Source organism: Sminthopsis crassicaudata, chromosome 1 (genome assembly GCF_048593235.1).
Source record: "Sminthopsis crassicaudata isolate SCR6 chromosome 1, ASM4859323v1, whole genome shotgun sequence".
Lineage (NCBI taxonomy): Eukaryota > Metazoa > Chordata > Mammalia > Dasyuromorphia > Dasyuridae > Sminthopsis > Sminthopsis crassicaudata.
In genome coordinates, this window is record NC_133617.1 from 307527078 (window position 1) to 307671256 (window position 144179).

Here is a 144179-nt window from a genome sequence, read left to right on the forward strand (position 1 = left end):
CCAGAATAATGCAATACCAGACCATGCCTAACCAGCAGGGAAAGAAGCCAGGATCACAGGCCACAGGGTCAGCAGGAAGCCACTGTCACCTGTAGAGGAAACTTGGGACAATATCTCCTTTGACCTAATAGCAGACCTCAACCTTTAAAAATTAGCAGAAAGCAAAAAACAAACAAACAAACAAACAAACAAACAAACAAAACCCTCTTACCATACATAGCTTTTATGGAGACAGGGAAGAAGAGACATCAAACCCTGACAACAATCAAGGCAAAACATTTCCAGGTAAAGTCTCAAAGGGTGATTGATATGAGTTAGTCTCCATCCCACAAGGCTCTCTTGGAAAAATTCATTAAAGATTTTAAAAGTGAATTGGAAGAAAAATAGGAAAAGGAAAGGAAAACATTGTAGGAGAATTGGGAAAGGAAATAAAGAAATTATCTGAAATAACTCCTTACAAAACAGATTTAATGAAAAGGAAAAAAAAAACACATAACTCCTTGTAAAATAGATATGACAAAATTAAAAAAGAAAGCAACTTCTTGGGGGAGAAAAATTTGTGGAAGGGAATAAAATCTAATGAACAAAATAACTCATTTAAAAGTTAAATTGGCAAAATAAAAAAGTAGATGAAAAAGCTAACTAAAGAAAATAACTCACTAAAAATTAGAATCGAAGAAACAGGATTAAATGAATGAATGAATGAATTAAATGAATTGAATTAAATGAAGACATTAAGAATCAGTCTATTAAAATGAAAAAAAAATAGAAGAAAATGTAAAATACCACATTGGAAAAAGAACTCACCTGGAATATAGATCCAGGAGAGACAAATCCAGGATAGACAATTTAAAAGTTATTGGACCACATGAAAACCATAATAAAAATATAAATAAATAAATAAATAATAGCCTAGACAACATTTTTTTTTAAGAAATCATCAAGGAAAACTACTCTGATAGTCAAGAACCCAGAGGGAAAAATAGCTATTGAAAGAATTCAGTGATCACTTCCTGAAAGAGATGCCAAAATGAAAATTCCAAGGAATATTACTGCTAAATTTTAGAATTGTTAGATCAATATTTCAAAGGGCAAAGAAGGTTGATTTTTCAGCCAAGAGTCCATTATCCAGTAAAATTAAGTATTACCTTTCAGGGAAAATGATGGATAGTTAATGGAATAGGATGATTTCATTTATTTTTCATGAAAAGACCAGAGTTGAACAAAAAATTTTATCTTCAAATTCATAACTCAATGGAAGCATAAAAAAGGTTTTAAAAAAAAAGTTTTTAAAAGTTTATATCCCTAAAGAAGAAGATGATCTCTTTAACTTTTGAGAACTATATTTCTGATAACGGTATACTTAGAGGGTGTAAGCACAATTTAGCCTTATTGTGATAATATAAAAAAGAAAATAAAAGTGGAGAAGGGATTGTAATGGAACAAGAGGAAAGGGGAAGTAATTATATCTCATAAAGAGTCAAATACTTTATAATCAAGAGATAGAAGGGAAGGGAATGAGCATTGTGTGAACTTTAATCTCATCAGATTTGGCTCAAAGAGAGAACATCACTCATAGTTAGTTTCATAGACAAACTTGTCTCACCCTATAGGGAAGTAAGAGGGGAAAAGAGAAAGGAAAGGAGAATGCTAATAGAATAGAAGGGAGAACAGAAGTAGAAAGCCAATAGGATAAGAAAGGGGTGGGCTGTCAAAGAGAAAAGCTTTTGAGAGAAGTGGTGGTCGTAAGCCTAACACTGAGGAGTAGGTTATGGGGGAAAGGAAAGAGAAAAGTATAAGTTTGAAAAAAAAGAAGGCATGAAATACAGAGTTAATTGTGAATGTGAATGGAATACATTCTCCTATAAAACAGCATCTGGAATTAAAAGCCAGTATCCTAGAATATGTTGTTTACAAGAAGCACATACACAACAAAGTAAAGGTAAAAGGCTGCAGCAGAATCTATTCTGCTTTACCTGAAGTAAAACAAAAACAAAAACAAAAGCAACAACAACAAAAACAAAACAGTAGTAGTGATTTGATCTCAGATGAAACAAAAGTGAAAATAGGTCTAATTAAAAGAGATAAAGAAACTCCATCTTACTAAAGAGTACCATATATAAGTATGGAGAGCCAGAAATCTGGAGAAGTATAGTTGAAATAAGTGTACTTAAAGCAAGGTGTTAACTCAGAGGAATTGATGAAACAATGGTTATCTAGTTTACATATATACTTAATACTTAGCATGGTGAAATAATGATTCTCTAAGTTCACACATGCATAGTGTGCTGTAATGATGTAATTGAAATAGAGTATATAAGGAACCACAAAGAGCGGAAGAGAGACATTCCATCTCCCATCATCCTGGTGATTTTTCCTGCCTTCTGCATTTCCCCACTAAGACCAAGGCCCATCTGAAAGTCCCCCAGAAAGCTAGCCTGGCCCCAGGCAAAGGAGACAGAATGTAAAGGAAACAGGACCTCCACCAGGAAGGTCTTTGTCTTTAAGTCTGAGCTCCAGTCTCTATTCCTCCATCTTCTCTCTTCTATCTCCTAGTCTGTCTTCCCTCCCAGATTTCTTAGCTCTTATATACTCTATTATAAGTACATCATCATAGGTGTCAATCTTGTAGAATAGGTATCAACTTGTAGAATTATAACTTAAGTACATGTAAACTAGAGAATCATTATCTCAATTCCACTGAGTTAATATCTTATTATAAGATTAAATCAATCATACTGAGCTTTAAATATACTTTTTCAGGGTTATTGCCCTCTATAGATAAAGAAGTAATAATAATACTAAATATATATGCACCAAATGGTATAGTAGACAAATTCTTAGAAGAAAAGTTAGGAAAGCTGCAAGAAGGATTAGACAGTAAAACTATACTAGTGGAGGATCTCCATCCTGCTCTCTCAGAACTAGATAAATCAAACCACAAAATAAATAAAATAAATAAAGAAAAGATCAATGAATTTGGTATGTAACTAAAAAAGCTAGAAAAAAAAATTAAAACCCTCCACTTAAACGCCAAAATTGAAATTCTATAAATAAAAGAGAAGATTAAAAAAATTTAAAGTAAGAAAATTATTGAAGTAATAAACAAAACTAAATATTGATTTATTTAGCTAATTTGATTAGAAATAGGAAAGAAGAAAATTAAATTGCAAGTAGCAAAAATGAAAAGGGTGAACTTCTACCAATGAAGATAAAATTAGAGCAATAATTAAGAAATATTTTGCTCAAATGTAGGGAAATTAATATGATAATCTAAGTGAAATGGATGAATATATATACAAAAATATAGATTGCTCAGATTAATAGAGGAGAAAATAAATTATTGAAATAGTCCTGCTTTAGAAAAAATAAATAAAACAAGCTATTAATCAACTCAATAAGGAAAAATCTCAAGGTCAGATAGATTTATATGCGAATTTTATCAAATACTTAAAAAAACAACTAATTCCATTATTGTAGGAACTATTTGGAAAAATATAGAAAGAAGGAGTATTCTTAATTCTTTTTATAACACAGATATATTGCTGATATCTGAATCGGTTAGGATCAAAATAAAGAAAGAAAACTAAAAATCAATTTCCCTAATGAATATTGTTGCAAAATATTAAAATATTAGCATAGTGATTATGTCAAGTTATCACCAAGGTAATATACCACAACCAGGTAAATTTTATACCAAAAATATATGTCTGGTTCAATGTTAGAAAATGTATTATCATAATTGACTATTTCAATATCCAAATGAATAGAAATGATATGATTATCTCAATAGATTCAGAAAAGGTATTTGACAAAAACCAACACCCATTCCTTTTTAAACTCTAGAGATTAAGGAATTAATGGAGTTTTCTGAAAAATGATCAGTAGCATCTATTTAAAACTGTCAAGAAGTATCATATGTAATTGTGAAAAACTAAAACCATTCCCAGTAATGTCGAGTGAAATGTTGGCATCAATTACCATTACTAATCAATATTATATTAGAAATGTTAATTTTAGCAATAAAAGAAGAAAAAAGAAATTAAGAGTTAGAATAGGTAAAGAAGAAATCAAATAATCACTCTTTGCAGATGATATGATAGTATACTTAGAGAATCCTAGAGAATCAATTAAGCACTCCTATACTGACATTTTGTCTATTGTGAGTTACCCTTTCTCTTGAGGGTATAATAAATCCCTTTTTCTCTTTTTACCAAAAAAAAAAAAAAAAAAAAAAAAGAATTAAAACAAAAAACCCTACTAGACACAATTCATAAATTTAGCAAAGTTGCAAGATAAAAAAAATAAATCCTCATAAATTATCAGCATTCTATATGTTACTAACATAGTCCAGCAATAAGAGATACAAAAAGAAACTCCATTTTATATATCTGTAGATTATATAAAATATTTGAAAGTGTACCTGCCAAAGACAGAGTCAGATGAATGAAATTGCCAAACATTATCCACGCAAATAATGTCTGATCTAATGATTTGAAAGAATACCAAGTGTTCTTGTGCAGGCCAAGCTAATATAATAATGACAATTCTGCCTAAATTAATCTACCTATTCAGTGCCATACCAACACAATTACAAAGAAATTATTTTATAGAGCTTAAAAAAATAGCAAGTTCCTCTGGAAGAATGAAAAGTCAAGACTTTTTAGGAAATTAATAAAAAATGAAGACTGCCTAAATATAACAGATCTAAAACTATATTATAAAGTAGCAATCATTAAAACTATTTGGGGCTAAAAATATAGTAGTTGATGAATGGAATAGGTTAGTTCACAAGTTATCAATCTAGTGTTTGATAAACCCAAAGACCCCATGTACTGGGATAAAAACTCACTATTAGACAAAATTTTCTGGGAAAATTGGAAACTAGTATAGCAGAAACGAGGCAGTGACATATACCTAATACCATATACGAAGAAAAATCTAAATGGATTTATGATATAGACATAAAGAGTGATACTATAAACAAATTAAAACAACAATGGATAGTCTACCTCTCAGATATGTGGAAAAGAAAAGAATTTGTAGCCAGAAAAGAACAACACTTCATTATGCAATGCAAAATGGATAGTTTTAATTACATTAAGTTAAAAAGGTTTTGTACAAACAAAACCAATGCAGGCAAGATTATAAGGGTAGCAATAACCTGGGGGAAAATTTCATATCCAAGGATGATAGATGCCTCATTCCTAAAATATAGAGTGAATTGATTTAAATTATAAGAATTCAAGCTATTCTCCAATTGATAAATGGCCAAAGGATATGAACAGATAATTTTCAGTTGAAGAAATCAAAACCATTTCTAGTCATTAAAAAAGGCTTTAAATCACTATTGATTAGAGAAATGCAGATTGAGAGAACTCTGAGATACCACTACAAACCTTTCAGATTGGATGACAGGAAAAAGTAATGATCAATGTTGGAGAGGATGTGGGAATGGGTAAATTCTGGAAAACAATTTTTAACTATGCCCAAAGGAATATCAAACTGTGTATACCCTTTAATCCAGCAGTGTTTCTACTGGGCTTGTATCCCAAAGACATCATAAAGGACAGAAAGGGACACACATGTGCAAAAATATTTGTGACTGCCCTTTTTGTAGTGACAAAAATTTGTAAACTGAGTGGATGTCCATCAGTTGGAGAATGGCTGAGGAATAGCTGTATATGGATGTTATGGAATATTATTTTTCTATAAAAAATGACCAGTAGGATGATTTCAGAGAGGCCTGGAGAGACTTAGCTGAACTGATGCTAAGTGAAATGAGTAGAACTAGAAGATCATTATACATGGCAACAACAATGATCACTTCTGATGGACATGACTCTCTTCAACAATAAGATGATTCAGGCCAGTTCCAATGGTCTTGTGATGAAAAAAGCCATTTGCACCCAAAGAGAAGATTGTGGAAATTGCATGTGGATTACAGAAGAGTAATTTCATTCTTTTTGTTGTTGTTTGTTTGAATTTTATTTCCTTTCTCATTTTTTCTCTTTTTTATCTGATTTTCTCGTGCAGCATGATATTTGTGCAAATATGTATAGAAGAATTGAACATGTTTAATATATATTGGATTATTTGCTGTCTAGGGGAGGGAGTAGGGAAAGGGTGGAAAAAAATTGGAACCCAAAGTTTTGCAAGGGTGAATCTTGAAAATTATCCATGACTATATTTTGAAAATAAAAAGCTTTAATTGAAAAAATATATATATTTGGTACTGGTGTAAAAATAGAGCATTTGATAAGTAGAATAGGCTAAGTTCACAAGACAATGTTTTGCAGGGGTGAATGCTTAAAACTATGCATATGTTTGAAATTTTAAAAGCTTTTTAAAAATAAAAATAAATATCAAAGTAAAAAATTTAAAAGTAGTAATTTCTCAAAACATACACCCAGACACACACAGAGACAAACAAAGAAATAGATAAGAAAAGAGAGGAAGAAGGAGAAAAAGAAAGCAAGAAAGATAAGGAGAGAAAAAAAGAAACAAGCAAATAAACAAACAAATATCTTAAAGCATTGAATGATGCCAGGTAAAGGCAATGACTAACAGTAGACAATAGCAGACACCTTGGGTATTAAAGATAGCAGAAAAGGGAGGATGAGAATGCAATTAAAAGCATATTTTTTCTTTTTATGAATGGATATGTTTTGTTGTAGGCAGTACAGTTCCTAGTCATGTATCTATTTTTGAAAGCAACAAAAGATGGGTTCATGATCTAGGCATAAAGAATGAAATTATAAATAAATTGGAAGAACATAGGATAGTTTACCTTTCAGATCTGTGGAAGAAGAAGGAATTTGTAACCAAAGAAGAAGTAGAGATCATTACTAGAGATCATTATTGATCACAAAATAGAAAATTTTGATTATATCAAATTGAAAAGTTTTTGTACAAACCAAACTAATGCAGACAAGATTAGAAGGGAAGCAATAAACTGGGAAAACATTTTTACAGACAAAGATTCTGATAAAGGCCTCATTTCTAAAATATATAGAAAATTGACTCTAAATTATAAGAAATCAAGCCATTCTCCAATTGATAAATGGTCAAAGGATATGAACAGACAATTTTTGGGTGAAGGAATAGAAACTATTTCTAGCCATATGAAAAGATGCACCAAATCATTATTAATCAGAGAAATGCAGATTAAGACAACTGTGAGATACCACTACACACCTCTCAGATTAGCTAGGATGACAAGAAAAGATAATGCTGAATGTTGGAGGGGATGTGAGAAAACTGGGACACTGATGCATGCTTGGAATTGTGAACGAATCCAACCATTCTGGAGAGCAATTTGGAATTATGCTCAAAAAGTTATCAAACTGTGCATACCGTTTGATCCAGCACTGTTATTACTGGTCTCTGTTTACAGAGATTAAACTTCAAGAAAAATGGGATTAACTTTCCCTAGGGGACCCTTTCTTTTCTTATTTAAAAAAGGTACTGAGGACACCATTCAGGTTGGAGTAGAACAACATAGCCCTTGTCATAGGTATCCTCTTTCTTTCTCTTAATGTGGTGACTTCCTCCATTAGATTGTGAGGTACTTGAGGGCATGGATTATCATTTGTCTTTCTTTGTATCCCCAGTGCTTGACATAATGTTTGGAACATAGCTGTTGATTAACAATGGTTTATTGATAATTAATTAAATGATTGAATATAAGACAAATGTGGAAAGTTTTGTGTGAACTAATGCCCAATAATTAAGCAAAAATATGCATAGTGTTAAAAAAATCAGTAAAAGGAATATATATATATATATACACACACACATATACACTGGAGCAACTGATAAAGTAGAACTCCTTTATTACTAAGAACAGTAATGGAATGTAGTCTATTAGTACAGAATTCAGCATACACTCTCACAAATAATTATTATTTTGGATGATTTTCCTTAATTTTTTTTTTTAATTTAAAAGACAAGATTCGATGAGAGAAGGGGAGATGGAATTTTAAGAAATTTAACATGATGCAAAGACATCTAATGTATATTTAAAAAATGAAATCAAAATTGACTAATGAATAACACTAGCATTTACATTGGCTTCTTTGAAGAGTTTATTCTTAGTTCAGACCTAGAATGCACACTAGTCAGTAAGCACTTTTCATGTTCTGAGACTGCTGGCTTTACCCTTAGCATACTCTGTTCCTCTAGAGACTAAAATGTCTCTAAAGTTGTCATCCCAGATATCACATCTGCCTGAAACATATCATCATCACAGTCCATAAAAATCTTGAGATGCTCTGTGGGGAGCAAGGAGATCTAACATACAGGTATTCTCTATCTTTGACATGTCAGTGGACCATAATGACCTCTATTAGCCCTAGAACCTATTTTCCAATTTCCTAACTTTTCAGAAAGACTCATGCAAAGGACTGAGATATACTTTGTGGATTGATGACAGCTAGCTATTTTTAATTTTAGCCCTGATTCATACTCTCCTATTTACCTACTTTCCTTTCCCCAAGAACAACAACAATAACAAAACAAAACAAATCACTGACTCATAATTCCATGCAAAAGTCTATTAACAATCACAAGGAAGCAAATCTAGGATTATTGTTTTGTTATGTATTCAAGTTTTCCTAGCAATATTTGTAAAATATTCAGTCCTTTTACAAAGTTTGGATCTTTGTTTTTATTAAATTTGAGATTATAATGGTCATTAATGATAATGCTATATTTTATAATTAATCTGTTCCATTTATCCACTAATCTATTTCTTAGACAATAACAGATTTTAAAAATTCTTACTGATTCATTCCTCTTCCAGGGGTGGAGCCAAGATGGGAGAGTAAATCCAGGAAGCTACTTGAACTCTCCCAGTTTCCCTGGAAAAACCACATGAAAGAAAATCTCTGAACAGAATTTGACGGAATGAAAGCACTCTCCAATTCAAGATAGATTGGCCAAACTTCAAAAAAAGGTCAGTATCACTGGGGAGACAAGCATGTTCAGCCCAGCTGAGACAGACTCTGGAAAAACTAGTGAGAGGGTCCTATTTGAAGCAAAAAAAAGCAACTGAGACCCAAGGTCCTGGCTCAGTAGAGATGTAGATCAGTAAGGCAGCCTCCAGTCCCAGTTCAGAAGGCAAACTCTTGGAAACTAGGCTGTTTCCTGAAAACAGCAGTCAAAGCTCCCTCTGCAAAAAGAAGGGACTCTCTGCTCAAAGCCAAAGCTCAGAGATGCACAGGAAACTAGGGATATTATTCCCTTTACTTTAAGAACACAGTTCAACGATGAGTAAAAAAAAAAAAAAAAAAAAAAAAAAGAGGAAATATCTAAAGATCAAAAGAAAAGGAAAGAAAAAGAGCAATAAACAAACAAAAAAAGAACTTTGATCATAGAAAGTTACTATGGTGACAGGGAAGACTAAAACACATACTCAAATAAGGACAAAATGCCCACAGAAGGAATCTCAAAGAATGATATGAATTGATCTCAATCCCAAAAAGATTTCTTGGAAGTACTAAAAAATGACTTTAAAAGGCAAAAAAAGTTGTAGAAGAAAAAAATGAGAAAAGAAACAAGAGAGAATAAACAGCTTTAAAATTCAGTTGTCCAAATGCACAAAAAGTTTACATAGAGAAAACAACATTTGCAAAAGGTGAATTAACCAAATGGAAAAAAGATAACTGAAGACAATCCACTAAAAACTAGAGTGTAAATGGAAGCTAACAACTCTATAAGCTATGAAGAATCAGTCAAATAAACCAAAAAGAATTTAAAAATGGAAATGTGAAATATCTGTCGAGATATTTCATAAATAGAAAATAATACAGAAGAGACATTATTGATCTACTTTAAAGACATGATCAAAAAAGGAAAAAGAAAAAAGAGCCTAAATAACATTCTTCAAGAGATATCAAGGAAAACTGCACCAATATTCTAGAAATAGAGGAGTAAATACTCATTGTTAGAAACCATCAATCTTCTCTGGAAAGAAATTTTATGAGGAAAGCATCAAGAAATATTGTTGCAAAATTAAGGAAAAAATACTTCAAGGTAAGAAACTTTTCATTGACCCACACTTAACACTGTACACCAAGATAAGGTCAAAATGGTTTCTTGACCTAGGCATAAAGAATGAGATTATAAACAATTTAGAGGAATATAGGATAGTTTACCTCTCAGACATGTGGAAGACAAGGAATTTATGACCAAAGAAGAAGTAGAGATCATTATTGATCACAAAATAGAAAATTTTGATTATATGAAATTGAAAAGTTTTTATACAAACAAAGCTAATGCAGATAAGATTAGAAGGGAAACAATAAACTGGGAAACATTTTTTATAGTCAAAGTTTCTGATAAAAGCCTCATTTCTAAAATATATAGAGAATTGACTCTAATTTGTAAGAAATCAAGCCATGGTCAAAGGATATGAACAGATAATTCTCAGATGAAGAAATTGAAACTATTTCTAATCATATGAAAAGATGCTCCAAGTCATCATTAATCAATTAATTAAGACAAATTAAGACAACTCTGAGATACCACTACACACCTGTCAGATTGGCTAGAATGACAGGGAAAGGTAATGCACAATGTTGGAGGGGATATGGGAAACAGGGACACTGATACATTGTTGATGGAATTGTGAATACATCCAGCCATTCTGGAGAGCGATTTGGAACTATGCTCTGAAAGTTATCAAACTGTGCATATCCTTTGATCCAGCAATGTTACTACTGGGCTTATATCCCAAAGAGATTTTAAGGAAGGGAAAGGGACCTGTATATGCAAGAATGTTTGTAGCAGCCCTCTTTGTAGGGGCCAGAAACTAGAAACTGAGTGGATACCCATCAATTGGAGAATGGCTGAATAAATATTATTGTTCTGTAAGAATTGACCAACAGGATGATTTCAGAAAGGCCTGGATGGACTTATATGAATTGATGCTGAGTGAAATGAGCAGGACCAGGAGATCATTATATACTTCAACAACATATATGATGATCAATTCTGATGGACATGGACATCTTCAACAATGAGATGAACCAAATCAGCTCCAATAGAGCTATACCCAACGAAAGAACTCTGAGAGATGACTATGAATCACTACATAAAATTCCCAATCCTTCCCTCTATTTTTGTTCTCCTACATTTTTTATTTCCTTCACAGGCTAATATTTCAAAGTATAATATTTCAAAGTCTGATTCTTTTTATGCAGCAAAATAAATGAATGGACATGTATACATATATTGTATTTAACTTATACTTTAACATATTTAACATATATTGGTCAACTTGCCATCTGGGGACAGGGGTGAAGGGAATGAGAGGAAAAATTAAAACAAAAGATTTTGCAATTGTTAATGCTGAAAAATTACCCATATATCTTGTAAATAAAAAGCTATAATTAAAAAGGGAAAAAAAAAAGATTTTTTGTATCAATATTCATTAGGGAGATGGGTCTATAATTTTCTTTCTTTTTTCATCCTACTAGTTTAAGTATGAGTACCATATTTGTGTCATAAAAGGAATTTTGAAGGAGTCCTTCATTCCCTATTTTTTTTCACATATTTTATATACTATTGGAATTAATTGTTCTTTAAATGTTTGGTAGAATTCAAATGCAAATCCATCTGGTCCTGGGGATTTTTTTTCTTAGGGAACTGATTAATAGCTTGTTCTCTTTGTTTTTAGAATTTCAAGTTTAGTATTTGATTGGGGGTTTTAACTTTGCTGGTTTTCTAGCTTTTTTAGCTGCAAGCCGAATTCATTGATCTTTTTCTCTATTTTGTGCAAGTAAGCATCTAGAGACATAAAATTTCCCTTATTACAGTTTTTACTACATCCCACAAATTTTGGTATGCTGTCTCATTATTGTCATTTTCTTGGATGAAATTATTTACTGTGTTTATTATTTGCTGTTTCCCACCCATTCATTTTTTTTGGATGAGATTATTTAGTTTTGAATTACTTTTTGGTCTATTTTCTCCTGGCCTTTTGTTGAATGTAATTTCTATTGCAATATGTCTAAAAAATGCATTTACTATTTCTGCCTTTCTGCATTTGATTTTGAGGTCTTTAGGTTCTAATATATGGTCAATTTTTGTATAGGTTACATGAACTTCTGAGAAGAAAGTGTACTACTTTCTGTCAATTTTCTCCAAAAATCTACCATATTTACCTCTTTAATTTCTTTCTTATTTATTTTGTGATTTCATTTATCTAGTTCTGAGAGAGCAAGGTTGAAATCTCCCACTATTATAGTTTTGCTATTTCTTCTTGCAAATATTTTAACTTCTCTTTTAGGAATTTAAATGCTATACCACTTGTTGCATATATTTTTATTATTGATATTGCTTTACTATATGGAAGGCTTTAACAAGATATAATTTCCTTCCTCATCCTTTTTTATTAGATCAATTTTTGCTTTAGTTTGATTTGAGATCAGGATGGCTACCTCAGCTTTTTTTTTTAACTTCACCTGAAGCATCATAGATTCTGCTTCAGCCTTGTACTTTTTATCCTGTATGTTTCTCTGTGCTTTAAATGTGTTTCTTGTAAACCACATCTTGTAGGATTCTGATTTGTAATCCAGTCTGCTATCCACCTATGTTTTGTGGGAGAGTTGAACCTATTCACATTTACAGTTAAAACTACTAATTCTATCTTTCCTGCCATCTTATTAACCCCAAATTATAATTTTCACTTTCCTTTTCCTCTTTCCCTCCTCTCCCATATTTCACTTATTATCACTACTTGCCTCAAACAGTCCTCCTCTTTTAGAAACCCTCTCCCCTTTTTAATACCTTTCCCCTACTATTTCTGTTTTCCCTTTTATTTCGCCTACTCCTTCCCTTTTTTCTCCCCTCCCACTTTTCTATAAATTAAGAGAAGTTTCTTGGTGAAACCAAATATATCTAATATTCTTTTTTTTGAGCCACATTTGTTGAGAGTAAGATTCACACAATATTTGTCACCCTCCTTTCTTTCATTAAATTACAATAGGTTTTCTTTTTTCTTCCTAATATTTGATTTCCCTCATTTCATCTCTACTTTTGCCTTTTTTTTGTTACAATTCCCTTTCAACCTCTACTTTCTTTTTTATATTATAATAGTAAAAGATTATACATGTATTCTCCATATATACCCATAACAGAAATAGTTCTCAAGCTGCTTGCACTGGCACTGCCCTTCCAGTGGGTTATAAAACATGTCTGCTGGAGCCAGTGGCATTTTTGTCAAAAATCAAGAAGTTAATAGTATAAGGAGTTAGATTTAGAAGTTCTCTATTCTCCCCAATTGTAATCCCTCTTTTCCCATCAGATTGCTTCCTGGCTGATTGGTCATGTCAGAGTATTGAACTTCTAGGCACTCTCTGGGTGTAGCATTGGCTGCCATCATGCCCCAAGTATTTTTTACTTTGGGCCCTGGGGCTGGGCCCCCCATCCCATTTCCCTGAATCAATCTACATCTGATGTCCAATGGAAGCCTCTGTTGCATTTTGGAGAAGGGGTTTTGGATTTTGTTCTCCCACCCTGTTTTCTCACTCTGTCTCTATGAAAACATTGAGCTTTCAAATACCCTACTTTACACATTGAGAGCATTTGCAAGTCTCTCTGGAATTCCCTTGCCAAAAGGGACCTTGTTTTCCCATGTTTATATATTGGGAAGTCAGCATCATAGCCAGGCTATAGAAGGTATTTGTGACCACTTTGGCACAGTATCCTATGATCTCATCTAAAAGAGCATTCTTGCGTAGTCCTAGTATAATTATTCTACAAACGTTATTAGCATTTTTTTTAGCACGTTGCCTTATAATTTCTGTTGCTGCATTTTCAGCTATAGTTCATATGACAGCTGTCTGCAGACGTCCTACAAAATCAGCAAAGGGTTCATTTGGACTTTGTTTTCTTTTGGTGAAGGCTCTCCTCTGTCTTGTTTACTGGGGAGAAAAGCCCGAGGTTTGATAGCAGCAGAAGCAATTTGATCATATGCTGCTATGGAGTAATTAATCTGTGCTGAAGTGTCTGCATAAGAACCTACACCTGTTAGTTGGTCACAGGTGATTGGTGTATTAACTCAAATTTGCCTATTTTGCTGGGTTAGTATCCTATAGAGTTCACTATGTATGCGATTATTTCCATTATCCTCTCCAGTCTCTTCCTCTTTCTCCTCAAGCTTCCTTGTCTGGCTGTTCTCCTTACAACTTTTCTTTTTTTCTAGAACTTGCAAGATTCTTTAAGGCCAGTTGTATTATGTTGTGTATACATATATATATCTATATATATATATATATATATATATATATATATATAGATATATATATAGATATATATGTGTATATATATGTATGTATATATGTATATATATACATATATACATATATATGTGTGTATATATGTGTATATATATGTATATATATATATACATATATATGTGTGTGTATATATATGTGTATATATATATATATATATATATATATATATATATATATCATTGTAATATTCACATAATTGATCTCCTACTAGCTTCCAATTATCTGACTCTATTTCTTCTTCCTTGAAGAACATGCATTCTAATGTTTCCAAGAGTCCACCAATCTGTTCCCAAATTATGAGCAAATCTTGCCTTTTTATTAGTCTAAGTATGCTTTGTATAGAGTTCCTTTGGAATGAGGGTAGGGTTGGGAGTGGGGGAGAATCTTTTTCCTAATATCTCTTCCATTTCAGCTAGAAAAGGAAAGTTACTAGTTTAGTGCTCAACAAAATAAGCTCCCTGTTTGTCTGTTTCAATACTTACCCTATTTCCTGGTCACAGGGACTTCTTCAGTGAAATTAGAGTCCTAGGTCCACACGTTGGGTCCCTAATATAGAGTATGGGCTAGCTCCCTGGAGGGCTTCAGAGTCAGCCAGAGTCTTAATAAATTAAAGTCCTTGGTCTTTAGGGGGAGAATTGAAGGAGGCAGGCTAGCTGCCATGAGTGTTGCCAAAGATGTCTCCTGGATTATGCCGTCCGAAGTCACCAGCCCCTCTCCTCCTTGTCTTGCTGTCAAGTCTCTCTCCTTTCTCTTCCTCCACTCTCCAATCTTTGTCTATGATTATCTTATGAACAAACATTCAGCAAGCACCAAAGGTGAGGAGAGCCATGATCTGACTATATACTAATAATGTCATTGTCCCACATTGAATAGGTAATTAGCCTTAAGTGTTCTGCATTCTCAGATTCAAGTACACCTATTCAGAGTTTCAGTCCTCTACACCAAGTACTGAAGCATTGGCTTAGAAAGTATATGAATAGTACCTTATCTGATTGTCCAAATAACTCTGGAAAGTTAGTATCACCGCCAATTTACATTTGAGGAAAATGGAGCAGACTTAGATTAAGTGCTTTGCCAAGGTAAACATAATAATTGTCTGAGGAGAAATTTGAACTCATTTTTTCTAAATGAAGATTCAATGTTTTATCTCCTATGTTACAATGGTAAATATTTTCAAAACATGAAGGGAATTGATTCAGAAAATCATCCATATTTGACAACTAACTTTCATGATTAGCTTCAATAAAAGGATATGGGATTTTATACAGAAATTTAGTAATGTAAAAGAGACGTAAAGTCTTGAAAAATCATAAAGTGAAAGAAGGTATTGTCATTGTTGTTGTTGAGGTTTCTTTTTTATGATAGGAGGAATCTGAACATAGTTTAATACAGTGGGAAAAGAAAAGTAAACATAGAAAGGGAAAGAATAAAAATGAGTCAAAACAAAGAGATGATTGAGAAAACAAGGTCTGGAAGAGACAGAACAAGGAGGGAATAAAAGGTAAAATGATATAATTTGCTTTGGAAAAAAAGAAGCTCCCTCATGTTTTGAGAAGAGAGGAATGATAAGTACATAATGATGTCAGCAGTAGAAACTGAGAAATATTGTGATAAATAACATCATTCTATTTAGTCAATTAGGAGTAAAGGTGATGTGAGATTGTGCTAGAGCTGGAGCAGAACAAGAATTTCTTCATTCAATGCTGTCCACAGTCATTACAATTAAAGTTGCTATAACAATTAAAAGAGGCATTGAAATCACTTGATGTGCAAGTTTGGTATATGAATTTTCTCCTAGTAACTAAAGGTGAAATTTTTAATTACTAAAATTAAATTGCATAAATATTTATTAAATGCATGCTATTTATAAATCGTTGTTTCAGGTCCTATGTAGACAAAGAGGATTTTCAATGCTTTCAAGCAGTTTAATAGAAAAGCATAGTGTACAGAAACAGTGATAACATTTTGAAAGTGTGATAACAACAAAGAGGTCAAGACAAAGTACTCTGGGGACTCGGAATAGGAAGATAATAACATTTAGCCAAAGATTAATAGTTAGGGAACACTTTTCAAAAGAACTCGCTTATCAGTTGTACTTTAATGTGACAGAAATTTCAATAGTAAATAAATGGTAAAGTTCCATTCTAAGTTAGATAAGAATAAGCCATTGATAGAAGGAAGTGAGATGTTAAAAGAATAAAATCTTATTTAGAAATGAATAATTTGAGCTTAATTATGAAAGATTTTCATTCTCAACCTTATAGGTATTATTTCAGTTAAAAAATTGGGAAACTATCAAATATTTCTAAATAGAGAAGTGATATGTTCCAAACAAAAAGGTAAATATCCTATAATCCTATTGGAATTATCATAGTTTCCCTAATGGTATCACTGTTAGTTTCACATCTGACAATCAAGCTGGAAGTGATGGTAAGGAAAATAAGGCACATACATTGGATTATCAGGTTCATTTAGGCAGTTAATGGCAAGATTTCTTTCCTCTTTGCTTCTTAGATTCTAGTTTTGAAAAAGGTTTTATCTTGTTTACTATCTTCATATATGTGCTTCTTTATATTATTCATCTCTTTCCTAAACCATATCTTTTAATTACAACTTTGCTGTCTTCATCAAATTTTTTCAAGTTTAACTGCATTCAGTAGTAGTTATGTTTTGCTTGGAGTCATCTGTATGCTCATAACTAATCCAACTCCTCCATGAAAATATAAATATATCCAAATGACCACTAATATCCCAGTTGGTTCTCCCTGGTTTAGTGTCAGTTCTAAACCAGAAATATTCTAAATATAACAGCAATTTAATAGATTGGCAATAAAAATAAAATCAAAATAAAGTATTCTTTCAAGTTGGAAAAAAGTTTTTTTTTAAACAAATGTAAATATGTAGAACACACTCAAGATAATGAATACTTGAATAATTCCAAAGATAAGAACCTGAATTTCTAGTATGTCTCCATCAGCATTCTAATTAGCTATATCTTTCCTAGCTAGAACAATAGTGACATCCAGTAGTCAGTCAGATAATTTATAGGTATATATTTCTTAAGACCTCCCTGAGGCATATGCCAAGGCACATATCCACTATGGAGAAAATGTGTGTAGTATATCAGAAAGATGAGCTCACTTCTCTGCCAATTAAAAGGAATTGAGGTAGCCACTAAGATTTGTTAAACTTCAAAGAGTCTGAAGGCTGACTTTGAAAGAGCCTTGAAAAGAAGTGAGAGAAACTATATTAAAAATGACATATGTCCAAGTGAGTTATTCACTGAAGGACTTACCTGACCTAATTAATGAAAAGATACCAGCAATATAGAGATGGAAGACATTGTGTGAAATCCCTATGACTAGATCCTGACTACTCAAGGAATATATACTCCCTATGAGACAGACTAGGTAAGAACATGAATTTGATTTCATCTCTAATTTTAACTCCTTAAAAAATAGATACAGGGAAGATATCTCATGGGAGAATAATTCCTTTGCTTGCTATATTAAATAAATAATTGATAAAAATAGAATGGATAGCAAATAAGCAAAATGTTCATTAATAAATTATCTGGAGACTTCAGGGAAGTGAAGACAATCAGACATTTTGTCTTAGACTAAGATGATAGTAAATAAAGTATAAGTTTTTAAGAATCATAAATCCATTGTAGAATTTTTTAATTTCCCCTTTACATTTCCTAAAAGGCAGACCTATATATTATTGATCCTTGTCTGTTTCTCAAAAAGGAAATGCAAAATCAGGCAAGTTTTCAAGAGTTAATCATCCCTGCATTTCTTCTTATAGAAGGATGCAAACAGCTTTATTTTTAGATGGGTCTGTTACCAAGAAAATATTTTCCCACTGTCTTTAAAGCTTCATTAGCTACAGTAATTTACTGTTGCTGTTTGTAGACATTTGTTCAGGTGTTCATTTACTTGCCTTGCTAGTCACAAAAACAGTTAGACTAAGAATCATACTTGACTTCACTTACCTCCTTCTAAAAAATGTTGAAAAAAGAAAGATTAATAGTTTGAAACAAAACTTTAAGATACTTTTATGAGATTCAAACATTTCTGTTTATTAAAGCAGGATTCTATAAAAATGATCTTTTCATTTTTGCTAATTGATCCAATTATCTTCATCCATCTGCTTTGTTTTCCTATCCACTTCATTTAGTGAATATTAACAATCAAGATAGAAGTACTAATTGAGGTTTGTTTTTTTTTTGTTTTTTGTTTTTTGTTTTTTTTTCCTTTTTCTTTTCTTCTTTTTTGCTCCTGCAAGTAGTCACACCCACTTCCCCATACTTTCAGACTTGGTCTGCCAAGGAAGGACTATCTCAATTTCAAGAGACTTACTAAAGCCACAGACTATAGCTTATGGACCTTTACAGTTAGTCAACAGACTTTACTAAGGGCTTACTATCTTCCAGAAACTAAATTATATGATTCATAGCTGATTCATAGAGTTAAGTTGTGAGAGTAAAGTATAGGAAGAATAGAAAAGTAATTGAAAGATCAGTTTTTCAAAGGTGTAAAATGCCAAACAGAAGATTTTAAATTTGATCGTGTACTAGGGTTTTCCTTTAATAATCAACTAGAGAATCCACTTATCTCAAAATAAATCTATTTAATGAAAGGCATAATAACAACAGTAGCAAGAACATATTTCACAAATAAACCTGGGGAAAAGCTCATGGACAAATATAAGTAGAATCAAGCAAGAAGGATGGACACATAGAGAATATATTTGGAAGGACCCACAAAAAGAAGCTTATGTGACCAGGGTACATAGATGGAGGGACAGAAACAAAAAAAAGTACATATGTGGCCATTAAGTCTGTGTGAAGAAGCAGCTCACAATTCTAAGGTTGCAGGGCTTCCTCTTTCTTCTACTGATATCAAATACTGCTTCTGATAGATCTCCTTCTTCCTAATAGTCTATATTCTTCTGAATTAGTTTGTAGTCTCTAACGAGAAATGTCCTAATATGGTCTCCTCCAGACACTGCTACACCAGAATTCTGCTGGATGCTGCTTAGCTGAATATATAGTCTCTACCCAGTGCTGGACTGCTAGATATATAGTCTCTTTTTGGATCAGTAGCCATCTTAGGTTATCTCTTTAAAAGAGGAGTAAAAGAGCTCATACACTTTCTCCTTTTTTTCCCTTTAGAAAAGACAGAAATCCTTGTCTAGGGACAGAAAAACAAACAAAAAAAGATCCACCTCTCCTCTTAGGGAGTTCTTCTATTATGAACCCTTTGAATCTGAATTATTGAAGTCTCTCCTCTCCATAGAACTGGCATTCTTAAAGTGGTGATATATTTCAGAATGTCCAGGAACTTATATGAGGACAAAATCAAATCTTTATTTTCAATGATTTCTAACTGAAATTTATCATTTATTTTGATTATAATTATGAAATATTATTATTTTTAAGGATTTTAGAAATATTCCAAACCTGTGATATAGAAAGTTCTCAGTCCTCTTTAACAATGGGCAAAGAACTCACAGAAAGCTAATGTCCTTGCAACTAGTCTTTGCTTTAAAAACTCTCATTTCCTCTGTAAGACATTAGACCTTAATTATAATGAATTTTCTATATATACTAAATTTTAATATGCAATCTAGAATATAAACTAATAATTGATTACTCTTGCAGTAACTACCAAATAGTTCTGAAGTTCAAGATTCTCCACTTTGAACCCTAAGTATCTAAGAGAGTTAGAAAAATTCAGAGAGGAAAGTAAAGATTTAAGTTGTTTTCTTCTTCCTCCCAACTAGCTGAACTTTTCTAAGTACAATGCAACATAATAAATACATCTGACAGTTCTATGCCTCTTCAAATTTTGAAAATTCTTATGATACTAAGATAATCTTATATTAGGCAAAATTACTTAATTATTCATCAAAAATATTTCTTTAATTCCCACTATTTGCCAAGGCATATTAGGAACTGATGAGAGGAAGAAGAAAGTGAAAATATTTCCTAAGTTCAAGAAACTTCAAATTAATAGAGAAACATTGCAAACCTTAAGTAAATATAAGAAATATAGAAAATGTTCCTAAGATTATTGGTGGAGGCTGGGAGGAGTACTCAATTCTCTATAAATTACCAAGTTTCTCTTTATTCTTCATTCTAGTCCATGTCTTCCTGGACATTTCTAACTAGACATCCTATAGCCATCCCAAGAGCTCACAAGATGGTCAGAATAAGTGATGTAAGGATGCTCACAAGATCTCTCTTAGGAACTTTAGAATTAATTATCTGACATGGGTAATACTGGCATGGGACTGCCTAGCAAAGCATGTCTTCATAAGAAGGCACTGTATTCTATTAGCAAAGCAGAATTGAATTAATCTAAAAGAAATGGGAGATGCTCAAAATTAGAGAATCCACCTTTAATGTTCATAGGGACTATTTGTATCTGATTAGTGGTGGAGCCTTCCAAGATTTTATTTATCTGATCACTCATAGTCAGACACACTGTAACTTGACTCCAATTTAGGAATATAATTTTGGTCCTCTTCATGTAAAAAGGATAACAACCAACCTCATGTTCTAAAACAGAACTCAATATAAACTACTTTCCTTATTTTGTCAAAATACAACACCACTCTTTGAATTTCACAGGCTCACAATCTAGAAATCATTCTCACTATTCTTCACACTATCATATTCAAGCTGTTGCAAAGGTCTATTAATTTTACCCTTGCAATATGTCCCTTCTTTCTTCTGACACTGCCACCACTCTGGTTTATACCCTTATCCCCTCACACCTGAATTATTGAAATAATATCATAGAAGGAAATAGGGAAATTCAGAAGAGGGATGTCTATATTAGAAACGATGAGTCCTACATTAAACATGTTGAGACTGATATAACTATACTATTTCCAGTCAGAAATGTCCAATAGAAAGTAAACTAAAATTCAAGATAAAGAAACATATATATATATATATATGTATATATATATATATATATATATGTGAAAGATTTGCTCATTGGGCATCAGAAAATGAGATGCCTGCATTCCTCTTCTCATTTCTACCCGCCAAATTACAAGCAAACTATCCTTTTTAATAAGAATTGGACTTAGTCTACATTATGTAGATAATAGTCAAATAAACATTTAAAATCCACTTTCAGACTCTTGTTGTACTCATCTTTCCCACACATCTATTACAATACGAAATGAAACTCTGGTATGTCATTTGATATATCAATTCTTATATGGATATTTTCTACAGCAATGCAGAAGAATAGGACATATAATCTAACTTTTTTTTAAATATTCATGAGGAAAATTGGTCCTGGGAATATTAGATTACTTCTCCAAAGCCATATTGGTATACGTGAGTCATAGATGCTAATTTGAACCCAATTCATCAAGCTCCAGAACTTGAATTATTTCTCTTTTATCCTATTTCTTATATATGTTATAACATCTTTATGAGATTGTAAGATCCTTGAAAATGTAGTGTTGGAGAAACTGAGGCAAGATAGCGATTAGAGACTTTTTAATATTTTATTTGAATTTCTGAGAGGCAGAGAGACAGAGAAGAATCCATTTTTACTCCAGGACTGAATTGGACTTTCATCTTAAAGAATTCAGCATGGAATGTGAGATTCCAGTGATTTTTATAGGGTACAAAGGCAGAAGGGAGAGTGGGTAGAGTGAGAACTGGCATGCAGGAATTTGCAGGAACAGTCCACAAATGTGGTTCTGATAGGTTGGGAGATTAGGACCATAAATTATTGATAACTTAGGAGGACTGAAGAGCCAGGTGTCTGAAATAGAAGATGTCCCCATGATTAAACATTTACAGTTTATGAACCCAGAGTAGTCAGTCCTACGTTATATCAGTCCTAATAGTCAGGAAGGGTAGGGGTGTTGTAACCAGGGAGATGGAGGCAGAACAATTCAAGAAATTGAGGCAGTACAATTTAAGGAAACTGAGGCAGGACAAAAAAAGGATACTGTGGCACAACAAAAGCAGGGTATATGACTCTACTATTTTTTATTCTCCATTTCTAGAACAGTAACCTCTATGAACATAATGAATAATTAATAAGTATCTGTTCATATCCCATTTTGGCAAAGCATAAAATAATTCTGTCAATTTTTTTTTCACTTCTTCAAAAAAATCGGTGAGATGATTTCCCATATAACTACAATATGTCTTCTGTTCTACTTGTTACCATGAATATAAATATAGAAATGGTTACTTTCTTTCATAGCATATTAATTCATCAGCTTCTGGGAAAATATTGCATATAGAATAGAAAAAACATAGGAATTATTTTTAATTATTGTTGTGATTCTTAATTTTTTTTCACTCTTTTCTGCCACTGAGTCAAGCTAGGTTGCATACTATATACACCAATGGACCTGGGATCTGGAAAACTTGAGTTCAAATGGGAATCAGAAAATGGCCTAGTATGTGATCCTGGATAAGACTCTATCTGCCTCAGTTTCTTCAACTGTTAAATAGATGTCATAAAAGTAACTGCTTACAAGGATTGTTGTGAGAATCAACTGAAATAATATTTGTATACTGCTTACCGTAGTGACTAGGATGTAGCAGGAACTTAATAAATACATATGTTTTTTCCCTTCCTTTTATAACTACAGAAATGGAAGATCTCATTTTGTATTTTTGTCCATTTCAGGTATTTACATGTTCAAAAACATTCATTATTAAGTAACTAACATTTTATTGAAGAAACTCTCAATAGTTATCGAGCCTAGTCCTTTTGCAGAATATAGTCTGTTTTCACTGAGTCTCAAAGAAAGATCAAAAGAGATTTTTGCCTGTGAAATTGTTTCTAAAAACATAATTAAATATCAATCATCTTGCTTAAAGGGATTAATTCTTAGTTTGTTATCTAATACATTATGTGAAAATGAAATGCATCTAATAATTTTGAATTGAATTAGATTAACCAGAAAAAATCAGTTACCAAGACCACATAATTCTCCAAGCATTTTGCTTAATTAGGGTTGGGTTATAAATAGTTTATAACTCAATATTATCAGTTACATAGCAATATATTGTGGCTACATATATCATATCCATAAAAAATCTTATAGATCTAACCTATTCTTTTCTTGGAGGGGGTCATAAATAGCCATTTATTAAGTTCAAGAACAGTTTATTAGGGGATGGGAGTGCTTTCAGAACGGAATCAAAGAGGAGACAAGGAATCCAGAGTAGATCATCTATATCTGCCCCGTCTAGGATTGATCCTGATTTCTGAGCCTTTGCTCAGGGCACCCAATGAAACCCATGATAAGATGGAGTTCCAAGTGCTACTGTTTTAGGAAGACATCAAAAGGTGGCCAAAGTTCCAAATCCAATTGAAGGTTGGGCTGCAACTTTCCTTCGAGCAGCATCACTGTGTTTTATGGAACTGAAGTATAGAAGTTTGATAAGTTCCATCTCGCTCTTTTTAGCTCTTATGAAGCATTATTTGTGCTAAAAAATTTTATCTTCTAATTGTGCTATTTCTTTCATTTCTAGATTCTTCAAGCTGGTCAGTTTGTTCATGTTTTCCAGAAATGTATGCTTTTCACTGGTGGCTGTCAGCTCACTGGTTAGGTACATGGCCATCTTGGAGAACAAGTCCTGGCAGAGCTCCATGACGTCTGCCTCCATGGACTCCATGGCCTCCTTTGGCCATCTCCACCACTTCATTGTTTAGGCTGGGGAAGAGAGGAAGGAGAGAAGATGGAGGGAAGGATGGGAATGGAAAGGACAGAAAGAGGGGAAAGGAGGAGGGAGGGAAGGGAAGGAGTAGGAGAAGGAAAGAGGAAAGAGGGGGAAGGAGAAAGCAAGAAGTCTTGGGAGCTGACCCAAGCTATTCTTAAGACTTGTCTTACTTTAGCCAGCAAAGACACTTTTAGCTACCAAATTGGCAAAGAATCCTTTCATCTTACCTTTTGAGATTTAAGTTAAATCTCCTTAGCTGACAGTTTTAGTTTCTTTCAGGAAGAAAAAGGTCATTGGTATAGATTTATTTCTGTAGAGCATGCTTTTATTACCTTGATTATATCCTGCAAATTTGACAATTTATATCAAGTATCTAGCTGTTAAATCTTCTAAAAACTAATCACAATGAATATTAATACTTATTCTCACATGCAAAGATTTATTAAATTGCTTTTATTGTGTCGTTATTCTTACTCTTTGAACCACTCTCATTTGATATTATAGAGCAGTGAGAAGTAGTCTTCATTGTGACATTTGATTTGATTTGATGGTAAATATTAATTACAAAATACTTTAAAGTTCCAAAGCTCTTTAAGTCCATGATCTTATTTGAGCCAGTTTAATAGTTTCCTTATATATTAGAAATCCTAATTATAATCCCCATTTCAGAGATGAAGAAAGTAAGGTTCTAGAAGATCAAATGTTTTGCCCAGAATCAATACCTAGGAGTTCTTATGAGAGACAGTTGTTGAGTTCAGATTTCCCTCTTTCCAATAACCAGCAATCTATCCAAGTATAAGAAATAAATCCACTATCTTCAACATAAAGAAGATCCAACTCACTTCCAGCTGATCAATGATTGACAGAAACAACTACACCCAGAGAAGGAACACTGGGAAGTGAATGTAAATTGTTAGCACTACTGTCTATCTATCCAGGTTACTTATACCTTCGGAATCCAATACTTAACGTGCAACAAGAAAATTGCATTTACACACATATATTGTATCTAGGTTATACTGTAACATATGTAAAATGTATGGGATTGCCTGTCATCTAGGGGAGGGAGTAGAGGGAGGGAGGGGAAAATTTGGAAAAAATGAATACAAGGGATAATGTTATAAAAAATTACTCATGCATATATACTGTCAAAAATTTTATAATTATAAAATTTAAAAAAAAAAGAGTTAGGAAGTTAGGAAGACCTAGATATATATCTAGTCTCTGACACTTTCTAGTTATGATTTGGGGTATCATATAACTTATGGCTAAATGGTGATAATGTCAGTACATACCTCATGGAACTGTTGAAAACAATAAATGAGATAATGATTATAAAGGAAAAAAAAAAGAAAGAAAGAAATCCACAAGTGTTTATTTAGTGCCTAGCATGTGACATATAAGAAGGATCTTGGACTCCATAAAGAGCTATCCTCAGAGTCAAGATAAATTAGGCCAAATCATGACTCTATAACTGTATAATACCAGGCAAACTATTTAATCTCTATATGCCAGGCAATTCTAAAATTATAAATTTCAAAGAAGGTATAGACTTACATAGTTTCTGTCCACTTCCTGGATATTAGGCAACCTGTTAAGTATTGAAGAAAAATAGAATGAAATAAAAATAGGATAAAAATGGAATATCACCTGTCCTTAATGAGCTTACATTTATTCAGGGGAAAAGCCATTCTGAAATTAAAATGGAAAAGTCTAGCTCTTTGAAAAATAAGTAATACGCAAATTAGCCATATTAATTTATAGTAATAAAAATTAAAATTCTAAACTTTTTTTTATAACTCTCCTTTCTTTTGGTGTCATTGAAGAGTAGTAAAATGTCAAATGAGGTAATGAAAAGTTGGGCACAACTGAAAACTGAACAATATTATCTCCTTTCCTGACGATGGTTTTTGGTAGGTTGGTGATATAGTTGATAGAAGTTTAATAGCTATTTTACCTTGGGCAAGTCATCTAATACTTCTCTTCCTTAGTTTCTTCATCTGTGAAATGACAATTATAATAGCCCTTTCCTATCAAAGTTGTTGTGATGAAAAACCAAAATTTTTCTTTGTTTTTACAAAATTTGCAAATCTTAAATAGTGCTATAAAATTATAGCTATAATGAGGAGGAAAGTGAGGCATAGAGGTTAAGAAAATTGATCCAATGTCAACAATGGCCTTCTGACTTAGTTCCCTTGAAAAATCTGGGTTCTGTGCTTCTATTTCTCTTCTCAGACAATTTATCCAATTTTTACATTTCCAGAATGGAGTCATAAAAGCATCTGCTGGGAAAGACCTGCTGCAAATCACTGGTGTCAAACAACAGCCAAGAGGGATTGTAGATTTTTACCTGCTGAGAGTAGCTAAGTGGGAAACAATGGATCAGGATGAGGAAACATTTGGTGAACTTTTTCCTGTCAGTTTTTGTTTTCATTTGACTCCAGGGTAAACTTTCTAGGAGAGGGGAGTAAATTAAGCAGCAATTTAAGGTAGGGTGATCACAGTTTGCTTCATTAGCCTGTAGTTGTATTCCTGTGCCCCAGTGTTTCATTTGCAGGCAGAGAGAGCCCAAAGTACTCAATTTCAACATTATTCAATAATTCCCTGTTGTCAGAAATATCTGTTAGCACTGGTTAATTCTTTTGGCAGCAACAAATATACATAGTGGGCATGGACCCACTTGTATTCATTTTCTTCTTTCTTTCATGATTCCTTTTTGGGATATCAATTTAAGCAATTGATTTTATAGTCCTTTAAAAATCAGTACTTGGCTCTAATCTGTGCTTCAAAGATGAATCTGAGTAAAAATATTTAGATGAAAAAGACCTGCTATTTTATTTGGGGTGAAAGGTATATGACAGGCTTCAGGCATTTTAGAAGGGAATTTATAACTAGTGAGTGAGCTGTGACTCCCTAAGAAAACAGGAAGGAGAAAATTTTGTCTAAATACTGACAATATTTTTATTATATATTTTTCCTTTTGTGATTTTATTGTGGGGTATTTTTTTGTCTTGACTGGGTGTGTGTATGAAACTGTATTTCTTTTAATCTGTAAAACTATCACTAAAATGTCTCCTTTTGGTCTGTAAAAGAAGGGAGATTCCTGGTCTCCCAGGCTCCATGGAGTCTATGAGAGAGCATATTTCCCAGGTGGGGCCTTTTTTTAATCAGTTGATTGTCCTCCTCTGCACATTCTCTATTTTATTAATATCTCTAAATTGAAGGATCTAGAACAAATCACAATATTGCAAATGACATCTACTCCTAGCAGAACAAAACGAAAAGATCACTTCCTTACTCCAGATGTATGACTCTCTTTATTTGCCCAGTATGTTGGTGATATAGCCAGGGCTGGAGCTGGAGTTCTCTGGCTCCCAATATGGCACTAATATAATTTACCTCATTGAATCTTCCAAGTTGCACAAATGGGTTAGTGTTTCCTTCCACCAGGTATTTAGTTACAAAGATATGAATTTTGAAAATTTCTCCTTTAATAGCATGCTAGATCTGTTCTGTAAAGCAACAACAAAATAGAATTGACTTCCATAGATAGGTAAAAAGAATCTAATTGAATACTTCCCTAAGTGATAGCTACAGGATCAGTATATGATAAAGAACTTCTGTTGTTGGGTCATCATTTTTAATTTTTTTATTATAGCTTTTTTATTTACAAGACATATGCATGGGTAATTTTTCAGCATTGACAATTGCAAAACCTTTTTGTTCCAATTTTTCCCCTCTTTCCTCCCACCCCTTCCCCCAAGTGGCAGGTTGACCAATACATGTTAAATATGTTAAAGATTAAGTTAAATATAATATATGTATACTTGTCCTACAGTTATTTTGCTGTACAAAAAAATTTGGACTTTGAAATAGTGTACAATTAGCCTGTGAAGGAAATCAGAAATGCAGGTGGACAAAAATAGAGAGATTGGGAATTCTATATAATGGTTCATAATCATCTCCCATAGTTCTTTCGCTGGGTGTAGCTGGTTCAATTCATTACTGCTCTATTGGAAGTGATTTGGTTCATCCCATTGTTGCAGAGGGCTACGTCCATCAGAATTGATCATCATGTAGTATTGTTATTGAAGTATATAATGATCTTTTGGTCCTGCTCATTTCACTCAGCATCAGTTCATATAAGTCTCTCCAAGCCTCTCTGTATTCCTCCTATTGGTCATTTTTTATAGAACAATAATATTCCATAATATTCATATACCACAATTTACCCAACCATTTTCCAATTGATGGGACTCCATTCATTTTCCAGTTTCTAGCCACTACAAAGAGGGTTGCCACAAACATTTTGGTACATACTGGTCTCTTTCCTTTCTTTAGTATTTCTTTGGGATATAAGCCCAGTAGTCTGCTGGTCATTCCTTACAGAACAAACAACACTCCATAATATTCATATACCACAATTTATTCAGCCATTCTCCAACTGATTGTCATCCACTCAGTTTCCAGCCTCTGGCCATTACAAAGAGGGCTGATGGGGCCTTTTTTTAAGACAAATCACTCCCCCCTCCCACATTGATAGCAGGATCCCCATACAAATTCTGGGGAAAAGCCTTCAAAGTGATTTTCATTCAATTGGAGATCTGGGTCTTATATTGATAAGTACCTAGGCCTGGGCAGGCATTGACTTTCTTTTCAACTTGAAAGCTGAGCCTCAGCTTCTATAAAGGCAATTTTAAAATGTGTGTTTTTGTGGAATGTCCAAAGCAGGACTATGCCTTATAAAGGAACTTGTTGGCATAGCTGCCTGTCAGGACTCCTGTCAGCTTTGAAGAGATCCTCTTCTCAGTGAAAAACCTTTTGTTATTTCTCTTACACTAAGGAAGTCAGTCTCCTAGCAAAGCTGATTTCTCAGTGCCAATAAACTTCCTTTGCCACAAACAGATTTTGGATTCGTGAATTCTTTCACAAAAGGACAGGCACCTCTTACCAAAAGGGGATTCCCATATACTCTCTACTTTGCTACTAACTGCATGAGTCTCACTTTACAATAACCTCTTTGGCAGGTGCTAGATGGTTCAATGGTTACAGTGCTGGAAGAAGACTCATATTCTTGAGTCCAAATCAATCCTCAGACGTGACTGAAATGACCAAACAACTACTATAAGAGTGACCCAGAGAATTTGCTCTAATAACTAAAAATATTTCTCAAAAATAAAATGATAACTATAAGAATTCCATAAGACTTATTTGGATCCAGAAGACCAAAATTTTATATTATTTCTTGCCGTTTGTGAGCTAGTATAACTTTGACTAATCATTTAACTTTCCAGACCTTCAATTTTCTCATTTGTAGGCCAGTCACAATAACATCTCTCCTTAATTTTTCATAGTATTATTGTTAGATTTAAAAGTATGAAAACAATATTTTATAAATGTTAAAACACTCCAGAAATGCAAATTTTATTACTTTAGAAACCATATTAAGTCATTTTTAAAATTGTGTCTGACTATGTATCACCATTTGGATTTTTCTTCAAAAAGATAGTGGAGTGCTTTATCATTTCCTTCTTCAATTTATTTTTCAAATAAGGAAACTAAGGCAAATCAAGTAAGTGATTTGCCCAGGTTAATACACCTAGAATTTATGGTCATATTTGAACTCAGAACTTCCTGACTCCATGCCTATATTTCTATTCTTTGTACCATCTGGCTGACTGAGGTAGATACTCCTGCTTCTGCATAAAATAGTTTCTGCAATAAATGTATGTATGTGTATACACACACACACACACACACACACACACACACATATATATATATATATATATATATATAGGCTATAGACATTATTAGTATTTTAAAAGAAAAATGTTGAAGGGGAAGAGAGTTCTCCATTTAGTATGGAGAACTTTGGTTTAAGTTTCACTTAAAACATTTGCTAGTTGTATGACCCAAGGAAACTCTTTTAATCTATAAGGGCTCTAGGCAACTCTCTGATATCATAAGTAAGAGAAAATCTATCCAACTGAATTGGTACAAGGAATTTCTCAACCCAAATCTCTTTATATCAATGAAATCACTGGTCTAATCCCCAGACCAGTTCTATTCATGTTTTAAGGTATTAGAAACAATATTTCTTCATATGATTGTTTCTGATAAATAATACCAGGGGGAAATTTCCTAGGAAAATTTCATGAAAAGTAAAATATTTCAGAAAAAGCAAAACAATATAGTATGAATCAGAGATACATATGCTTAAATGGAGCCAGGAAAGCTATAGTCCTAGTTCTGCTACTAACTAAATTTTTTACTTTGGGAAAATCAATTTATTTATATCAGCCTTAATTTCCTCATATATATAAAAATATAATTAATATATTAATAATAAGATATAAATAAAGAAAAATAAATAAATATATAAATAAATATATAAGTTTCCTCATATATGTATAATGGTGATGCTGGGCTAGATATTAATTAAAGTCTTTTTCAGGTCTAATATTTATATATATCATTCATGCAAACCCATACATATAGGTATTAATGTATATACATATGTAATTTATTTGTATGTGTGTATATATGCATTTTTTACACACACATTTTCAAAGAGACTTATGAGATGCACAATTGAATTTAAATTACATTTTGAATTCCATGTTTTATATATATATAATTCCCAACAGATTATCACATCTGAACAATAGATTTGCAACTCTTACCTGCAGTTTACAGAGAATTCCCACTAGTGATAAAACTTAGCCAATGGCTTCTCAAGCTTCAATGTGATTGTTCTTGCCCCCATTTGCATTGTCAGCACTATCTTCATAATCCCCAACCACAAAGCATTATAAGATTTTGAGAAGGTCAGAACTGTTTCTTCATTGGGAAATGATCAGGGATTTGTTTAATCAGCTAATTTTTTTTAACATTTTAAAGCAATTGCCACTGAGATCTAAAACTCCAAGGTACAAAACTTGATGTTTGACTCATTGTAGCTGAAGTAAGAAAACTAGAAAATGGAATCTGTTAGGATAATTATAGTAATGGAGACAATGATGATACTATGAATTCCAGAAATTAAATTACAAACCAGTCCATAAGCATTTAAAGTACTTTGTGCCAAATACTTTTCAAAATATGGACATATAAAGTAATAAAACTTAAAAAAAAAAACCTCACAAATGACATAGTTCCTATTTTCAAGGAGCTCAGAGTCTATAGGAGAAGAAACATGGTAACAATGATGGAGCAACAAGACATATAAAAGATAAATTGAGGGTAATCTCAGGTGACAGGTATCAAGGTCAAGGAGAGCCAGAAAGAACTAGTTGAAGAATTAGGAGAACCAGGAGACAGATTTGAGGAGAGAGAGAGAGTTCCAATAATGGAAGTAGTCAGCAAAAACACCTAGAGTCAAGATATTCAGTTATGTTTTGTCTGAGATAGAACAAGAAGGCCATGGTTATTGGATTACAAAGTTTATGGTGGGAGAGTTTAGGTAATAAAGGGCATTAAAACTAAATAGAAGATTTTATGCATGATTCTGGAAAAAATAAGGACAAGTGAATCATCCTAAAATTCCATTCTAATCTCATTACTACCTATAATAATTATGGATTTATATCCTAAGATTTTTCTCTTCTGCAAACATTTGGTTTTCCGGTAAAGAGCTTTTTTTTTTTTTTTTTTTAAACACTTGATTTTTTTTTCTATAATAAGTCAAGGTTATACTGCTTGTCTACAATTCTTTCCTTTATTTTTGTATTATTAAAGCCTCAAAGAGAAGAAAAGTGCAGTTGTATATTGAACTTTGAATTGCTTGGTATTTGCAGGCATGGAGTGTCAGATATGTTCAGAGAAGACCAATGCCTTTGGGGTGAGACTGCCAAGTTCTTTCCAGAGCTGCTTTCTACCTCTGGTATCCACCTGATTTTTCTAATTCTCACCTCCAAGAAGCTATAGCATACTCAAATGGTCAAATGCCAATAAACTAATACAACAGAGAGGCTAAACCAGATTTAGGGTTAATCAAAGGGTCTCAAATTCTTGGAGAGTCAGGAGGTTGTTTACCCCAACCTTGTGAAGAATTTCTCAGGTGGAAAAGAACAATTATTTCCAACAACCATAAACATAACTGAAATAGGTATTGTGGAGTGCTTAGAGTTTTATCAGATATCAAAGATACTATGTCTTTTCCTGAATCCCAAATGATAGTCAGTCAACTTGATTTTGTTTTGACATTAAACTTTGATGAACTATGGAAGAAATTGTGAGAGGCAGCTAGGTGGCTCAGTGGACAGAGCATTAGCCCTAAATTCAGAAGAACCTGAGTTCAAATCTGGCCTCAGACAAGGACAAGTAACACTTCCTAGTTGTATGACCCTGGGCAAGTCACTTATCCCTAATTGTCTCTGAGGGGAAAAAAAAAAAAAGAGAGAGAGAGTGAGGTCAATGATATAAATCAACTTTGCATGAATCAAAAGATATCACCCATTTTACTTTTTTTACTTTTTTTTTTTTTAACATACCTCAAAGTTCTATTGGGTTAGGTAAGTGATGAAGCAACAATCAATACACTAGTAGCTGTTATCAAGCCTACAAAACAGATGGCCTGAGCCATAGGGTCATCTTCTCACTATATTATAGCAGCAGTGGTGTTCACCTGCCCCCTGAATGTCTGAGTTACTTTTTTAAAAAAGTTTTTTAGGACTATATAGAAGGCCTCTTGGTATGAGGAAGAGGCCGGAAAAAAAGTGTTCTAAAAATTGTCTGCTTTACCCAACTCTGTCCTGCTTACCATGGCAAGTGGGAATCCCACCTTACAGTCAAAACACACAAACATCAAAAATATGAAACTTTTAAAAAGATGAGTCCATAAACCAGTGGTATGTGGAGTGCATGTAGGCTTTTGGACAGCATGAAAGCCAGTGGACCTGAAAGATGAACAGTTCTTGTTGCAAGGGTTCACATCCAAATAGCAAGCATAAATAAAATAAGGATGGCAAATAAGACCAACATTGAAATTGGAGCTAGATACACGTTTTTTCCCTGAAGTGACCACAATGAAGGGTAGTGCCATGAAATTGATATAGGATTTACAATCAATAATAGCCTAGTTAATAAGTTTTTTCTGCATATGTGGCCTATGGGGGTCACAGAGTCAGACATATTGATAAAAAACAAGAACAAATAGTAATAATAAATATTATTAGCATGCTTATATAGCCACTATTATATATAAGACATTGTGCTAAGCATTTTACAAATATTATTTCATTTGATCCTCATAAGAACTCTGGGAGGAACACACTATAAATACCCTTTATTTTATAATTGCATATAAACTGAAGCAAATGTGGTTTAAGTGACTTCTTTAAGGTCACATAACTAGCAAATGTCAGGGACCAGATTTGTACTTTGGCCATGTGATTAAAGAGAAAGTATTCTATACATATTGCTCCTGATAACCCTGAGAAAATAATAAGTTTTCTTATTGAATAAGAATATCTGAAAGCCAGCTTATCCTCAAAAACTTAATTAGCAGACAGGAGAATCACAGGGATGGTATATTTATCATTCTGCTGTTACATTATTTTAATTTCATAAATTAGGATGCATTTTGAAATATTTTCATTTTTATGTAGTTGGGAAATTATGTGTTTATTATAACAATATTTATTAAAACCTTTTTTCTTAAATATTTATAGATCTGTATTATAGTTAGTTAATTATGTGCAATGATTCTGTTTATAATGGTTTTCTCATTTCATGATAATGTTTCTTTTGAATTCTCAAGGATATTTTGGTTCTATCATCTTTTGATTATATTGTTTTTATATTAGATTTTATAGGTTCAATCCAAAGAGAAATTACTTTTTTTATATTTGACAAATCCAATGGTATATATATATATATATATATATCTATATCTTTTCAGTCTTTGTTAACTGAGACTTGTTTCTTCCAAAAATATATTTTAAAAAATGTGACCTATTTATTGTGTCCTAAGAATATCCATCAGTCTTCACATTCCTTTTACCTAAGTTATGTATGACTCTTCCTCTAGTTATGTTGAAATGATGACCTCTGGGGTTCATTAAAATTGCATGAGTTTTTGTTTTTATAATTTCCAAATCCATTGTTCTTTTTATTAAGTATAAGCAGCAATGTGGGTGGCACAATGGATAGAATACAGAATCTGTAATCAAAAGGACCCAAGTTCAAATCTGTACTTAAACACTTAATAGCTCTGTAAACCTGGACTGGTAACCTAACCCTGTTTGCCTTATCTGTAAAAGAAGCTGGAGAAGAAAATAGCAAAATAGTCCAGTATTTTTGCCCAAAAAACCCCAAATTGAGTCATAAGAGTCAGACATGATTGTAAAATGATTGAAAAACAAAAAAAAGTTAAGACTGGTTTATAGCAAATGTTAATTAATCTGTGTTCTTCCCATTAAGTACTAATTCTTGTAAAATTCCTTGCAGAGAGTAGATAATATTATTTTTAAATACAACCTTCACTTATTATTATTATTTTTTTTTTAATTTGACCTTTGTGTCAAATTGAGGTTAAAAAAAGGGAAAAAAAAAGAAAAAAAGGTCTGAGTCCTTTAATCCTTATTTCTTTCTTGGGAAACATTACTCCCCTCCCTCAGAAGATAATTGGGATTAAATGACTTGCCCAGTCACACAACTAGTAAATGTCAAATGTCTGAGACTAGCTCTGAAATCAGGTCCTCCTGACTTCAGGGCAAGTGTTCTACCTACTCTACTACCTAGCTGCCCCCCAAACATTACTTGTTATGTCCAAATGATATTTTACTGTTACTGAATCAAGTTTCCGTGAAATGAAGTTGATCTTTTTTTTTTTCTTCAGTAAAGTCATGTAATCTGATATCACTCATATACATCAATTAATTAATATGATGATTTCATATGATTCCCTTTTTGACTGGTAATCACAGACATTTTTATTTGGGCGTGTTGTTCATAGAGATAAGGCAGATAGAATAATATAGGCTTTAAACTGCCTTCTTGAAAGTTGACAAAATTTAAATCAATTGTTTTTGACATTTTCCTGGAAGCATAGAAGTAATTATCCATGTTGACATCAAATGTTTGAGTTTTCTCACTATACTTGAAATGTAACTCATAATTAACATACGAGTTTCAAAACTTTGTCAAGGATTTTGGATCTTTGATAAAGTCAGTACAGTTTTCACAGCGATTTCAGCTGATTAACAATCAATAAATCTATTTATGAATTGCTTTTTACAGTTTTTTTTTTGCCTCCTGAAATATATTATTTTCCTGCAATGTTTTATGGATGTTTTTTTTAACAAAGCTAAGTGTGACTGTTTTACATAACTAAACAACAAAACTAAATAAACAAAAATGGTTTAATTATATGAGGAATAGTCACTAATTTTCTAATTTACCTTAACTGGATGTTATACTACTGAAGTTTTATAGTGTACATAGTGGCGAGGAAGTAATGTAACCTCCCAATGTCTTTGATTACCTCTTTAATGATTTTTTTTTTCAACTGAATTCTTCCATTGTGGTATATAATCCCTAACTTTTGGAATATTTCTAGACAGCTTCATTATATTTCTTCATCAAACATTTGGGAAGAATTGATTTGTTTATGATGAAATAGAAAATATTAAGTATTTTTAATTACTCTGTTTAAATTTAGTTAGCTTATTACTTGGATTCTGACCATTAAATATAAAAATAACTTTTCAACATACCATTCTACTTATTCCTATATCTTCTTAAAATCATTAGAGAAAAACAATGGAATCATTTTATTTTTCAATTCATTTCTACTTCTGTGTCAATGCCCAAAAATGATTCAGCTTTTTCAACTCTGGATTCAATCAAATCCTCCATCTGGATTGATGAATAATGTAATTTCTTATTGTAACATTGCTGTTGTTTTATGTAAAATTTTAGTTATTAGTTTTACACTCACAAAAATTTATGAAATCTCTTACATATTTTGTTATATTCCATAGGGACCCACAATAAAGACATTCAAATATTTAACCTATTTGATAAGCGTTCTTTCCTTTAATGCACAGTACCATCTACATGGAGGCATTTCCGATTTGTTTTGATGTGTATTTCTTCCTTCTGGTAATAAGACCTATAGACTATAACTTGCTCAGCTTTCCTCCTTGTCAAGCTGATTATACTTACATATTTGAGTGTCTCCTAATTTATTTCTTTGATTTAATGAAGAAGTTTTATCTTAGTAAGAACCTAACAACCCTGATTCTAGTGCTAACTCAATATGTTGTAAAGTAGGAGACCAGCTAACCAGTGTTCCCAGGTGCCTGATAGGAATTGGGATCCTAGGATTATAAAGTTAGAAAAAAAAAAGTATAGTCCTCATTTTACATAAAAGCCCTCATTTTATAGAGGAAATGAGTCCCAGGAAGATAACACATTTTGTATATTTAGACATGAAAAAAAAAGGTCTCATGATCCATTTTCTGAACCTTCTCAGGGCTAGAGTTTAAATAAGTTGTCCAAGGTGATGACTGTTTTAAGTAATTCCCTCTTGAACTCAGGCCCTCTGATACCAAGTCTAGTGTTGTTTCCACCACAACATAGCACTTCATATTTACCACAGCAGTCACAATGCATATAGAGCCCCTGCATTGATCACACTTTTAGACTATCCATTAATTTGGCATTTCTGTCTCTATTCAGTGATAATGGTTTGAGATTTGATGGACTTATTCATCATTATCTTTATGATCAGTAATATCAACAGCATCATAATTGTTGTTTTTGTTAAATTTCCATCTTTATCAGACTGTATTCAGAAGTCAAGGCTGTATTTACCTTGACTTCTGAATACAGTCTGATAAAGCTGGAAACAAATAGGATAAGAATACTTCAGGCTTTTATTTGTAGTTTCTGTTATAATTACATGACTTTCTAAAACACAAAATCATCTCACTATCACAATGAAGTATCAAAGTAGAATTTTAGTTTTTATATATTATAAGAAAACAATTGTGTTTTTGGAATAAAAACAAAATAGAGCACAGAAACATAAAAAAGGAAAACTACCTTTCATTTGTAAATCCAAAATATTAAAGATTCTACAATTGAAGTGTTTACAGAGATTACACTCTCCATTGATCTATGGAATATTGACTTCAAGAAATAAATAATACTTGAGCAAAATTCTTTCCTGTGTCATAAAAAAGAAAAGAAAAAAATAATAACCTACTCTAGCTTTAAAGAAAAGGAAGGATTTCTAGATAATGTCTTAATTTAATATAGAACTTTGGGCATACATTTTCCCTTTCTACTATCTTTCTTTTGCAAGGAATAAAAATGTTTTGAAGTTGATCTTTAAGTATTAGCTATAGACAGACACATGTAGTATGTTGTTAAAACACTTAGAAGAAACAAATCAATAGAAAAAATTAGCTAGTTTTTTAATGAAGATATTTTAATTTAAACAAATTTCAGGGTGAAGTAATTGTCAGCTCTGAATGAAAAAAAATTTACAAATTATACTCTACATCAGAAGAATTTCTTCCTTTTCATTTTGAGTTAGTTTCTGTATTTGTTTGTCTCTGTCCCTATAAATCTGCTTCTGCTCCCTCCCACTGTTTCTGTTTCTGTCTCAATCTCTTTCTCATAAACACACACACACACACACACACACACACACACACACACACACACATTAAGTCAGAAACAAACAAACATAGTCACACAGATATCATTATAACCATGCTCTTCCCCTCTTCCCATCCTTAAACAATCAGTTGCAGTACTTGGAACACACTGGCAGATTTATTTTTGCAATTCTGCACTGTTCCATGATGGCTCAGGTGAAAGTATTTCAATAGAAACACTAAAGGGAACTCATAAATGACAGAGCCTATTATGAAGATGACAAGCACAGGCACAGTGACTTTGTTTGTGACATTGTATAGACTTTTCTGCAGTGTTGTCTTCCTGTGTGGGCTTCTTATGGAATTAATGCTGGAAAACTCATTTAACCACCTGCTCCTCCGATTGGAAAATGCTCTATTTAGCCTTTTAAAATGACAAACACAAGGCAGAACAGCATCCTCTGGATTGCCCTCTGTATCCCATGACAAAAAATAAGGACTGTTAATTCTTTGAGATTCAGGATATAGCTGAATGTATTGAATCATTATCATGAAGATTTCTTTTTTTTTTTTCTTTTTCTTTCTTTCTTTTTTTTTTTAAGCCTGTCTGCTATTCTCATTAGTGTCATGAAAACTCCATGTCTTTCTCCTCTATGATGACTATATCTAACAGTAGAAGAGTCTTCTAAAAAGAAAAGGAACCTAATACAATTCTCAGCAGAAATCCCTGTAGAAGTCTATGGACACACAAAAACCATGCATAGTTATGGTAAATGCAGTTTTGCTTAGCTGAGTGCTTTAATTGTTTTATTTTCTAAAATGAACCTCTTACTGCAACTCTTTTATGTGTTGCTTTGAAGCAAGCAGACATCAAAGCTGAACTACAACCTTTACTTCAGAAGATACTGGCCCTTACCTAAGAGCAAAAATTCATGAAGAGATAAAGTCATTTTATATAGAGAGATAAATGGATAGATGTAGAAACACATACATATACATATATACACATAGAAATGTGTAAATACAGATATGTATATAGCATATTTATATATTTATTCAATAAGAATTTATTAAGTTCTTAAGTGCTAAGCATTGTGCTAAGAACTGAGGATAAAAAGAAATTCACAAGATAATTTTTGATCTGAAGGTCACAATTTAATGGAGCCACAGACATGATCTTCTTGGTTTCTTCAAGAATCAAATTACATTTCATTTTATATAGAAATCTGTTCCTAGGTACTACAACTGCTATATTTTTCTTCTCAAAGGTTACCTTCTATTTAATATTTCTATGTTTTTCTCTGTCTCTGTCTCTTTATCTTTCTCTATGTGTTTCTCTCATATATGCATTTCTCATATATCCATATATTTATTATAGATACATATATACATAATATTTTCTAAAACTATATATAGAGACATAGATATATTACTTATATACATATAAATATAAAAGTATTGATATATCCATATCTGTCTGTCTTTCTTTGATCTATTTTTATATGCCATTGTGTATATAGAATTTCTTTCCTTAAAATTATTTTTGTTTGATTCCTTTTTTATTTTTTAAGAAGTTTTTGTAGACTTAGATAAGGTCAAAGAAGACATACGAATTTGCATATCTATATCAACATCTATACAATTTATGTATACATGTAAAATTTTCCTCTTCTCCTTTTTCTATTCAGACAGCTTTTATATTGTTAGCTATGGAAATCATGGAATATGTGTATGTATGTCTATAAGCATATGTATATATATATATATGTATTCTCCAATTGATGGCCAAAAAGTAAAAAAGTAAAAACATGCAATTTACTGATGAAGAAATCAAAGCTATCTATATTCATATAAAATGCTCTAAACCTCTATTGTTTAGAGAAATGCAAACATGTTTGAGTTATTACCTCACATGTATCAGATTGACTAATATGATAACAAAGGAAAATGATTCATTGGAAAGCAGTGTTCTTATATGTCATAAACAAAATTTTGCAAGTGGCAGATTTTTTTTTCTTAATGCCTCATTTAAAATAACTCGAGATACTATAAAATACCTAGAAGTGGATCTGCCAAAACAAATCCAGGAACTATATGAACAAAATTATTCAAAATTAAATTAACTCCTTTTATCCCATATAAAATTTGATTTAAATAATTTTAAAATATTAATTATAATAATATTAATTAACTAATTAATTGAAATGATCAATATAATAAAAATGATAATTAAACAAAACTCTATATTTAATGTATTCCCAAGTAAATTGCCATTTTCTTTTGCTAAATTAGAAAAAAAATGCCAAAATGTATTTGAAAAAAAAATCAACAATATCACAGGGAATAGTGAAAAAAAAATAGAAGGATATTTACCAGAAACAGATCTTAAACTGTATTACAAGATAGTTACTATCAAAACTATCTGTTACTGGAAAAAAATAAAAATATATAAAAATAGAATAGAGTAAACATATAATTTATAATAACAAAATAATCTTATATTTGAGAAATATAAAGACAATATTTTGAGACAAGAATTCATCATTTGGTAAAAAAAAATTTGGAAAAAGAGGAAAGCAGTATGGCAGAAACTAGGCATAGATCAATATCTTATGTGATTTACAAGATAAAGTCAAAAAGGATTCATAACCAAGAAATAAATCAAGATTTTATAAGAAAATTTGCAGAACACTTAACATATTCCTTATCAGCCTTATAGATAAGCAAACAATTGATGAAATATTTGGAGAAGAAAGCTAAATTAGGTATAAAATGAATAATTTCTCTTACATGAAATTTAAAAGACTTTGTACAAATAAAACAAATGTAGTCAAAATCAGAAGGAAAGACTATCAGAGGGTTGGGAGGTAAAGGAAGTGAGGTTGCAATTTCTCAGATGAAAGTTTCATATCCAAAATATAAATAAGGAACTTTGTCAAATCAAATAAATATGAAAAAAAATTAGGACACTAATTCATTATTGGTGGAATTGTTAACTGATCCAACCATTTGGAGAACTATCTGGAATTAGGTCAAAGAGTTTCTAAACTACCTAAACCTTTTTACCCATCAATTTTACTACTGGTCTATTTCTGAAGATAATAAGGGGAAAAGTAAAAAAACAAACAAACAAACAAACAAAAAAACTATTTAATGTTTCATATATATATATATATATATGTATACATACATATATATATGTATATATGTATATATGTATATATATATATATATATATATATATATATATATATATAGCAGCTCTTTTTTTGATGGCAGGTACTAGAAATATCAGGGATGATCATCAACTGAAAATAGCTGAAAAAGTTGTGGTATGTGATTGTGACAGAATAGTATTGTGCTACAAAAGGATGCACTAAAGAATTTAATACCCTCCCCTCATTGGAAAGACTTACACAAAATAGTGAAGAGAAAAATGAACAGACTCAAGAGAACATTATAACAATAACAACAATTTTTTGGAGTAACTTTGAATGAATATATTTTAAATTGTTATAAATACTAAATTAACTATACTATAAAGGACATATGAAGAAAGATATGGTAAATATATAATTTTACATGTACATACACATTCATAAATAATATAAGCACTTCTTGTGTGAGAAAGGGAAAATTCATGATAATTTTATTGCATATTTAAAAGGAATAGCATGTTATGTATAGACTTGATATTTCATATGCACATTTATTTGTTATTATATTATATTATGGGAATACTTGTTTTATTCTATAAATTAAAATAAAAAGAAGTTAAAGTGTTGGAAAGGATATGGGAATATTGAGTTTGAATTTATCCAGCCATTCTGGAGAGCAATTTGACACTATGTTCAAGGCATAATCAAATAATCAAAGATTATTATCCATAAGCTTTGATTCAGCAAGGCCACTGCTGATTTTGTATCTCAAAAAAATTTTTAAAAGGCAAAGGGACCTAGTTGTACAAAAATATTTATAATAGCTATTTTTATAGTGTCAAAAAAAGGAAACAAAGAATAAACAACAATTGGGGAATGGTTGAAGAAGTCATGGTTTATAATTGCAAGGGAAAACCGCTGTGCTATAACAAATGATTAGCAGAATGATTTCAGAAAAACCTGAAAAAACATATAAACAGATTCAGGAAGTCATTTTACACTGTAAAACTGAGTGTGATTTAGTTATTATCAGCAATTCAGTGAGCAATTCAGTGTTGTCTGAATGCAGATTGAAGCATATTATTTTTTCACTTTCTTTTTTTTTTTATTTTGAGTTTTCTTCCACAAAGTTACTAATATGTAAATATATTTTACATTACTACACATGTTTAACAAATATCAGATTGTTTACCATTTCAGAAAGTGTGTAGGAGAAGGAGTTAATAACATGATTTTGAACTGAAAAAATAATCCAGCCACTAAAAATCAATTTTTCCATGCATTTGTGAAATGAAATATTAAAAAAAAAAATGTGAATGAAACTGTTGGACTCAATATCCCTTCTTTTCAGCACTAAATCTGTGATCTAATGATCTTCAAACTAGAGAATTGTTTTTAGTTAATTTTTAAGCTTTTTTCCTGTTCCACATCTATGATCCAATGTACTCTGTACATGTCATTTCCCATCAGAATGTAAACTCCTTGAAGTCAGGTATTGTTCCTGCTTTTACCTATTGATCAGTGTTTAATAAGCCATAGTGTTTGATTTTTTAAATAGCCTATTGTTACCTTTTTAATAATAATTTTGTAATAAATAATATTTATTGATTTCTGTCAGTGGTTTTCTGCAAATCCTGTTAAAGTCTTGTAGGTGTCTTCACCCCTTATTTTATTTTGAAAATGAAGAAATATGAATAAAATATTGCATTTATACAAACCAAGGCTCCCCGGTGGAAAAATAAAAGTTAAGTAAGAGTTAATGAAGGACTATCTGAATTTTAATAGCTTTGCAATTGAAACTTAGACAATAGCATGCATATAAATGACATTTGTAAGAACTCATAACTATTCAAATAGAATAAAAACAGAAAGCATTCTGAATATCAATATCCCCTTCCCATTGTCTCCTTAGCTCATGCTCAGTTCTTCGTTCCTTGAAGGAAATGAACTGTATCACTCCTTAGTTTAATGCAAAAGGCCTTCTTAACTTTTCATTCCCTCCTGCTCTTTAGGGAAGAAGTTATATTGGCCTTTTCTTTCAACTCTTCCCTGAGAGAGAGTAAACAAAGATTTTATGTCAATCAATTTTTTAATTAAGCAGAGTTCAAGAAATAAGAATTTGAAAGCAAAATATTCCTAAATTAAGACAGATAATCTTCCTGTGAATAATATGGAAATAAATTGATACTATATATAAATCCATCAGGTAAGGAAATGTTTTGTTTTGTTTTGTTTTGTTTCCTAAAAAAAAAAAAAAACAAACTAATTTCTTCTTCTGAATTCCCTACTTTTGTAAGTAACATCATTAGTTGCTTCTTGGAATCACAAGTGAGAGTTGAGTACCAGGTAAACAACGAAGGTTAATGAGTAGCCCTGAAAAGGGCTTAGCAAGCTCCCACATCAAAAATTTAGTCTTTATACAACACCCCCATAAATCCCAAAATCATCATTTTAGTCACGTCATCACTATTCCCTTCATCTGTATCACTTTTCATCTGGATACAAAATCTCAAGGATAAGTTCATTTGTGTCTCTTTTTTTAGGCCAATTGCATTAAAGAAAGGGAAACCATGTGACAGTGGATAAACTATTGGGTCTAGAGTCATAAAAAACTTTTCTTCCTAAGTTGAAATCTGGCCTGTGATACTTACTGAATGATCCTGGGAAAATCATTTAACTCTGTTTGCCTTAGTTTCTCATTTCTAAAATGACTTTGAGAAGGAAATAGCAAACCACTCTATTAACTTTGCCAAGAAAACCCCAAATGCAGTAAAAAATAAGACATGACTGATAATAAGATGGAGAAAATAAAAATATCAAAATGTTATAGTTTTCATTCTTACTTGATTCACTGGGATATGTCTATAGTATGAATAGCAGTACCAGGAATGAGATGTAAATCTGCCTTCCTCTTTTTTCTTGTGCACCACCATCTCAAAGATACACACCCAAGTATTATCATATATGGAGAGAAATTCTAAGGCAAATTCCAAAGAGCAGAGTTCTTCTATCTTTGCAATTTTCTTTGCTCTCATATTGAACACACACACATCAAATCATCTTCCACAAACTTCAAAATGACATTCCAGTCATTTTCCTATTTGCTGATGTTAGTAAATTATCCCCTTAACATTTCAAGTTATGATTTTCCTGGATAACTACTTTTCCTATGATAAAAGACAGAGAGGAAATCTGCCTGCCAAAACACAACATCTATTTGAGTAACCTTCTAATATACCAATCTCTATCAGTAGCTATACACTTTCAAAGTCTACCCTCCCTGTCTTAATCAATCTGATATAGGAACTATTTCTTTTTATGGGTAGGAATGAGGAAGTACTATTTAATCGATACAAACATATGCCTTTGTTTTGAAGGAAATGGGCATCTACTACTTCAATAGTTTTTTTATTGGGTCTGACTTGGAAAAATTTATATGAGAATGGCTTGGCTAAGAGCTTTATTGTACAATATTGTTCCAACTTTTCCTCAATCTTTCCTAACATCTATCCTTTGTTTAGTTTTTTAAGTAATTCTAAAAGCTCCCACAGTATTTACTTCTGCCTTCTTGTACTTATTACAAAATCAATTTGTTCTTAACCAAAATGTAATCTATTTTTAAATAAATTTCATCTTAAGAAATTTAACAGAATGCTGTTTATAAGAATACTTTCATTAACAGAATGTTGCCTAGTATCTAGGTAAATAGCATTTTCAATATTTTCTTCTTAGTATTTTATAGAACTTTCTCTTCCCATAAATTGCTAAATATAAACTAATCCATACATGTGTTTTATAAATTATAAATATATACTGCACATGTATATATATATACATATATGTATAATCATTTATGCAAACATATATGAATATGTACATGTACATATGCAAATTAATTTATATATGTATATGCACCTGTGTGTATATCTATCTATCTATCTATCTATAGATATAGATATAGATATATAGATATATGTATGTATACTATACATGTGTGTATATGTGTGTTTGTTTCTCCTGGACTTAGGCTTTTTTCTCTTCATATTTATTTAAAATTGAATAAGATTTATGAACATAATAGCTAATATATGTATATATGTCTTTATGGTTCAACTATGATATTCAAATGAAGAGCAAAGACATATTGGAATCTATGGAAGTGTTTATTATCTGATCTGTACTGGATCATGTCGGTCCACTTTTGGTAGCCTTTACCTGATCATGTTCCAGATTAAAAATATATTTGGTGAACTATTTACCTATAATTCCTTTCTTTTTCAAAACAAAGGATTCTTTAAATCAAAGCTTCATGAACTGTGGTGGGAATTCCATATGGGGTCAGAGAATTGAATGTGGGGATCATGAAATTATGATTATCACTAAAGTTTTAATTTGTATACTTTATATACATGGAGTCATGTAAAAATTTCTAGGATGAAAAAGGGTCACAGTGGAAAATGTTTAAGAAGCCATGCTCTAAATATTCAATGTGAAATTGTATATGTAAATATGTGGATGTCCTCCTTGTGTGATGAGAAGTGCCAGTAAATTTTGATGTTTCTTGTCATCTTTCTATTAGGAGAGCCTATAAATCCCAGTCATAAAGCTTTTTCCTCTCCAAGGGTGATCTTGACTTTGGGAAAGTATACCATATATCATATGAAATTCCTATTAAAATCATCCATTACAGTTTTCCAGAACTTAAAAATAATAATTCGTTACTCAGTTATATCATCCCATTTTTTCCAAGAAAAATTCTTCAATGTCTCAAAAAAGAGAAAAAAAGTAATACTAGAGAATGACAAGATCAGTTTTACTTCCCTTTATAATGTGAGAGTAAATATGATTACCCAGATTGATAAAGGATTTGAAATATCCCAAACATGGAACATTCCAGCAATTAAATGTTTCTATTTTCTTACTTAAAATGCTAACATATGTGTTCTTTTAGTTTATGGAAATGGTTTTAAGGATAATATCTTTTAAGTAGCCTATCTATATTCTTACCCATTCATGATGCACACATTCCAAATCTATTTGTGTTCACTGGATTTAGTGACTTCAACATCATCCACTGTCTCACTGTTCAAATGCCATTTCTTCCTCCCCAAGAAAATGAGAAATATCCATGAGGTAAATGACAATTTTTTAAAAAGTCTGTTTTATTACTTTGAGTATTGTCAGGAGCAGACAGTATCTTAGGCTAGTCTATATAAGAATGGAAAAGTTCTACGCAAGGAATCTGGGCATTTGGTGATGAATTATTTGCCCATAACAAAGGATTGTAGCACCAATTATGCATCACTGCCTAGAGCTCTCACATCAATATTAGAGATACATTGAGAAATAAAAATAAGAAGAACTTGGTAAAATGCTAATATGTAGAATGTATTATGATCTCATGAAAGAGAGAGAGTCATTGGGGGAAAAAAAAGAAGAAAAAAAAAAAACCAAGAAAACAATTCTCCTGTAGTCTAAACTTACAACCTCATTATGATTTTCAACTTCTCACTTGCAATCCCATTACATATATGTTCTATTTTCAAGTCCTCTCATTTATGCCTTTATTCTCCTCTCATTCTCATAGCTGCCATTCTGATAGAGCAAGCCCTTCTCACCTCAAAACTGAACTACTGTAGTAATGTGATGTTATATTTCCCTTCCTCAAGTCTTCTCCCACTCCAAACCATTCTCCACTAAAAAAGTATGTTTTCTAAAATTCCCTGTCTTATTATGTCACCCCCTCCCCAATAACTCAACAAATTCTAATTGCTCCTTATTATTTCCAGCACCAAACATTATCTCCTCTGTAATTTACTTTTTTGACAAACTAGCCTCTTCCTCCCATTCTAGTATTCTTACAAACTTTTCCTCTCCATGAAATTTGCAATCTCACTATACTACTCTATTTGCTGTTCTTCATATACAGTACCATATGTCCCAAATCCATATATTTTCACTGATACTTCCCCATGCCTGAAATGTTCTCAGTCTTTACCTCAAAATTTTGGCTTCCCTGAATTCCTTTACAAATCAGTTCATGTGTCATCTTCTACAAGATGCTTTTGTAGCATCCTCAATACCCTCTTTTAAAATCTGGCTCTCAGTTATATAATATTTTGTTAGGAATACAAGATAAGAACTCAGGTTGTCTGGATAGTGACAAGGTAAGTGCAAATGAGATAATGAGATATTAGATTCTTACTAAGTGTTAAGTTGGTACTTAACAGTATTTATCATATGAGCATGCATATATATGTATATTTGTATGTATCTCAAAATTTAAAATCTCTCTATTATTATTATATAGTTCTAATTCATATCAAGTTAAAGGATATAACTTTTACTTGCTAAAAAGTGCCACTAGTGAACATATCGGGCTTTAAAATGCTTACTTTAAAACAATAGGTAATAACTAAACTACATTAGAAGATAAATAATTATGTTTTATTCATTATAAGAAAGCCTAGGATTCAGCTTCAGCAGGGAATTATATCATTGCTCTTATTTAATGTTTGGCTGTAATTCTGGATAGTACAATAAAAGTCTGGTCACAAACCTGCCAATGAAAGGGGAACAGGAAAGGCAAAATGAGATCTTTAATTTAACAAGGAAAAGGCATTGCTTGGAAGAACATATAGGCTATATCACTGTTGATATATGGAGAAATTACAGAGGTGAATACCACTGGCAGTAAATCTGTTTTCACCACAGGACTTGCTGCAGGCATTGCTGTTTGTAATAAATGAAATTATTTTAGGCCACACTGAGCAGGTTTGAAATTCACTTGTTTAGCACAATGTATGACAATTATGATTACAACAAAATACTCCATTTATTCCAAACCAACTAAAAAGAGAGAAAACCTATAAGAAGAATATCCTTATCGCTATTCAGAACAAAGGTTTAGTTTTGTTTTTATTGATTCACATCTTTAAAAGTCACGTATTTGATTTTGTTTTCTTCTTTATAAAGGCAATATTAGTATGACTAGTAGGTCTTTTTTCTTCCATATCAATGTAATAATTCTCATCTTCAGCTGTGTCCTCATTTTATAAAGTCCAAAATATAGATAATGAAACTTCAGTTCTTTAATGAGAAAAATATGGTGGAGCAAGCAAAGGTTTGGCAGGAAAATCTGTACCAAGTTGGTCTATTTTTCAAGCACATACATATTCTCTGTGCATCATATCATAATCTTCCCAAGTGTTCTGATTGAAGAAGCACATTTTGTAATAGCTGGACACTGGCTTTAAATGTATGCCTGTCTATCATCACCAAATGGGGAGAGTGCATAACAAACTCACACTTTGGGATACCCACAGAAACTGGGCCAAATGGTTTTCATATTTTTTGTATTTTTTAATCTTGATCCCAGGCAGCTAAGAAGTTATCTTCTCTGGGCAGGTCTTTTCCTCTCAAGAACAGATTACTGTGCAAGATGATGATACCGAGAAGCTGCATAATTTAATAAAAACTTTTTTTTTTTTACTTTTGCTAATTGGGATAAAACTTTAGATCAGAAATATACAAAAATGTTTTGTTTTGCTTTCATTATTATTAAAATTTTCATTTTAAAAACCTTAGTTCAATTGAGATTGCATAATGGAGAAATGCAATGTCAAAGCTCAGTTTATTCCTCTTAAAAACAGTGTGTCATATTTGATTTTTAAAAATGAAAAGAACGCAGAATCAAAGAATAGGAGACTTAGTGGCCAATTAGTGCAATATACCTGAAAATATGATCCTTTCATTTACAAGCAATAATTTAATTTATTTTTCAAAGCTTCCAATGAATAATATGTTTCCTGTTAAACTATAAAGCATTTGATTCTCCTGATTGTTGTATTTTACACAAAATAGTTGTATTGCAAAGTTTGGGAAAATAATGGCATTAAGATATTGAATTATTTGGCAGCAAACCTTAATCTTATCAATTTTGTATATTAAGAACTTTATCAAGAACTTTTAATGCATGCACCATAAATCAATAATATTATATATTAGCAAATGTTAGATTTTGTTAAGCAAATCACGAGCATTATATAAATATATCCTATATTCAAACTATAATTATATAATGTCCTTCAATCATAGCCAAATTGTTTAAAAATTAAAGAATCTCCTTGAATAGAATGCTAAATTAAAAAGAGCTCCTTTGAATGATAAAGAATTTTAAACTGCCTAAACAAGTCTTTTACTAAGGTGATAGAATTTAAAGATAATAGTAATTATTTAAAATCCTGTATATTTATATATATACATGTGTATATGTGTGTGTATTGTACAGCCAGTAAAGGAATTATAATCATATTGATGTTATCTTAGTTGAGGGAAAAAATAATTAAAGAACATAGAAATTTGGCACAAATTCAATAGTTGTCAATATCATAATAGGTAACTAAGAAGACCAGTGAGAATTTAGGGTGTTTAAATAGAAACAAAGCTATACAAGTAAGATCATTGTATAGCCATATTTTGTCATAATTAGTCTAGATAAACAGTTTTTATTTGCTTTGTTTTAATTCAGCTCTAATTCCCATATTCGGAAAGGATACTAATTAACTATTGAGAATTTTAATGAGGGTATCTTAGGTATTACAATATAGAAAGCATAGTGGATAGAGATCTCATTTCAATCAGGAAGACCTAGATTCAAGTCCTACATTATACCATTTAAACACCATTCACTTTAAGCAATTGTCTAAGACTTCTTTCTTGAATTATTAATGGTTACATTGGTGAAAATAGTCTATATTGCAGCAGTTTTCTTTTGAAAATATGACAGCTCCTATTTGTCCATATATAAACAGGAGACATACATAAGATTTATTAGTTATAGTGCTGTGAAGGAATAATGTAAAGCACTCAGTAGATTCAAATATTACCTTATCAAATTGCTCTTTCTTTTCGTCTTAGTTTCCTAAGAAAGGCAAACAATCACACACACACACACACACACACACGCGCGCGCGCACACACACACACACACACACACACACACACACACACACATATTTCCCCTTTCTCCATTTAAAAATTGAACTTTGCAATAAGAGCCGAGAAAGAGATTCAAGGAATTAGAGTAGGAAATGAGGAAATCAAACTATAACTTTTTTGCAGATGACATGATGGTATACTTAGAGAACCCCAAAGACTCTGCTAAAAAGCTACTAGAAATAATTCAAAATTTTAGCAAAGTGGCAGGATACAAAATAAATCCACATAAATCCTCAGCATTTTTATATATCACTAACAAAGTGCAACAGCAAGAGATACAAAGAGAAATTCCATTCCAAACAAATGTTGAGAGCATAAAGTATTTGGGAATCCATCTACCAAAGAAAAGTCAGGAATTATATGAGAAAAATTACAAAACACTTGCCACAAAAATAAAGTCAGATTTAAATAATTGGAAAGACATTCAGTGCTCTTGGATAGGCCGAATGAATATAATAAAGATGACAATACTCCCCAAACTAATCTATTTATTTAGTGCTATACCAATCAGACTCCCAAGAAACTATTTCAATGACCTAGAAAAAATAACAACAAAATTCATATGGAAGAATAAAAGGTCGAGAATTGCAAGGGAACTAATGCAAAAAAAAGTCAGAGGAAGGTGGTCTAAGTGTACCTGATCTAAAGCTATATTACATAGCAGCAGTCACCAAAACCATTTAGTATTGGCTAATAAACAGACCAGTAGATAAGTGGAACAGATTAGATACAAAGGACAAAAAAGGGTACATCTATAGCGATCTAATCTTTAACAAACCCAAAGATACCAACATTAGGGATAAAAATTCATTATTTGGAAAAAACTGTTGGGAAAACTGGAAATTAATATGGCAGAAATTAGATATGGATCCACACTTAACACCATATACCAAGATAAGATCAAAATGGGTCCATGATTTAGGCATAAAGAGGGAGATAATAAATAGATTAGAGGAACAGAGGATAGTCTACCTCTCAGACCTGTGGAGGAGGAAGGAATTTATGACCAGAGGAGAACTAGAGATCATTATTGATCACAAAATAGAAGATTTCGATTACATCAAACTAAAAAGTTTCTGTACAAATAATACTAATGCAAACAAGATTAGAAGGGAAGTAACAAATTGGGAAAATATTTTTAAAAGCAAAGGTTCTGACAAATGTCTCATTTCCAAAATATAGAGAGAACTGACCCTAATTTATAAGAAACCGAACCATTCTCCAATTGATAAATGGTTAAAGGATATGAACAGACAATTCTCAGATGAAGAAATTGAAACTATATCCACTCCCATGAAAGAGTGTTCCAAATAACTCCTGATCAGAGAAATGCAAATTAAGACAACTCTGAGATACCACTACACACCTGTCAGATTGGCTAAGATGACAGGAACAAATAATGATGAATGTTGGAGAGGATGTGGGAAAACTGGGACACTAATACATTGCTGGTGGAGTTGTGAAAGAATCCAGCCATTCTGGAGAGCAATTTGGAACTATGCCCAAAAAGTTATCAAACTGTGCATACCCTTTGACCCAGCAGTACTACTACTGGGCTTATATCCCAAAGAAATAATAAAGAGCGGAAAGAGACATATATGTGCCAAAATGTTTGTGGCAGCTCTTTTTGTTGTAGCTAGAAACTGGAAGATGAATGGATGTCCATCAGTTAGAGAATGGTTGGGTAAATTATGGTATATGAAGGTTATGGAATATTATTGCTCTATAAGAAATGACCAGCAGGAGGAATACAGAGAGGCTTGGAGACACTTACATCAACTGTTGCTGAGTGAAATGAGCAGAACCAGAAGATCACTATACACTTCAACAACAATACTGTATGAGGATGTATTCTGATGGAAGTGGAAATCTTCAACATAAAGAAGGTCCAACTCACTTCCAGTTGATCAATGATGGACAGAGGTAGCTACACCCAGAGAAGAAACACTGGGAAGTGAATGTAAATTGTTAGCACTAATATCCTTCTGCCCAGGTTACATGTACCTTCGGAATCTAATGCTTATTGTGCAACAAGAAAATGGTATTTACACACATATATTGTATCTAGGTTATATTGTAAAACAAGTAAAATGTATGGGATTGCCTGTCATCGGAGGGAGGGAGTAGAGTGAGGGGGGGGATAATTTGGAAAAATGAATATAAGGGATAATATTATAAAAATATATAATAAAAATTATTTAAAAAATAAATAAAAATTGAACTTTCCTTCTGCCGAATATTCTCTGGAAAGTCTGCCATCAGATGGATTATTACTTATTAATTATCAAGCAATTGCCACGTCAACTATAATTTGGAATGGTAGTAAACAAACCGGAAGTTGATATTCAATAATAGAACTATAAACTAATAAATTTTGAATGCTAAGAGAAGTATTACAGATAAAAGTAGAATGAGCAGCAGAAAAACTATTCCATCTCAAATGAAGCTACATAATTCCATATCTTTCTTAAGTAGTGGGCATTAGAAAGAAAAGGGAAACTACTATGTAATCATTGTCCGGACATTGGTTTTATTTTTTAGTGATAAAAATTTTGAATTATTCAGAGTAGAGCTATTAAATATTCATTTTGCTTCATATTAAAAAGTTATTGATTAATGTCTTTGGGAAAGTACAGTATTATCTCTGATTGCATCAAGGTCATCTTGAAGAACAGGAGCAAGCCAAGTAATTTTATATTTGAAAATATGAGAAGCTAATACATAATTCATATTAAACAGATAACATAAAGGTTAACCCCTTAGAGAAGCTAAAGCTTATACCTGTGTCCTCATGATAATTCTTTATACTAGCAATTTAGAAAATGCCAGTGCTTTATTACTACCTATTCATGTAATAAGACATGAATTAATACATGCCGTCTCACTATTCCTATGGGCCAAAATTTTTTTTGAATTATTCACAAGGTAGTGATTTTACTAAATTAAATGAAACAAATGTGCTTTTTTTTTTTTTTCCAGTGAGCTAGTCATTACAAATATTTTGAGAACAGTGATACTCTCACCTCCAGAAAGAATACAGTCTTTTATCTCTATTTCATATGGGTAATTGCTTAAACTTTTAAAGACTTCTATAAAAGTGAAAATATTTAAAATTCATACTAAGTGATCATAAAGTGCTCTAAGCTTGGTAAGCCACTCAACTCAGTTCTAGGCCACTATGTGACTATTTTGTACAACAAAATTCCTACTAATCCTATTATAACCTTAAAAAGAGATAAAGAAAAGAGACAAAATTTTATTACCCAAAAGATTTACAAAACTGACTTATAGCTAAAAAAACTGAGGATATTTATGTGTTTAATTCAGGGGGGTTAGCACTTCTGCTATCTGAATTAAGCACAAGGTATTCAATTACTATGATATTTAATATTTCAATATCCATTATTATACAGAAAAATAATTTTCAAGGAATGAATCTAATCAATGTTTCAGGCTCATATTGATGTTAATAAACACATTTTTATCTTTCCTTATTCTACCTAATAAGCTCCTTGTCAAGTCAGAAACAATTTTACAATTATTAATTGTCTAATAGTAGCCAGAAGAATCTAAGTTGGAAAAAAAAAAAAAAAGAAAAGAAAAAGTCTGCTTGCAAACTGGGAATTTTTTTTTTTATTTTACATTTAAGGGTTCTGAAAAAGGCTTCATTTCTAAAATATATAGAGAATTGGCTCCAATTTCTAAGAATATCAGTCATTCTCCAATTGTTAAATGGACAAAGGATATGAACAGTCAATTTTCAGATGAGGAAATTAAAACCAATCCTAACCATATGAAAAAATGCTTTGAATTATTATTGATCAAAAGAAATGCAAATTAAGACAACTCTGAGGTACCAATACCTTTCAGATTGACTGAGATGATAGAAAAAGATAATGATGAATGTTGGAGGGTTTGTGGGAAAACTGGGATACTAATAAATTATTTTTCATGGAATTGTGGATTGATCCAATCATTTTGGGAAGCAATTTAGATCTATGCCCAAAAGATTATCAAATAGCTGGTCAAGGGATATGAACAGACAGTTCTCAGATGATGAAATTGAAACTATTTCCACTCATATGAAAGAGTGTTCCAAATCACTACTGATCAGAGAAATGCAAATTAAGACAACTCTGAGATACCACTACACACCTGTCAGATTGGCTAAGATGACAGGAACAAATAATGATGAATGTTGGAGGGGATATGGGAAAACTGGGACACTGATACATTGTTGGTGGAGTTGTGAAAGAATCCAGCCATTCTGGAGAGCAATTTGGAACTATGCCCAAAAAGTTGTCAAACTGTGCATACCCTTTGACCCAGCATTGCTGTTATTGGGATTATATCCCAAATAAATACTAAAGAGCGGAAAGGGACCTGTATGTGCCAAAATGTTTGTGGCAGCTCTTTTTGTTGTAGCTAGAAACTGGAAGTTGAATGGATGTCCATCAGTTGGAGAATGGTTGTGTAAATTGTGCTATATGAAGGTTATGGAATATTATTGCTCTGTAAGAAATGACCAGCAGGAGGAATACAGAGAGGCTTGGAGACACTTACATCAACTGTTGCTGAGTGAGATGAGCAGAACCAGAAGATCACTATACACTTCAACAACAATACTGTATGAGGATGTATTCGGATGGAAGTGGAAATCTTCAACTTAAAGAAGATCCAACTCACTTCCAGTTGATCAATGATGGACAGAAATAACTATACCCAGAGAAGGAACACTGGGAAGCGAATGTAAATTGTTAGCACTACTGTCTTTCTACCCAGGTTACTTATACCTTTGGAAGCTAATAATTAATGTGCAACAAGAAAATGGTATTTATACACATATAATGTATCTAGGTTATATTGTAACACATGTAAAATGTATGGGATTACCTGCCATCGGGGGGAGGGAGTGGAAGGAGGGAGGGGATAATTTGGAAAAATGAATAAAAAAAAATTATCAAATAGCAAGACTATGTGATGTTCAATTCTGACAGACATGGATCTTTTCAACAATAAGGTGGTTCAGGCTAAACAAGATGGGGTGCGATCTCTCAAGACTGTTGTAAAAATCAAGTAAGGCTTCATCTATTATAGACTAAAGTAGGCCTGAAGGTTCTTGAACATTGACTCAAGGGTATACTTAAGTCCTTTTCCTGCTATCCTTTCATGAACATCATTTCTCCCTTCTTTGTTCAAATATGGCAACTATGTACTTATTGGCAAAGTTCAATTTCCTGCGTAGTATCCCATGTTTAGAATGTAAGACCTCCTCAGCCAATGAAGATTATAGCCAATGTTGGGAGAGGTATTTGTGTTAGGGACTATTTAAAGTGTAAAACCTGTCCCAAAAAGCACTTCCTCCTTTCAATTGCATGTTCAACTGTAAGGACACCCACTTCTTTGGAGAATGTATAATAAATTTTTGTTTTTCTCCTATAGATATATCCAGCTTTTTATTAAATGGTGACCAATCACCATTCTGAGCCATATAAGGCCAATGGACTTGTGATGGAGAGAGCCATTTATATCCAAAGAGAAGATTTTGTGTATTAAGTATGGATCACAAGATAGTAGTTTCATCTTTTTTGTTCTTTGCTTACTTTTTGTTTTCTTTATCATTTTTTTTCTTTTTTAATTTGTTTTTTTTCTTGTGCAGCATTATAATTGTGAAAATATGTATAAAAGAATTGCACTTGTTTAACCTATATTGAATTACTTGCAGTCTAAGGGAGGGGGAAAGGGAGGGAGAAAAAACAATTTTGGAACCCAAGGTTTTGCAAGGGTGAATGCTGAAAACTATCTATGCGTGTATTTTGAAAAGTTAAAAAAAAAAGAAAAGTTATGTTTGTCCTGTGTAAAACTTTACCATGTGTTGCAGTGATGGAAGGAAATGTTCTGCATTATGTAATATAGTAGAAAGAAAGGTTAGTCAGGATTCAGAATAACTGGGGTGTTGTTACTCAACCAAAACTTTTGTAAATGATCTAGACTTTAATTTCTGTGACCTCAATTTCTTTATCTGTTTAAAAAAAAAAAAAAAAAAGAAAGAAAAAAGAGAGGTTAACAAGATAAATAATTTCAAAGGTCTTTTCACATTATAAATCATGAATTTGTCTTCTTTGAGACTTTGGTAAGTTGCTAAATCTCTGAAAAATCCATTTTTTTTTTTCCCCCTGAGACTGGGGTTGTCCCAGGATCACACAACAGCTAGGAAGTGTTAAGTGTGTGAGACTAGATTTGAACTCCGGTTCTCCTGAATTCAGGGCTGGTGCTCTATCCACAGCACCACCTAGCTGCCCCTAAACTCCATTTTCTTATCCTTCAGTATGAGAATAAAATTTCATGTACTTCTTTCTTTACTGCATTTATGTGAATATAGAGATTCTAAAGCTTGAAGGGCCATGGAATGTTTTTTTTTTTTTTTTTTTAATTAAAGCTTTTTATTTTCAAAATATATACATGAATAATTTTCAACATTTACCCTTACAAAATCTTGTGTTTGAATTTTTCCCCCCCTTCTCTCTACCACCTTCACTAGAGGAGGACTATGGAAAATTTTTCTATTATTATTTAGATCACACCAGATAGTCTTAAGTACTTTTTCCATTTACCATTTCTGTAGAAAAACAAACAAATGTCATTGAATTGTTGAATGAACTACAAAACAAGAACTTCAAAAATCAATTTTATTTACCAACTTTCTTATTCCTATGTGTGTGTGTGTGTGTGTGTGTGTGTGTGTGTGTGTGTGTGTGTGTGTATTTGGTGAGGAGATGAGGTTAGTATTTTGCTGAAGTTTTTAAGCTGTATAGATAGATAGATAGATAGATAGATAGATAGATAGATAGATAGATAATTCGATAAATAGAATATTTTTGTCTTTTTAAGCACTTTGTCCAGAAATTCTCACTTATCATGATTTTTTTCTTTTTTTCTATCTATTCCCTATTAAGAAGATAAGCATTTGATTTTCACCCTCATTCAAAGGCAAATGACTTCTTAGGAATATTACTTTCCAAAAATAAAACAAAAAAACAATAAAACAAAAATATATTTGACCTCTAGTGACTAGAGTCTGAGAATGAAAACAGTGATATATTTGCTGCCAAGTTATGATTAGTTCTTCAGTACTTTATAGAAATAGGCCTGACATAGGTGCATCTGATAAATTATGTTGGGTCTCTGCATATTTCATCACAACAAGCAGGATATGATTCAAATTTTACTTTTCCATCGACAATAACATGATCCCTATGCCTTATGTAATGACATCATTTGGCTCTATCCCTTCATTTTCTCATATTCAGTCTAGTGGCTTTATTATTAAATTAAGAAAAGCTTTAGTAATAGCAGAATATCTTGGGCAAAACATACTTGACAGTGTGTAGTTATGAAAAAGCAATGCAGCAGAGTAGAATGATGGCCTTGGAGTCAAGAAGATCTTCATTTCTATTCCATCCTAGACACAGTGTGAGCAAGTCACTGAAGTTGTCTATGATTTTTTTTTTTATCTTAATAAACCTTCCACAAAGAGTTATTGCAAGATTTAAGTAAAATAATACATAAAATGGTTTGGAAACCTTAACAAAGTATAAAATGGCAGCCATGATCATAAATGATAAATTGATAACTTCTCTACTGGCAATATTTTTTCTACAATACTTTATATCCCTTTAACACCATTATTTTATACCCCAAAATCTTACAATACATTTTAATTTATGAAAGGTAAAATTGTCAATGTGAATTTGCTTTCCAAGGTTGATATACCTAGAAATCCAGCTATAGTTTCTCAATCAAGGTGATTATATTGTACGATCTCTTATAGATGCAATAGAGGAAATTTCAACTTTCTGGTACCCTTCATCTAGAAGAATTGTTTCCAACTTTTTCAAGTTGATCATATTTGCATTACTACTTCTGTTATGAGAAAGACTTCTGAATTTGTAGTCAGAGAACTAGTTCTGCCACATAATATGTATACATGTAATATCAAGTCACAACTTATGAGCCTCTTTTTTTTTATTAAAAAAAAATCTGGCTTGGAGAAAATAGTTTTTGAAATATCCTCCAAGCCTTAGATCTACAATCTTAGTATTAGTATTCACTGATTAGTAAATGGTGATTTAAAAAAAAGTTACCATCAATTTTAATAACATTTTGAAGTAGATTTGAATTTGAACAATTAAGAGGCAGTAAACATATATTTGAAAAAATATATTACGTAGTATGCATTATGTATTAAGCCTACAAAAGTTATATTTACTTATTGAATATTCTCATTTAATTAAATGTACACTTTAAAATAATCTAATTAACTGTTTCATATCCCCTTCTCTTCTCACTCAAGCCTTCATTCATGACTAACAGTTTGTTGCACATTAGTGAAGTGCTCAGCCTATCTGCTTGTTATCCACTATTCTTATTACAACCCCTTTTTTGATCCCGAGTTTTCAGAATGACATACCTTGTTCCATTTGTTATCCACAAGATATTATTGACAACATATTTCAGCCTAAATATGATCTCCATACATCTCTTTTCAATTCTTTGAATCTCCAATAATTTCATTTTTTTAACAGAGAAAATTAAATTTAACAAATACATATTAAGTGATAGCCTGGGCAAACTATTGGATACTAGGTATCTTTAAATTTAAGGGAGCAATCAGCAAATTATGTTGAATTAAAAAAAAACATTTTTCATCAGACTTTGTGGGCTTACAAATGCTAGCATAGAAAAAAATGCATTTGATTCTTAGTAACTACATATAATCAATTATTTTTTTTAATTTTTTTTTTATTTTGATGGGACAAGGGAATAAAAGAGTTTAGTGTCCCCAATATTTGTGTAGCTATATGGTGGATGTATTATAAAAAGAGAGAAAATGAAAACAGATACCAAATAGGAGGTTACACCCCTAAACAAAGAGAAAGTTAACATATGCTAGAATCGCCTTGTTCATTGAGTGAAGAGGTAAGGAGAAATTTTAGGAGAGTTATTGTGAAAATAGAATTGAGATTTGCCAACTAGTTAGATGTAGGAAGTGAGGGAGAAAAAATTTTATGTGATATCTAAACCCTAATGAAGCATTAAAATAGGCCTTTATTTTAATGAAATGAATAACTGTTTATTTAATAATGGTAAAGTTTGCTCAAGTATATTATATTAAACCATTTGAATCAATAACAACAATGAATGTTTCACATTACCCATTTGGGTTTGCAATGGACTTTATAAATATTTTCCAATTTTATCCTTACAACAACCCCCAGAAATAAGTATTATTATCCACATTTAAATCATGAGAAAATTGTGGCAAAGTGATATGATCATAGCCACACATTAAGTAAATTTCTGGGGTTAAATGTGATTTTAAGTTTTCCTGCCTCTAGGTTCACACTCTATATAATGTTTCACTTAGCTTATATCATTTTCCCCTTATTTCCTTTATTCCAAGATTTCTATTTATTTGTATATTTTCCAAAGGACTTGTAGATCTAGAAAATGCCTTAGAGGACATTTATTTATCTCTTAAACTTGAAAAAATTGAAATGCTGGAACTTTGACTTCCTCAAGACCACAATTTTTTTCAGAAAATGTCCTACCATAAGAAGTACAGACCCATTATTGATAGGTTATTTCATTCAATTAAATATTGTATATATAGGTTTTTACTTGAAAAGACAGATATCCAACTTACAGAAACATAACTCCATATAATATCTTGGTTTCTATGGTAAAATCAAATTTAACTTGTTTTGTTTTGAATTGCAACATCTTTTCTGGGAACATAGCCCATGACAAATTCAAATACAGTCTGAAAACATATTAATTTGCATTTTTGGAGTGATTTCTGTCCTATCCTTTTTGAGAAATTCATAGGAGGATTTGAAATCATGAACATATGCTTTCATACAAATTTGTCTTTACTAAGTCATTAATTAAAGTATGAAAAATGATTCTAGGTCTGGTATTAGCAAATTGATGAAAATTACTTAAAATATGCAGTCACTTAAAAACAGCAATCACAGAAGAAATGAAAGCCATAAGATTAAAGACTAAAATGAATATATGATCCCAATTGTAGCAATCTCAAAAATCTATGTCTCCAAATGTGCAGTTGTGGTCTTATTTTTCAGTCAATGTGTCCAGCAAGGATGATGAACAAATCCATGACAATGGGGTCTGATTTAGAAAACCAGGGACTATATAGAGAATTATAAGATGTGATTACTATACTTCTGTTCTCAGTTTCACACAAAACATTATCAATCAGTCTGAAAGGACCTAGCTATGCATGTGCACTCATGACATCATTTTAAAATTATGCATAGTTTGTAAATGTGTAAAATTAATAATGTCTTTTTTTCATGTACCTCCAGTGTATTGTCTTGGAAACAAACCACCAAGAATTATATTACTAGAACAACCAGCTTTCTAAAATTTGTCTTCTACAGAGCCATTTGACATTTTATTTTAATGGGATGCTCTATACTGAAAATGTTGAACCACTCAGTGGAGAAATAGGATTTTAAATGTATTATCTAAAAAAAGAAATTTAATTGACTCAGGCCAAAAATCTAATGGAACTAGCATCATGTGGCTTCACTGAATACTTCAGAAACCTCAGTTAAAATGCATTGAATGACATGAAATCAAAATACAGAAATCATCTAAGCAATTTTTGCATTAGACTAAGAATTTGTCAAAATAGTATTCTGTAAATTATGCCCAAGATAAACTGAATGAGTTACTTCCTTTGGAATTTGTATACATATATACATGCATACATACCTATGTACATCTTTGTATTTTTATCTTTGTAATGTTTTTATATTACCAGCTTAAGTGGTCTGAGGATAAATAGCATGAATTCCTTCAAGCCTAATCTGGACAAAACAATCTCCGAGAAGTTCAATATACTGAAGTTGTAAAAATTATCATTCTTAATACATCTAATTTACAACAAATATAAGAAAGGTACTTTGAAAATGAATAATATTATGAAAATGATAAAAGTTTCTGTTGCTCTGGTTTTGGGATTTACTCTGGTATAACTTAAGAAAATGTTCATCAGATTTTGTTGCTCAATGATGTCTGATTCTTGATGACCCCATAGACCGTAGCACATCAGTATTGTTCATGTAATTTCCTGACAAAGATACTGGAATGGTTTGCCATTTTCTTCCACAAAGTATTAAGGCAAATAGGATTAAGTGACTTGCTCAGGAAATTGAACTCAGGTCTTTCTGATTCCATGAACAGTTCTCTATCCACTGAGTCACCTAGATGCATCCATCAGTTTTTGTCAGTTAAGGAAAGCTTGATTCAGGACAGGATTCATAATGAGAGATTTGAGTAAAGCACCAAAATGGGAACATACTTCCAAACACTGGAAATATAATATAAAATCATAACTTTTGTGTTTCTAGAATGACAGAAATTGCCTTTTTTTGTTTGTTTGTTTATTTGTTTATTTTTTCAGGCCACTCTGTAACATGCAGTAAACCAAAAGAATAGCTTAAACATCTGGGAAGATACTTCAATGGATCAATGAAATATAATGTAATCAGTGGGGTAGTGGTGATGCCCAAGATGGTTCTTAATTCCTAACATAATAAGAAAGTCATTTCCAGGCCTCTCTTCAATTTCAACTCACATTTTAGGAGCTTCTGTGGGAATAGGAAGTAACAACTTGGAGGATACAATACATGTGGGCAATATGGGCAGCCAGCCTCTTAAGTTTTGACAGACATGATAACAATAAGAGAAAATTTTTATTATTGCTTTTCAAAAGTACTCATTTTAAAATGAGAGAATTTAATTTCCTGTTATTAATCCTGAAATTAATTTTGAAGCAAGTTAAAGCAGAATGAGGGCAAATTTTCTGGTGGACAAAGAAGGCAATATAGTGGAAAGTAAAAATTTAGTTCAAATTCAGTTAAGATTTCTGTTACTATGAGTTCTATACCACTAGATCTTATCTTTTGGGCCCCAGTCATCTCAAATATAAAATGATGAGGTTGTACTAAATAAAATTTAAAACCCCTTTTATTTCTAGAGCTATGGTCCTGAATGACATGCAAGAATTGACATTTTTAAAGTTTGCAAAATTACATGTAAAATGAACTGTCCCATTCTAGATATCCTAATATTTTCCAAGATCCTGAAACCCTTGTCTGTTTTCATCATTGAACTATTTGTTTTGGTCATAACACTTCCATAAAATCATCCCTTGCATAACTTTTTGATATTCCAGCCCTATTTAGGTGTTCTTAAAAAATGTACAGTTGTGCTGTAGGGGTTGAGGCAAGAAGTTTCTTTGCATTTTATAGCACCAATGCATCTGTTGTTTTTACATAAGAGTTAACCAAGAACCATTCTATTTGCTCTAGATTCCCCAGAGAATATACTATTATATATTCTATATCAGTATTTTTATTAAGATATGCATCAAATTAGCCAAATTGTATTGTACTCTGTTTTTGTGTGTAATAGAAAACATACAGGGAAGCTTATTGTGTTCTTTTGCACTTTGTCCCACAAATTACAACCTGTAAAGGTTCTAAAGTCACTTAAAATAATATTACAGTAAATATGAGATTTATGGGAGAAACAAAAAAAAGATATCACTACAAAAAGAAAAAAAAAAAGAAAAAATAACTTCAATGTCCATCTCATATCTTTATTGATGCTTTTTCTGCAGGGGCAGAGCCAAGATAGTGGAGAGTAGATAGCATTTTGCCTGGGTTCTTCCTAGCTTCCCTCAGAACCAACACTAGGTCAAGCCTCTGAATGAGAACATAAACTTCCTGTAACAAATTTCTAGGAGATATTTTGGAAGGATTTTGGGAAAGGTCTCTCTCAATCAACATTGAGAGCCATGATCCAATGCAGCACAGTGCAGAGAAGCCCAGAGAGGAGAGGGCTCCTAGTGCCACATGAATTTAGTAGGAAGCTCTCAACCAATATATTGCAGCATTAGTTACTCTGTCCTGGTTCAGAAGCCAGTTGATCAGGAGACTATCTGTGAAAAACCTTCAATGCAACTAGAAGAGGTAAATATTGAGTCCTTGAAACCCATCATAACTAGAGGGAATTAAGAGAAGGAAACCAACAGCACCGATCCTAGGGCAGTGGGACACCACTGACCCCATGTAAAGAAAGCTTGGGACAATCTTCTGTTTGCCCTAGGAGTAGATTTCAACCTTTAAAAATAAGCAAAAAAAAACAAGACAAAACAAAAAGAGCTCTGATGGAGCTATTATGGAGACAGCGAAGAACAGACATCAAATTCTAAGAACACTAAAGGCAAAACATCTCCAGATAAGAACTCAAAGGGTGATGTGAGTTAGTCTCCAAATTAAAAGACTCTCTTGGAAAATTCAAAAAGGATCTTAAAAGAGAATTAGAAGAAAAATAGGGGAAAAAATGAATGCTTTGGTAAAGGAAACACAGAAATTGCAAGAATAAAAACATTATTTAAAAAATAGATTTGGTGAAATGGAAAAAAAAAAAATCAAATGAACAAAGCTACTCATTTAAAAGTTCAATTGACCAAATTCAAAAGGAGGAGATAAAAAACTAACTGAAGAAAATAATTCCTTAAAACTTAGAATTAAACAAATGGAAGTGAATGACTCAATGAGACATCAAGAATCAGTCAAACAAAACAAAACAAAAAAGGAAAAATAGAAAAATACATAAAATACCTCATTGGAAAATGACCTGGAAAATAGATCTAAGAGAGATGAGAATTACAGACTACCTGAAAACCATGAAGACAACATCTAAATCTTGATTTTAGATTTCATTTAGCACACCTTCCTCATTTTATATTTGAGATGACTGAGATGGTGAAAGATGCCATCTTTCAAGAAATCATCAAGTAAGACTGTTTTGATGTGCTAGAACCAGAGGGTAAAGATTCCACCTATTACCTCCTGAAAGAGACCAGGAAATTAAATGTCCAAGGACTATTGTAGCTAAATTCCAGAATTATCAGAACAAGGAGAAAAGATTCAAGTAGCCAGAAAGAAACAATTCATATGTCAAGGAGCCACAATCAGGATTACCAAAGACCTAGCAAGTTCCATTTTGAAATTTAGAAGGGCCTAGAATATGACATTTTAGAGGACAAGGTAGTTTTGGACTACAACCAGAAAGCAACTATCCAGCAAGAATAAGCATTTTTTGGGGGAATATATATTCAATGAAAGAAAGGGTTTCCAATGATTCTTGATAAAAAGACTAGAGCTGAACAGAAAATATGATCTTCAAATAGAGGAGTGAAGAGAAGCATAAAAAGGGAAAAATAAAAAATATGTTTTTTTGTAAAAGTTAAAATGTTTACATACCTATATTAGAAAGTGATATGATTAATTCTTGAGAACATTATATTTATTAGGATTTACATATAGGGTGCAGATATAATTTGAATTTATTGTGATGATATAAAAAAGAAAGTAGGAATGGAAAAGGTATTGTACTAATAGAAGAGAAAAGGAAAGATAAAATGGGATAAATTATATCACATGAAGAAAAAAAAAAACTATTACAGTTGAGGAAAGGAAGGGACTGTGTGAATATTAATTTCATTGGATTTGGATCAAAGAGAGAACATCAGACATATTCACTTTGAAATAGATACTTGTCTCATCCATTAGAGAAATAGGAGTGGAAAGAGAAAAGAAAAAAAAAAGGGGGGGAGGCTAATAGATGGGAAAATAGCAGTAGAAAGGAAAAAGTTTAAAAAGGGGGGAACAGGATGTAAAAAAGAAGGAAAGATTGAGGGAGATAATGGTCAGAAGCAAAACAGTGCTAAAGAGGAAAAGGGGGAAAGGAATGAGAAAAAGTATAACTTGGAGAAAATAAAATTGCAGAAAATAAAGAGTGAGTAACTTTAACTGTGAATGTGAATGGGATGAACTTGCTCATAAAATGGAAATGAATAGCAGACTGGATTAAAAGCCATAATTGTACAAAATGTTGTTTACAAGAAATAAGTATGAAAAAAAGTGATACAGACAGAGTAAAAATAAAAGTCTAGAGCAGAATATATCAGGATTGGGCTGAAGTTAAAAAAAAAAAAAAGGATCAAGGGTAGTGATACTGATCTCATATCAAGCAAAAGCAAAAATAGATCTAATTAAAAGAGAAAATAAATGCAATTATATTTTGTTGAAGGGCTGTAAAGAAAATGAAATAATAGTAATACTAAACATATATGCACCAAATGTTATAGCATCCAAATTCCTACAGGGTAAGTTAAGAGAACTGCAAGAAGAAATTGGCAGCAAAATATAATATAATATAATATAATATAATATAATATAATATAATATAATATAATATAATATAATATAATATAAAAATATAATAGTAGGGAATTCCAATTTCACTCTATCAAAACTAGATGAATCAAACCACAAAATAAACAAGAAAGAAATTAAGAAGGTATGTAGAATTTTAGAAAAGTTAGGTGTATGATAGACCTTTGGAGAAAACTGAATGCAGTACACATTTTTTCTTGGATTTACATGGAATATATATATATATATGTATGTGTATATATATATATATATATGTATATATATATGAGCTGATCAAGTATTAGGACATAAAAACCTCAAAATTAAATGCAGAAAGAGATAGCAAATGCAATTTTTGCAGATTATTATTGTATTAAAGGGCCATGGAAAATTCCAAAAATTAATTGGAAAATAAATAATCTAATTCTAAAGTGTGAGTGGGTGAAACAACAAGTCATAACCACAACTGATAATTTCATCCAAGAGAATGAAAATAATGAGACTACATACCAAAATTTATGGGATGCAACCAAAGCAATTTTTTATTTAGGTTAAATTATATATTTTTAAATAATTATTTGAATAAAATACAGAAAGAGAAGTGCAATGAATTTGGCATGGAACTAAAAACACTAGAAAAAGAACAAATTAAAACACTCCAATAAAAAACTAAGTTTGAAAGTCTGAAAATAAAAAAGAGACATTAATAAAACTGAAAGCAAGAAAGCTATTGAACTCATAAACAAAACTATATTTTATGAAAACAATTTTATCAAAAATGATATAACAATTTGATTGGAAAAAGGAAAGAAAAAAATCAAATTGCTAATATCAAAAATGAAAAGGGTGAACTTTCCACCAATGAAGAGAAAAATTGAGAAATAATTAGGAGTTATTTTGCCCAACTATATGTCAATAAATTTGGTAATCTAAGTGAAATGGAGGAATAGATACAAAAAAAAAAAAAAATAGACTGCCCATATTAAGAGAAGAGGAAATAATTATTTAAATTGCTCTATCTTAGAAAAAGAAGTAGAACAAACTAAGAAATAAAAAGTCTCCAAGGCCAGATGAATTGACATGTGGATCCTACCAAACATTTAAAGAACAATTTCAATACTATTCAAAATAATTGGCAAAATAGGGGAAGAAGCTGTCCTACAAAATAATTTTTATGACACAGATACAAGGCTAATCCCTAAACTAGGAAGGGTCTAGACAGAGAAAAAAATATGGACCAATTTTTCTAATGAATATTGATACAAAAATCTTAAATAAAATATTATCAAAGAGGGTACAGAATGTTATTACCAGCACAATATGCAGTGAGCAACTAGGCTTTATTGCAGGAATGTAGTCAATAATAGAAATAATAGAAATTATATGATTATCTCAATAGATGTAGAAAAAGTATTTGACAAAGTCCAACATACATTCCTATTAAAAATACTAAAGAGTATAGGAAAAAATTGAGTTAATAACAAATAATAATGTATGATTAGTAGCATCTTTCTAAAATCATCAGCAAAAATCATATGCAATAGGAATAAACTAGAACCATTCCCAATAAGATCAGGGATGAGACTATCACCATTACTATTCAATAATGTAGTAAAATGTTAACTTTAGCAATAAGAGAAGAAAAGAAATAAGGAAATTATAATAGTTAATGAGGATACCAAGTTTTCACTTTTTGCAAATGATATGAGGGTAAATTTATAGAATCCTAGAGAATCAACTAAAAAACTACCAGAAATAATTAACACATTTAACAAAGTTGCAGGATACAAAATAAATCCACATAAATCATCAGCATTGCTGCCAACAAAGTCCATCAGCAAGAGTTACGAAGAGAAATTACATTGAATATAACTATAGATAATATAAAATATCTGTGAATCTACCTGCCAAGACAAAGTCAGCTACTATATGAATAAAATTAACAAACACTCTCCACACAAATAAAGTCAGATGTAACAATTGGACAAATACCAATTGCTCATGGGTAGGCTGAACTAATATGATAAAAATGAAATTCTACCCAAATTAATCTACTTATTCAATGGTATACTAATAAAACTGCCAAGAAATTAGTTTACAAGCTAGAAAAAATAATACCAATGTTCATTTGAACTATGTTCAGAGGACATTTTGAAGAATTTTAGGGGAATTAGTAAAAATTAATGTCTAAACAAAGGTGGCCTAACTGCATTAGGCATAAAACTATATTATTAGGAAATAAGTCATCAAAACCATTTGGTACAGGCTAAGACATAAAGTAATTGATCAGTAAGATAGTTAAGTTCACAAGACCCAATAGTCAAAGACTATTGTAAACTACTGTTTGATAAACTCAAACATCACAGCTTCTATAATAAGTATTCTCTATTTGACAAAACTTTATGGGAAAATTGGAAAAGGATATTGCAGAAACTAGGTATTGACCAAAACCTATCTTAAAATAAGGTCAGAATGGGTTCATGATTTCTACATAAAGGGTGATACTATAAACAAATTAGAAGAACAAGGTATATTCTACCTTTCAGAATCTGTGGAGAAGGAAAAAAAAATTGTTGTGAAGAAGTACATTATGTAATGTAAAATGGATAATTTTGACTATATTAAATTAAAAAGGTTTTTTTTGTTGGTTTTTTGTTTTGTTTTGTTTTGTTGTGTTTTTTTTTATTTGTTTTTTGTTTTGTTTTGTTTTTACAAATGAAACCAATGCAGAGAAGTGAGAAGTTTATAAGCATAGCATAAGACTGGGAGAAAAATTGACTCCCACAAGTTCTGATAAAAATCTCATTTCTAAAATATATTGAGAAATTGAGAATTGACTCAAATTTATTAGAATACAAGCCACTCCCCAATGATAAATTGCCAAAGGATATGAACACACAATTTTCAGATGAAGAAATTAAAACATTTTTAGTCAAATTAAAACAACTCTGAATTGCCACTATACAACTCTCAGATTGTCTAAGTGTCAGGAAAAGACAATGATAAAAATTGGAAGGGATGTGGGAAAATGAGAACAATAATACGTTGTTGGTGGAGTTGTAATCTGATACAACCATTCTGGAGAGAAATATAGAACTGTTTGTTTTAATTTGATGGATTTATTGAAAGTTTATTGAAAGTTTAAAAAGTAAGAATAGCAGAGGGAGGAACAAGAAGTGACAGTTGTCATAGAGAATATATCTATTTCATCTCCTGGCCACAATTTGATGAAGTGCATAAGAAAAGGATAAGTTAACTCTAGAGAATATGGTTAGGGCTTTTGTGTTATCTATAGAAAGCTGCATTTTATTGAGTGTAAGAGAATGTACAAACAATATTAATGCAAACAAGATTAGAAGGGAAGTAAAAAATTGGGAAAATATTTTTAAAAGTAAAGGTTCTGACAAAGGTCTCATTTCTAAAATATATAGAGAACTGACCCTGATTTATAGGAAACCAAATCATCCTCCAATTGATAAATGGTCAAGGGATATGAACAGACAGTTCTCAGATGATGAAATTGAAACTATTTCCACTCATATGAAAGAGTGTCCCAAATCACTACTGATCAGAGAAATGCAAAATAAGACAACTCTGAGATACCACTACACACCTGTCAGATTGGCTAAGATGACAGGAACAAATAATGATGAATGTTGGAGGGGATGTGGGAAAACTGGGACACTAATACATTGCTGGTGGAGTTGTGAAAGAATCCAGCCATTCTGGAGAGCAATTTGGAACTATGCCCCAAAAGTTATCAAACTGTGCATACCCTTTGAGCCAGCATTGCTGTTATTGGGATTATATCCCAAAGAAATACTAAAGAAGGGAAAAGGACCTGTATGTGCCAAAATGACTGTGGCAGCTCTTTTTGTTGTAGCTAGAAACTGGAAGTTGAATGGATGTCCATCAGTTGGAGAATGGTTGTGTAAATTATGCTATATGAAGGTTATGGAATAGTATTGCTCTGTAAGAAATGACCAGCAGGAGGAATACAGAGAGGCTTGGAGAGATTTACGTCAACTGATGCTGAGTGAAATTAGCAGAACCAGAAGATCACTATAAACTTCAACAACAATACTGTATGAGGATGTATTCTGATGGAAGTGGAAATCTTCAACTTAAAGAAGATCCAACTCACTTCCAGTTGATCAATGATGGACAGAGGTAGCTACACCCTGAGAAGGAACACTGGGAAGTGAATGTAAATTGTTAGCACTACTGTCTGTCTGCCCGGGTTACCTGTACCTTCGGAATCTAATGCTTATTGTGCAACAAGAAAATGGTATTTACACACATGTATTGTATCTAGGTTATATTGTAACTCACGTAAAATGTATGGGATTGCCTGTCATCGGGGGGATGGAGTAAAGGAAGGGGGGGATAATTTGGAAATATGAATACAAGGGATAATATTATAAAAAATGCTTCTTAAAAATAAATAAAAAATATAAAAATAAAATGTCAGTGTATGAACAAAAGCAAAATAAATACATAAATAAATAAATAAAAATAAAAGGCAGGTGTAGAAATAGAAGAACATACATTCCATGATACACAAGATTTTAGTTTGTGGCACTAATATCTTTGCCACAAAAATATAAACTAAAAAAAATTCAGGACAAAAAAAAAAAAAAAGAAGAAATTTCAAATTGTCCATGCTTGTGAAATCTTATTTGTCTGCATGTATATTTTTAGGACGTAGAATTACCTCTTAATTTAAGGAAAATGGGAAACCTTATAGTGTCTAAATCATGGGACAAGACAAATTGAGAAAATACAAAATCCTTATCCAAACAATGAATGAAAAGAGATCTTGACCAGCCTACAAAAAGGAAAGGTTATGCTATATTTCACAACTTTGGCTAATTTATCCATTAGAGAGAATCTAGTGCAGTGAAAAACTACAAATAGCAGATAATAATTCAGAATGTTTTAAGAATTTAAATAAACCTCTCAGGTACTTCTAAAGTAATGCCAATGTTGGGAAAGTGTAGTAGCCACTGGGAGAAAAATATTGATGTTGAGTTATAATAGTTTAATTATTAAGATACATTACCGAAATAAGTCATTTTAGTGGCTTGAAATGTTTTATTAGTATTTTGCAGATGAAATGCTCAAATAATCACAAAGACATCTAACATTTTCCCCATTTTAAAATGGTTTTAATTTTTTTCCCATTTTAAAATAATCAAGGAAATATTTCACTAGCAATGATCTTATGCTGACAAAAGCAAATGGTAATTCTAGTTGGAATTCCTTGGTAATATTTGCTTCTCTTAATCAAGGAAGGGATTGATTTTCATACTTTTATGCCAAACAATGGAATTTTTCTCTCAAAAAATTATTATGGTTCATAATGATCTAGTGACATGAAATTACACTTTAGCCAAAATAAAAAAGGCATACACCAACTTTTAAAATAATCCAAGATTGTATACTAGATATACTGCACTGAAAATGTTTTATATGTAACGATATTACCTCAGAATGTCCTTATTTATGTAAATAGAACAACCATCATTTGTAGATACTTTTTTAATCTATATTTTTGATATCTAGCAGTAAAAAAATGACCTTTTTGTCTGAGATACAGAAGTTTCAAGTTCTAACTTTGATAACTTATTGGCTATATGGCTCTGAATAAGTTATTTTGCCTTTATGCCAGATAACTTTTTGAGATTGTAAATATCTGGCTAGGATAAAATCATACAAGTATTCCTCTTTGGAAGTTACCTTTCCTGAGAAAAAAATTCCAAACTTTGTATATTCCTTTCCTAAAATATTGACTAAAGAAATACATCACACACACACACACACACACATACACACACACACACACACACACACACACACACATTTGCAAAACATATAAGAGCCTACAAGGTTTACTTATTAACAACAACAGCAAGATTTGATTCAATAAGGTGAAATGAGGTCTTAAAGGTTTTCCTTCAATAGATATATCTTATTCATATATAAAAGCTACTTAAGATTCATTGAAAGATGTAACGGCAGACTGAATTTTGATGATCTCTAATTTTTTTTTGAGTAAGGTAGATCATATATTAGGCAGACTTATATTTGCCAGAAATGTAGGAGACTTTAATATCTTTTCATAAGCACTAGAAAGCTTTAAAGGCAAGATAGCACCAATTTAATTCATGAAAAATACATTTGAATGACTTTTGTCAAATTCTAAAATAACTATTAAATATTTCACATATTTATCAACAAAGACTATGTTCTAGATCCCAGATTTTTAAACTGTGTGTCATGATTCCACAAAGGTTTTGCGCCTGAATGTGGGGGTTGCAGAATTATCATTTATTATCAGTAAATATTTGTTTGATTTATATGTGTGTGTATACATACATACATACATATATATATGTATATATATATATATATATATATATATATATATATATATATATATATATATATATATAAAATGGTTCATGCAAACATTTCTTGCAAAAAAGGAATAATGAATCAGAAAAATTTAATAGGCCCTGTTCTACTGCATAAAGTAATCACAAAGAATTCTAAAACATATGCATATGGAAAGTACAATTCATATACCAGACCAGAATGAAAAAAAAGAGAGAGAAGAAAGAGGATGATAGAGAGAGAAAGAGAGAAAAGGGAGAGAGAGAGAAGAGGAAGAGAGAGTAGAATAGAGTGAAAAATAAAAAGAAAGAGAGAGAGAGAAGAAAAGGGAAAGCAGGAAGAAAGAGAAAGAAAAATAAGATATTGAACTGAGACTAAGTAACCTAGTCTTATATAAGTCAAAGAACAAATCATAAAAATAACAAATCATATTACAGATCATGATTAAAATAAAACATGTTAAAACTCATATGTTTGAATTTAAACTCTATTTAAAATAAATTTACAAAAATTAAATTTTATTAAAATAAAAGATAAGATCAATGGAACATTCATGCAACTAAAGAGAGAAGTAAATATGAATATTAACCTTAGTTGAAAATGCAAAAGAAGAATTTTTGAAAATAGAAAACTGTAAAACTTAAAAATAAAGAACATTGAATCAATAAGATTAAAAGAAATTAATGAAATAATAATAAACTGCAGAAGCCCTTAGCTAACAGCAATTATAAAATGAATTTGAAATTTAAAAAGAATGGATGATTTTAATGCATTGCAAAACATACATAAAATCACTTATTAAAAATGTCCTAATACAAAAATTTGAATTAAATAAACTTAAGAAATATCTCTATAGATCTATGTCTCTGTGTGTTTATATTCATACATACATATATACATACAGAGATCTTAATCCCATAACGGATAAAGAAATAGATAAAAACCACAAAATAAATTTTGATATATCATTCTCCTCTATCTCCACACTACTCTGAACCATCCAGATTTATAAGTAAACTGAATCATACATTTACTTAATTAATCTTTTAAAATACAGTATAGAAAAAATATTTTCTCAAAAAACTGTAAATAGTATGCACACTATCAAAAGTATTTTATGAAACAAATACCTAAGTATTTCAGTGGATAGACAACTGGTCATGGAATCAGGAATATTTGAGTTCAAATTTGGTCTCAGAAATTTATTATTAGTTGTGTGGCCCCAGGGAAAGTTATTTTACCTCTATTTGCCTTAATTTCTTGAGAAAGAAATGGAAAACCACACCAGTGTCTTTGTCAGGAAAACTCCATGATGTGAGTCAGATACAGTTGATCAGCTAAACAACAATGAACTTACAAAGATTCTTCAAAAAAATAGAAATAAAAGGCATATCATCAACATCATTTTATGAGATAAATATTACTAGGATAATCAACCCTTCCCCAAGAAAACAAACAGATAAAAGGGACTCAAAGGCCAATTTGTTATGAATGTAGAAGAAAATTATAAAATATAATCCTCATAAGAGAGAGTGGACTCTATTGCATGTGAAAAATGCAAATTTTCCACTATCTTGAATTCCTCTTTACTTCCCCAAAACTTCAGAAACCAATATTGTTTATTCTTCTAGTAATTTTATATGAAAAAATCATCAAATTTTAAAATCTTTGAATTTTAAATGAAGCAAAAAACAAGACCAGTTTAATGGAGGGGGAGATATAATATTTACAATAACGGGTTACTTGAATGTAGTTTTTAAAAGGCATGTTTAAAGAACTATTGTTCCAAGGAATTATATGCATTACCCAAGTGTCAGAAGCTAGAATTCAGAGTTATCTGAAATGTTTCCTTAATTTCAAAAAGGTTAAAACAATCTAAAGATTTTCCTTATCCCACTGCCAAGAATTGGGTAAGCTGTCTATCAAGTATCTACAGGAACACAGGAATGAAATCATACAAATGGGAAGAAATTAATAGTTCTTAGTCTTTAATGGTGAGGGAGGAAGTACCTACACTCCATTAGAAGATCATTAATGTGATCCTTTATATTACCATGAAATGTTTTAGAAACGGGAACTCAGAAAGAGGAATTTTCCTGATTCTAGGCTCAGTATTATTTACAGTGCCATCTAGCTGCCCTATCTATTAAACAGTAGGGAAGTAACAAAGAAGTATAAGACTGGATTATCCATTGGCTTGATTTTAGGAGTTTTGAATTTATGCTAGTCCTAAGTGAGTGTAAAAAAAGGATATGAGCTTGGACTAAATAAGAAGGTAGAATTCTTCAAAGTAATTCAAAAGCAGAAAACTGTGTGTATATGTGTGTGTGTGTATGTGTGTTTATGTGTTTGAATATATTCTTTCATGGTAACACAAGAGAATACTGTCATGAAAAATGCCCAATAATATGTTTATTTGAGGTTCTCATGTAAGAAAAAATGAATTTTTAAAGATAGATTTGAAATTAATTCAAATCATTGAAGACAAAGAGGAAAGAAAAATTATGCTTGCTAAGAAATAGAAAAAAGGTAGCTATTACTTTATATCTGGTACTCTTTTTTTTCTCAAAGTCCACTTAGTAACCACCAACAAATATTACATGTTTATGAAAATATCAAATGTGCCTTATTATTGCTATAGGTTATCTACATATTTGTTATCTATTTATAGTAGGCAAAATCTGTCAGTCAATAAGCATTTAATGAGGTAAACACAAAAAGGATAGAAAAAATTCCTTAGAAACATGAGGCAATGATTCAATTTTTAAGTAGCTTTTTATTTACAAGATATATGCATGGGTAATTTTTCAGCATTGATAATTGCAAATCCTTTTGTTCCAATTTTTCCCCTCCTTCCCCCACCCCCTCCCCCAGATGGCAGGTTGACCAATACATGTAAAATATGTTAAAAGTATAAATTAAATACAATATATATATATATATATATATATATATACATATTCATAAAGTTATTTTGCTGTACAAAAAGAATCAAACTTTGAAATAGTGTAAAATTAACCTGTGAACGATATAAAAAATGCAGGCAAACAAAAATAGAGATATTGGGAATTTTCTGTAGTGGTTCATAGTCATCTCCCAGAGTTCTTTCACTGGGTGTAGCTGGTTCAATTCATTACTGCTCTACTAGAACTGATTTGGTTCATCTCATTGTTGAAGAGGGCCACGTCCATCAGAATTGATCATCATGTAGTATTGTTGTTGAAATATATAATGATCTTCTGGTCCTGCTCATTTCACTCAGCATTAGTTCATGCAAGAGTCTCCAGGGCTTTCTGAAATCATCCTATTGGTTGTTTTTACAGAACAATAATATTCCATAATATTCATATACCACAATTTATTCAGCCATTCTCCAATTGATGTACATCCACTCAGTTTCCAGTTTCTGGCCACTACAAAAAGAGCTGCCACAAACATTTTTGTACATACAGGTCCTTTTCCCTTCTTTAAAATTTCTTTGAGATATAAGCCCATAGTAACACTACTGGGTCAAAGGTTATTCACAGTTTGTTAACTTTTTGAGCATAGTTCCAAATCACTCTCCAGAATGTCTGGATGTATTCACAATTTCACCGGCAATGCATCAGTATTCCAGTTTTCCCACATCCCCTCCAACATTGTGCATTATTTTCCCCTGTCATTCTAGCCAATCTGACAGGTGTGTAGTGGTATCTCAGAGTTGTCTTAATTTGCATTTCTCTGATTAATATTGACTTGGAGCATCTTTCCATATCACTAAAAATAGTTTCAATTTCTTCATCTGAGAATTGTCTGTTCATATCCTTTGACCATTTATCAATTGGAAAATGGCTTGATTTCTTGTAAATTAGAGTCAATTCTCTATATATTTTGGAAATGAGACCTTCATCGGAACCTTTGACTGTAAAAATGTGTCCCCAGTTTATTACTTCCTTATAATCTTGTCTGTATTAGTTTTGTTTGTACAAAAACTTTTCAATTTGATATAATGATTCAAATTTTTAACAGATCTCCAAAAGCACACTCAATATCTGAAGTAAGGAAAAAATATGCAGATAAAGAATTTACACTCATTAGATGTGTGATCTTCAGTGTTCAAACTGTTTTAGGTTCAAGTAACCTCTGTGCCATTTACTAGCCAAGTAATCATTGGAAAAATCACTTAATTTACCTGAAATTTAATATCATCTATAATAAGATTTAGATAATGATTTCAGACTTATCTCACAGAGTAAATGTAAGCAAATTGCTTCATATAAGTGAGTTATATTCATAGTAACTGAATAGTTTACTGAGTTCAGAGTCTTAAATTCTTATTCCTATTCTGTGCTTACCTCATTGTGTGGCAAGGGAAAATTAATTTCTTGCTCTATCACTCAAATTTTGTGAGATATACTAACACAGTGTCTATATAGATGTTGGATTGTGAGTCAGAAGGTTTTGGCTTCCAATCTCAGGTTATACTAGCTTGTGATCAAAGGCCCTTCATTCAGCTTCCATTTCTTCTTTTGTAAAACAGAGGATACAATAACATTGTTGTGAACCTTAGATGAGAAACTGTATGTAAAATGCTTCACAAGTTTTATAGTATTTTATAAATGTTGGTTAATAATATTATTTTCTCATCTGTGAAATGAAGAAACTTGACTAAATTATCTTTTAGCTTTCATATGGTTCTAAAATTCTATAGTACTAAGTGGACCATATTTTCTCTCTGGATTTATATATACGTCAGTGATCATTTTGATCCCACCATAATTGTCCATATTTCTAGATAATGTATTCCTATAGACACAATCTAAGTAGTCTCATCATGATAAGCTATTATTCCTTGGCAACATGCTTTCTGGTATAATTTATATTCCCTCTGAATCAACATTTCCTGCTGTTGTGCTTCATTAATAAGAAGGATTGGTTTCTAGAGAAGTTGCTTCCAAGAATAATATATTTTTTAAAGCCTAGGTAGAGTGTGGGACGTCAAAGACTGTACTATGAAATGTGGAATTATAGTAATTAGTATTTCCAAAAAATGACTAGGGGATATATTTGGTCTTCTTTCATCATCTCTTTTCAATCTTTACAATAGAGATGGAGCAGACTATTGATAACTCAGTGGCAGATTTTCCACCTTTCTTTTACTTGGGCCTGATAGCACTAGGGCATTAAGGATGTCTGGAAATGTTAGCACAGAAATATTTTGAATGGAGAATCCCCCCTCCCCACTTCATTGGGCCCCGACCATAGGAAGAATCAACAATAGAGGTAAACATGTTGTTTTGACTTCAGTATACCTAGAGATTTAGTCCAATGTTGGGGAGGAGGGAAGTGTTGTAAGTTGATATTTGTTTGTTTGTTTGTTTTCTCTTTTCTTGGTGCCTAAAGCTTTGCTCACATGGGAGAGTTCACAGAGCAGTGGCAGAAATGTGAACCTCTTCATCTCTTGTTATCTCTACTCTTACTGATGTTTGGCTTTTATCCTTCCTTTCCTTTTCCTTACTTGTGCCTTCTGTCTCCCTATCCCTTTTTCTGAAAACCCCTAAGCTCTTCTCTTCCTTAGTTTTCCCTCTGAAATTTTCAGTCATCCTCTGAAATTTCAAGATTTTGGCTGCCTGCCGATAATACACTCACAAATCACTTTTTTTTTCAAGAGAGGGAAGAAAAACAGTGAAGCTGAAGCAGATTAGAGGTGAGAATATTTTTATTTTGCCTAAAACACTTTAGTGAAAATGTAGGGGAGATAAAAGTCATACATTCTTAGAACAGAAGAACACTTCATAAATGATCACTAAAATAATGACTTTACTTTTTTTTTCTGTTCTTCATTGTTGTATTATTGTTTTCCCTTTTGAAAGAATTACATTTTGTGAATATATAGTTGTGCATTTATGAGCAAAATGGTTGCATCCTCCCTCCTCCTTCAGCAAATGTGTATGTACAATTGAATTCTTCTGCAAACACATATTTTAAAATCCTTTTTCATGGTTGCTTAATACATAATTTTATCCATGATTTTGTTTTTACAGAGATTATTGAGACTGTTTTACAGCCAGGAATCATATCCTATCTAAACTTTTCATATATGCCAGGTCATTGTATAGTGCTCTACACATGGTAAACATTTCTTAAATGCCTTAAACAAGTATTGTATTTGAATTTGTTAAATGTAGTGCATATATGTATTGGTCATTCCATAAAGAAAGCCTACACCATTTAATTGGGAAATTGTTGTACTAAATCAATCAGATCAAACTTTTTTTGTAATATAAAACATATTGGGTTTCCTTTTGCCCCATTTCAAGACATTTCTTATTGTCTTAAATTCCACAAATATAGATGGATAAATAGATAGATAGAAAGAGACTGTATTACTAATTTCATAGTCATATGAAACTCCAAGGAAAAGTATCTCTCTTACCACTTACAATAGGCATATTCTCTGCAACATAATAGTCTTATAGATTTTGGGACCAAGAGATTAAATAACTTGCCTAGAGTCACACAATCAGATCTTGGTTCAAGGTAGTCTCTATCTCTACTTTTTTATGTTTAAATTGTTATACCCTATAGAACTGAACAGTGAGAAATTAAACCATTTCTGTTTGCCCTTAGCTGCTGAATTGCTGAAGATCCGAGGGTATTCCAAACCTAATAAAAATACATTTACTTTAAAAAGTAAATTATATAAAATGGAAATTGTTTATCCTTGCTATCCTCTAAGATGTAGATATTCTGATGAGTAAAAAAGGAAAGCTTTCAGGAAGTACAAGCATGTAACATTAAGCTTAGTAATGGTCACAGAAAGATATTGGACATTGGAATATAGATAATTTTATTTAGTAACTATCATCATCATCATCATCAACATCAACATCAGATACTTTTAGAGGTTAATCAATATAAGCAAAGTGATCAGCAACTGTGCTGAATAGGTCAAAGCACTGCAATTTTGAACTGTCATTCATCCTTATGAAGATCTTGGGAAATGCCCTATAGTAGATTGAGCCTAAAATGTTAAAATAATTATTTCTGATAGATTTCCTAGGAAATGTGATTTAGAAAGCAAGAAGAAAGTCTTGAGTACTGTAGAGGTAATTAATGGGAATTTAAAATTAAGTTTGTCAATGAAATGACATAAGCTCAAGGTGATACATTTTTGTTTGTTATTCTCCCAGAAATAGTTATCAGAATAGGGTGGCCTCTTCTGTAAATCTTATAAAAGATCCTATTAACATTTGTACTACTATATTTCATGTGTTTTCTGAAGAAACAAAAATTAAAATGGTATACTTTCAGAATGGGAAGAAACTTCAGAGATCTTTGCCCCCTAAATCCCCAAACTTAACATTAAACTTTTCATCCCCTTTTCACTACTCTCTAGTATAATAAATGAACCACATATTAAATCAAGAAGGAAAGAAAGAAAGGAAAAATATTCAAATGTATGTTTTTGCTCTGTTTTGGTTTTTTGACAAGGAAATTTTTTTATTTATTTCATAGTTATTTTCTCTTATTTTCCTCTGCCCACTTCTCTGAATCCTTACTGGTAATATATTACACAATTTTTAAGAGACAAAGAGAAAGCAAATCTAATGATTGTTTTTATATTTTTAATTAACTTTGTTTTGTTTTGGGTTTTTTGCTTTAAGGATCTTAATTTTGGATTATGATCGTCAAAGTGAAAAAATATCGTTGAAAAGTAAATTGAAGGCATAGATATGTGAGGAGACAACAACAATGAAAAAAACTTAGTTGCATTAAATAAATGGGGTGAATTTAATTATCACAGGTATTGATGCAACAGAAAGATTGTTAGTCCTAGAGTCAGAAAAGCTTGAGTTAAAATCTTGCCTCAAATATGACTAGCTGTGTGATATGAGACAAGTCTTTTAATTTTTGTTTACCTTAATTTGTTGGATTGTATAATAGTATTAAACTCACCTGTTGTTGAAAGAGTCAAATGAAATAATAATTGCAAAGTGCTTGGAATAGTAACTAAAATATAGAAAGTATTAAATAAAAGCTTTTTTCCCCCCAATTATATTATAGAATGTCAGGAAACAAACAAACAAACAAACAAACAAACAAAAAAACAGGTGTAATGGATTGATAGAAGATAGTGAAGTGGGTGGAGTGAGATGAAAAAAACACCACTGAGAGGAGAAGGCAGGGTAATATGTGGGGAGGGTTAAAAAACACATAACTAAAGACAGGGTGGAAAGAGGGAAAAAAAGTATACACAGGGGAGAAAATAGGATGGAGGGAAATACAGAGATGGTAATCATAATTGTGAATGTGAAAGGGATAAAACCTCCCATAAAATGGAAGCAAATAACAGAGTGGATTAAAAAACAGAATCCTACAATATGTTATTTACAAGAAACACATTTGACACAGAGAGACATGCATAGAATGAAGGTAAAAGCCTGAAACAGAATTTATTATGTTTCAGCTAAAATTTAAAAACAAAAAGCAGAATAGCAATTTTGTTTTCAGACAAAGCAAAAGTAAAGATACATCTTATTAAAAGAGGTAAAGTACATCATGATAAAGAGACTGTAATTAATGAAATAGTAAAGATACTAAATGTGTATGTACTATGTGGTAGAGCAGGCAAATTCTGAGAGAAGATTTTAAGCCAGTTATAAAAGGAAATATACAGCAAAACAATTGTAGTGGGGGATCTCAATCTTCTCTCAGAATCAAACAAATCAAACCATAAAATAAATTTAAAAAAACAAAGGAGGTTGATATGATTCTAGGAAACCTGGATATGATAGATCTCTGAAAAAAAAAAAAAAAAGCTGAATAAGAACAGAAAGGAATACACTTTTTTTTTTTTTTTTTTTTTTTTGGTAATACATGGCACCTACACAAAAACGGACCATGTACTAGGGGCATAAAAACCTCACAATCAAATGCAAGAAAGCAAAAATAGGAAATACTTTTCTTTTAGAATACAATGCAATAAAAATTATGTTTAATAAAGGTGCAGGGAAAGATAGACTAAAAGCCAATTTTAAATTAAATAATCTACCTCTAGAGAATGATTGGGTCATCCAAGAAAATGACAATAATGAGACAACATATCAGAAACCTTTGGGATACAAACAAAGCAGTTCTTAGCGAAACTTGTATATCTCTAAATAACTACTTAAATAAAATTAAAAAAGAGAATATTGATGAATTAGGCAAACAACTAAAAAATCCTAGAAAAATAGAAAATTAAAACCCCCAATTAAATACCAAATTAGAAATTTTGGAACCCAAAAGGAAGATTAATAAAATAGAGAGTAAGAGAAATATTAAATATATAAACAAAGTAAGAGTTGGTTTTATGAAAAAAAGTTCAAAAATATGTAAAAATTTTGGTTAATTTGATCAGAAAAAGAAGAAAAAAGAAAACAAATCACCAGCATCAAAAATGAAAAGGGGGAAACTTATCAAAAATGGAAAAAAAATTAAAACAATAATTAGGAACTAGTTTGCCCAACTCTATATAGCAGAAAGTCTGATAATCTAACTAAAATGGATGAATATTTGCAAAAGATATCAATTACCCACATTAACAGAAGAGGAAATGAAATACTTAAATAGTCCCATTTTAGAAAAAATAAATTAAACAAGTCCTTAATGAACTCCCTAAGAAAAAAAATCCAGGGCCAGATAGATACATAAGTGAATTCTACCAAACATATAAAGGACAATTAATTCCAATACCATGTAAACTATTTGAAAAAATATAGGTAAAGAAGGAATACTGCCAAATTCTTCTATGACACAAATAGGGCACTGATACCTAAATCAGGAAGGGCCAAAACAGAGAAAGAAAAATACACAGTAATCCCTCTTATGAATATTAATGCAAAAATTTAAATAAAATATTAATGAAGAGGTTATCATAATTATATTAGGAATGCAGGGCTGGCTCAATATCAGGAAAATTATTACTATAATCCTCCATATCGATAACAAAACCAATAGAAATCATATGATATTCTCCCTTGATGCAGAAAAAGCTTTTGACAAAATACAGCACCCATTCTTGTTAAAAACATTAGAGAACATAGGAGTAAAGGGAGCTTTCCTTAAAATAATAAGCAGGAGCTATCTAAAACCTATAGCAAGCATTATTTGGAGAAAAGGTGGATGAATTCCCAATAAGATCAGGAGTGAAACAAGGATCCCATTATCATCAATATTATTTAACATTGTAATATGAATGTGGACTTTAGCAATAAGAAATGAAAAAAAAAGAAATTAAAGAAATTAGAATAAGTAATGAGGAAATAAAACTATCACTCTGTGAAGATGATATGATGATACACTTAGAGAATCCTACAAAATGTTCCTAAACCCTAATGGAAATAATTAACAACTTTTAAAAAGTTGCAGGATATAAAATAAACTCATATAAACCATCAGTATTTCTACATATTACTGACAAAGCCCATCATCAAGAGTTAGAACAAGAAATTTCATTTAAAATTACTGCAGGAAAAATAAAACATTAGGGGGCTATCTACCAAGACAATCCCAACAACTATATGAATACAATTACAAAACACTTTTCATACAAATAAAATCAGATCTAAACAATTGGAAAAAATATCAATTGTTCAAACCTAAGCTGAGCTGGTATAATAAATGATAATTCTGGCTATATTGGTTTACTTGTTCAGTGACATACCAAACTGCTAAAACATTATTTTATAGAACTAGAAAAAATAATTTAAAAATTCAACTGGAGTACAAAAAGTCAAGAATATCAAGGGAATTAATTAAAAAAAAAAACAAAAAAAACAAAACTACAAGGGATCGTGGTTTAACAGTATCAAACCTAAAACTAAATTATAAAACAGTAGTCCTCAAAATCAATTAATTGCTACTGGCTAAGAAATAGATTGATGGGTCAGTGGAATACATTAGGTAAACACAACATAAAAATCTAAGCTGATAGTAATCTACTATTTGACAAATCCCCAAACTCCTGGTTCTGGAATAAGAACCCACTATTTGACAAAAATTTGCTAGAAAGACTGGAAAATAATGTTAGAAATTCAGCATAAATCTACATCTCACACCCCATACCAAAATAAAGTAAAAATGGATATATGATTTGGGCATAAAGGGTTCATAAACAAATTAGAGGAATAAGGGATAATTTACCCATCGGATCTTTGGAGAAGTGAGGACTTTCTGACCAAGGAAGCACTAGAGAATATTATGAAAGGCAAAATGGTCAATTTTGATCACATTAAGTTAAAAAGATTTTGCACAAACAAAGCCAATAAAAACAACGTTAAAAGAGAAGTACAAAGCTGGGAAAAAATCTTTACAGTCAGTATTTCTGATAGTGGTCTCATTTCTAAAATAAATTAAGAATTGTGTCAACTTTCTAAGAATGGAAATCATTCCCCGATTGATAAAAAGTGAAAGGATATGAATAGACATTTTTCAGATGATGAAATTAAAACCATTAATAGGTTACATAAAAATGTTCTAAATCATTACTGATTAGAGAAATGCAAATTAAAACAACTCTGAGGTAACACCTCAAACCTCAAAACCTAATGATTAATGTTGGAAAGGATGTGGGAAAACTGGGACACTAAAGTATTGTTGCTAGATGTTAAATGATATGAGAGCAATCTGGAATTATGCCCAAAGGGGTATAAAATGTAACATACCTTTGGACCCAACAGTTCCTTTATTGGGTCTGTATCCCAAGGAAATCATAAAAGAGGGGAAAGGACTCCCATGTTCAAAAATAAACATTTTTACAAACACAGCAGTTTCTCTTGTGGTAGCAAAGAATTGGAAAAGGACTGGATGTCCATCAATTGGGGAATGGCTAATAAGCTGTTATATATGAAGGTAGGTAATGAAATTATTTTTGTTCCATAAAAAAAATAATAAATAAAAAAAATTGAACAAGATTATTAAAGAAAGACCTGGACATATTTACATCAACTGATGCTGAGCAAAACAGGGAGAACCAGGAATATATTTTACATAATAACTACAAGAATGTGTGATAATCAACTATGAAAGGCTTGGTTCTTCTCAGTGGTTCAGTGATCCAAAGCAATCCTAATAGAATTTGGACAAAAAATGCCACCTGCCTCCAGAAAAAGAACTAAGATGTCTGACTAGAAATCAACACATGCTATGTTCATTTCTTTTTTTGGTTTTCTTTATGTCACCCATGGTTTTTCTCTTTTGCTTTGATTTTTCTCTCCCAAAATGGTTCATAAAGCAAAGAATATTGAAAATAAATAAACTTACAACACTTAAAAAAAGAAATGAAGATGTAATTGCAGACAACTATTAGTAATCTTTCAAGATACTGGAAAATAGAAGACAAGCAAATACATATTCTCTCATTGTTTTATTGTGTAGTATGTTTTAGAAAAACTAAGAAGTCAAAAAAAGACCCAAGAAATTAACAAAAAGTAACTGTAGCTACAGAGAAACTCAATGACTTTTCCTCTATCGCTTTTCTTTGCTTTCAGCAGTGACTTTATTGATCTTTTTCAGGTTTCAAGGGATTCATTGATGTACCTATCCTTTCTGCTGTTTGCATTACAAATTAAAATCTGTGGAAATAAAATCATTGAATTGTCAACTACCTAATCCATACCTTCATCAGAAGGACTGATCCTGATCTAAGTTTTGATTTAGGCTAGGCCTGTTTTAGTGTTCTGAGTGGAATAAATGAAATTAATAGCAAAAGTAGGGAAAAAGAGATAATGAAAATCTATTTTGAAATGAGTTCCAAACATACCAAAAGTAGAAACCCTTTAGCCTAGAGCAACACAAACAAGTTTTATTATCCAGTTTTACCTACAAATTTGTGTAGAAATGGAGTGGTAGATATATGCTTATTTTTGCCTTAGCTGTCAGGAGGGCTTAGAGATGGAGATGAACAAATTGGAAAGTTCAAGACTTATACTTGGAGAGTCAATTACCTGGTCTGCCACCTGATAAAACTAGAACATGTATGAAAGATAATTCCTGACAGCTAGTGACTAATTGTGACCATTTGGTAGTTTTAAGTGATGAATGATGGCTTAGAGCTCCTAATTTAATACTGAATACTTTAAAAAATCAAGAGTCTCTAAAATATTTCTCCAACAAAACTAGTGTTGCCAATTTTAACTAGCAGAAATTAAAGAGCTTCAACTTTATGCCCATGATCATAGATAATTTGAAATAATAATGAAATAAAAATGATTATTATTCCTTGTAACAGATATTTAAGCCAATTTCTCCATTCAAAGAAGCTGAGCCAAGAGAATAAATTTTAGTTTATATACTGTGATCTGTTTCAAATGTTTTTAAACCTGGGTTTAATGTTAAAAAGATTTTGCACAAAGCTAAATGCTTACTAATACTATCATGTTGAACCAGAGGCAAAAGAAGGTACTTTGTAGATCAGCTATCCATATCTACCTTCAGTTTTCAGTTGTCAAATATGGCTGGAGGGTAGGTGGAGTTACTTATAGATTGACTAGTGTAAGGAGGAGTGGTAATAAAAAAAATACAGATGTAGAGGAGAGTAATGGAGTATGATATTGGAGGATAGGGATTCTAAAATGAAGTAATTAATAGCTATTATTTATATAACATTGCTCTATTATATGAAACCTTAAACAAGACTGTTCTCTATGGTGTTGTTGGAGGTTTAATGGTCCATTCTTATGTAGGAGCTTCATACAGTTGACTAGCTCCACCTGACTCCAGCAGGTGATTAGGTCAATGGTGTAATTTGTTAGGCAAGATATAATGGTTTCAACTGCCAATACAAGTTAATGTACCAGTAGATTGACATTCCTGCTATTCAGTAATTTCACTTGTATTAAACTCTTTGTGGCTTCATTTGGGATTTTCAAAGCAAAGATATCAGAGTGGTTTGTCACTTCCTTTTCCGGATCATTTTACACATGAGGAACTAAGACAACCAGGGTTAAGCAATTTACCCAGAATCAAACAAGTTATTAAATGCCTGAGGCAATATTTGAACTCTTGAAGAGGAATCTTTCTGATCCCAAACCTATTGCTCCATCCTCTGTACAACATGGATACCCAGAGTGGGGTTGTTTCTAGATAATTGACAGCTTCTTGTTCCTAGCTACCTATGGATGAGAAAATATTTTCTCAATTTTGTCTCTTCAAGGACTGAGACTCAAATGAATCATTGACTAAGTAGTGTGATTGGCCTTGATGATTTTGGTCAAAAAGCAAAGACCAGAATGTTTCTCAGGTTCTGTCATACCCCTAGCATTTCATAACTTGGAGGAGGGGAAATAATCAGCGGGAATGGGGAATATGTACCTTGTAAAATGGATATACTGGTGCATGCTCTAAAAGGGATATTTTTAAAAAGTTATTCAATGTGAACAATTAAAACTCAGAAAAATTCTAATATTGAAAATCAAAATTTTCAGTGATTATCAAGAATTGTATAGAAACAAGAATATGATGGATAAAATGTAGTAATGCAGATTAAACTGAAAAATGTGTCAGATATATAAATATACACATACATAAAAACACACATATATGTACATATATATATATAATTATAACCATTTTCATTTTCATTATGCTCACTAAATATTTATGACATCTGATATAGAAAAGATTGTTTTTTGTCATTTCATATGCATAGATACATATATATAATACATATATATACATGAGTATGTAAATGTATATGTATAAAAGTATATATGTGCATTTATGCACATGTAAAATATGTGTGTATATATATGTGTGTAAATAGATAATAGAACTACAGATATATATCCAGCATAATTTTCTATATTAGATAATAATATACTTCATAATTGTTACCTATCATTATTCAATATTAGTTATTATTCTATCTGGACTCAGGGAAATGATCAATCTTAGCCATATTTTGTATCACAAGTAAAATGCCTTCATTATTCCATCATACTTGTAGAGCCTAATACCACAACTTTTCCCCCCACTACTTCCCATTGTCCCACTTCAATATATTGCTAAATGATAAAGACTTATTGAATGAAAAGGTCTGCAAAATTTATTAAGTATTTGTGTATACATAACTGTGTGTATGTATGAATGTTTAGTGTATGCATGTGCAAATTAAGATTAATGAAGCATCTTAATAATGTTCCCTACCTAACAAATCTTGGAAAATTTGAGTCACATACTTGTTCTTTATTTGTTCTGATCCCTCCTTCCTATAGCTGACACTTAATATCTAGGAGACAAATTTGATTTTGTCATTTTAATTACTTTGCAGCAAGATATTTGTGATATTTAAAAAATCATTTTTAGATAACATCCAAAAGAGCTTTAGTAGACAAGCAAGGAGAAGTCAGAGAGTAGGGAAACTATAAGTATAGAGAACCTACTATTCTAAGTACTATGCTAAGTGTTTTTAAAAGCATTAACTCATTTGACCTTCAAAATAACCATGTATGATTGAGGTTATTATCCCCATTTTACAGTTGAGGAATTTGAGGAAAACAAAGGATCACACAGTGAATGTCTGAGGTCAGTTTTGAAGTCACAAAGATGAGTCTTATTGACTCTATAAACTATGATGCCATCTGTCTCAATTTTTTTTGTATCTCTGTTTGACTTCACAATTCTCCCCTTACTAATGATAGATTCAGGTTTTAATGTGTTAGAAAGGTAAAAAATAATTTTCCTGCCCAAATGAATTCTTGTCTATATAACCTAAAATCAAGCCCCTTTATTATATAAAATACTTATCATAGCTTATGTTCTACAGAGGGTAAGAGAGTATGGTGGGAAGGAAGGTTGATATGGATATCTTTTATTAAAAAGAAATGCAATATATTTGATGATATTAATTAAAACTCTAAATCTTAAGTGGCCAATTTGAATCTTGTAAGCATATTAGATTAAATTGTCTTTGTATATAAAGGAATTGATGGAAATAGTAGACTTCCCTCTAGCCAGAAGTCACCTTGGTAAAAACCAAGAGAGTTTGAGAAATCTAAAACAGAAAAAGGATCCCTTGAATGTCAGTCAAGAAATAGCCCAGAGATGGAGGAAGAGTCTGGTTTTTCAGTATGGAGTATGTTTTCAACTCTTTAAGACTTGATTGTTTATAATATTTAATTGAATGTGGTAAAGAGGAAGGAATTTATTATTTATTTCTTTCTCTTTTCCTCACACATTGGAAATGGTGTCTTACTTCAGAAGACATGGAATGTGTGTTTAATCTAGAATAAAATTCAAGGATATTGTTTTCTCAACACCAACTATTTGTGAATAAATTTGGTGAGGAAAGAAATATCTTTTGGCATGTGAATGACATCCACCTGCAGAAGAAAGCACAAACCTTAGAGCCAAGACTCCATGACAGCAGAATTGAGGGGACTTCCTCCTAAATCTTGGATCAGAATTCTCTCTTTGTGAAAGTCAGCAATGCATTTGCCAAGGATTTCAGTTGGAGCACAAATTGGAAGCACCAGAGAATAATATGAATGAAGAAAAACATTCCATGGGGAGGTAGTTGAATGAACTCAGCATGCAAGTTACCTAGGCAAGGCATCTCAATTAGCTAAGAATCTACAAGGGTAACTGTATTCTATATCATTGGAAGTATTTTGCCCATATTTGCAATTTTGAATACTTCCACATGTGGGCTCCTGAAACCTAATCAGTACACTTGGTCTCCCAATGGATGGAATGAATTTTTATAATGAAGTTTGCTTAAGAGTTAAGATATTTCATTATAAATTTTATTATCTTGCTTGTTCAGTCATTTCAGTAATTTCCAACTCTTTTTAATCCTATTTTGGTTTTTCTTAGCAAAGATATTGTATTGCTTTTCCTTTTCTTTCTCCAATCCATTTTACAAATGAGGAACCTGAGGCAAACACGGTTCAATCATTTTCCTAGGACTATAATACCTGAAACTAGGTTTGAACTCAGAAAGATGATTGTTAATTATACTCTTTCAGTAAAATCCTTTGCTTTGAGCTCATTGTATTATGGTTAACCAGTAAAATACAAATACATATTTTGATATGGACTTCTGAATTTGAGCTTTGGGAACATCAACACACAAAAATGCCTAATTCATGGATTACTTATAATTTAGAGTCCTCCTGCAAAACAGAGTTGGGAGAGGATAGACCAGAGGAGTAATTTGAGAATTAAAAGAGGTAACTACACCAGGAAAAGCTAAAGTCAACAATATACCAAGACTCTAGATGGGAGAAAACAAGCAGAATTAGAAATTCCAAAACCAAAGTAATTAGTAGACTATTTCAGAATTAAAGTATCACATCAAGCCTTGGTGAAATGATGGCTTATTTTGATGATTTCCCTTATGAGATCTTTGATGACAAATCTATGCTAAATTTCCCCTTACCTTTCTCCATAGTGTGGCATTACCATGGCTTAGTAGGCTGGCTAACCTCTTTCTTTGCTTTATTATATCAATATTATCCAAATTTCCAATTGTATGTTCTACTTTGAGTTGGTCAACTGACCTTTTTGTATTTAATATTTGTATCTTCCCAAAACACTTGCTCTATTTTGGCAGGCTTATCTAATTTTTAGGCTCTAACCCATCTCTTTCTGAAATACCCTTCTGGACCAAAAATCTAAATAAAGATAGCTAGATAGTGATATTAACTAGCCTTTTATGGACATAAAAATAAGACAGATATAGATCTTTAAATTAAATTTAAATAAATTAAGGAAAAAAGTCAGGCAGGCAAGTGTTTTGAATGAAACTAAAGTCTAAATAAAATACCAGCTTTAAAAAAAAGGAGACAATAAACTTCTAGTAAGCAAGAATAGTACCCCCCCAGAGTCCTATTTCTTTCACAAAGCATTAAAATAAAATTTAAACTGGAAATAAGGAAAGCTAATATTCCCTTACTCAGTATTTGGATATTTTTTTCTCTTTTCTGGAAGCATTAACCAAGAAACAAAAGGGTTTTAAATAACAGGTGAGTAGTTTTCTATTGTGTGCTGGGCTTTAGTAGGAAGGTAGTATTCTGCCAACAGCATAAAGAAAATGCAAGACCTATGGGGCTATCATCTAAATTAAATTTAGAAGAAGTTAAAATAAATATTGTGGAGAGTAGGTCAGTTGGCTGATGCTAAATGAACAATTATAACAGAACTACTTGGAGACATTTACTAAAGAATAGGCTGAGATTAAAAAAAAAACTGCATGAGGAAAAAAATAATCTTGCTTTATTGGAATACATTAAATTCCACTGAAAATAAATGACTAGAAAAAAAGATTTTGGTAAAGAAAAGTAGCTTTAAGTATACTATGACTTTTGTTAAGGTTTCTAAAGTTATTTATGACTTTTTTATATTTAAGGGATATTTTCACCTTTTTTATATATATCCCTAAGGTGTAATGAAGTCAAGAGGTTTCAAAATTTACATTTTTTAAAGAAGATGATGATTTAGAAGGTCACAATACAGTTTTATGGGAGTAAAGGATGATTATATATGGAAGTAAAAATTTGTGCACACTTTCCATGGTTGAAGGATAATATATCATTGAGCCTAATGTCTCCAAATAATGAGCTAATTCATTTATTGAGACTACATTTGAACCACAGCACACTGTCTCATTTGTGTTCTATTTCATATAACAGGAATCTTGAAGGAGAATAGATACAAATTAATAAAAATTCATGGCTGACAATCAATCAAATGAATATATATATATTCACACACAATTCAAAAACATTCAATATTTTCTACACTCAATAATTTTATTGGGCCGAACAACAAGACCAATACACAGACACAAGCAGATATGTAAAATAAATTCAAATATAAATTAATATAGGGCACTAGTGCATGGTTCAGATGAGGAAAAACACCTGCTATAGAAATTGGCACTTAAATTTGGCTAAAATTTTTACCAAGTATAAATAAGAAAGAAGAACCATATTATAAAGAAGGCCTGTATAAAGCAGATCAGGGGAACAGGTTTAAAATGGACTGTGGAATATAGGAAACAATAGGTTAGATACTTTGGCTGGAACATAGAGTATGTGAGGATAAGTAATCTCAGATCATGCTGAAAACACAGGTTGGGGAAAAAGACAAAAATGAACTTTAAATACTCAACATATATCTGTTTAAGTCTGGTTTTTTTCTTAGAAACATATAGAATTCCTCTGTTTCATTGAATGACCATCTTCTTCCATGGAAAAAGATGCTAAACTTAGCTGGGTAGTTCATTCTTGGTTGCAGTCCTTGATCTTTTGCCTTACGGAATATCAGGTTCCAGGCCCTTCTATCTTTTAATGTGGAGGCAGCCAGATCTTGGGTGACCCTTATTGTGGCACCTTGGTATTTAAATTGTTTTTTTCTAGCTGCTTGCAGGATTTTCTCCTTTGTGTGGTAATTCTGCAGCTTAGCCACTATATTCCGTGGTGTTCTTTTTTTAGGGTCTATTTCAGAAGGAGTTCGATGAATTCTTTCCACATCTACTTTCCCTTCTGTTTCTATTATCTCTGGACAGTTCTCTTTGATAATTTCCTGTAAAATAGAATCTAGGCTCTTTTTTTGGTCATAGTTTTCTGGAAGTCCAATAATCCGCAGATTATCTCTCCTAGATCTATTTTCCAGGTCTATAGATTTTCCCAGTAAGTATTTGACGTTGTTCTCCAGCTTCTCATTTTTTTTGTTTTGTTTCACTGATTCTTGGGTTCTCTGTGAATCATTCATTTCTATTTGTTCCATCCTGACTTTTAAGGAGTTATTTTCTTCTTTCACAGTTTTTAGTTCTTTTTGTAAATGCCCAATTTCGTTTTTAAATGAATTATTTTGCTCTATTGAATTTTTTTCCATTTCCCTAATTTTTTTTTTTGAGAATTATTTTCTTTTTCCAATTCAGAAATTCTATTTTCTTGAGACTTTTTTATCTTTTCCAATTCAGAAATCCTACTTTCCTGTGTTTTTTTAACCTTTTCTAATTCACTAATTTTGTTTCCCTGCATCTCCTGTGAATTCTTTATTTTTTCCAATTCCAATTTCAGGACGTTGTTATTCTCTATCATAACTTCCCTTTCCTTTCCCCATTTTTCTTCGATCTCCCTCAATTTTTTAAGAGCTTCTTCTAGGAGAGAGTTATGTGATGGGGGGCAGGAATCGTTCCCCTTTAGGTTGTTATCTTCTGAATCTTTGCTGTTAACTTCCTCGGGGTTGGATACCCGCTCTTTCTCTGTATAGAAGGAATCTATAGTTTTTCTAGCTTTTTTGCTCATACTTAAAAAAATCTTTTGGGGTCTGTCCCTGGGGTAGGAAATTATTTACTTCTTTACCAGCTTCCTCCCAGACTGGATGGATGCAGCGGCCCCTGCGCCCGAGCTAAGAGAGAGCTCTGGGAGAGAGTTCCCCACCCCCTCCCTGGAAGTGCCTCAGAGGTGATTAGCACTACTGTGCTTCGAGGGCGTAGAATAGTGAAGACAGCAGGAAGCCCAGCCTATGTGTCCGGGTGGGGAGTGGATGTCTGCAGCAGGTGACGTGAGAAGCCCCTGTGCTCAAACTGGAAGTGTCTGCCAGAAACCGCGGTCCCTAGTTCAAAGGTTCCACTTCTCTGGGACTTCCTGGAGCTGAGTTCCACTCCCTCCAGCTAAGCTAGGCAGTGTGTGTTGCCTTGGGCCGTATCCACCCACTTGTCAGTCTCTTAACTATTCTCAGGAGGTAGCTGAGGCCACACCCCTTGGTGCCGAGTCAGCCGAGTCACCCCCAGGGACGGGGAAAATCTAATCTGAGTTTTAAAATATTTTGGCTTTCTCTTCTGAACTGCTAAATAATTAGCAGAGAAGAGCTAACAGCCTGTGCCAGATTCCTTTACCTCAGTGGCTTCTCTGATCCCCGAGCCCTTCCCAGCGCAATGGGCGCAATGTGCCCCCACCCCACCGTCTGTGCTGGTCTTTCTTATTCCTCCCCTGAGAACTGACCTTTCCTGTTGAAACTCCAGATTCTCTTCAGCTGGTAAGTCGTGCTTCCAGTCCTTGTGGTATCTATCAGTCCTGAGCTAATTTTGAGACTTAATTTATCTAATTGGTTGTGAGGGAGTGAGGACGTTCACTGAGTCGTGTGTTTCTTCTCCGCCATCTTGGCTCCGCCCCCTCAACATATATCTGTATTTCCTACATCTACATCCTACAATTTGTAGCAAGCATTTATTAAGTGCTAAATATGTGCCAGACACTTTGTGAATTTTGAAAGCTAGTGCTTTGAAGAAAGATAATTCTATTTTGGATTTGCTGAGTTTGAGATTCCCATGGGTTACCCATTTCAAATGTGCAAATGGCAATCTGTGATGTGAGATTGAAGCTCAATAAAAAGCCTAGAAAAGGAAATGTAATTCTTATAAAATATGTGTTGATCAATGATATCTAAAGTCATAGAAACTAATGAGTTCAAGTAAGATAAAAAGGAAGGGAGAAGAGAATTCATATGAGGTCTCAGATTTTATTGGTTTGTTTTGTTTTATTTTGATGAAATATGTGATGAAATTATGAGTAGAGAGGGTAGGAAGGAGGAGTGTCTTGGGAAGTGTGAAGAGAGAAAAAAGAGGTTTAAAAGTGCTATGGAAAGTATTATAGTAATTCAGTTAGGAAGGAATTGATAGAGTGAGGACCAGTTGACATTGGGTAACATAAAATTATAGTGAACACAATCAGAAGAATTCTATGATTTGTTCTAACTTCTCTTAGAAACATGTAAACAAGTATAACAAGGAAATGAAAGGTGGAAATACTTCACTGTTAGAGTTTGACAAGGCTAAGTAGTGATAAGATCATAGTCAGGAGTCTAAAAGAGGTATGATTCTCCTCCTTGAATGGAAATAGAAAGATTTTTTTTATTTGCTAATTTTTTCCCTTTTTTTCCTTCTGAAGCTTTACTTATATGGTCAAATATAAAGGCCACTGTTTTCTAAAAGAGTAATAAAAAAAACCTAAGGACTTTAAATGATAATGTATGGCAAACCCCAACTTTTATTTTTATAGACAAAAAGAGCTACCACTCTAGTGGAAGAAGCTAATTGAAAGTGGAGGCAAAAAAGAACTCTCAACTAATTATACATCCAATATAAGAGATGTCACCTGCAATCACCATTTGTCCAGTGACTAGAAATCCAGCAGAGGCTATGATTTCAGAAGTGCAACATCTGTAAGAGAGAGTTAATACATAGATGAAGTGTACAAAAAAGACAATGTGTGTAATGGCATCCATTATAAAACAATCTTTTGGAGAAAATGAAAATGGCATAGAACATAAGAGAAAACGATCACGAGGAAAAGACAATGGTCATAAGACAAGCATACATCATGAGGTCTATAGGGGCAAATGCATGAGTTGCTTAAGTCACATATCTTTCTTGTATACATTCCTCTTCTCACAGGTGCTTTGGTCACATATGTTCCTGATAGCATATGATTTCTTCAATCATGTGTTATGTATTTGTGGGAGATTGAATCTTAAGTTTATGATAGAGATGTTAGATATTTTGTTACTTTTTTCTTGCTATGCTATTTCATTAAGGGCTTCTTGCTTTGAATTAATTTTGTTTTCTAGCTAACTAACAAAAAGAAACACTTTGAGAGAGTGAGGAGCTTATGATTTACTCTTAACTGAATATCAACAGATAAAATACTTTAAATATTAGATAGCTTCATATTAGAAAACAAATTTAGGAGGTAGGGGTTGTCCTATATATAACATTTCCAATTGTTGGAATTTCAGGATAAGTAGCAGAAATAGTAATAAAGGAGATACTTGGGTTCATAAGTACTACAAATAAGCTTCAAGTTATATCCCATAAATAGCAATTGTATATGTTGTTCATTGATTTTGGTTTTGTATATTCAGGAAGGAAAAAAGTCAAAAGTTAGTTAATTGAGACTCAGATCTAGGCTTTTGGATTTTTATTGGAATGGGGGTGGAGGGCAGCAGCAACCCCAAATGTTTGTATGTTTTTTGTTTGTAGTTATTCCTCACATTGTTAGAGGTATTGAAACCACATCTCTCTCTCTCTCGCTCTCTCTCTCCTATGTCATTATAGCTACAATTATCTAGATCCAATCCCTTTTTTTATTGAAATTGTACATGCTGTGTTCTAGTTAAAAGGCCTTAGAACCTATTCTTTCAAAATTTATGAATGACCTTTTATTTTTTTATAATGTTATCCCTTGTATTAATTTTTCCAAATAACCCCCCCTCCCTCTACTCCCTCCGCCCGATGACAGGCAATCCCATACATTTTTACATGTGTTACAATATAACCTAGATAAAATGCATGTGTGTAAATACCATTTTCTTGTTGCACAATAAGCATTAGATTCCGAAGGTACAAGTAACCTGGGCATACAGACAATAGTGCTAACAATTTACATTCACTTCCCAGTGTTTCTTGTCTGAGTGTAGCTACCTCTGTCCATCATTGATCAACTGGAAGAGAGTTGGATCTTCTTTATGTTGAAAATTTCCACTTCTATCAGAATACATCCTCACACAGTATCATTGTTGAAGTTTATAGTGATCTTCTGGTTCTGCTCATTTCACTCAGCATCAATTGATGTAAATCTCTCCAAGCCTCTCTGTATTCCTCCTGCTGGTCATTTCTTACAGAATAATAATATTCCATAACCTTCTTGTACCATAATTTAACCAACAATTCTCCAAATGATGGACATCCATTCATCTTCCAATTTCTAGCTACAACAAAAAAAAAAAAAACTGCAACAAACATTTTGGCACATACAAATCCCTTTCCGCCCTTATATCTTTGGGAGATAAGCCCAACAGCAGCAATGCTGGGTCAAAGGGTATGCACAGTTTGATAAATTTTGGGGCATAGTTCCAAATTGCTCCCCAGAATGGCTGGATTCTTTCACAACTCCACCAGCAATGTATTAGTGTCCCAGTTTTCCCACATCCCCTCCAACATTCATTATTATTTGTTCCTGTCATCTTAGCCAATCTGACAGGTGTGTAGTGGTATCTCAGAGTTGTCTTAACTTGCATTTCTCTGATCAGGAGTGGTTTGGAACACTCTTTCATATGAATGGATATAGTATCAATTTCATCATCTGAGAATTGTCTGTTCATATCCTTTGACCCTTTATCAATTGGAGAATGGTTTGATTTCTTATAAATTAGGGTCAGTTCTCTATATATTTTGGAAATGAGACCTTTGTAAGAACCTTTACTTTTAAAAATAGTTTCCCAATTTGTTACTTCCCTTCTAATCTTGTTTGCATTGTAGTACTGTTTGTAGAGAAACTTTTTAGTTTGATGTAATGAAAATCTTCTATTTTGTAATCAATAATGATCTCCAGTTCTCCTCTGGTCATAAAATCCTTCCTCCTCTACAGGTCTGAGAGGTAGACTATTTTCTGTTCCTCTAATCTATTTATTATCTCATTCTTTATGCATAAGTCATGGACACATTTTGATCTTATCTTGGTATATGGTGTTAAGTGTGGATCCATATCTAATTTCTGCCATACTAATTTACAGTTTTCCCAACAGTTTTTTCCAAATAATGAATTTTTGTCCCTGATGTTGGAATCTTTGGGTTTGTCAAAGATTAGATTGTTATAGATGTACCTTTTTTTGTCCTTTGTATCTAATCTGTTCCACTGATCTACTGGTCTATTTTTTAGCCAATACCAAATGGTTTTGGTGACTGCTGCTATATAATATAGCTTTAGATCAGGTACACTTAGACCACCTTCCTCTGAGTATTTTTTTTTCATTAGTTCCCTTGCAATTCTCGACCTTTTATTCATCCATATGAATTTTGCTGTTATTTTTTCTAGGTTATTAAAATAGTTTCTTGGGAGTCTGATTGGTATAGCACTAAATAAATAGATTAGTTTGGGGAGTATTGTCATCTTTATTATATTCACTCGGCCTATTCAAGTGCACTGAATGTCTTTCCAATTATTTAAATCTGACTTTTTTTTGTGGCAAGTGTTTGTAAATTTTCTCATATAAATCCTGACTATTCTTTGGTAGATGGATTCCCAAATACTTTATACTCTAAACATTTGTTTGGAATGGAATTTCTCTTTGTATCTCTTGCTGTTGCATTTTGTTGGTGATATATAAAAATGCCGAGGATTTATATGGATTTATTTTGTATCCTGCCACTTTGCCGAAATTTTGAATTATTTCTAATAGCTTTTTAGCAGAGTCTTTGGGGTTCTCTAAGTATACCATCATGTCATCTGCAAAAAGTGATAGTTTAATTTCCTCATTTCCTACTCTAATTCCTTGAATCTCTTTCTCGGCTCTTATTGCCAAGGCTAGCGTTTCTAGTACTATATTGAATAGTAATGGTGATAGTGGGCAAACTTGTTTCACTCCTGATCTTACTGGGAAAGGTTGCAGCTTATTTCTATTACATAGTATGCTTACTGAAGGTCTTAAATATATGCTCTTGATTATTCTAAGGAATAGTCCATTTATTCCTATACTCTCAAGAGTTTTTAGTAGGAATGGATGTTGGATTTTGTCAAATGCTTTTTCTGTATCTATTGAGATGATCATATGGTTCTTATTAATTTGATTATTAATATGGTCAATTATATTAATAGTTTTCCTAATATTAAACCAGCCCTGCATTCCTGGAATAAATCCTACTTGATCATAGTGTATTATCCTGGAGATGATTTTATGAAGTCTTTTTGCTAATATCTTATTTAAGATTTTAGCATCAATATTCATTAAGGACATTGGTCTATAATTTTCTTTCTCAGTTTTCAATCTACATGGTTTAGGTATCAGTACCATGTCTGTGTCATAAAAGGAGTTTGGTAGGACTCCTTCATCCCCTATTTTTTTCAAATAATTTATATAGCATTGGGGCTAATTGTTCTTTAAATGTTTGGTAGAATTCACATGTGAATCCATCTGGCCCTGGGGATTTTTTCCTGGGGAGTTAATTAATAGCTTGTTCTATTTCTTTTTCTGAAATGGGACTATTTAAACAATTTATCTCCTCCTCTGTTAATCTAGGGAGCCTATATTTTTGGAGGAAGTCATCCATTTCACTTAAGTTATCAAATTTATTGGCATAAAGTTGGGCAAAGTAACTCCTTATTATTTCTCTAATTTCCTCTTCATTGGTGGAAAGATCCCCCTTTTCATTTGTAAGACTATCAATTTGACTTTCCTCTTTCTTTTTTTTGATCAGATTTACCAAAGGTTTATCTATTTTATTGGCTTTTTCATAAAACCAACTCTTGGTTTTATATAGTAATTAAATAGTTTTTTTTTTTTTTTTTACTTTCAATATTATTGATTTCTCCTTTTAATTTTTGTATTTCAAGTTTAATTTTTGGTTGGGGGTTTATAATTTGGTCTTTTTCTAGCCTTTTAAATTGTAAGCCCAATTCGTTAATCTTCTCTTTCTCTATTTTCTTCAAATAAGCCTCTAAATATATAAAATTTCCCCTTATTACTGCTTTAGCTGCATCCCAAAGATTTTGATATGATGTCTCATCATTGTCATTATCTTGGGTGAAATTGTTAATTGTTTCTATAATTTGCTCTTTCACCCAGTCATTCTTTAAGATGAGATTATTCAGTTTCCAATTACTTTTTGGTCTATTTACCCCTAACTTTTTACTGAATGTAGCTTTTATTGCATTGTGATCTGAGAAGAAGGCATTCATTATTTCTGCCTTCCTACATTTAATTTTGAGATCTTTATGTCCTAATATATGGTCTATTTTTGTATAGTATCCATGAACTGCTGAGAAGAAAGTATATTCCTTTCTATCACCATTCAGTTTTCTCCAAAGGTCTATCATACCTAGTTTTTCTAATGTTCTATTTACTTTTTTAATTTCTTTCTTGGTTTTTTTTTTTGGTTTGATTTGTCTAAATCTGATAGTGCAAGGTTGAGATCTCCCACTATTATAGTTTTACTGTCTATTTCTTCTTGAAATTCTCTTAACTTTTCCTTTAGAAAGTTAGATGCTATACCACTTGGTGCATATATGTTTAGTATTGATATGGCTTCATTATTTATGCTACCTTTCAGCAGGATATAGTTTCCTTCCTTATCTTTTTTAATGAGATCTACTTCTGCTTTTGCTTGATCTGAGATAAGGATAGCTACCCCTGCTTTTTTGGCTTTACCTGAAGCATAATAGGCTCTGTTCCAACCTTTTACCTTTATTCTGTATGTATCTCCCTGCTTTAAGTGTGTTTCCTGTAGACAACATATTGTAGGGTTCTGCTTTTTGATCCAATCTGCTATCCGTCTCCGTTTGATGGGATCGTTCATCCCATTTACATTTACAGTTAAAATTACTAATTCTGTATTTCCTGCCATCGTATTATCCCCAGATTATGCTTTTTTTCCCTTGACCCCCCTGATGCCCCTCCCCGATATTTAATTTACAGACCCCCCTTGTGACGCGCAACCCTCCCTTTTTTTTTGTATCCCTCCCCCCTCCCTCCAAGTCCCTTCACTTATTCTCCTTTTCCTTTTCCCTTTTCCTCTCCCCCCTTTTAATGAGGTGAGAGAAAATTCTCTGAAAAACAAATATGTTAATTATTTACTCTTTTAGCCTACTCTGATGAGAGTAAGATTCACACAATGATTCTCTCCCTCACTAAATTCCCTCAGATATGGTATATTTTCTATGCCTCTTCCTGGGATGTAGTTTCCCTCTTTTTTCATTCCTTCCCCTTTTTCTAAACCGACCTCCTTCCCTTTACTACACCCCCCTTTTTTCTTTTATATCAGTAAAATCAAATTATCCTTGAGTACTTTTTATATACCCACAACAGAGTTACAGTTCTCAAGGGTTCAGTGTACCTTTTTCTATTTCTCTTCAGTCTTGTGGATGTAGATCAAATTTTTTGTTTAAGTCTGCTTTTTTTCTTAGAAACATATAGAATTCCTCTGTTTCATTGAATGACCATCTTCTTCCACGGAAAAAGATGCTAAACTTAGCTGTGTAGTTCATTCTTGGTTGCAGTCCTTGATCTTTTGCTTTACGGAATATCAGGTTCCAGGCCCTTCTATCTTTTAATGTGGAGGCAGCCAGATCTTGGGTGACCCTTATTGTGGCACCTTGGTATTTAAATTGTTTTTTTCTAGCTGCTTGCAGGATTTTCTCCTTTGTGTGGTGATTCTGCAGCTTAACCACTATATTCCGTGGTGTTTTTTTTTTAGGGTCTATTTCAGAAGGAGTTCGATGAATTCCTTCCACATCTACTTTCCCTTCTGTTTCTAGTATCTCTGGACAGTTCTCTTTGATAATTTCCTGTAAAATAGAATCTAGGCTCTTTTTTTGGTCATAGTTTTCTGGAAGTCCAATGATCCGCAGATTATCTCTCCTAGATCTATTTTCCAGGTCTATAGATTTTCCCAGTAAGTATTTGACGTTGTTCTCCAGCTTCTCATTTTTTTTTTTTGTTTGACTGATTCTTGGGTTCTCTGTGAATCATTCATTTCTATTTGTTCCATCCTGACTTTTAAGGAGTTATTTTCTTCTTTCACAGTTTTTAGTTCTTTTTGTAAATGCCCAATTTCGTTTTTAAATGAATTATTTTGCTCTATTGAATTTTTTTCCATTTCCCTAATTTTTTTTTTGAGAATTATTTTCTTTTTCCAATTCAGAAATTCTATTTTCTTGAGACTTTTTTATCTTTTCCAATTCAGAAATCCTACTTTCCTGTGTTTTTTTAACCTTTTCTAATTCATAAATTTTGTTTCCCTGCATCTCCTGTGAATTCTTTATTTTTTCCAACTCCAATTTCAGGACGTTGTTATTCTCTATCATAGCTTCCCTTTCCTTTCCCCATTTTTCTTCAAACTCCCTTAATTTTTTAATAGTGTCTTCTAGGAGAGAGTTATGTGATGGGGGGCAGGAATCATTCCCCTTTAGGTTGTTATCTGCTGTATCTCTGCTGTTAACTTCCTTGGGGTTGGATACCCGCTCTTTCTCTGTGTAGAAGGAATCTATGGTTTTTTGGCTTTTTTGCTCATTTTTAAAAAATCTTTTGGGGTCTGTCCCTGGGGTAGGAAATTATTTATTTACTTCTTTACCAGCTTCCTCCCAGACCGGATGGATGCAGCTGCTCTTGCACCTGAGCTAAGATAGAGCTCTGGGAGAGAGTTCCCTACCCCCTCCCTGGAGGTGTCTCAGAGGTGATTAGCACTGCTGTGCCCCAAGGGCGCTGAACAGTAAAGGCAGCACAAAGCCCAGCCTATGTGTCCAGGTGGGGCGTGGATGTCTGCAGCAGGTGATGTGAAAATCCCCTGTGCTCAAACTGGAAGTGTCTGCCAGAAACCACGGTCCCTAGTTCAAAGGTTCTGCTTCTCTGGGACTTCCTGGAGCTGAGTTCCACTCCCTCCAGCTAAGCTAGGCAGAGTGTGTTGCCTTGGGCCGTATCCACCCACTTGTCAATCTCTTAACTATTCTCAGATGGGAGCTGAGGCCACACCCCCTGGTGCCGATATCTGCTGAGTCACCCCCAGGATCAGGGGAAAATCTAATCTATCTGAATTTTTAAAGTGTTTAGATTTCCCTTCTGAACTGCTAAATAATTAGCAGAGAAGAGCTAATAGCCTGTGCCAGATTCCTTTACCTCAGTGGCTTCTCTGATCCCAGAGCCCTTCCCAGCGCGATGGGCAGAGTATGCTAGCACCCAGCCGTCTGTGCTGGCCTCTCTTCTTCCTCCCCTGGGAACTGACCTTTTCTGTTGAAACTCCAGATTCTCTTCAGCTGGTAAGTCGTGCTTCCAGTCCTTGTGGTATCTATCATTACTGGGCTTATTCTAAGGCTTAATTTATCTATTTGGTTGTGAGGGATTGAGGACGTTCACAGAGTCGTGTGTTTCTTCTTCGCCATCTTGGCTCCGCCCCCTCCCCATTTTTCTTCAAACTCTCTTAACTTTTTAATAGTCTCTTCGAGGAGAGAGTTATGTGATGGGGGGCAGGTATAGTTCCCCTTTAGGTTGTTATCTGCTGACTCTCTACTGTTAACTTCCTCGGGGTTTGATACCCGCTCTTTCTCTGTGTAGAATGAGTCAATGGTTCTTTTTGGCTTCTTACTCATTATCAAAAAATCTTTTGGGGTCTGTCCCTGGGGTAGGAAATTATTTATTTATTTCTTTACCTGCTTCCTCCCAGACCAGATGGATACAGTGGCTCCTGTGCCTGAGCTAAGAGAGAGCTCTGGGAGAGAGTTCCCCACCCCCTCCTTGGAAATGCCTCACAGGTGATCAGCACTGCTGTGCTTTTAGGGCGACACAAAGCCCAGCCTATGCGTCCCGGTGTGGCGTGGATATCAGCAGCAGGTAAAGTGGAGAGCCCCTGTGTTCAAACTGGAAGTGTCTGCCCTGAAACCGCGGTCCCTAGTTCAAAGGTTCCACTTCTCTGGGACTTCCGGGGCTGAGTTCCACACCCTCCAGCCAAGCCCACTTCTCAATCTCTTAACTACTCCCAGGTGAAAGCTAGGACAGCCTAATTCGACCACACCCACAATGTTGAGATCTGCTGAGTCACCCCCTGGCAAGGGGAAGATCTAATCTGGTTTTAAAATTTTAAGGTGGCTTGATTTCTCTTCTGAACTGCTGTTATATAAGCAGAGAAGAGCTAACAGCCTGTGCCAGATTCTTCTATCTCAGTGGCTTCTCTGATTGCAGAGCCCTCCTCAGAAAGATCGGAGCAGTGTGCCACCACCCAACCGTCTATGCTGGCCTCTTTTTTTTTTTTTTCCTCCCCTGGGGACTGACCTTTCCTGTTGAAACTCCAGATTCTCTTCAACTGGTAAGTAGTGCTTCCAGTCCTTGTGGTTTCTATCAGTCCAGCGTTATTTTTGAGGCTGAATTTATCTAATTGGTTATGAGGGAATAAGGACACTCACAGAGTAGTGTGTATCTTCTCCACCATCTTGGCTCGGCCTCCCTGAATCACCTTTTATTCCAAATGCAGTTAAGAGATATTAGGCTCAGTAATATTTGAGTTCAAATCTAGCCCCAGAAACCTAGCATCTCTATGACCCTCAAAAAGTCATTAAACTTTTGTTTGCCTCAGTTTCTTTAAATGTAAAGCAGAGATAATAACACTTTCTTTAGAGAGCTGTTGTGAGAATCAAATGAGATAGTATTTCACCTGGGGGTAATTAAGAGATTGAAAAGTGGGCTGACACGGCCCAAGGAAACACACAGTTCTGAGTAAGAAGCCAAAAAGAACCATTGACTCATTCTACACTATTGTGGATATATAAAAAGTACACATGCATAATTTGATTCTACTGATATAAAAGAAAAAAAGGGGGCATGTAGTAAAGGGAAGGGGGGTAGTATCAGAAACAGGGGAGGGAGTGATAAAAAGAGGGAAACTACATCCCAAGAAGAAGCATAGAAAATACACCATATCTGAGGGAATTTAGAGAGGGGGAGAAACATTGTGTGAATCTTACTCTCATCAGAAGAGGCTCAAAGATTAAATAATTGACATATTTGTTTTTCAGATAAGTTTCTCTCACGTCATTAAAAGGGAGGAGAGGAAAAGGGAAAAGGAAAAGGAGAATAAGGGAAGGGACTTGGAGGGGGGGGAGGGATACTAAAAAAAGGGAGGTCTGCGCATAACAAGGGGGGTCTATAAATTAAATATTGGGGTAGGGGTTCAGGGGGGTCAAGGGAAAAAGCATAACCTGGGGATAATATGATGGCAGGAAATGCAGAATTAGTAATTTTAACTGTAAATGTGAATGGGATAAACGCTCCCATCAAACGGAGACGGATAGCAGACTGGATCAAAAATCAGAACCCTACAATATATATCCTGCTGAAAGGTAGCATAAATAATGAAGCAATATCAATACTAAACATATATGCACCAAGTGGTAGAGCATCTAACTTTCTAAAGGAAAAATTAAGAGAATTGCAAGAAGAAATAGACAGTAAAACTATAATAGTGGGAGATCTCAACCTTGCACTCTCAGATTTAGACAAATCAAACCACAAAACAAATAAGAATGACATTAAAAAAGTAAATAGAACATTAGAAAAACTAGGTATGATAGACCTTTGGAGAAAACTGAATGGTGATAGAAAGGAATATACTTTCTTCTCAGCAGTTTATGGATCCTATACAAAAATTGACCATATATTAGGACATAAAGATCTCAAAATTAAATGTAGGAAGGCAGAAATAATACATGACTTCTTCTAAGATCACAATGCAACAAAAGCTACATTGAGTAAGAAGTTAGGGGTTAAATAGACAAAAAGTAATTGGAAACTAAATAATCTCATCTTAAAGAATGACTGGGTGAAAGAGCAAATTATAGAAACAATTAATAATTTCACCCAAGATAATGACAATGATGAGACATCATACCAAAATCTGTGGGATACAGCGAAAGCGGTAATAAGGGGAAATTTTATATCTTTAGAGGCTTATTTGAAGAAAACAGAGAAAAAGAAGATTAACAAATTGGGCCTGCAACTTAAAAAGCTAGAAAAAAGACCAAATTAAAAACCCCCAACCAAAAATTAAACTGGAAATACAAAAATTAAAAGGAGAAATCAATAATATTGAAAGTAAAAAAAAAAAAAAAAAAAAAAAAAAAAAAAAAAAAAACTATTGAATTAATAAATAAAACCAAGAGTTGGTTTTATGAAAAAGCTAATAAAATAGATAAACCGTTAGTAAATCTGATCAGAAAAAAGAAAGATGAAAATCAAATTGTTAGTCTTACAAATGAAAAAGGGGATCTTTCCACCAATGAAGAGGAAATTAGAGAAATAATAAGGAATTACTTTGCCCAACTTTATGCCAATAAATTTGATAACTTAAGTGAAATGGATGACTTCCTCCAAAAATATAGGCTCCCTAGATTAACAGAGTAGGAGATAAATTGCTTAAATAGTCCCATTTCAGAAAAAAGAAATAGAAAAAGCTATTAATCAACTCCCCAGGAAAAAATCCCCAGGGCCAGATGGATTCACATGTGAATTCTACCAAACATTTAAAGAACAATTAGCCCCAATATTATATAAACTATTTGAAAAAAATAGTGGATGAAGGAGTCCTACCAAACTCCTTTTATGACACAGAAATCGTACTGATAAGCCAGGTCGATTGAAAACAGAGAAAGAAAATTATAGACCAATTTCCTTAATGAATATTGATGCTAAAATCTTAAATAAGATATTAGCAAAAAGACTTCAGAAAATCATTCCCAGGATAATACACTATGATCAAGTAGGATTTATAACAGGAATGCAGGGCTGGTTTAATAATAGGAAAACTATTAATATAATTGACCATATTAATAATCAAATTAATAAAAAAACATATGATCATCTCAATAGATGCATAAAAAGCATTTGACAAAATCCAACATCCATTCCTACTAAAAACTCTTGAGAGTATAGGAATAAATGGACTATTCCTTAGAATAATCAGGAACATATATTTAAGACCGTCAGTAAGCATAATATGCAATAGAAATAAACTGCAACCTTTCCCAGTAAGATCAGGAGTGAAACAAGGTTGCCCACTATCACCATTACTATTCAATATAGTACTAGAAACGCTAGCCTCGGCAATAAGAGCCGAGAAAGAGATTCAAGGAATTAGAGTAGGAAATGAGGAAATCAAACTATCACTCTTTGCAGATGACATGATAGTATACTTAGAGAACCCCAAAGACTCTGCTAAAAATCTATTAGAAACAATTCAGAATTTTAGCAAAGTGGCAGGATACAAAATAAATCCACGTAAATCCTCAGCATTTTTATATGTCACCAACAAAATGCAACATCAAGAGATACAAAGAGAAATTCCATGCCAAACAAATGTTGAGAGTATAAAGTATTTGGGAATCCATCTACCAAAGAATAGTCAGGAATTATATGAGGAAAATTACAAAACACTTGCCACAAAAATAAAGTCAGATTTAAATAATTGGAAAGACATTCAGTACACTTGAATAGGCCGAGCGAATATAATAAAAATGACAATACTCCCCAAACTAATCTATTTATTTAATGCTATACCAATCAGACTCCCAAGAAACTATTTTAATGACTTAGAAAAAATAACAACAAAATTCATGTGGAAGAATAAAAGGTCGAGAATTTCAAGGGAACTAATGAAAAAAAAAAGTCAGAGGAAGGTGGTCTAAATGTACCTGATCTAAAGCTATATTATATAGCAGCAGTCACCAAAACCATTTGGTATTGGCTAAGAAATAGACCGGTAGATCAGTGGAACAGATTAGATACAAAGGACAAAAAAGGGTACATCTATAGCAATCTAATCTTTGACAAACCCAAAGATACCAAGATTTGGGATAAAAATTCATTATTCGGAAAAAACTGTTGGGAAAACTGGAAATTAGTATGGCAGAAATTAGATATGGATTGTATCTAGGTTTTATTGTAAGACATGTAAAATGTATGGGATTGCCTGTCATCAGGGGGAGGGAATGGAGGGGGGGTAATTTGGAAAAATGAATACAAGGGATAATATTATAAAAAAAAAATTACTCATGCATATATACTGTGAAAAAAAATTCTAAATGAAATAAAAAATTAAAAAAAAAAAGAATTTAGGTGTTGTTCAGGCTCCCAACTACCCCAAGGAGTAGCCCCAGACCTCAGAAGGCACCTGCACAGCTGCCTGGAGATCTATTATGTCATTTCCAGATTGGAGTGGATTAAGGATCTGACTTTATATTTTAAAGTGGCTTTATTTCTCTTCTGAAATGCTGTTCATAAAAAGAGAAGAGCTAACAGCCTGTGTGAGATTCCTTTGTCACAGTGGCTTCTCTGATCCCAGAGAACTCCCCAGCATGATTAGCACAGTGTGTTAGCACACAGTCCAACCCTGTCTGTGCTGGCCTTTTTTTTTTTTTCCTCCCCTTGGAACCGACGTTTTCTGTTGAAATTCCAGATTCTCTTCAGCTGGTAAGTTGTGCTTCTAATCCTTGTGGTTTTTATCAGTCCAGCATTATATTTGAGTCTGGAAAAAAAATAACTCACCAAAAAAAAAAATTAGTAAAATGGAAAAGAAGTTCAACAGAGCAAAATAATTCATTTAAAAACTCACTTGGGCATATACAAAAAGAACTAAAAAATGTGAGTGAAGAAAATAACTCATTAAAAATTTGGACAGAACAAATAGAAATGAATGATTCATTGAGAAACCAATAATCAGTCAAACAAAACAAAAAAAAAAAAATGAAAAGCTGGAGAATAAAGTCATATACTTTCTGGGAAAATCTATAGACCTGCAAAATAGATCTAGGAGAGATAATGTGAGGATCATTGGACTTCCTGAAAACTATGGTCAAAAAAAGAGCCTAGATTCTATTTTACAGGAAATCATCAAAGATAACTGTCCAGAGATAATAGAAACAGAAGAGAATATAGGCATTGAAAGAATTCATCAAACATTCTGAAAAAGACCCTAAAAAAAGACCTCCATGGAACATTGTGGCTGAGCTGCAGAACTATCAAACTAAGGAAAAAAATATTCCAAGCAATGAGGAAAAATAAATTCAAATATAAAGGTGACACAATAAGGGTCACTCAAGATCTGGCTGCCTCCACATTAAAGGATGAAAGGGCCTGGAACCTGATATTCTGAAAGGCAAAAGAACAAGAATTGCAACCAAGAATAAACTACCCAGCTAAGTTTAGCATTTTCTTCCATGGAAGAAGATGGTCATTTAATGAAACAGAGGAATTCCATTTGTTTTTAAGACAAAAACCAGATTTAAACAAAAAAAAAAAATGATCTACATCCACAAGACTGAAGAGAAGCAGAAAAAATAAAAAGAACTTTTGAGAACTGTATCTCTGTTGTGCATATACAGAAAGTCCTCATGGATAATTTGATTTTACTAATATAACATAAAAAAGGGAATTAGTAAAGGGAAGGGGATAGTGTCAGAAAAAGGGGAAGGAGAGATAAAAAGAGGGAAACTACATCCCAAGAAGAGGCAAAGAAAATCTATGACATCTGAGGGAGTTTAGAGAGGGGGAGAAAAATTGCGTGAATCTTACTCTCTTCAGAGTAGGCTCAAAGAGTAAATAATTGACATATTTGTTTTTCAGAGAATCCTTTCTCACCTCATTAAAAGGAGGGAGAGGAAAAGGGAAAAGGACAAGGGGAATAAGGGAAGGGTACAAAAAAGGGGAAGGGAATTAAAAGGAGGTGGAGGGATACTAAAAAGGGAGGGCTGCATGTCACAAGTGAGGTCTATAAATTAAATAATGAGGAAGGGGTTCAGGGGGGTCAAGCCATAAAAACAAGCATAATATAATGGCAGGACATACAGAATTAGTAATTTTAACTGTAAATATGAATTGGATGAACTCTCCCATTAAAAGGAGGTGGATAGCAGACTGAATCAAAAGTCAGAACCCTATAATACGTTGTTTACAGGAAACACACTTAAAGCAGGGAGATACATACAGAGTAAAGGTAAAAGGTTGGAGTAGAATCTATTATGCTTCAGGTAAAGCCAAAAAAGCAGGGTTTGCCATCCTTATCTGAGATCAAGCAATATCAGAAATTGATCTGATTAAAAGAGATAAGGAAGGAAACTATATCTTGTTAAAAGGTAGCATAGACAATGAAGCCATATGAATGCTAAACATATATGCATCAATTGGTATAGAATCTAACTTCCTAAAGAAAAGTTAAGAGAGTTGCAAGAAGAAATAGAGAGCAAAAGTATAATAGTGGGAGATCTCAACCTTGCACTCTCAGAATTAGATAAATCAAACCACAAAACAAATAAGAAAGAAATTAAAGAGGTAAATAGAATATTAGAAAAACTAGGTATGATATACCTTTGGAGTAAATTGAATGGTGATAGAAAGGAGTATACTTTCTTCTCAGCAGTTCATAGAAACTGAATAATCTCATCTTAAAGAATGACTGGGTGAAACATCAAATTATAGAAACAATTAATAATTTCACCCAAGATAATGACAACGATGAGACATTCTACCAAAATCTGTGTGATGCAGCTAAAGCAGTAATAAGGGGAAATTTTATATCTTTAGAGGCTTATTTGAACAAAATAGAGAAAGAGAAGATTAATGAAGTGGGCCTGCAACTTAAAAAGCTAGAAAAAAGACCAAATTAAAAACCCCCAATCAAAAATCAAACTTGAAATACTAAAATTAAAAGGAGAAATCAATAATATTGAAAGTAAAAAAAAAAACAATTAAATTAATAAATAGAAACAAGAGTTTGTTTTATGAAAAAGCCAACAAAATAGATAAACCTTTGGTAAATTTGATCAGAAAAAGGAAACAGGAAAATCAAATTATTAGTCTTATAAATGAAAAGGGGGATTTTTCCACCAATGAAGAGAAAATTAGAGAAATAATAAGGAGTTATTTTGCCCAACTTTATGCCAATAAATGTGATAACTTAAATGAAATGGATGACTACCTCCAAAAATATAGGCTTCCTAGATTAACAGAGAAGGAGATAAATTGATTAAAGAGTCCCTTTTTCAGAAAAAAGAAATAGAACAAGCTATTAATCAACTCTCCAGGAAAAAATCCCCAGGACCTGATGGATTTACATGTGAATTCTACCAAACATTTAAAGAACAATTAGCCCCAATGCTATATAAACTATTTGAAAAATAACGGATAAAGGAGTCCTACCAAACACCTTTTATGACACAGAAATGGTACTGATACCTAAACCAGGTAGATCGAAAACTGAGAAAGAAAACTATAGAACAATTTTCTTAATGAATATTGTTGATAAAATCTTAAATAAGATATTAGCAAAAAGACTTCAGAAAATCATCCCCAGGATAATACACTATGATCAAGTAGGATTTATACAAGGAATGCAGGGCTGGTTTAATATTAGGCAAACTATTAGTATAATTGACCATATTAATAATCAAATTAATAAAAACCCTTTGATCCTCTCAATAGATCCAGAAAAAGCATTTGATAAAATCCAACATCCATTCCTACTAAAAACACGTCAGAGTATAGGAATAAATCGTCTGTTCCTTAGAATAGTCAGGAACATATAGTTAAGACGATTAGTAAGCATAATATGCAATAGAAATAAACTGCAACCTTTCCCAGTAAGATCAGGAGTGAAACAAGGTTGCCCACTATCACCATCACCAATAGAATGCTAGAGATACAAAGTGAAATTCCATTCCAAACAAATGTCGAGAGCATAAAATATTTGGGAATTCATATACCAAAGAAAAGTCAGGAATTATATGAGCAAAATTACAAGACACTTGCCACAAAAATAAAGTCAGATTTAAATAATTGGAATGACATCCAGTGCTTGTGGATAGGCTGAGCAAATATAATAAATATGACAATACTCCCCAATCTAAACTATTTACTTAGTACTGTACCAATCAGACTCCCAAGAAACTATTTTAGTGACCTAAAAAAATAACAACAAAATTCATATGGAAGAATAAAAGATCCAGAATTTCAAGGGAATTAATGAAAAAAAAAAAGTCAGATGAATGTGATCTAGGTGTACCTAATCTAAAACTATATTATATAGCAGCAGTTACCAAAACCATTTGGTATTGGCTAAGAAATAGACCAGTCAATCATTGGAATAGATTAGGTACAAAGGACAAAAAAGGGTACATCTATAGCAATCTAGTGTTTGATAAACCCAAAGATACCAACATTTGGGATAAAAATTCATTACTTGGAAAAAAAAAACTGTTGTGAAAACTGGAAATTAGTATGGCAGAAATTAGATATGGATCCACACTTAACACCATATAACAAGATCAGATCAAAATGGATCCATGATTTAGGCAAAAAGAATGAAGTCATAAGTAAATTAGAGGAATAGTTTACCTCTTAGACCTGTGGAGGAGGAAGAAATTTATGACCAGAGGAGAACTAGAGATCATTATTGATCACAAAATAGAAGATTTTGATTACATCAAACTTAAAAGTTTCTCTACAAACGATACTAATGCAAACCAGATTAGAAGGGAAGTAACAAACTGGGAAAACATTTTTACAGATAAAGGTTCTGATAAAGGTCTAATTACCAAAATATATAGTGAACCGACCCTAATTTACAATAAATCAAACCATTCTCCAATTGATAAATGGTCAAAGCATATGAACAGACAATTCTCAGACAAAAAAATTGAAACAATTCCTAGCCATATGAAAAGATGCTCCAAGTCATTATTAATTAGAGAAATGCAGATTAAGACAAATCTGAGATACCACTACAGACCTGTCAGATTGGCTAAGATGACAGGAACAAATAATGATGAATGTTGGAGGGGATGTGGGAAAACTGGGACACTGATGCATTGTTGGTGGAGTTGTGAATGAATGCGGCCATTCTGGAGAGCAATTTGGAACTATGCCCAAAAAGTTATCAAACTGTGCATACCCTTTCATCCAGCAGTGCTACTACTGGGCTTATATTCCAAAGAAATACGAAAGAGGGGAAAGGGACCTGTATATGCCAAAATGTTTGTGGCAGCTCTTTTTGTAGTGGTTAGAAACTGGAAGATGAATGGATGTCCATGAATTGGAGAATGGTTGGGTAAATTATGGTACAAGAAGGTTATGGAATATTATTATTCTGTAAGAAATGACCAGCAGGATGAATTCAGAAAGGTTTGGAGAGACTTACATGAACTGATGCTGAGTGAAATGAGAAGAACAAGAAGATCACTATACACTTCAACAACAATACTGTATGGGGATGTATTCTGATCAAGTGGGGTTCTTCAAAATAAAGAAGATCCAACTCACTTCCAGTTGATCAATAATGAACAGAAACAGCTACACCCAGAGAAGGAACACTGGGAATTGAATGTAAACTATTAGCACTACTGTCTATCTACCCAGGTTACTTATACCTTCGAAATCCAATATTTAACATGCAACAAGAAAATTGGATTTGCACACATATGTTGTATCTAGGTTATACTGTAATACATGTAAAATGTATGGGATTGCCTGTCATCTAGGGGAGGGAGTAAAGGGTGGGAGGGGTAAATTTGGAAAAATGAATACAAGGGATAATGTTATAAAAAAATTACTCATGCATATATACTGTCAAAACAATTTATAATTATAAAAATTAAACAAAAAAAAAGAAAAAAAATTTAGATGCTGCACCACTTGGTGGGTATATGTTTAATATTGATACGGCTTCATTATCTATGCTACCCTTTAGTAAGATATAATGCCCTTCCTTATCTCTTTTAATTAGATCAATATTTGTTTTTGCTTGATCTGAGATGAGGATGGCTACCCCTGCTTTTTTGGCTTCACCTGAATTATAGTAGATTCTGCTCCACCCATTTACTTTTATTCTGAATGTATCAACCTGCTACAGGTGTGTTTCTTGTAAACAACATATAGTAGGATTCTGGGATTTAATCCAGTCTACTACCTGCTTCCTCTTTATGGGGGAGTTTACCCCATTCACTTTTATGGTTAGAATTACTAATTCTGTATTACTTGCCATCCTGTTAACCCCTGCTTATGCTTTTGTACTTTCCTTCCCTCTTACCCCCCTCCCCAGTATTAAACTTGTGCGCACCACTTGCTTTTCACAGCCCTCCCTTTTTAGTATCCCTCCTCCACCTTAAAGTTCCTCCCCCTATTTTACCCCTTTTCCTCACAATTTCTGTATTCTCTTCCCCTTAGCTTACTCCTTCCCACTCACTGTTCAATGATGTGGAAGAAGTTTTGCCATAAATTGAATATGTCAATTGATACACACTAAGTTCATCCCATTCCTTTTTTTCTCTCAGATATCGTAGGTTACCTTTGCCTCTTCATGGGATATAGTACCACCACTTTACCCTTTTTTATGATATAATTTCCTTTCTACCTCTGGGTTCTAAGACAAATTATACATGTGTTCTTTACATATCTTTATGGCAGAAATAGAGTTCTCAAGATTTCTTTTTTACCTTTTTAGAAATCTCTTGAGTTCTGTATTTGAAGATCAAACATTTTATGTAGATTTGGTTTTTTCATCGAGAATAGATGGAATTTATTTATTTTGTTAAATGTCCATCTCCTTCTCTGGAAAAAGATACTCATTTTTGCTGGGTACGTTATTCTTGGTTGCATACCAAGGTCTTTAGCCTTTTGGAATATCATATTCCAGGCCCTTTGTTCCTTTAATGTGGTCACTGCTAGATCCTGGGTTATCTTTATTGTAGCTCCTCCATATCTGAATTGCTTTTTTTTAGCTGCTTCCAATACTTTTTCCATTGTCTGTTGGTTCTTGAACTTGGCCACTATATTTCTTGGCGTTTTGATTTTAGGTTCCTTTTCAGTAGGTGATAGATGAATTTTTTCAATGTCTATTTTACCCTCTGTTTCTAAAACATCTGGGCAGTTCTCTTTGATAATTTCCTGGAAAATATTGTCCAGGCTCTTTTTTTCCTCACATTTTTCAGGGAGTCTGATTATTCTCAAATTATCTCTCCTGGATCTGTTTTCCAGGTCTGTTGTCTTTCCAATAAGTTATTTGACATTCTTTTCAATTGATTCATTTTTCTGGTTTTGCTTGACTACTTCTTGGTTTCTCCTTAAGTCATTCATTTCTACTTGTTCAAGTCTAATTTTCAATGATGTATTTTCTTCACTCACTTTTTTCATATCTTTTTGTGATTGTCCAATTGAGTTTTTAAGTGAGTTTTTTTCTTCTATGGAACTTTTTTTCCATTTCATCCATTTTATTTTTTAGAGAGCTGTTTTCTTTTTCCAACTCACTAATTTTATTTCTCAATGATTTTTTTTTTTTCGTTATCCACTCTGTCTTTAAATGTGTGGGATAATTTCTCCAGACTCTCTTGCCAAGCTTCCCTTTCCTTTTCCCATTTCTCTTCTAGCTATCTTGTGAGAGCCTTTTTGATTTCCTCAATGAGAGTTTTGTGTATTGAGGAGCAGATCATATCCCCCTTAGGGGATTCCTCTGGAGACAGTCTGCTTTTAGTCTCCTCAGTATTTGAAGTCTTCTCTCTCTCCATACAGAAGCTGTCAATGGTTAGAGCCCTTTTAAAATTCTTTGTTCATTTTGTCAGAGTGGTTATTGAAGAAAACAAATTGACAAGAGAAACAATTGGTTTGTTTCTGCTGTTTCTGGGCGGGGGATGGGGCTGATCATTGTTTCTTGGCTTCCTCTACAGACCGCTGGAGACAGCAGTGAGGCACTAATAGGACAGTGATGGCTGTGCTGTGTCTGTGCTCTGAGGCTCTAAGAACATGCTAAGTCACTTTGGGTGGGGGTGGGGGTGGCCAGGTACCTGAGAAAGACTAGCTTTCTGGGGTTTTATTCTTTACCTTCATGTGTTTACACCTTCTGTGCTACTCCTGGCTTGCTGCCAAGAAGGAGTATCCATACTGGGGTAAAAGTCCTTTAGCAGAAAAGGAAGAGATCACACTCCTCCCCCCTCTGGTCTGAGATGTGTGAGCTGCCTGCTTCATTCTCTCTGCTTGCCCTCAGTCTGAGCATCTGTTCATCCCCTCCCCCGAGGCAACACAGAGCTTTTCTGGCGAATTTCAAGCATTTCTTCTGTTGGTGATTATTTGTGGGTTTCTTTTCCGGTCAAGCATTAATTGTGAGGATTGTCATGAAGTAAATTCTGAGAGAAAAGGCGGAGCTCAAGCAGCTGTTTGCCTCCTTGCAGCCATCTTGGCCGGAAGTCAAAAATAAATTATTGATAAAAAAGATAATATAAGGATAATTTTAATTATTACTCTCATTTCTGTTTTCAGAAGTGTTGGCTGTTTTAGTAAGTTATTTAATATATTATTTGTCATCATTTTTTGAATTGAATTATTTTTATTTTTCTTCAATATGTCTTATCTCTAAGACTACATTTCTTTTTATTTAATGATTTTCTTTTTTATTAGTGATTTTTTAAAAATGTTCTTCAATTGCTCTTTTCTGTACTTATTTACTCAGTTCTTTTTGTTTTTTGTCATACTTGCTACTTTAGGAAATAGATATAGATATATATAGATATGCAAATAATGCCAATTATTTCTGCTATTCAGAATATAAATTCTTCTTTTATGATTCTTATCTATTAAAGCACATTAGATGTGATGATTCCACACTGTCTTGAAATCCCATAGAGTTAATGTTTCTCATTGTGTAGGGATATGTGTTCTTTTGGTATTCTATGTTTTATCTAAATGCATGATAGGAAGTAGGATGACAAAGAGGTTGTTGCCAGAGACCATAACAATAATAAGAAGATTACTGATTGGATGTAAATCCATAAGTACATGCATCCTATCTTGTAATCCTGGACAGACCTGGGGATAGATTGGGAAGGAATTTGTTAATGCTTAGGAATTAGCCTTCTTTGTTGTGAATTCATCAGATAGTTACCTATTTAGGATTCTTGGTATTGTAGTCAATGAAAACTAAGTAACTACAGTTACTTTATTGTACATAATTATTATTTTGGTAATATTTTTGAAAGGTTGAAAAGGTAGGAGAGAATATTAATTTATCTGTCATGCTATCTACATAAGGAGAAAGTCCAGAAATAATTTTGAAAAATTAAAAGTGATAGGCTTACTTCTATATCTAGTAGCATGAGTTAATGCCTCATATTTCTATGTCACCTTAAAATTTTCAATGAATCTTACATGAAATATATTATTTGGTTCTCATAACAACCCTGTGATTAAAGTATTATTATTATCTCTATTTTAAAGATGAGGAAAATTGATATTCAAAGAATTAAACTAATTTGTCCAGAGTCAAATAACTAGTAAGTATCTAAGGTGAGGATTGAATTTATTTCTTCTTGACTGCAGATCTATCATTCTGTGCTTTTCATATTGTCTCTCAGTAAGAAATGTAATGAGATTTCAGATTAGGATGGTGACAGTGAAAATGAAGAAGAATAGGTGGATGTAGGAAACATTTCAAAGAACCCTTACATTAGTTCAGACTTTCATCAACTCTTATGTAGACTCTTGCAAATTGTTTCTCTATTTATATTCCACTCAATTATGAAAATATTTTCCTATAGCCATAGATATAACTCTTATTCCTTAATCAAAAACCTTCTTAGGTCTAGGATGAACATCAAACTCCTTTTTTTCCCCCAATACACCTTTTGTCTAATTTTCTATTATCATTTTACATTACATCAGTTTACATATTCAATATTCCAGTCAATCTTGCCTGTTTGCTATCCCTAAACTCATCTTTCCATTTCCTACCCACAAGTATTTTCACAGATTAACTCCGTACTTGTAATATAAATTTTATATTTACTTAGACTATTTCTTACTTGTCTATAAAATCTGTCTTCTCCTCTTTATTTTGTTGTTTGCTTTATTTTGTTTTATATGCCACTTAAATGTTCTAAATATCCTCTGTTGGGATTACTAGGTGAGAACTGAGGTTGTCTGGATGGTGACAAGGTGAGAATTCAGGTTTTCTGGACAATTACAAGGTGAGAACTCAGGTTGACTTGATAGAGGGGGCAAGCTCATTGGCTGGGGTGGTTCTTCCCAGAAGCCCTTGCATTATCCCACGCCCATTCTCTGGGAGGATAAAAAGAGACAGCACTGGGCGCAGAGAGCAGATCGGCCTGGAGAAGGATAAGAGCTGGAGGAGATTCAGAGCCAGGATTCAAAGGAGAAGACTCTCTGCATTACATCAGGCCTGACGGGGCTCTCTGCAGGAAGGGAAGTCACTTCTAAGGACAAGAGTTAACAGCAACTGCCTGGAGACAACGGTTCACTACAGGAAGAAGAATCTGTCTTAAAGATTTGAGTAGACAAAGCAGATCTCTTCCCAGAGAGCGATCTGGCAGCTTCTAGAGACGATAGCTCGCTACAATCCTCAGTCTAAATCTTCATAAACATTAACAGGTCTTTTCTTATTAAAAGAAGAAAAGAAAATGCTCACACCAAGCAAGATACACTGTCATTCAAGTCACATGGCTATGTTAAATATCCTGAATTTAGATCCTCCATTAGTAGTGGAAAGGATGCAAACCGCCTGTTCTTCCAGTATTTCTCTTGACCTTGGCTTATTTTTTACAAGATTCAGTTCTTCCTTACCCTAAATGATAGTATATAATAGCTAAGAACTGAAATTTTGCTTAATACTTTTAGAGTTGATGTCATCCATAGTCCTGAAGTTTTTACTGGAAAGATTTCCCTAATTTCCTTAAAGTAGAATGGGGAGAAACACAATAAACTAATTTGAAAAATATCCCAGAACAATTTTATGATAGCATCTTTTATTCATGTGATACTTTCATTGGTGAGTTCTTTCCCAGGTACTGCATTTTGAATGGGTTCTTCTACATGAGCTCAGTTGGACACGCTTCTTTTTTCCACCTGGCTCTGCTTCTGATTCTTTTGGCTTTTCCTTCATAGGGTCATACCCATTTGCCCTTCAGAGGTCAAAGAATATCTTTCATTTTTCTCTTATTCATATTTCCAGGGCTCAGTATGGCACCTGGCACATAGTCAACAATTGATAAATGTATGTTGTCTGCTTGAAAATGTTTTGATTAATCTAAAACATTTCAAAAACATTGGAGCAGGCAAAGTTGTATTTAAAGGGCCATGAATTTTCATTTAGAAATCAAAGATATTTCATTTGTCCTAGAATGTAAATTGGTTAATATTTAAAATATGTCCCTTCCTTTAGTCACACACAGGGGGATTATTAAAGGAGAAAGATCCAATTCAGAGAGGCACCTTGAAACTCAATTTCAATTTCTTCCCAGTTTTTCCTAAGAGGTTTTTATTTATATATTTATTTATTTGCCTTCTTACATTGAGATTTAGCTATGTGATTTTTCTTTTAGCCAGCATGTAAACCATTGAAGTGTCCTGTCATGTTTGTTGGTCCATCACTTCAACATCCCACACAATTATCCTAGTAATAGGATCTGATCTGAGTGCATCTGCAATGGTCTGGAACATGGTGTGCTCAGCATTTGACTTTGAGTTTATTAGAAGTATCAGGACTTCTCTAGACTTGATAATGTATTACTGAACACACACAGTTGCATACTCACCTTGGTTCATGGCAATTTGTTTGGGGAATGGGACAGGCCTCATTTTCACTAAAATGGTTTTTTTTTGTTTTGTTTTGTTTGTTTGTTTGTTTGTTTTTAATTAAGGTAACAATATACTTAGCCATATATAATAGCTCCCTAAAAGTTTAAACATGACAATAACCTAAATATTTCTTTCTTCTGTCCTCCTCTCCTCACATACCTCGTGTTACTGACCATGCCACCAAGACATTATGTTAAAAAATATATTAACAATCATAACCTCCCTCATACAAATGGAATTTGTAATGATAGAATCCAAGCACCCATATACTTAAACTGACCAGGATACTTTCAATAGGGGCTTTTTGAGGATTTTTTCTTGTGCTATAAACCTCTTTAATAGTTTTATAAAGCACAATTTTCACAAAATTGTTTTGAATGTACAAAATGAAATACATAAGAATACAAAGTCAATAACAGAGAAATAAAATATTTTATCTATGCACATACATATATAGACATACTGTGTATATATGTAAACATGGTGAGTTATATGGTCATGTTGGAAGTTCAGTATTTGAAGGGGCCTTAATAATCATTGCATAAACCAGGAAAATCTTTATCTTCTATAAGTCAGTTAACTAGAACTAACTCTTTCTTACTTGGAGACAGATTTAAAATAATATATTCAGGTAGTATTTAATTAAATTAAAAGAAAACCAACCACTATGATATTGAGCCATGGGAAAATCATAGTAATTCCAAATCTTATAATATCCCACAATGGACATGCCCCAGGTTCACTTATAATTGTATATAATATATTTGTATGTATATATATGTGTATATATATATATACATATATATATATATATACACATACACACACACACACACACACACACATATATATATATATATATATATATATATATATATATATATATATATATATATATGTATATAATTTACCTTCCTTGGAAAAGTGCAATTCACTCAGAATTGCCATATAATGGGTGGGGAGAGGAGTAGTTCCCCTGGCAAAATCCACTGTCACTCTTTTGTAGCAGATTTTCTGATCGGTCATTGCTTTTATGAACTATTATCATGCAGCAGCACTTTTATTGTCTTCTAAAATGCAGGGACAAAAAGCCAGTTTTGGTTGACGGGAAAAAGGACCAACCCTTTTCAGCCTTTTCTACCTTCCTTGAGATTTCTCTGAAACGTAAAGGGTTTGAGAGGTGATTAGGAGAGGATGGTCTTGCTTACAAAAGCTCCCTGTTTCCTTTGTAGATTACAGAAAATAGGTAGCATAGGATAGCAAATACTTGATTTGAGTCAGAATAGCTAAACTCTATCAGACTCAGTATCTTCATTCTGAAACAGGAACAATTGTGAACTGAGAGGCAATTCGACATAATAGAGTAGTAGCCTTGGAAACAGCAAGACCTGGATTCAAGTTTGACCTCTAACACAAACTAGCTCATTGACCACAAACAATTACCAGTCAGTCACTAGATGGGTCTCAGGCATATATAATAGGTCCTTGGATGTTAAAAATGAAAATTGTATAAGCAATTGTTCCTTTTTTCTCTTCTCTTCTCTCTCCATAGCTCTCCATTCGTTATTGGCTTCATCTCCTAGAAATTTCTCTTTCTGTTGATTAAGAATTAGAAGTTCCTCTAAGATCATAAGTTTACCCAGAAGTTGCCAATAAATTCAAGTTCAGGGAGGACACTATTAATGAAATCATAGATGTATAAAAAGGAGGGGGAAAAATCCTGTAATTGCACAGCATTGTTTTTTTTTGTTCTGTTTTTAATAATTTTATATGCTTTAGAACAGGGGTTCTCAAACTTGCGGGCCAGATGCAGCCCGCTGAGGATGTCTATGCAGCCCACCAGGTTCTGACAAATGGGCTGAAGGGCAGAGAAAGAGTGTGAGCTTTTGTTTTTACTATAGTCTGGGCTCCCACAGTCAGGGACAGTGAACTGGGCCCCTATTTAAAAAGTTTGAGGAAGACTGCTTTAGATCCTTAGAATCCAATATACATAATCTGGAATTATCAGTATCCTATGATCTTAGAAAAATAGACTCATCAGATTTTAGAAGCGTGAACGATCTTAGAAATCATTTTACAGTTTGAAAAACAGAAACAACCAATCAAAATAATCAGTGTCTCTCTCAGTCTAACTATATATTTGTGTGTGTATATATATATATATATATATATATATATATATATATATATATATATATATATATATATATATATATATATATATATATATATATATATATATATATATATATATATATATATGTATATATATATGTAAAGATATATATATATATAAAGATATATATGTATATATATAAAGATATATACATATACATATATATGTATATGTATATAAAGATATATACATATACATATATATGTGTATACATATATATAAAGATATATACATATATATATATATATACACACACATATGATTATACATTCAAGTATATAAAATGTATATATGATATGTGAACTAGTAAACATTTTATTTGTTTGTTTGCTTGTTTTTTCTCTCTTTAATTATCTTAGTCTTTCATTTACAAGGCTGTAAGTTTCCAAGGACAGAATTCTCTTAATGCTTACCTTGTATTTTCTGTATTGCTCAGTACTATTCTGAACACTTACTAGGAAATCAGTTAATATTATCTGATGTTATTTTAAGCGACCAAATTTGCTTCCACTCACTGAATGTTAACCTCAGATTCAGTTTCTATGTGATGATCTATGTTCCCTACAACACAGCACTCACAGGCCCCTTTCCCTGTGAGCACAAACCCAAAATTAGTCACACAATGAATCCGATTCTTTCCCCACTTCTGTTCTCCTGTTGTTTCTTTCCACCGATTGCAAAGCTTAAAAATCCCCAACTGGAAAGTTAGAGACTATAAGAAACTAGAAGTAATAAGCAGCACACTGAAGCCCCCATGTGGTGAGGGAGAATCCTTAAAACTTCAGAGAAGGAGTTTTTTTCTTATAAAAAGGAAAGACATGCTAGGTTTGGTGTTGCCACACCACGACCCTCATCTGTACACAAATTGGGAGGGCATATAAATTTCTTATTAATCCTATCTCCTACCTTATTTCTTATCACCCCTTCCCTTATCTTAATAGTATTTTTTAAATCTACTCCCATCACTACTTTATTTTCTATCACCTCTTTCCTATTTTTCTTACCTTTTTTCTGGTGTTTCTGCCCTTCCTTCTATCCTGCTCCTCCCTTCTCTTTCCTTTTTTTCCCCTTCCACTTCTTTATAGATTTATATAAATTTCCATGCCCAAATGAATGATTTAATTATTGTCTTAGAGCAAAAGCTGATGACAATGCTCATTCCTCCTCCCTTTTTTCCCTCTATTGTAATAGGTCTTTTGCATATCTTCATGTGATCTAATAATTGTCCCATTATAACTCCCTTTTCCTGTTTTCTCCAGCATAACATTTTCCCATACCTTAATGTCTTTTTTCTGATGTAAACTGTTATTGCATCAGAATCCATGCACAACCACACCCTCAGTACCTTTGATGCCCCCCTCTTTCTCTGTCCCAATGCCAGCTACAGTTCTGAATAGCTACAGATAACCATTTTTCTATTTAGAGATGGAAACAGTTTAATCTTTAAATATATATTTCCCCTCTTTACCTTTTTATGATTTTCTTGCATACTGTGTACATCAATTTTTCCATTTAGTTTTGACTTTTTCAATAGAAATGATTGAAAATCTCTTATTTCATTGAAAGTTGATCTCCTCCCCCTAAAAATGATTCTGAATTTTCCTGGATAGTTAATTCTTGGTTGTAACCTTAGGTCCTTTGCCTTCCCAGAATATGGTATTCTAGGTGCTCTGATCCTTTATTCTAGAAGCTTCCAGGTGCTGGGTAATTCTGACTGCTGCTCCTTCATTGAGATTGTCTAATTCAATTCCATTCAAATTAATCCAATTCAATTAAACAAACATTAAGTACCTACTATGTGCCAAGAACTGTGCTAGGCCCTGGGGATACGAACCTGCAAAGAAAACAGTTCTTTCTCTTATGATACTTGTAAGAAAAGGAGAGATATAGGGGAGACATCATATACTTAAATAACATATAAAAAAGAAATGCAAAATATATCAATGAACCCTGAACATTGGCAAAATGTGTGCCTCAAGAAGTGTTATTTGAGGTTACCCTTGAAGGAAAGTAAGAGTTTCAAGAGAAAGGTGGTAGGGAAGACATATTTCAGGGAAGCAGGGAGTGTGAAAGTGGTTTATGCAAAGAACAGAGATTCTACACTGGAAATCTGCATATTCATATTTGTTCATGGCACTCTTCAAAAGGATTTATCCTATTTTACATGTAGTGCAATCTAGAAATAAAATTATGAAGAATACTCTTAGTATTTCTTTTTTATTCCACTGAAAGTGATCAATATGGGAACACTGTAAAGTGTCTTCTTTGAAGACAGGCTAACAAGAGTATTATCAATCTTTTTTTCTTTTCTTTTTTCCCCCTGCATGTTTAAAGTGCCATCCTGCTTTAAGCAAAGGTTGAACTAAGTTTACCTAAAATATCCCTTCTAGCCCTATGACTCTGCTTTCATGACCTTCCTTTTTTTTTTTTTCTCACTGAAAAGTGAGACCACTAAATGTCAAATAACCCATTTAATTTTTTCAGGAGATACAAAAGGAATAATAAAATGTAATTTTATTTAAAAAATTGCTATACTTTCACATTATCCATCTGATCATATTTTAACTACCTGTATAAGCCCAGTTAAGTCATTTTTGATACTTTATATGGAAAATGATTATAGAGGTCATTTGGTGTTATTAAATTATATGAAAAACTCCCTTCATTTCTCTAGTTGATAAATTTGACCTGGTGAGTTTCATTTTATTAAAATAAAATTATTAGCTCTTATAATAGGCATACTGGCCTGTAATATTCCCTTTTTTTTTCTTTTTTCTTTTTTGAGTTCTCTAAGTAATATGAAGATGGACTGGATATCTAAAATTGTGATACCAATTCCTTTTAAAAGTTAATGATCCATTAAATATTCCAAATTATAAATATTGGGTTGAAATTTTAATCTAACTGTCCTGTCAATTGAATTAAAGCTTACTTCTTAGTAAATAAGTATAACTGTGATAAGAAGAATTGTTTGTATTTTACATACATACACAAACTATAGAAATAATTATGTGTAATTAGACCATATATAACATATAGCATAGGCTATCATACATGACTTGATGGCAGACAAGAGTAGCTATACCTCTAATATCTCCTCCTGCCTTTTCTAAGAAAGTCTGATTCCTGTCACAGAAAGAAAAATCTGAGGCCAGTAGTTGGCCACTTTTACTTCCTTAGAAAAACAGGACTAGGCTAGACTCTATTTGTCTGTTCTCCCAAGTATTATTAATTTAGGAGATATAATTTTCAGGTGCAAAGTCAATTTGATTGATATTTCTTAAAGGGCAAGAGATTGCTTATGTTTTATATATAAGGCTTCTTTTCTCACTAAATATCACTTTCACAATGAATGAACATACATGGCAAATAGTAAGGAAACTCATCTACCTGAATTGATAACAAACATAAATCAATGAAAGTATACATATGGGAATATGCACAGGAAAATATAGATTGAAGATACTCTCCTGTTCCAAGTGAAGGATATTATCTCAAAAGGGAAAGAAAGAAAGGAAGGAGAGAGAGAGACAAACACAAACACAGAAACACACAGAGGGAAAGAGAGATAGATGGAGAAAAAGAGACAGAGACAGAGAATGTATACATGTGTGCATGTGTGTGCGTATTTGTTCAGTATCTAATCCAAAGAGGAAATTCCCCAAATTCCCTAATGGACTAATATGGGAATAAAGACATGAGCCATGTTTCAGATGCTGGCTTCTTCCCATAGACATGGAAAAGCTAACTTTACTAAAAGTACAGGTGGCTTAATTGAAGAATTTTTTTAATTGAAAGATTAAAGAACAAAATAAACAATAATTTAATATAGTAAACAAATAAAAATGTAAATGAGTGAACTACTATATGGTTATAAGAAATCATATCAGATGCTAAATGAAATGAGTAGAATAAAGAGAACATTGTACATTGCAACATTATATAATGATCAATTCTGATAGACCTGGCTCTTTCCAATAGTAAGGTGATTCAGATATTCTTGTGATGGAGCCACCTGAACCCAGTGAGAGGACTATAGGGATTTGTTTAGATCACAACATAGTATTTTTATTTTTATTTTTTTAGTTGTTTTTTGCTTGAATTTTGTTTTTTTTCTTGTTTTTTTTTCCCTTTCTGATCTAATTTTTTTTTTTTTTTATGGAACATGATAAGTGTGAAAATATGTATAGAACAGTTGTGTATGTTTAACATTTATTGGATTACTTGCTTTCTAGGGGAGGAGATAGGGGAAGGGAAGAAGAAAAAAAAAACTTGGAACACAAGATTTTACAAAGTGAATGGTGAATATTATTTATATATTTTAAAAATAAAAAAGCTTTATAAAAAAAGAATTAAAAAAGAAATTCTATCAGATCATATTTAATACTAAATGTTAGAATTTGAAATTATACATCAAAATATATTAGTGAATGTCAATACAGCAATATTTCATTTTTGTTTTGTTTTGTTTTTTGTTTTTTTCTTTGTTCTCCCATAATTCTATGTACAAAGAATAACAAAGGAAAAACAGAAAGAAATATAATGCAAAAATACAATTTTGAGTAAAAAATCAAATCAAACCTGAACTCAGATCTTGTTTGTTTGTTTGTTTGTTTGTTTTTTGGGGGGAATATATATTCATTCATTCATTCATCCATTCATTTATTTATTTATTTATTTACTTATTTGTTTATTTTATTTGGGTCAAGAAATAAAACAATCATAGCAGAATGGAAGAAAAAAAAAAAAACATGATTGCACATGACCTTACTGTTTCTTTTAAATAAAATAAAATTATAATGTGACTTTGCTCCCTTTTTTTCCTATCTTCCACTCTGGCTGCCTTTATATATAAATTTGCATTTATATGTGCATATATATATATATATATATATATATACATATATACATTTATACATTTATACATTTATGTATATTATATATATGCATAAATACACATGATTATTTATATATCATGTTGTGAAATCATTCTAAACATACTTCTACATTTTGGCTTGATGCAGATAGCATCCTCCTTCATAGATCCTCTGTAGTTAATTTGTGTATTTATAATAGTCAAAACAATGTCGTTGCTCAAATTTATTCTTCAAACTATTTTGATGTTAATATATTCAACAATCTCTTGGCTCTGTTGATTTTTCTCTTTATTATGTCATAAAAAAAATCTATCCATGTGTTCCTAAGATCATTGAGTTTGAAGCATAGTAGTATTCCATAACAATTATATACCAAATATATGTAACTTGTTCAGGCATTCATCACTTGATGGGCTTCCCAAAAATTTCCAATTCTTTGCAACCACAAAGAAAACTATTATAAATATTTTAGCACACATAGATTCTTTTCCTTTTTTGCTAATCATCTTTGGAAACAGACATAATAATGGTATTGCTGCCTCAAAATATATCACACTTTGGGCATAATTCTCTCTCTATTTTTTTTTTCCAAACTAGTTGGATCTGTTCATAGTTTCATCAACAGTGAATTGATCAGGCAGTTAATAAGTTCCTAAGGGCAAATTTGAATTTAAGTTTTTCTAAATACAATACATTTTATTTTTATTGTGACACCTAGCTGACAATAAAAGGTAAAGAATTTCAAAGTAATGTGGGGAAAAAAAGAAACAAAGAGAGTCTAAAAATCCCAGATCTCAAAATATAATATGCAAAAAAACTATTAAAATGATTTGAAATTGGTTAAGAAACAGAAAGTTTTATCAGTGGAACACATTATGTTTATGATATGCAGAAGAAAATAAAGATCATAGCATATTTTTTGATAAACCTAGAAAACCCAGTTACCAGGATAAGAATTTATTATTTGACATCATCCTCATCATCATCATAATCATCATTATCATCATCAACAACAACAATAACAGACCAACCTCAACCTGATAGGAAATTCACTCTTTTAAAAACTAGATAAAGAATAATGTCTCATACCATTGCATAAAGATAAACTTCAACTAGATACATGACTTATAAATTTATAGTGACATAAATAAATTATAGTAGCATAGAAGCAATAACATTTCAGATCCATGAATGTAGGTAAGGAAAGATCATAACAAAAAAGGATATAGAGGATCACAAAAATAAAATATATAATATTTAATATATATTTTAAATGCAAAACAAATCTAATTATAATTAGAAACATAGAAATATGTTTACTTTTATTGTTATGAGCATTATTCAATATTTCATCACAGCTATATATCATATCTTGTGAAACTCTTATTTGTTTTCTACCCCAAATCCTCCTCTGGAGTTCAACCAAATATGATATTAGTCCTTTTTTTCTCTTAAACTTACATCACTATCAGGAAAACACTTAAGTTGCCCCTCCCTTTTTTTCCCTACTTACTTTATCTAAGGGCTATGGAAACAGTAAATGTCTTTTAGGATATCCATTATATCCCCTCTTTTTGGCAATTCTTTACTGATAACATTATACAGCACTGTTGTAGGCAATACTTCAAGAGTTCTATATTGTAATCTGTTTATGTTCAGCATATGTAATGTGGATGAAAACAGTAAGGAGGCAACAATATAGATTTGTGAAGGGTCTTGGATATTATTTAGATTTTTTTTAATTACTTTTCCACATACTCAGTAGTAGCTACAAATGGAGCTAATATAATTTGTAAAGTCTATGGGTGAATTTTCCATTTTCATTGTATTTTCTGGTTACTTATAATTTTAAATTTTCAGAGTATGATATTCTAAATGTTTAGGGATATATAGGATCATCAAAAGAATGATACCACTTCCTAAATGCAATCCAATCCCTTTTATTCCATCTTTTTTAGGTTTTGGCCTGGCTTTTGCACATATTAATTATCTGCCAGATATTTATACAGACAGGTAAGTATCACAGTGGATAAAGCTCTGAATCTGGATTCAGGGAGACCTGAGTTAAAATCTGCCCTCATACACTTACACACTGCGAACTTGGGAAAGATACTTAAGCTCCATGTGCTATCATTTCCTCACTGAAAAAAACAAGGATAATGATACTACCTTCCAAGGTTGCTGTGAAGATCAAATGGCATGATTGTAAAGTGTTTAGCATACTGCCTATAATATAGATGTTAGGTAGGAGCAGGAAAAAGAGGAGAAGGAGGAGAAGGAATAATAGGAGAAGCAAGTAGCCATCCTATTTATCATCATCTATTTGGTTTTTCCTTTGTGGATATTTTGAATTCTGATGAATGATCACAGATATAATCTACTAGAGGATTTCCTGCAGTGTTCCCATGCTTGATGCAATCAGCACATATTATTCACAATAGGAGCACCTGGACAATTTCATTGTCTTTAGGCAATAATTCTTTCATTTCAACTATGACCTGGATCTATGCCAAGAGAGCAACAAAAACCATGTGAGTCTAATTACTTTATGCCTCACTTGAAATGACTAATCAGAGGATCATCAGTGAAAATTATGTTGTTATTCATCTATCAAGAAATCTATTACCTTACTGTATGCATGGAAACATCTATATATTTCATGTGTACACATGAGAACCTTTATACAGATAACAATTTTGTAATAATTTAAGTATTGTTATTTACATAGGTAACCAAAAATTAGAAAAATTGATTATTTTATTCTCTGCAGCTTCCAATCATTTATGTTGTTACAATGATGCTCATTATGACAGGACATCCTTAATAAAAACAAACATTCCTGTTTCCTTCTGACATTTTCATGTAGAATTCCATCAATATATATGTAGATTTTTTTCTTAAATATTTCTCAGAGACGGCAAAGTAAGCATGTAAGATATTATCTACTGATATTTTCTTATTCAACTTTATTTGGTAGTTTTGGTGTTTTCCCCAATCATTTGAATTTTTGAATTAAGTGTATATTGATTCCTTGATATTCTGAAAATTGTATTACCTTCAGGATGGAACTTCTATGTCAATAGAAGTTTTAATACTCCTTTTCTTTTTAAGTGTCAATTAAACATGTTTTGTGAAACATAACAGAGCATTAAGCTAAACATAAGCAGCATTAAGGCTAAAAATGTAGTGATTCTCTCATCATTGATGAAACATTTTTTTTTCTGGTAGAAACCTTAACAGATCTTTTCTATTTTTTAATCTATTTTTTCACAATTATCATTTTTATCCTTTAATTTTTACAACCTTTTTGGGATTATTTTGCTTAAATGGAATTCATTCTATGGTTTCTGAAAATTCATTTTTCTTTTTTTTTTTAATTTTTAAAATTAATTTTATAATTATAACATTTTTAACAGTACATATGCATAGGTAATTTTTTACAACATTATCCCTTGCACTCACTTCTGTTCCGAATTTCCCCCTCCTTCCCTCCACCCCCTTCCCTAGATGTCATTCCCATACATATTAAATATGTTATAATATGTCCTAGATACAATATATGTGTGCAGAACCGAATTTGTTGTTCTTGTTGTTGTTGTTGTTGTTGTTGTTACAATGGAAGAATTGGATTCCGAAGGTAAAAATAACCTGGAAGAAAAACAAAAAAAAAAAAAAACAAAAGCAAACAAAAAAAAAAAGGAAAATTCATTTTTCCCTTCAATATTTATTCAAATTTTATGTAGTGATACTTTTTATATCTCTGTCAAATTTCAGAATTGCCTTTGGCTGCCATGGCATGCAGATGATTTATTAAATTGGGTTAATTCTAGGTTGTTTGGGCCTAATAACTACTTAATGTATTTAAACTTCCATGAGAAATTTAACTTCCCACAAGAAGTATATTTAAAATACTATGAGAAACACAAAGAATACACATGAATGGCTCTTAAATCTTTTGTTTATTGGCATCAGTAATTTCATTTTTAAAATAACTTATTAGATCTTTGTTATTTGTATGACTTATCTTCTCATACTTATCATAGCATATGAAATATAGTGTTAGAGGAAGTTTTCATCCAGGTTTGGTTTGATGAGGTTTAATTAGCAATGGGACAAGAAGATAACAGAATTGAGGAGTAAAGAATACAGTATATGATTTAGCTGGTTAACTGGATTATAGAGAAGAGAAAAGGAAGAAAGGAAAGACAGCAGCATATTAATTATCTGTGGAAGTACTAAATGGTGGAGCAATTGGAAGTTACAATGAGATTAAAGAATAAGTTTAGTAGAGGTAAAGAAGTCTTTGAAGTCTATACGGATGTGCTAATTCCAACAGAAAAATGAATATTAATTGGGAGAAATATTAAGTTCTCAACTTGGATACATAAATAAATAATAAAAAACAAATATAATTAAAATATATTAAGAAGGTGGATCAGGTCAATTTGAATTATTAGGAGACTAAACAAAATCAGGAATTCAGAATGTTAGTCCTGAAAAAGAAATATTTTAAGACATATAATTTCCCCCTTTGTACATTTGATAGATTTTATTTGCTAAAGGAATTAGGACTTCTGTTTGGCCTCAGAGAAAATTAGCAAAATTAAGTTAAATTAATCAAATTTACATGGAGAAAATGCACATATATTCCTAATGTAAATGAAGCATATACCTAATCATAAGAGATATACATAATAAAGTAGGTTACCTTAAGAGACAATGAATTTCCTATTCTGGAGGGATTCAATCAAATCCTGGATGGTGTTTCATCACGACTATTCATAAAGGGATGGACTAGATAGATTTCAATTACTTCTTATCTTTAGATCACATGATTAAAATTACAATACTGATGGTATCTAAATGAAGTTTCTAATCATAAACTTTCAAGAATTATTTGCATATTGCTTTTTAGCTTATTGAATATGTTTCCCTCTATTTTATAAATCTATATTTGTGATAATTAAAGCACTGCTTGACTCCAATAGAAACAATTGATTTCTGATTTAACTTGCATATAAGTTAGGGTTTGTTGAAAAAAAGTTCAGTTAAGGTTTGGCAAAATAAAACAATGATCTTCTAGTACAAAGTGTATATATTCCATGAAATATATCTGAATATATAATAAATTATTTATTATAAGAATCAAGAATGCTTAAGGATAGTAAAATTTATGCAAAAAATAAACAAAATTCACATTTTATGTTTCATGGCATATTTTTATTGCTCAAGGAGTAAAAATACAATCAATCTTTGAGGAAAAACATAAGTGATTTGATACTTAATTACATTAGTCTGTATGCTGTCATGCATTTCCATCTTTGAGCTCTTCAATGTAAATACTGTCTTTTAAGAGATTTTGTCCTCATATTTTTTTTAGAAATTATTCTCCTGATCATGTTTTGTGATTAGAAAAAATAATGGCACCATTTACAATGTCTTTACAGTTATTTTGAGGAATGTTTCATGATTTCTATTGAAATGGGTTCCAGTTAAATCAATGAACAAGCCTTAAAAGCCCTAGAGGAAAAAAACCAACATTATCCTAGTATTCTAAACACTAGGATTTCTCATTCCTATTAATTCATTAATAATGTATATTTTGAAAAAATATTTTAGCATTAATCAATAGACACTTTGATTATCATCATCTTTACATGATGGGTGAAAACTATGAGTCTTTGTTAACCAAGTGTCTTAATTCACCAAGGCTGGTTACCTAAACGATGGTTACCTTCCAATACTCTCAATTTTGTATAGACTTCATTATCATTGCTGTGGACATGTTTTACTAAATGCTAGCTGTTCAGAATTTCATCATTGGCATTAATATTATAGTATTACAGTAAGGGTTTTTTTTTTTTTTTTTTAAAGAAAATAGTGTTATTTTAATCATTGCACATAGACACCTATAAAGACATTCTCTCCTACTTTTATGATATACTTATTATAAAAACTGAAGTCTTATTACACAGAATATTTATGCATAGCCTAAGCTTTGAGTCCAATATATTTCTATTAGTTTATCCATTGTTCTAAGCCAAGTCCTAAAAGGCTCTATTAAATATTTTAAAGAGAAAAAAAAAAATGTATAGCATTCTTAAGTTCAACAAGTTTTAATAGTCTTGGACTATTCCAAGTTAGCAGGCAACTGGGTATCCTTTGGCATAATGAAGGAATAATGATTGCCTGTAGGTTAGAGACTTCAAAAGAAGGGCAGATTAAGTGAACAAACCAAGCCAAATTCATGAAAGGAATTTAAAAGCAATAGGAAAAATGTTACTTAGAAGGTAACAACACAACTTTGAACTGATCAGATAAGGAATTATGTTTGCATATTTATGAAATAATCAGAGAATAGTGACTTCTCAGGGAAACAAGCGATGTGAAACAAGTTACCTTAGTTTTTTACTAAGAGCATTGCACTTAAGAATGAAAAGAAAAAGATAAAGCAGCATAGTCTAAATAATGTGAGATTTCATTTTAAAGTATTTTGGAAGAGCAGTCAAACTAATTTGACTTTAAAATGGTATAAAACATCCCATAACAGTGCTTTGCTACTCCTAGATAGTAAAAGAATATTTAATAGAATATTTAAAGCAGTTCTTTGCTGTCTGTAGATTGTCAGAAGTTGAGGTTAGCTACTGATAAGATGTTTAAATTTCTTAAATTGTACATGATGAGCATGTACAATTGTGAATCTCAAGAAAATTAAAAATGTGTGTGTGTGTGTGTGTGTGTACACCAATCTATCTACTATGCTCATTCTGAGGGGATGTGGAAGCACAAAATATTTATTGATGTAATTGTAATTTAAATGAGGGACAAGTGCAATTTGGTGTAAATAACTAATTTCAGACAGGAACCATGATTTAAATTGTCTTTCTAAATGTCTATTTTTACTATTATGTTTTCTCATAAAGAATTAGTCCAGCCTACATATAAATAGCTAAGATTTTATACTGACATTAATAGATAATGTGATATTTATAAAATAATTATTTTCAGTTCAACCATTTATTAAGGAATTGTTGTGGTTGAATGATAGCTATCTTTAAAATGTACAACTCATGTCCACAAATTCAAAATTGCCAAAGTGGATGTAAATTTATGGAAAAGTTCATAGTTCTCAATGTAACAGTCTTAATCTTTTGGATCATTTTTCAATTTTCATAACTCTATAAATGTATATAAATGTAAATATATATGTGTGTGTGTGTTTGTGTGTGTGTGTATCCTTAATGCTAGGATCTGCATTTCAAAAATTTGATATCACTTAATCTCACTATTACTAACTTGAGAAATCAGAATGATTTAATTTGTCTTCTTAGATTCTCCTTGAGTCTCTGCATGAGTCATTAACCCAAACAGTCAAGCCAATTTTTTTTTTTTTTTTTTTTTTTTTTTGCTGTTTTTGATATCTACCTTCATAATAGCAACAAAATTGGCTTTATGGCAGAAATGTGTTATTGGATAGGCAGTCTTTAATATTTCACTCAATTTCAATTACCAGCATGTTAATTAATGTTTTACATATTCATCTGTCCTAATTACAAAGAACAGCCCATATTAGTGTTTGGCTTCACATATCTACCACCCTGGACCACTGACAATCTGGACAGAATGTATGAGAGTTAAAAACAAAGATAACACATGCTTTTCCAGAGCCACTAATTCCACAATATTTTCTCCCTATATCCAAAAGGAATTTAATACTCTCTTACACACCTCCATGGTTTCTTTGCATACAAACTAAGCTGTTTAATAAATGCTTCTTGGGACAGCTAGATATTGCAGTGATAGAGCACCAGCCCTGGAGTCAGGAAGATCTGAGTTCAAATTTGGCCTTAAACACTAAACACTTTCTAATCATGTGATGTTGACAAGTTGCTTAATCCTAATTGTCTCACAAAAAATCAAAAACAAACAAATGAAAAAAACAAGAAATGTTTCTTGAAATAATAATATTCAGTCTTTAAATAAAATCTCAAAATGAATTTTATTTTTGTTACAGAATCATAAATCTTTGACTGAAGGAAATATATGACCAAATAAACAATATAGATCATACATTGAAAATCAGAATATCATTTAGAAATTACAAAAGAGAAAAAGCATAATGAGTAGGACATGAAGTAGCAGAAAGTAGTGCCATGAAGCCCTAATAGAAAAAAGTTGGTCTGTAGTTTCAAATGCAGCAAAAAAATCAGGAACCCTGAGGAATAAGAAAAGACCATCAGATTTATCCATTAAGCAATTGCTTTAGAGAAAGAAGTAAAGTTGAGAAGTAGGATCAAAAGCCACTGTAAAGCAGGATTGAGTAAAAGTAGAGAAAGTCAAAGGAACAAGAATAGAGAACTGTCTGCTGGACTACTGGGATCTTTTGGATTTCATACTATGCTATTTTCCTTAAAAATAAAGTAGAACTTAAGTAAGTGTAAAGTTGCAATCCCAATAAATTTAAAGTAAGATCTCTTTTTTAATTACCTCTGAGACACAATAGAAATGAGCTCTATTAGAGTATTCTACACTAATTGTCTGTAACACTAGAACTTAAATATTTCTTCAGCATTCAAAACTACAAAGGAGTATTGCCCCTGCATTTGTATTCTCTAGTCAGCTATGAATGATTTCCCAATAGTATACTGATTGGCTCATTGTTGAATCTGGTTTCAAATAGTTTCTCTCCACTGGGACTCCAAAGGAGAAAAATGAAACTGACAATAGAGGATTCACTATATTTTGGTCTAGTGGGAGCTTTCAAAGATAACACAATTCCTAAAAGCTTGACTTCATAAGCTGACAACATGGAATGCTCTGGGCACACTTTCATGATCAAAAAACAAACCAGAGTACTCCCTTTCTCCCTTATCTGGTAAAGACTTGCTCACTCACACATAATTCCCTTCTTGAACATTTCTGGAAGAAGTAATGGATAACTGGGCATTTTATAGACTTTTATGCAGGGTAAATACTAAATGCCTACAGTTAAACACAAGGGGTTTTTCTTTTTATTTGAATTAACGCCAAATTTAAAAAAAAAAAAAAAAACTTTAAGAATTGAAAATTATGAAGCATCCTTTTTTTTATTAGAAAGATTACACAAAATAATCTTATCCTGAGTAAACTTGATTTTAGTATTTGACATTAAAAATAATGTAAGAAAATATAAAATAATTGGCAATTTGAAAAAAAAACATATTTGCTAATTAATTGTACATTTATTTCCCTTTAATAAAGTAAAAATCATAGATATGCCAATATGTGCACATTCCATACAAGGATAATATTTGAGGATACCTCATACTGATTCATTATTTACTATACTTTGGGTCTAGTTGTTTGCCTAGTTTTGAATCTATCTAACTTCATTATCATTTTGTCTATGCATTTCCATCTTGTGAGCAATAGCATTAACAACAAGAAAAAAAACAAAACTTCACAATGCCTTGATGAACTTCAGCTAAGCTATACTTATAATAATCCCTATATGTATTAATATAGTAAGCAATATCAAACAAAAATACGTATCAGATCACTTTTCTTTTTCTTTTGTTGATTGAACCTATTGGTTTAGGAAGGAAGGAAAAATATAAGAATTTATTAAGTGCCTAATACGTTCCATGGACTATATTAAGTACTTTACAGATATTATCTCATTTGATCAATCCTAATAGGCAGGTACAATTGTGACTTCTATTTTACAATTGAGGAAACTGAGGCAGAAAAAGTTAAGTGACTTGCTCAGCATCACAAAACTAGCATGTGAAGCTATGTTGCACTCAAATCTTTCTTGCTTCAGACCCCACCATTTATATTGAGCCATTGTGTTACTTCTATAGGAAACTCTAAATGAGTTCTGGCAATGCAGATTAGACCCTGAAATTCCTGTCTGATCTACAATTCAGAGTTATTCTATGATTGCATACCACATTAAAACCTTTGGATAAGAAGGAGTTATGGGAAATCAGGCATATTAATGTACTGTTGGTGATTTTTTTTCTTTTTTTTTCTCTTACTTTTAATTAGCTATAATAGATACATGAATCATGATGTCATTTTTTATAATTTTGCCTGGATTTTTCCTCCTTTTAATTTTTAAATGAAAAAATAAACTTAAAAAAATTTCCCCATAAAATACAGTAAATTAATTTTAAATAACCTTCATTCAATTTGCTCCTTTAAGCAATAGCTGCCATGTACATGCATGAACACCAATCCATACATCTAAAATTCTTATAGAAGGAATTAGACTAAAGTACAATTAAAATTGTTTACATAACCTTATCAATTTGATAAGGTCAAAAAAAGAGATAGCTCAAGATAAAAATAATTAACAGGAAAATTCTTGTCTTGGGAGAGGTTAAAAGGAAATAACTTGAGACACAAATGATTAAGAAAAATTCCTGTCTTATTTACAAATATCTCCAGAACCTCTTGGATAACATCTCTGTAAAAATGTTGTTTTATAACCCCCTGGTTATGTGTAAAATGAAGTTCTAAAATTGTTTTCCTCGCACTCAGTTTATACTTGCCTTGTGCCTGCCAACTTGTTCTGGTGTCCCGGCCCTTGCCAGGCAGTTTGGCCTTTTTGGAGGCCAAATGCCTGTCTATTATTTTACTATCAATAAAAACTTTGTTTTAAGTACAGCATTGATAGGGAATTCATTCATTATAGGACCTGCCCTTGGTGACTTTGGGAAGGAGAGAGAGGTTAATCACACCAAGAAGAAAAGAGCTGATCCATCTCAGCTTAGAGCTCCAATTTCTCCTCATCAAATCCATTTCTTTAAAAAATTTCCACTTTAAAATATAAATCTTGAACTGTGGGTTACTAAATAAAACCCATTAATAATTGTTCTTTTCTAATTGTGTACAATAGTTCAACCTAACTTTTTTGATCAGTAAAGTTCTTTAAAAGGTCGACGATTTTATTTAGCATGCTACATAACCCTCTCCTTCCTCATTCTACGTGAAATAATTATTGCAAGCAAAATGACATTTTCAGTAAATTAATAAATCATTTAAGAGATGAGTATACTGAAGCTTATTATTGAATTATTAATATAAATGTGAAACATTAATAACTTCATATTTCAGTTTTTTAAATAAATCTGGATTTTTATTAAGTGGTTTGCTTGATTATTGCTTGATATACTTTTAACTTGATTTTACAGAAATTATCTTGCAATATCCATAATGTAGTAAATATTCTTGAGTCTGAAATGTGAAAAGCAGAATTAATTTATCCTTTCCTTAGGAACTTAATAGTAGCTCAGAGAAGATACTATATTCATGCAATTTGGGAATTATGCTACAGCTGAAACAATATTGTTTGCTTTTTATTTTTATTGATTTGTCACAATTAATGTTTCATTGTATTAAAGATACTAAGGAATATGCAAATGAAAATAGAAATTTGATAAATTTCTTTTGAATCTTGTATCTTCAATGATTTTTACCTTTGCAGGTTCTTTTACAAATTATTTTATTGGGTTTTTTGAAATAAATCTTCCTTATGTGTTAAACAGTAGAGACCACCCCCAAAATCAGAGACTCTCAAAGTAAAAAAAAGCAAAAAGGGATTTATTATGATCTTCAAAGAAAGGACATCTCCTAATCCACAGGAAACCAGTTAAAGGAGTTTAAAGCATAAACTGTAAAACACAAGATTAAATAAAACAAAAGTCATCTCCTCCTCCCCCACTTGATCTTTTCTCCATTGTTTAGGGTAAGTCCTGGTTTATTCTCTAAAAAAGAAAATCTAGGGGGCGGGGGCAAGATGGCAGAGAAGATACACACGAATTTGTGAGCTCCCTTTTTCCCTCAATACCAATTAGTTAAATCAGCCTCAAAAATAACACTGGACTGATAAAAACCACAAGCATGAGAAGTACAACACACCAGATGAAGAGACTCTGGAATTTCAACAGAAAAGGTAGGTTCTGAGGCAAGAAAAAAAAAAAAGGCCAGTATAGACAAGGTTAGGTGCTAACACACTGAGCCAATTGGGCTGGGGAGAACTCGGGGATCAGAAAAGCCACTGAGATAGAGGAATCGGATACAGACTGTTGGAAACTGAATAATCTCATCTTAAAGAATGACAGGGTGAAACAGCAAATTATAGAAACAATTAATAATTCCACCCAAGATAATGACAATGATGAGACATCATTCCAAAATGTGTGGGATTGAGCTAAAGCGGTAATAAGGGGAAATTTTATAACTTTAGAGGCCTATTTGAACAAAATAGAGAAAGAGAAGATTAATGAATTAGGCCTGCAATTTAAAAAGATAAAAAAAGACCAAATTAAAAACCCTCAATCAAAAACTAAACTTGAAAAACTTAAATTATAAGGAAAAATCATTAATATTGAAAGTAAAAAAAAAAAAAAAAAAAAAAAAAAAAAAAAAAAAAAAAAAACTATTGAATTAATAAGTAAAATAAATAAAACCAAGAGTTGGTTTTATGAAAAAGCCAATACAATAGATAAACCTTTGGTAAATCTGATCAGAAAAAGGAAAGAAGAAAATCAAATTGTTAGTCTTACAAATGAAAAGGGGGATCTTTCCGCCAATGAAGAGGAAATTAGAGAAATAATGAGTTATTTTGCCCAACTCTATGCCAATAAATTTGATAACTTAAGTGAAATGGATGACTTCCTCCAAAAATATAGGCTTCCTAGATTAACAGAGGAGGAGATAAATTGATTAGAGTCCCTTTTTCAGAAAAAAGAAATAGAACAAGCTATTAATCAACTCCCCAGGAAAAAAATCCCTAGGACCAGATGGATTTATATGTGAATTCTACCAAACATTTAAAGAACAATTAACCCCTATGTTATAGAAACTATTTGAAAAAATAGGGGATGAAGGAGTCCTACCACACTCCTTTTATGGCACAGATATGGTACTGATACCTAAACCAGGTAGATCGAAAACTGAGAAAGAAAACTATAGACCAATTTCCTTAATGAATATTGATGCTAAAATCTTAAATTAGATATTAGCAAAAAGACTTCAGAAAATCATCCCCAGGATAATACACTATGATCAAGTAGGATTTAAACCAGGAATACAGGGCTGGTTTAATATTAAGAAAACTATTAGTATAATTGACCATATCAATAATCTAATCAATAAAAACCATATGATCATCTCTATATATGCAGAAAAAGCAATTGATAAAATCCAACATCCATTCCTACTAAAAATGCTTGAGAGTATAGGAATAAACGGACTATTCTTTAAAATAGTAAGGAGCATATATTTAATACCGTCAGTAAGCATAATATGTAATGGAGATAAACTGAAACATTTCCCAATAACATCAGGAGTGAAACAAGGTTGCCCACTGTCTCCATTACTATTCAATATTGGATTAGAAATGCTAGCCTGAGCAATAAGAGTCGAGAAAGAGATTAAAGGAATAAGAGTAGGTAATGATGAAATCAAATGGTCACTCTTTACAGATGATATGATGGTATAATTAGAGAACCCCAGAGATTCTAATAAAAAGTTATTAGAAATAATTCACAACTTTAGCAAAGTTGTTGGATACAAAATAAATCCACATAAATCCTCAGCATTTTTATACATCACCAACAAAATGCAACAGCAAGAGATACAAAGAGAAATTCCATTCAAAACAGATTTCGAGAGTATAAAATATTTGGGAATCCATCTACCAAAGAAAATCAGGAATTATATGAGAAAAATTACAAAACACTTGCCACAAAAATAAAGTCAGATTTAAATAGTTGGAAAGACATTCAGTGCTCTTGGATAGGCCGAGTGAATATAATAAAGATGACAATACTCCCCAAACTAATCTATTTATTTAGTGCTATACCAATCAGACTCCCAAGAATCTATTTTAATGAAATAGAAAAAATAACCACAAAATTCATATGGAAAAATAAAAGGTTGAGAATTTCAAGGGAAGTAATGGAAAAAACTCAGAGGAAGGTGGTCTAAGTGTACCTGATCTAAAGCTATATTATATAGCAACAGTCACCAAAATCATTTGGTATTGGCTAAGAAATAGATCAGTCAATTAGTGGAACAGATTAGGTACAAAGGACAAAATAGGGTACAACTCTAGCAATCTAGTGTTTGACACACAAAGATACGAACATTAGGGATAAAAATTCATTATTTGAAGAAACCTGTTGGGAAAACTGGTAATTAGTATGGCAGAAATTAGATATGGATCCACACTTAACATCATATACCAAGATAAGATCAAAATGGGTCCATGATTTAGGCATAAAGAATGAGATCATAAATAGATTAGAGGAAAAGAGGATAGTCTAGTCTACCTCTCAGACCTGTGGAGGAGGAAGGAATTTATGACCAGAGGAGAACTAGAGATCATCATTGATCACAAAATAGAAGATTTTGATTACATCAAACTAAAAATTTTCTGTACAAACAATACTAATGCAAACAAGATTAGAAGTGAAGTAATAAATTGGGAAAATATTTTTACAGTTAAAGGTTCTGATAAAGGTCTCATTACCAAAATATATAGAGAAATGACCCTAATTTATGAGAAATCAAACCATTCTCCAGTTGATAAATGGTCAAAGGATATGAACAGACAATTCTCAGATGATGAAATAGATACTATATTCACTCATATGAAAGATTGTTCCAAATCACTACTGATCATAGAAATGCAAATTAAGACAACTCTGAGATATCACTACACACCTGTCAGATTGGCTAAGATGACAGGAACAAATAATGATGAATGTTGGAGGGGATGTGGGAAAACTGGGACACTGATACATTGTTGGTGGAGTTGTGAAAGAATCCAGCCATTCTGGAGAGCAATTTGGAACTATGCCCAAAAAGTTATCAAACTTGCATACCCTTTGATCCAGCAGTGCTACTATTGGGCTTATATCCCAAAGAAATACTAAAGAGGGGAAAGGGACCTGAATGTGCCAAAATGTTTGTGGCAGCTCTTTTTGTAGTGGCTAGCAACTGGAAAATGAATGGATGTCCATCAATTGGAGAATGGTTGAGTAAATTATGGTATATGAAAGTTATGGAATATTATTGTTCTGTAAGAAATGACCAACAGGATGAATACAGAGAGGCTTGGAGAGACTTACATGAACTGATGCTGAGTGAAATGAGCAGAACCAGAAGATCTCTATACACTTCAACAACAATACTGTATGAATATATATTCTGATGGAAGTGGATATCTTCAACATAAAGAAGATCCAACTCACTTCCAGGTGATCAATGATGGACAGAAACAACTACACCCAGAGAAGGAACACTGGGAATCGAATGTAAACTGTTAGCACTACTGCCTATCTATCCAGGTTACTTATACCTTCGAAATCCAATACTTAACGTGCAACAAAAAAATTGGATTTACACATATATATTGTATCTAGGTTATACTGTAACACATGTATAATGTATGGGATTGCATGCCATCTAGGGGGGGAGGAGAAATATTGGAAATAATGAATACAAGGGATAATGTTATAAAAAAATTACTCATACATATATACTATCAAAAATTTTTGATAATTATAAAATTAATTTAAAAAATTCAAAAAAAGAAAAAAAAAAAAAAAGAAAATCTATCCCAGAAACAAAAGAATAAATTGCCTTCAAAAGAAGTGTTTAAGTGCTAATTAAGAGGTGGTAGAAATAGGAGGGTAATTTTTATTCCAGACAAACTAACTGTGGCTTTTTAGTTATAGATCAACTTGTTATTGCAAAGTTTTATGTCATAGATAGGACATAGCTTAAGACCATATTCCAATGAGGGTGTCTTCATTCAGTTCATTCCAGACACTTATATTTTGTTCAATGAGCACTGTCACATGTAATTTTAATTTTTATCACCAAAAATCTATACACTATACTTTTCCACAAATAAGATCTCAGAAACCATGTCCATATGGGAGAAAAAAATGTGTAGTATGTGTGTAGCATATGCTATCCTTTCTTTCACTTTTGTTATTTTCACCAATTTAAGAGAGTAGAATTATCCTCAAAACATACTTAATAGAAGAATAGGACAAAAAAACCAAAGCATGAAGTAGGTAACTAATGGGAATAAATACTGGAGGAGAAGGAATAATGATTAGTGTTATTACTGGGAATGCTGGCCCTTGAGAAAATTATGAAATTATTGTTCTTGTTTGTTTATGTGTTTTTGGGAGCAGTTTGAATCACTGAATTACAAGATTTGGTCTTCATGAAATATTGAATTTTGACGGTAACCATGGACAAACTTTGCATGCAATTTCTCCTAATTCAACTATGCACTCTTGTTATTTTCCTATTTTTTGCCCCATTAGGTTATTTAACCACTTTCCACCATACTCTGCCTGGCCAGTGCAGTTTGGCAGGCTCTCCCTCCAGAGTCTTTATAGAGATTTTCTTGACCACATAGCAGTGCTTGACCACAAAGTAGTCACTCTGGAACCTTTCTAGATTTCTTGTCCCTGTTCCCCAGGAATCAATTGTTGTGTCTGTCTTTTAAGAGCTCATGGAATATGAGCCCTTTGGTCTCAGAGGTGAGATGAATGGGGAAGGAGACTCATAGGGTATAAAAAGAGCTCCAGTTCATTATGCAGTACATCCTTGTTGATACACATTTCTGCAAGTGTGATCAGCCTGTGAACAGTAGGCAATCCTCAATCATCATTCAGAGAAGCAGCTCATGGTCATTGCAAATGCATTGAATCTACCAATGGGAGGAGAGCCAATCCAGCAATTCAGCAGGTGCTCACAAGCAAGAGGCCCTTTTCAGATATCCCTGTTCATGTAGCCACTGGCTATGACTCTCCAGGTCAACACTTGCTCCCATGATCACAAATCATTGTTCCTTGCTCAACAAAGGTGTTTCTGCAAAGTGGAAGAAAACCTATTGTACATCAAAAGTGAAGGTGGCCTTGGTAGCCCCTCTCATCAGAATCCCATATTTTTTCAAGGGGGATGTATAAATTAGAGGCACGCTCATATTTGGATTATAAATAACTCTGGTAATTTGTCTAGGATCTCATAGCATCAAAGCATAATAGTTGTAGAGATAACAAAGAAAAACGGAGATGATTGAATCCAAATACTTTCAATTCATAGATGAAATTGAGGCATGTTAGTTGAACTTTCCAAGATGAAATGAAATTATCTTTCTATTATAAGATTTGTAATGTATAAATACATGTATTTATATAAAATTAAAATGCAAAATAAGAAAAAAAAAAAGAAAAAAAAAGAAAAATTGTCATGTGTTGGCAGATAAGAGAGGATTCAAAATATGTTAACGATTAATATCCATTTCAATAAATAATATATAATAGAAGACATTGTATTCATAACTTTCCATCTTTTCTTGGCTCCTTGTAGGTTGTCATTTGCTTTCTGCTGTGCATCTTTTTACTTTATTTGTAATGCCAGAGAAACTGAGGCAAGAGAAAGATTAGTTTTGTATCTTTTAATGTGGAGAGTTTAGTCTAGATGATCAGATGGGACTTGTCCAAATCACTCTGGCCCAGGCCCTGAAGAATTGAAGCAGGGAACTTATATAGGGTTTCAGCTAACTAGGGTTCGCAAACAGAATATATAACCTGAGTATTCAATCTTATAGAGTAAACAATATTATATGGGGTGAGGGGTGAAGACACTGAGTGGGTGGATAAGCCATAATTCCAGAAAAGGATCATAACTTAATCTTGACAAGATAGGGATCAAGATAAGAAGGTCAAGGGAAGGAGAAAGCAAGCCTAGGGGCAATGATCAAATAGAGGGGGAATTTCCCTAGCAAGGATTAAGATAATAAACCAGTATTTTATGATACAGTGGTATTTAAAGTGGTCAGAGCTTCAAGATTTTTCCTGACTCAATTCTCCCAGTCCTCTTGGCAAGTAACTGGGGTGGGGAAGGGCCATAATACATTTATTCAGGGCATAATATATCCATTTCCTCCCTTTCTGTCCCCCCACATTCCCCAAGAAGTTTGTATAGTTGTATAGTTAAGCATGGATATATTTATTTATACATGCATGCGTACTTATACATTTATACATAAATACTTGCCTTCACACAGACACATATACATAGTCATATGTGTGTATATATATATATATATATGTACATATATATGTATATATATATATATATATGTGTGTGTGTGTGTGTGTGTGTGTCTGTGTGTACACCTAAACCCAAAATATACCAAAATACATACATACACATATAAATATACATATATATATACATACATACATATGTATATACACATACATCTATATTAATATGGCTGACATGTAATATAGCTTTCTCTCTTGATTGAATCTTTTTTAAAGTTTGATTTTGTCTAAGATCAATGATTACTATCCTTATTTTTTGTTATAATAAATTCTACTCCTGTTATTATCATGTTTGTGTATATCTCTTATTTTGCTATCCCTGCTAACTCTTCTACTTTTTTTCTATCCTTTAACTTCCCTTGTTATTACTTAGCCTCCCAGCTTGCCCCTTATTGATCCCTCCCTTATTCTCTCCTCCAACTCTTTCTCTTCCCTCTGTATACCACATTGTTTAATCTACACACCTTATCCCAATTCAGCTTATTGGGATAAGAAAAGAAAATAAGGAAATAAGGATTTTAGTGTGTTTTAATTAATAATAGGCCCTATACAAATATTTTCCCAAGTTTCCTTAATAAAGTAATTTTAACCAGAACCATTTCAACCAAATTGACAGAGAGGACTCAGGGAAGATGGTAGAGTAGGTCAGACAACTTTTGATTCTGGAAATTTCCCTAAAAAAAAAAATAATAAAAAAGGAGAGAGAAAGAGAGAGAGAGAGAGAGAGAGAGAGAGAGAGAGAGAGAGAGAGAGAGAGAGAGAGAGAGAAAGAAAGAGAGAACATTATCTTAGAGAGAATGTAAAACAGCTGAAATAAACACAATTGAAGTTAAAGCAGTTGTTCTAAGACAACAGATAGGAGGCCCCTCTGAGGCAGAAGTTTGGGCAGAGGGAAGTGCAAATGATGGGGACTGAGGTCCCTTTAAGATTCCTTTCTGATTTCCCAACCACCATGGCTGACCTTTGATTCACAAATCCTGGTCAAAAAGCACCCTTTTAAATATCTGGGCCTAGCCCCCACCGGATCTGAGCTGGCTTGGGTTTTTCAGCCCCCACTATCTGCTCAGGTTTCCCCAACCCCCCACAGTTTCTTCCTTATCTGAAAAGCCCACCAAGAACTTGGGGCACTGACCACAAGCCCCTTTTAGGTAAAAAAGAGCCAAACTGGAGCTCACTCTTTGCAGGAGCCCTTCCCCCCAAACATGATATCCTTCTGGCCATGTAAGGGTTCCTGCCCACCCAGCAACCATCTTTGGCCCTGGCGTCTTTCTTCAACTTTACTTCCAAATTTCTATAATAAACCTTTTATTTATAAATCTAGGTTTTCGGGCCTGTAACTTCATTTACAGGGGACACTGC